General features: G+C 43.1%; 15 protein-coding genes and 2 non-coding genes across 22 annotated transcripts; 8 read left to right on the top strand and 9 right to left on the bottom strand.

Annotated features, from left to right (window-relative positions):
- The first annotated feature begins 1152 nt into the window (after positions 1-1152).
- SV2A (synaptic vesicle glycoprotein 2A) lies at positions 1153-17634 on the top strand. Of its 2 annotated transcripts, none has more exons than XM_072644669.1 (12): positions 1153-1243; positions 7302-7482; positions 8536-8687; positions 8921-9054; positions 11677-11766; positions 12143-12253; positions 12429-12517; positions 13331-13495; positions 13932-14065; positions 14172-14378; positions 15108-15267; positions 15726-17634. In XM_072644669.1, exons 2-12 carry the CDS (start codon positions 7322-7324, stop codon positions 15907-15909), a joined length of 1587 nt encoding a protein of 528 aa, XP_072500770.1. In that variant the 5' UTR covers positions 1153-1243; positions 7302-7321; the 3' UTR covers positions 15910-17634. The 2 variants fall into 2 exon arrangements, with proteins under 2 accessions (XP_072500770.1, XP_072500769.1); XM_072644668.1 differs by lacking the exon at positions 1153-1243 and adding an exon at positions 5011-6066 and having other exon boundaries at positions 15726-16110.
- Positions 17635-22387: 4753 nt separating this feature from the next.
- Positions 22388-23661, bottom strand: BOLA1 (bolA family member 1). Of its 2 annotated transcripts, none has more exons than XM_072644670.1 (2): positions 23512-23661; positions 22388-22923 (listed from the first exon to the last, which is right to left on the bottom strand). In XM_072644670.1, exon 2 carries the CDS (start codon positions 22918-22920, stop codon positions 22495-22497), a length of 426 nt encoding a protein of 141 aa, XP_072500771.1. In that variant the 5' UTR covers positions 22921-22923; positions 23512-23661; the 3' UTR covers positions 22388-22494. The 2 variants fall into 2 exon arrangements, with proteins under 2 accessions (XP_072500771.1, XP_072500772.1); XM_072644671.1 differs by having other exon boundaries at positions 23463-23630.
- Positions 23662-34701: 11040 nt separating this feature from the next.
- LOC140527621 (histone H2B type 1-F/J/L) lies at positions 34702-36644 on the bottom strand. Its single transcript, XM_072644675.1, has one exon. The coding sequence runs from the start codon at positions 36578-36580 to the stop codon at positions 36200-36202; it is 381 nt and encodes a 126-aa protein (XP_072500776.1). The 5' UTR covers positions 36581-36644; the 3' UTR covers positions 34702-36199.
- A 205-nt stretch (positions 36645-36849) lies between these two features.
- Positions 36850-37432, top strand: LOC140527618 (histone H2A type 2-B). The gene has a single exon (XM_072644672.1). It carries the CDS (start codon positions 36919-36921, stop codon positions 37309-37311), a length of 393 nt encoding a protein of 130 aa, XP_072500773.1. The 5' UTR covers positions 36850-36918; the 3' UTR covers positions 37312-37432.
- Positions 37433-37480: 48 nt separating this feature from the next.
- Positions 37481-37959, bottom strand: LOC140527619 (histone H2A type 1-F-like). The gene has a single exon (XM_072644673.1). The coding sequence runs from the start codon at positions 37957-37959 to the stop codon at positions 37570-37572; it is 390 nt and encodes a 129-aa protein (XP_072500774.1). The 3' UTR covers positions 37481-37569.
- On the top strand, positions 37911-39236 carry LOC140527620 (histone H2B type 2-E). Its single transcript, XM_072644674.1, has 2 exons — positions 37911-38030; positions 38247-39236. Exon 2 carries the CDS (start codon positions 38290-38292, stop codon positions 38668-38670), a length of 381 nt encoding a protein of 126 aa, XP_072500775.1. The 5' UTR covers positions 37911-38030; positions 38247-38289; the 3' UTR covers positions 38671-39236.
- Positions 39237-47621: 8385 nt separating this feature from the next.
- Positions 47622-60168, bottom strand: LOC140527612 (histone H2A type 1). 2 transcript variants are annotated; one of them, XR_011974872.1, is made up of 2 exons: positions 55245-55919; positions 47622-53017 (listed from the first exon to the last, which is right to left on the bottom strand). XR_011974872.1 is itself a non-coding variant. In XM_072644665.1 (2 exons), exon 1 carries the CDS (start codon positions 60030-60032, stop codon positions 59640-59642), a length of 393 nt encoding a protein of 130 aa, XP_072500766.1. In that variant the 5' UTR covers positions 60033-60168; the 3' UTR covers positions 47622-53017; positions 59022-59639. The 2 variants fall into 2 exon arrangements, 1 of the variants encoding a protein (XP_072500766.1); XM_072644665.1 differs by lacking the exon at positions 55245-55919 and adding an exon at positions 59022-60168.
- LOC140527607 (histone H1.4-like) lies at positions 56468-57459 on the top strand. Its single transcript, XM_072644660.1, has one exon. It carries the CDS (start codon positions 56613-56615, stop codon positions 57270-57272), a length of 660 nt encoding a protein of 219 aa, XP_072500761.1. The 5' UTR covers positions 56468-56612; the 3' UTR covers positions 57273-57459.
- On the bottom strand, positions 57557-58467 carry LOC140527609 (histone H3-like). The gene has a single exon (XM_072644661.1). It carries the CDS (start codon positions 58409-58411, stop codon positions 57866-57868), a length of 546 nt encoding a protein of 181 aa, XP_072500762.1. The 5' UTR covers positions 58412-58467; the 3' UTR covers positions 57557-57865.
- Positions 60169-60297: 129 nt separating the features above from the next.
- On the top strand, positions 60298-61432 carry LOC140527615 (histone H2B type 2-E). Its single transcript, XM_072644667.1, has one exon. It carries the CDS (start codon positions 60398-60400, stop codon positions 60776-60778), a length of 381 nt encoding a protein of 126 aa, XP_072500768.1. The 5' UTR covers positions 60298-60397; the 3' UTR covers positions 60779-61432.
- An 826-nt stretch (positions 61433-62258) lies between these two features.
- On the bottom strand, positions 62259-75720 carry LOC140527611 (histone H2B type 2-E-like). Of its 2 annotated transcripts, none has more exons than XM_072644664.1 (2): positions 75221-75597; positions 62259-62704 (listed from the first exon to the last, which is right to left on the bottom strand). In XM_072644664.1, exons 1-2 carry the CDS (start codon positions 75595-75597, stop codon positions 62677-62679), a joined length of 405 nt encoding a protein of 134 aa, XP_072500765.1. In that variant the 3' UTR covers positions 62259-62676. The 2 variants fall into 2 exon arrangements, with proteins under 2 accessions (XP_072500765.1, XP_072500764.1); XM_072644663.1 differs by lacking the exon at positions 62259-62704 and adding an exon at positions 69811-74341 and having other exon boundaries at positions 75221-75720.
- LOC140527606 (histone H1.4-like) lies at positions 75170-79565 on the bottom strand. The gene has a single exon (XM_072644659.1). The coding sequence runs from the start codon at positions 79406-79408 to the stop codon at positions 78749-78751; it is 660 nt and encodes a 219-aa protein (XP_072500760.1). The 5' UTR covers positions 79409-79565; the 3' UTR covers positions 75170-78748.
- Positions 75838-85915, top strand: LOC140527613 (histone H2A type 1). 2 transcript variants are annotated; one of them, XM_072644666.1, is made up of 2 exons: positions 75838-76999; positions 83006-85915. In XM_072644666.1, the coding sequence occupies exon 1, from the start codon at positions 75989-75991 to the stop codon at positions 76379-76381; it is 393 nt and encodes a 130-aa protein (XP_072500767.1). In that variant the 5' UTR covers positions 75838-75988; the 3' UTR covers positions 76382-76999; positions 83006-85915. The 2 variants fall into 2 exon arrangements, 1 of the variants encoding a protein (XP_072500767.1); XR_011974873.1 differs by lacking the exon at positions 75838-76999 and adding an exon at positions 80102-80776.
- Positions 77610-78467, top strand: LOC140527610 (histone H3-like). Its single transcript, XM_072644662.1, has one exon. It carries the CDS (start codon positions 77610-77612, stop codon positions 78153-78155), a length of 546 nt encoding a protein of 181 aa, XP_072500763.1. The 3' UTR covers positions 78156-78467.
- Positions 85916-95355: 9440 nt separating the features above from the next.
- On the top strand, positions 95356-95427 carry TRNAG-UCC (transfer RNA glycine (anticodon UCC)). Its single transcript has one exon. It is a non-coding gene; the product is annotated as a tRNA-Gly (tRNA).
- Positions 95428-95852: 425 nt separating this feature from the next.
- TRNAL-CAA (transfer RNA leucine (anticodon CAA)) lies at positions 95853-95960 on the bottom strand. The gene is made up of 2 exons: positions 95923-95960; positions 95853-95898 (listed from the first exon to the last, which is right to left on the bottom strand). It is a non-coding gene; the product is annotated as a tRNA-Leu (tRNA).
- A 1401-nt stretch (positions 95961-97361) lies between these two features.
- Positions 97362-97781, bottom strand: LOC140527605 (histone H4). Its single transcript, XM_072644658.1, has one exon. The coding sequence runs from the start codon at positions 97737-97739 to the stop codon at positions 97428-97430; it is 312 nt and encodes a 103-aa protein (XP_072500759.1). The 5' UTR covers positions 97740-97781; the 3' UTR covers positions 97362-97427.
- Between the last annotated feature and the right edge of the window lie 9702 nt (positions 97782-107483).

Here is a 107483-nt window from a genome sequence, read left to right as displayed (position 1 = left end):
CAGAGAAACAAATGACTTGCCCAAGGTCAAACAGAGGAAGACCAGAGACTAGAGAGAATGCAGGTGTCTTGATTTCTGGCCCACTGCTTTTTCCGGTAGAACTGCTTTTCAATTCCTTAGCCCTCCTCTGGAGGGGGAGCAGCATGATGCCTGGAAGTCAAGGCTCATGGGTTTAGTCACTCAGCTGTGTGGTTTGGGAGAATTAGCTGGGGGTTGGGAAGAAGGAAGAGAGGTGGGCAGGAGGAGAAATCTGACGGTGGGGGTCCTTTGGCCCTGGATGGAGACAGAGGATTTGGGGAGGGCGTGAGGGAAGAGGAGAAGGAGGGAAGGCAAAATGGGAGGGAGTTCTTGATTTTTATTCCTTTACCTAGTGTGACCAAAAAGGAGAGGGAGAATGGCTGGAGATATTCCGTCAATGCCCTTTCCTTTTGTGTATTAATTTCTGCAACTGGTAGTGGGGTAAATGGGTAAAGGAAGGGTGTTGGGGGAACGTGTCCTTGCAATAAATAATCAGAAATGTTGAGATCTGGGAGTGGTGACCCTTCAGATGTGAGGGACAGTGGAGTCCAAAGCTCTAGGAAATCTACCACCCCCATCAGACCCTATTTCACCCTGTTTTCACTAATTAGCATGTGGCGGTGGTATGGCAGAGGGTACTGCCGGTAGGCTAACTGAAGGAGAGAAATTGGGGAGGAGGGCGTGTTTGTGGGGAGGGTTCCGAGACTTGAGGGTTTATCCCGAAATTCTGCTGGTTTGGAGACAAGGGGGTTGGTTGTCACGCTCTGGGGAAGCGGTGCCAGTCCCCTGCCTCTCCTGGCTTGAACCTGATACGTGCGGTGTAGGTAGGGAGTGACCCTTTCCTTCCTTGCCTGTAGCTTTCTAGTTCTGCCTCTCAGACTGGCCTCTTGTCTGTCTTTCCTTCTTTAGCGGGGAGCAGGGAGGGTCTCCGCCTTCTCTCTGACAGGTCCCCCCCACACCCCCCAGCCGTCTCTCCATCTCTCCCTCTCTCCCTCCCTCTGGCTTGAGTCGGTACTTTCCTTTCCATCTGGTCTCCCCACCCCAATGGTCTCTCCCAATGCTGGGCTGCGCGAGTTGGGGGGGGAGGGGGGGAGGCGGAGCTGGGGTGGGGGGGGGCAGGTCTGCATTGCCGCTTCCCTGATACCCAGAGCAGCCGCTGCCGCTGTCTGCTCGCAGCAGCCCCGACATCCTGCTCCCTGCTTCCTTGCGGGGGGGACCCTCCCAGGTGAGACCCCCTACTCTTCATCCCCTCTCTCTCCCTAACCCATCCACCCCCTGCATCGGAAGCATCCTCTTCACTCAGATTGGAGCCCTTTTATGCTCCAGTCCCTTTTTTTTGAGGGGGGGTCCTCATTTTTCATCAGGAGGTGTTGTGGGGGATGGATATTTATTTCCACTAGGATGCTTTTGCTCTCTCTCTCTGTCTCTCTCTCTCTGTCTCTCTGTCTCTCTGTTTCTCTCTCTCTCTCTCTCTCTCTCTCTCTCTCTCTCTCTCTCTCTCTCTCTCTCTCTCTCTCTCTCTCTCTCTCTCTCTCTCTCTCCGTCTCTCTGTCTCTCTCTCTGTCTCTGTCTCTGTCTCTCCTCCACTCCCCAAGACTCCCCCCTCCACTTCCAGATGGGCGGGGGAGGGAGTGGTGTTGGGGAAATTGTCTGAATTATATCACCACCCAAATCCCCAAACCCTAAATGTACCTATCACCTCATCTTTCCTTTTCCCAGTCTCTCCTCCATCAGGATGTGGGATAAATGACCTTGGCAAGGGGGGGGTTGGGTGGGGGTAAATTATGCCTCCTTTTTCTCGTTTGAGGCTTGAGGTAAATAGGTTGGGAGTGGGAAGACGCTAGATGCTGAAACGTGAAAACAGAGGGAGATAAGTGTATCTGTTAGGAGATTTGGGAGGGTTGGAAGGGCAGATTGTGGGGAATCTGCATGTGGGGAGGGTGATAAATAGCCTGGAGTAAGACAGTGAGAGGAATTGATATCTGGAGATGTGGGCAATGGATAAAGGCGGGAAATGTTGGGGGGTGATAATGGACATTAGTCTAGCATGAAGACTTGGGGGAGGTGGGAGGTGGAAGATGGGGAAAGGAGCTTAGAGAAACCAATTGGTTAATTCTTGGTGCCCTGTTGCTCTCCAGATCAGGAAAAATGGGGGGAGGGGACTTGTGAAAAATTCCCTTGGTGAAGGCCTATGTCCCTGTGTCCTGTTTGTCTGTCTTTGAGCTCCTGCCTCTCCATATTCCTTCCCTTGCAGCCTCAGCTGTCACCTCCATTTTCTCTTCACAGCAGTGGCCCTTTCCTCATGCATACGCTTGGAGTGAAATGGGGGGGGAGTGCAGGGAAGGGGGGAGGGTTAGCCCAATTTTGTCCATTCTTGGGGTAGGGGCTGAGATTCTGCTTATCCTTTTGGAAAAGGCTGGGGAGAGGCTGTCGGACACCTCCTGTAACATCTTATGCTCAGGAGGGTGGAGATTTGTATTTGTATTTGGATGTATTCAGTTTACCAGTGACCTTGTCACTTGTGAGTGGAGATGGAGGGAAAGAGATGGGTTGTGTTTCATATCTAAGGGCTTTTGAGGTAGTGGGGTCCTTCTAAACCCCAAATCTCCCAACCATGGATGGCTTAAGGACACTGAAAACACCTGATTCACTCTACTCTCTTGTTCTACAGAATCCATAAGAGGAGTGAATTCAGCTTTTATGGTCTCACAGTGTTTATAACCAGACTGTCTCCATATCACAACCTCCTAGGCTCTCTTTTCTCTCTAGCCCCTTGTCTTTCCCTACACACTTCACTGAGACTGAAGCTAAAAATAGCATTTCCTCTAGCCTTAACCAGCTCTTGGAATCTCCAACTCCCCTTCTCCCTCATCTGACCCATCTGATTCCCTGTTACCTGGGGAAGGAGGAGAAGGATGAGCTGCTTCATTGCTCTGGAGACCATCTTCAGTCTCCATATCACTGGGGCAAATGGAGTGACAACCACAGGGCATGACCTCAGGCCAATTCTGCCTCCTCCTGAAGGACTCTTGGGAGACCCATTTTGGATTAGGGAGAGGATAATTTGGGTGCGATTTTTCAGTTTTTCTTGCTGAGGAATGAGGATAGCGTGTGTGTGTGTGTGTGTGTGTGTGTGATTGTTCACTGCTACTGGAAAAGATCACAGGAATATAGATTTAGAACTAGAGGGGACCTGAGAATCCAACTCTTTCTTTAAATGATGAACTGAGGCCTAGAGAAGTGGTACAAGGTTATACAGGTAAGTAAGTAAGTAGTAAAGACAAAATTCAAACCGAGGCCCTTGACTCCAAAACTGGTCCTCTTTCCACTCTAGGGATCATTAGTCTTGGACCATGGTTTTAGACACAGTCTGAGAGATCTAGGCTCTGATCTCTGCCCTGTATATCACTACCTCCCCATCTCCTATCTGGGGATATCCTTAGTCTCCCCAACCTATCCTACAGCTGTTTATAAGGGACCTCCTCTGATAAGACTTTACGCATACCCCATAAGAGCATATGTGTGCACTTTTCATGATCTTTTCCTTGGGCTATTTTTTGGGGGAGCCTATTCCCCCCCTTATTCTGCACCAATCTTTGCCGCAATGCAGAGTCCCTGAAGGCCTTTTCCCCCAACCCCAGGAAGGAGGGACAGAAAGGATTAAGTGGGGATTAGGAGGGGAAGTCCTGAGGGAGTGGGATGGTAGGGTAGGATTTCCAGAGACTAGACTAGGAAGAAGACCTCAGAACTCTCAAGTGAAGGAGGAGTCAGGAGGTAAGTTTGAAATGAAAATGCTCCTGTACACCCCCACCAGAGAAAGGGGGGGTCCAGCTGTTGGTCCCTGGAGAAAAGTACTATTTTCTGCCTTCTACTCAAATCTTGGTCTTTATTGTTCATTTGCTTCCTTTATATGATTTGGTCAGGACAGTGGGGCATAAATGAGTGAGTTGGGCTCATCTAGGGCGATCTTGGAACCCTTGAGAAGACCCTTGGTCTCAGCACCCTAGTATGTTCCTTAGTCCATGACCTACTTCCTTTTTCCTTCATTGTTTCCTTTTCCCTAGCCAATATTTCTTCCCTCTTGGGATGTGCCCAGAGATGACCTGCATTTGTTTGTTTCTTGTAGAATGTGAACCTTTGCTCTGGCTGGACTGGTCATGTCAATCTCTGTGACTTCCCTCATAGGAGAGGGAGATACTGTGGTGGAGTAGAAAGAGATCTGGATTTGGAGTCAGAGACTAGAGGGTTGAATGTTAGGATATGACTTAGGCAAGTCACTTAAATTTACTTGGTCTCAATCCTGTCATCTATGAAATGAAGGAATTTGGACTCAGTCTAAGGTCCTTTCTAGTTCTGCCCATGAGCCCAGGACTTCCTGACCTTGATGGATTTCATCTGTGACACAGGTGGAGAGGCATGAGACATATATTACAGTCTAAAAAAAATGGAAATATTGTCCTTGTGTGGGGCTTGGGCCATAAAGGTGTGATGATGGGCAAGACTTGGAAACTCCATTTTCCAAACCTGCCTCACTGGACTCTTACATCCTGCCTCCTATGAAACATTAGGATGAGGACCAAGGTGACCAGACAAAGGGCCTAAACATACCTCCTAACTATTGGACCCCCCCCAAAAAAAGTAGAAACAAGGCATCAAGATGAAGGAAATTAGACAACAATGCTAATATGTTTTTTTTTCCTTTTTCATCTCTCTGTGTCTAGTTCTTAGTAGGGCAGATAGGGTTTCTAAGCTTAATGGGAAAGAGGTAGGATAAGCTGATAGAATAGGGTTCTAGACAGATCTGTGTGGAGCTTGAACCTGTTCTCCAAGGCTAAGGTGAGAGGGTGCTAATGGGTCTTCTTTCATCTCTGGTTCAATCATACTATTCTCAATCATTTCCACATTTTAAAACATAGGTTGGGCATGGTGGGATTTGGGATGGGAAAGGGACTGACTACATTGTATATTGATTGGCATTTTCTGATTCTCATCCTTTTTTTTTCTTTTTCTTTTCCTCTATCTTCCAGGACAACCAATGTTTCCTGCTGAGGCATGACTGCTCTCCCTTTGCTAGCCTGAACATTCCAACTTAACTCCAACCAACCTGATTCTCCTTTCCTTTCCCTTACCTCTTCCCAACTCCCTACTTTTTGACTATGTTGAACAGGTTGTAGGTTTATGTTTTCTACCAAATACCATCAAAGCCTTCCTTCCTCTTCTCCTCACCCCTCCAATATATGCCCCTTTCTGGTCCTACCTTCTCTTTCATTCTATGTCTAAAGCTCTTTGAATGTACTTTACCTGGGGTAAAGTGTATGTACCAGGGGGTCTTCTAAAATCTGTAGGTTTCTTGAGGGACAGGACAGGGAGAGAGAGAAGGCAGAGGGAGGACCCCTGAGGGGTGTCCAAAGACTCCAGTGATTGCCATGGATGAAGGCTTCCGTGACCGAACAGCTTTCATCCGTGGGGCTAAAGATATTGCAAAGGAGGTCAAGAAGCATGCAACTAAGAAGGTGGTTAAGGGCCTTGACAGAGTTCAGGACGAATATTCAAGGAGATCCTATGCCCGATTTGAGGAGGAGGATGATGATGATGACTTCCCTGCCCCAGCTGATGGTTATTACCGTGGGGATGGAGTTAGAGAAGATGAAGAAGAAGGGGGTGCATCCAGTGATGCCACTGAGGGCCATGATGAGGATGAGGAGATCTACGAGGGGGAATATCAGGGAATCCCCAGGGGAGAATCAAGTGGAAAGGGAGAGCGTTTGGCAGATGGGGCTCCCCTGGCTGGGGTGAGGGGAGGTCTGGGTGATGGAGAAGGCCCTGGAATTGGAGGGGAAGCTCAGCGGCGGAAGGAGAGGGAAGAGCTAGCCCAGCAATATGAAACCATCTTGCGGGAGTGTGGCCATGGCCGGTTCCAATGGACCCTCTATTTTGTCCTGGGTCTGGCACTTATGGCTGATGGGGTCGAAGTCTTCGTGGTGGGGTTTGTGCTGCCCAGTGCTGAAAAGGACATGTGCCTGTCTGACTCCAACAAGGGCATGCTGGGTGAGAAACCAAAGTCTTTCCTATTCCTTTTCCACGTCTCACCCCTTATCTCCTAGGTAGCCCCCTATTCCATTTCTACTCTGGCCGCAAAAACTCTGTTGAACATTGAGTGACCTCTGAAAGTATCTCCTAAGGATGATAGGGACTTTGTCCAGGTCCTCCTTCCTTTTTTCAGTTCCCAACTAAGGTTTGGGAATCTTGTGGTCCTTTCCTAAGGAGTTGGACCATGGCTTGCAGAGTAAGGTAAAAAAATCTATGGCCTACTCAACTTCTGGTGTTGGGATTATGGAATTGTAATGAGCTTGATTATGTTTTCCTCCTCTCATGACTTCTCACCTACCTTAGGAGGTGGAGCAGGGTCAAGGGGAAGGTTTATCTTCATGGCATTTAATCTTTGTCACAATGGGAGGCCATTCTCTGTTCATTTAGGCTTTCTTTGTGCCCTGCTGGGAGAGGGCTTATTCCTTCCCTTTGGTGGCAAGGGAATAGAAAGTGAGAGGTCAGAATCCCAGTTCTTTTACTTGAATAGGAGAGAGGGACGATTTGACCTTGCCCCCAGCTCTCAGTTCCAGATTGGGGTGTGTGGCTGAGGACTTGTGAAGTTTCTGGGCCTAAAGCTGAGAAAGCTATAATCTCTTGACCCTTGAGTGGCTCCTGGTAGTGCCCAAATTGCACACAGTCCGAGGACAAAAGGTTGAAATGGGGGAGAGTGCCATAGATGGTTGAAGGAGATTATGAAAGAAGAGAGGGGTTGAGATTAGTGTTGGAAGGAATAAAGGTTAGATTTAATGGGGAAGATATGGATTTCCTTACTAAGAGATTTATTAATTGGAGATGAGTTATTTCTTTCATCAATTAACACACGAGATCTCTAGCTGAAGCCAGTGGGAGGGCTGATGTGACTTGCAGAGGGTGCTGGGGAGAAGGGCCTGAGAGTGGATTAGATCTCACTCACTCTTTATTCCCATATCTGTTAGTCCAAGGTCCCATTATGTTTTAATTCAGGGATTCTACTCTAGGTTCTTGTCATTTTGCCCTGTCAATTTCTCTCCCAAATGGGACCCAAACACCCTAGTCTTATTTCCTAACCTTGGATCTACTTGAGCAGTCAGATTGTTTTTCTCAGGTTTAACCTTGATTCATCCTGGTGTAATTTCATCTCATTTTACTTTCATTTGGCTGGAGGAGACATGATTGACCTTCCCATCCTTTCCCTTCTGTGTTTCTCCTTCCAGGCCTCATTGTCTACCTGGGTATGATGGTTGGAGCTTTTCTCTGGGGGGGCCTGGCTGACAGACTGGGTCGACGACAATGTCTGCTCATCTCACTCTCCGTCAACAGTGTGTTCGCCTTTTTCTCGTCCTTCGTCCAGGGTTATGGCACATTTCTCCTCTGCCGCCTGCTCTCTGGGGTTGGGTGAGCACCTGCTTCAAAGATTCCTTTCTTCCTTTCCTCTCTTCACCCCAAAGAATTCCCCAAATTCACCTAGAACTTCCTTTTCCATTCCCAGATGTACCCTCCCATTTTAATGTCCTCAGTTTCCTCAGAAATGCCTTCATGAGGATCTTCTGGTGGAAGCCACCCCAAACCCTAGGTTTATATAGCACCCAGAAGCTTTCTCATTCCCCCAGATTCCTAATTTTCTAAACATTATGGAACCTATTGAAACTCTGGACCTTCCCATCCTCTTGGTATTTCCAGTGTCTCTCTAAACTTCCCTCAAGGGGCAGCTAGGTGGTGCCGTGGATAGAGCACCAGTGCAGGAGTCAGAAGGACCTGAGTTCAAATCTCACCTCAGACACTTGACACTCACTAGCTGTGTGACCTTGGGCAAGTCATTTAACCCCAATTGCCTCATCCTGGGTCATCTCCAGTCATGCTGATGAATATTTGGTCACTAGATTCAGATGGCTCTGGAGGAGAAGTGAGGCTGGTGACTTGCACAGCCCTCCCTCACTCAAAACAAAGTCAAATGCAAGTCATGTCATTATTTCTCTTATGGCATGTCTTCTTTGGCAACAAAGGATGAACACATACACAAAACTTCCCTCATTTCTCTAACCATCACTGCCCTGTATCTGTCCTACTCTGTATCTAAGACCTTTTGTGGACCTTCCCCTGGGATTTCTCTTCCCTTAAATTTCTCCTTCCAGGACTTTACCCATTTCTTTAACTGTCCTAATCTCCTCAACTCTCCTCCTACTCTTTGAGACTTTCCATCTTCTCCCTCTCCTTTCCTATAGAACCCCTCATCTTAGAAGCTTATTTCCTGCCATATCTTACTTTCCCCACCTTTGGAGGAAGAGAGGAGTTCGGGAATGGGTTTGGTGGTGGGGAAATGATTGGAAGTCTGTTCTGATCTGGTGGGAGGAGTCTGGATCTGGGGAGTAGTGGTGGTGGTGGGTGGTGAAATGGGGATCTTATTCCTGATGTACTCTTAAGCAACCTATTCCCTGGAATTCCCTACAGGATTGGGGGGTCTATCCCTATTGTCTTCTCCTATTTTTCTGAGTTCTTGGCCCAAGAGAAGCGAGGGGAACATTTGAGTTGGCTCTGCATGTTCTGGATGATTGGTGGTGTGTATGCAGCTGCCATGGCCTGGGCCATCATCCCTCATTATGGTGAGAGCCCCCCAAGGGACCTTGCCCCTTCTGGAGACACTCCTTTAGATTCCTCTCCCTAAGGCAGAAACTCCCCTTAATCCAGCATGGTTGGAACCTTCATTCCCAACTAGATTGAAAACTCTAGAATGTCCCCCCTCCAAAATGGGTATCGTTCCAGGGTGGAGTTTCCAGATGAGCATCTTTCTGGTTTCCAGCAATATCCCCTCATCTTTCTCTTTTTTTTCCACCAGGATGGAGTTTCCAAATGGGTTCCGCTTACCAGTTCCACAGCTGGCGGGTTTTTGTTCTCGTGTGTGCCTTTCCTTCTGTATTTGCCATTGGGGCCCTGACCACACAGCCAGAGAGCCCCCGATTTTTCCTGGAGGTAAAGGGTGATGGAAATTGGAAGGGGAAACTTTTGGCTCTGGGATTTCTAGCTGCTTAGTTTTTTACCATTTATCTGCTGATTCATTGATTGATTTTTTTACTTCCCTTGGAGGTTTTTATGACTTCTAGCTGGTTCGGTTTGATCCTGGGTCTCTATTTTAACTCTTTCTCTTTCACCAACTGCTTTTGCTCTGAGGGATGGGATTTTGCCTCCTGCATTTACTCTGTGGCATTTTGGGTGTGGTATAGGACCCTTCAATGTCATCAATGGCTTCTTACATTGTTAAATATATTGTTCCATGCATTCACCTTGAAGTGATGGCCAGGACAATTTCTTCAGGGGGCTGTAGTTCAAGAACCCTGAGTTCACTAGTTTTCTGGTATGGTTCTGCCTCCCTTGCCCTATTATTCCTCCTACCAAGGGTCATTTGGTCTGGACATCAAGAACCGAGGCAGAACCAAGGTTCAAATCCCAACTCTTACACCTAATTACCTGGGTAGCTTTGAGCACATTGTTTAACTTCTCTGGCACTCAATTTCTCATTTATCTCTAGCAGTTGTTTGGGGTAGGTCCTATGGTGGTGATGGGGAGAGGTCTGGCTACAGTACTCCCCTATTCTTGCCCTTATCCTCTTATTGGTAGTAACCCATTTTTTCTCCTCAGGACCTCCCTTCAGTCTGACTTTGTTTCTAGTCAAATCCCTCAGCTCCTCCCCTCAAGAGGAATGGTTTTCCTTTTATGTTCAAGGGAGAGGATATGGGAAGAAGTTATTTCTCTGAGATAGCTACTTTAGCAGTTCTAGCTCTCAGCCTGTTCATAGACATTTTCTGTGAAAAAGACTGCTTATACTTGTGCTTTGTTTTTGCTTTCTTATTGCTCAGGACTTATTTGCAAAGATGAATCAATAATTCTCTTTTTTCCCCTCTTCAAGTCTCTGCATTGGAAGGTCCCAGCAGTTGTAAAATCACTCTTTGTTCTGTGTACCTTGCCACTCCACTTTCTCTAATGGAACATGTAAATGAGATATGCAATGGCTAACCTCTTTATCTTAAGGAAACCAGTTTCTTTAACCAACTATAGTGAACCCAAAGCAAAACAAACCCTTAAGAAACAAAGACTGATAACACAGCCTCTTCACCTGAGAGAGACACCTAAGGGGTTGCAATGGACATAGTTGTGGGCTTGGAGTCAGGAAGACCTGAGTTCAACTCCTGCTTTAGACATTCATCAGCTGTGTAACCCTGGACAAGTCACTTAACAGTTGTCTGCCTCAGTTTCTCCAATTGTAAAATGGGGTAATAATATTACCTACCTCTCAGGGTTGTTGTGAAGATCAAATAAGATAATATTTGTATTAGCACAGTATCTGGCACATAGTAGGTCCTTAATAAATACTTGTTTCCTTTCTTCCTGAGAGAGCTAATAAGTAAACAGAAGCAAAAGACAGGGAAGTTGAGGCACCCCCAGTTCTATTCTCAGCAGTATAGACAGACAGCTCAGACCATTTGCTATCTGTTCTATGTGACCTCTGCCTCATCAGATTATGGTTCCTCCTCTTAGAATCTCAGCTTTTATTCCTCTGTCATTGTCCTAATGTCAACCCCATATCAGGCCCCCAACCTGCTTATGCTAGCCTCTTTTCTTCCTCTCCTTCCATACTTTCTTAGGAGAGGGTTGGTTAAAAGTCACAGAGAGAGTCCCAAAGGCTCCCTAGAGAGAGGAACACTGGGAAATTTCCTACGTGCCAGGAACCATTGTCTTCCAATAACCTGTTATGATCAAAATGAGGAGGTCAGATTAGATGACATTTTGAGGTTCCTTTCAGCTTTAGATCTATGATGCCATGACTTCCTTACCTCCTTGGTCCAACTAAATGGCTTTCATCATTTTCCTTGTCCCCCAAGTCTCTCCCTTCCTTTCCATGACGTGGCCAACTAAGAATCTTTCCTTGAGTTGTCCATCTCTTGTTCTCCACTCCAACACCCATTGGATCCTACTGAGCTGGGCAAGAGCCCAGCGGTGGAAGGAGCCCTGGAATGGGAGTCAGAAAGCCTGAATTCTAGTGCTGGACCCCAGTAACCCAATGTGTGTGTGACCCTGATCAGGTTATTTCATGGGTTCCAGACGCTTCCTCTGTTAAATGATGGGATTGGACAAGATAATATCTGAGGTCCTTTTCAGCTTTGGACATCTGAGTCTATAGCATTCCTGGGAAATTCAGAAGGTGTGACTTGTGTGTGTATTGAAGGCAGGGGTGGGAGTGGAATTAGGTTGGTGGTATGTCTCTGAGATGTCATAGACCGTGGATTCAGAAATGGAAGGGTCCTTAAATGTTCTTTAGTCCAATCTTCTCATTTTATAGAAGAAACTGAGGATCAGAGAATGAAAATGACTTGCCCAAGGTCACACAGCTAGTAATTGGCAGAGCCTGTTATTTGAACCCATGCCCTTTAGGTGGGAGATAAACATCAGTAATTCTCAGAACAGGAATCAACCTGGTCTGGGAGTGAGTGAGGGCTAGGGGTGGCTGGGAGGGAGGGTGGAACTAGATTTGAGAGAGGCAGCTGTGATCTGGAGCAGTTGGAAGGTTTAAACTTGCATCTATGTCTGTGACTGCAGAATGGGAAACATGATGAAGCCTGGATGGTCCTGAAGCAAGTCCATGATACCAATATGAGGGCAAAAGGGCATCCTGAGAGAGTGTTCTCAGTAAGTCACTTCCTACCCATCCTGGGTATGATTTCTTCTCCTTTGCGATCTTTACAGACTCAGATACTGAAATTATTCTGAATTAATAACCTACCCCTTCCAGTGACATCTTCCCTTAATTCCTCCCTCACATAGATTATCATCTGTCTGTTCCCCACCCCAGACCTCTCCACTGTCCTTTCCGTGTTTGCAGGAGCTATCTCATATTGAATCAGATTTCTCTCTGTCTTTGTCTCTCTGTCTCTCCATCATCTCTAACTTGCCTCCATGTCCCATGACCTCCTAGTTTGCTACTGGCATGGAACACATGAGACTAGGTGATGCCATGTGACCTGATGACCCTTGTGTGTTGACTGGACCTATATCTTTCCTCCAGGTGACCCACATTAAGACCATCCGTCAAGAGGACGAGTTGATTGAGATTCAGTCGGACACGGGGACCTGGTACCAGCGCTGGGGGGTCCGGGCAATGAGCCTGGGGGGCCAGGTAATAGGGGAATTTTGGAGGGGAGGAAAGGAATCTGGTTAGATAGGAGAGAAGAATGGGTATTGAGCCTGGGGAACTCACAGATTAGAGGCTGGGCAGAGGTGGCTGTATCTGGGTGGAGGGGACCTGGGGTTTGCACGTCCTCCTCCCCTTGACCATCTACTCCCACCTCTAGGTTTGGGGGAATTTCCTTTCCTGTTTCAGCCCTGAATATCGGCGCATCACCCTGATGATGATGGGCGTGTGGTTCACCATGTCATTTAGGTGAGGGGCTTCTGGGGCTGAATAGGTGTATGTGCTTGTTGGGGTGGTAGGGGAAGGGGAAAGTAGAGGATGAGCTGGAAGTTAGTCAACAAACATTTAGAAATGCCTCCTATGTGCCAGGAACTGTGCTAAGCACTGGGATACAATGGAAGGCCGGCTCAGTCCCTGCCCTCAAGGAGGAAAGGGGGAAGGAAGGATCTAAGGAAGGAGACAAGCATTTATTTAATGTTTATCTTGTGCCAAATACAATACTTTAGTGAGGAAGACAACATATGGATAACTAGGCAGCTGGTGGATAGACTCATATATAGGTGTCACAAAGACACAGGTTCAAATCCTGCTTCAGATACTTATGAGCCTTGTGATCCTGGGTAAGTCATTTAACCTCCGCCTCAGCCATTTCCTCACTTGGCCTCTAAGTTTCCTTCCAGCCTTTAACCCATGATCCTAAAATAAGTACAGAGTAGAAAGAAGGTGATCTCAGAGGGGAAGGCATTAGCTGCCGGGTAGACCTGGAAAGCCCTTTGACAGAAGATGGTATTTCATCTGAGTCTTGAAGGAAGCCAGGGATTGGAAGAGGAAGAGGTGAGGAGGGAACCGAGCACATTCAGGTTTTTTTTGGGGGGTGAGGCGGGGAGTAGCCAGTGCAAAGGAATCAAGATGAGAGAGTAGGGGGAGGTGTTGCTCTGTACTCCCTGACCATTCTTTTGTGTTCTGCTCCAACCATGGGTTGATGTCTCTCCTCAGTTACTACTGATTCGGGTTATGATTGATCTCTCACCTTTTACTTCATCCCCAAATTCTGCTCCTTAGCTACTATGGCTTAACAGTCTGGTTCCCTGACATGATCCGTCACCTCCAGGCAGTTGACTATGCTGCCAGAACCAGACTCTTTGCAGGAGAGCGGGTGGAACACGTGACCTTCAACTTCACCCTGGAGAACCAGATTCACCGTGGGGGCCAGTACTTCAATGACAAGTACGTGAGGACTTGTCCCCATGCCCTCTGCCAGGGGCTCTCCTCAAATCCCTCTTTGCTCCTAGCCAAGGAATCTCCAAGCAGAGCTCAGTCTCTGGGAATTCTAGAGGAGAAGCCTTCTGTGTCAGACATCTCTGGTTTCTCCTCTTGACAATCATTGAAGGGCACAAGTTGGGGTGGGCAAGAGTGTGTATGTGTGTGTGTGTGTGTGTGTGTGTGCCAAATAAGAGTATTTTATAATATGTACGTATATATATATGTATGTATATAATATAGTACTTTAAGGTTTGTAAACCAATTTCTGAGTTACTGCTTTTGAACCTCAAACAATCTTGTGACATAGGTGGTTCTATTATCATCACATTAAAGGTGAGGAAATTGAGACTGAGAGGCTCTGACTTGTGTGGTTCTCCTCCCCTCTCCCTGACCCTTCCAGATTTATTGGCCTGAGACTGAAGTCAGTATCTTTTGAGGATTCACTATTTGAGGAATGTTACTTCGAGGATGTCACGTCCAGTAACACGTTCTTTCGGAACTGCACTTTTATCAACACGATATTCTATAACACAGGTACCAGTATTTTGCTTGGGAAAAAAGCAAGGTAGGCAATGTTGAGAGAGGGGAAAGGACTGTTCCAGACCACTGATCTGCAAGTGTTGTTTTTTCCCTCCTCCAGACCTGTTTGAATACAAGTTTGTGGGCAGCCGGCTGATCAATAGCACATTTTTACATAGCAAGGAAGGGTGCCCCCTGGATGTGGCTGGGACAGGTGAAGGCGCCTACATGGTTTACTTCGTCAGCTTTCTGGGGACGCTAGCTGTGCTCCCTGGGAACATCGTGTCAGCCTTGCTCATGGACAAGATTGGCCGACTTCGAATGTTGGGTAATTGGGGAGCAAATGGGAGAGGTGGGAAGAAAATAGCCTTGACAGCTGACAGGACGATGGGACTTTGCCCAGGGAATTGAGATTTAGAGTGTTACTGTTGGCACATTTACCCCTTGGCTGTGTAAAAACAACTGAGTTTAGCACCTAGGTAGCACGAATAATTAGCTAAAATAGGAAATTACCAAAGAGTGTGCCTCTTCTGCCCCTTCCCCTTGCCCTGACCCTCCAACTAGGCTTGTTCACTGTGTGAATACTTTAGCAGCATCCTTGAGGTGTCTTAGGATTACTACACTCCCCCTCTCCCCAATGGAATGAGTCATAAAATTTTTATTTGAGAGCACTGATTCCTACTCCTTTCCCTGGCTCATTTTATGCTTGGGTGCATAATTGACCCTAGGTGCCAAAACTGCTAGTTCTGACTCTGCTTGATACCACTTCCTAGTCAAGAAATATTTGGCGAGAATCTGTTATGTGTTATATTGTGCTAGGCAATCTGTGCCCTGTGAGAGAACTTTAAAGAGGTGGTGGGAGTCCAGGATAGAAGTGTCTGACAGGAGTTAAAAGTAATCAGGAAGACAAAGAGGAAAATACTCCTGTCTGTAATATTGTAGATCATGCCCTGGGCAGGCCATATAGTTGGTTAGTGGATTCTGAGCTGTACAGTCATAGATAATGGTGGCTGGGTCTTGGGACCTACACTCTGCTCTCCTCTCTTTCCCAACTCAGCGGGTTCTAGTGTGATGTCTTGCATCTCCTGCTTCTTCCTGTCCTTTGGGAACAGTGAGTCTGCCATGATCGCTCTGCTCTGCCTCTTCGGTGGGGTCAGCATCGCGTCTTGGAACGCGCTGGATGTGCTGACCGTTGAGCTCTACCCTTCAGATAAGAGGTACTTGAGTCAGGGAGCTAGGTATAATAGAGGGAATGGAGGGACCAAGGGGCTGGGGGTTGGGGAACCAAATGGAGGAAAACCAGTATTCCTTCCAATGGGAAAGAAGCTTTCTCCATGCTCCATTTTTTCTTTAATAACTTGTTGCTTCTATGCTCACTACTCCCAGGATTTCCATGGTTAGCTTTGTTATAGTGTCTTCTGTCTTTCACTGTCTACTTCTAACTCCCATTTGTAACTTCCATCTTCCTGTAAACTCTATATCCCCCTGTGAATGTTTCCTGCCCTTCTTTCTCTCCCCCATATTAAGTCCTTGAGTTCTTTCTGCTGCTCCATCATTAGCATCACTACACACTCACCTTTCCTCCACAGATTTCACTGAGCCTCTCTTTACGTCTTCTCTGCCCCCATGTTCCCCATTATATTTTCTTTTGACCCATCTCTCCCTGCCTCCACAGGACCACTGCCTTTGGCTTCCTGAATGCCCTGTGTAAGCTGGCAGCTGTGCTCGGGATCAGCATCTTCACCTCTTTTGTGGGGGTCACAAAGGCCGCCCCTATCCTCTTTGCCTCAGCTGCCCTTGCCCTTGGCAGTTCCCTTGCCCTAAAACTTCCAGAGACCCGGGGGCAGGTGCTGCAGTGAGGGAGAGTTGGACAACATGGGGGCAGTGCACTGTGAGACCAACAGCTCCTTCATCAACACCCACCTCCATCTGGATCCAAGAACCCCCAATTACTCCTCCCTACCCCTCTTTGTGTTTGATGTCTTAGCTGTGTGTGTGTTTGTGTGTGTGTGCGGGCGTGCACGTGTGTGCATGTGTGTTCCTCATGGGGCAGGGGCTACAGAGGAGAAAGCTCTTCCCCCTAAGACTCTAGAGAGGCTCCACTCCCTACCTCCAGCTATCCTTAAGGTCCAGAAGACTCTCCTTTCCCTTCTTCCCTGACGGTATGGTTAAGGCTCTTACCCCTACTTCTTGGCCTACAGATAAAGCCCTTGTTCAACCTGTAGAAACTTCAGTTCTCCCTGGAGCTAAGATCCAGGAGAAGGGGGCCAGGGCAGAGTAGGGATGAAGTATCTCTTTTCCCCTTGACTCTCTGTACAGATGTTCTTGCGGGGTGGGGAGAGTAGAGAGGCTGAAGACCAGGGCTCTGAAGATGAGGTACAGGATTTGGGGTGGAGAATGAAATAGAGGGTCATAGCATGTCCTCTGATACCTCCCTGTGGATGCTGGTAGGGGTAGCAATAATCCTTAGCCTCCTGGGCTTCCCTTTCCTGTCCCCCAATTTGGGTTACAAATTTGAATCTTGAGTTTTATAAAGTTTGATTTTTTATTTTTATTTATTTATATTCAGTTCTGAGGCAGCTCAGCTGGTATGTGTGTGTGTGTGTGTGTGTGTGTGTGTATGTGTTGTGTGTATGTAATGGGGAGGGAGATGTTGCTACATTGTCTTGAAATTTAAGCCAAGGGTAATTTTAACAGATACCATATAACTGTGGCCTCACCAACAGAGTTCCCTGCTTGTCCTTTCTATCAAGCCTAGAAGTGTAACCTCTGGGCTGGGTGGGCAAAGGGAACACCTAGATTGGGGGGACAACTCTAGATTAAATATGATCTAAGCACAGTGTCCTCTCCCTTTCCCCCTAGAGAAGCACAGGCTCCCCTGCCCACAACAGCACAGAGAGAACAGCACGGGCACCCACTCTGTCCAAAGGGGCTCCACTCTAGGAGTCGTGGGGAGGTCCAAGAGACCAGCAGACAGATCTAAAAGCACAAGGATCCCGGAGTGGGAAGACAGGGTCCCTTTCCCTGAGCCCCTTTAACCAGGCTGGGAGCTCCAACCCAGGAGCCTTAGCTCCCCCATATAATCTCTTCCCCATGAAATGGCCCCTGCCATTTAAACTTTAGCTGCTCCTTACCCTGTGTGATTGATCTTTCTCTGGTGCCCCTCACTGTAGTTGTGATGTATTGTAGTTTTTAGCTGTTTGTAAAATGTAAAAAAATTAAATAAAAAAAGGAAAAAAGGGGAAAAGTATGAAAAATAAAAAGTAAAATCCAAATTCCTCCTCCTCCCACATTGTGTCCGGCCCCCCTAACCCTGTGGTCACTCCCCTCATTTTGTAACACTGACCAGGTGGTGACTGTTGAACTCTGTGTCTGTGCTCAGACTACCCCTTCCCTTCTGGTGCCATGTGTTATGAGCCACAACTCTGTCACCCCATCCTGCTGGACACAACTCCTTCCCCACCACCCCAGGAGGGACCGTCCACCTTCCCACCCTCTTGGGAATGCCCTTCCCCTCCAGTTGATGTGAAAAAAAGAAAATGAAAATAAGAGAAAAAAATAAAATTTTAAAAAATCCTTATAACTGAAAGTGCTGTCCCTTTATTTCTTCCATTCAAGTCCATGTCTGTGGGACCGCCTGCCTGTTTTGTCTGTCCTGGGCAGTGGGGGTGTGGGTAGGTGGGTGGGGGAATGGAATTAAAAATGGATTTTTCTATATTCTTTTTGGGACTGTTCCATGACAGTGGATGACCACCACATTTTTCTGCACCCAGCTGGAAGTTTTAGAATATCTTTCAGGTATAATATTCTGATGAGAAGTTCTGTTTTTTCTTCCTTTACACTGGATCTCTTAAATTCTTCTCTTTCTATTAACTGGCTAGAACCTCAGTTTATGCCTACCTTTCTCCTAGAGTCTTGCCAGAATTTTCTAACTGATCTCCTGGCCTCCAATATAATCTGCATATATTTCATACACCTTATTCTCGCCCACTTCCTCCTACATTGACTTTTAACTGACCAAAGATTTGATGAGAACCCTGAGTTTCCCTCAAAATTTAACTCAAATGTCACCTTTGACAGGAGGTGATCCCTTAGCTGCTAGTTCCTTTCTCTCTCATACAAATTCCCTTGTATTTATTTATATATTCTTAGTTGTAGCTGCTGGCTCTCTGCAACATAAAGTCCTTTGGGGTAGGTAGTTTCATTTTTGATTTTGTCTCCTTAAGAGCTTAGCAGTACAAGTGCTTAATATGTTTGTCAATTGGTATAAATTCTTTAAGGTGGCACTCAAGGCTTTCTATACAGTAGAACCTCGGTTTACGAATTTAATTCGTTCCGAGATTCCGTTCATTAGGCAATTTGTATGTATTGCAAAGTGAATTTTTCCATATAAAATAATGTACAGTGGGATGATAGGTACCACATGCCAAAAATATTCATATAAAAATATTTATAATTTTAAGTAAATTTTTGTTCCTAATGCACCTGAAACACAGTAGCAATGACTAGTACACAATATAAACTGAAATTAACCTGCACTTTACCTTTGAGAAGACTCGTTGCTAGTGTAAGGGAGATGAGAGGGAGGAGGAAGAGGAAGGGTTATTGCTTGGAAGGAGAATCTCTTTCTATGAGAACATCAGGGATTTTAACGTTAGAAGTGTTCTCTCTTATGCTACTTTCGCTAAAAGTAAGACTAACACTACTGCCTTCACTTATTTTTCATTTTTTGGAATCACTTTCATGTTTTGACTCAATGATTTTTTTTCTTTACATTCACTTCTGACTAGGAATCTACCTAATGATATTTTTTTTTGACATTTTTTCAGAATGTCATGGAAATGTGACATTGCATTATCATTAAAAATATTTGGGGCTCTCATTGCTACAGCCTCATTTAGGTGATGTTTTTCAACAAAATTTTGATGTTCTTACTGTGAATTTTTATTCATCCTGCAAGACAAATTTTGTGAAAATTTTTTCCTTGTCCAGCGAAGCATATGTAAACCAGGTTACTCGTAAACTGAGGTTCTACTGTAATTCTGACTCTCATTTTCCAATTTCCCTACTTACTACTATGGTATAATGTTAAGAAAGCTAGATTTCACCTGGTAACATCTAGGTTTGAGTCTATAGCACTGGTACTTATTAACTATGTGAACTCAGGCAAGTTAATTAACTCTTTGGGCCTGAGAATCCCTTAGACCAGAGGTTCACAAACTTATTTCACCTCCTTTAAAAAAAATTACTCAGCACCCCCCAGAAATCAATTTTCTTTAACCCTTTAGCAGTTCTTTGAAAAAGAAATATAACATTTTAAAAAATGATGCATCTTAAATTTAATAATTTACAGTAAATTTGTGGGATTTTCCTATGCTGAAATTTTGATGACACAGTATTGCATCATGTAACCATACAGTCTCATACTGTAAGCAAGTCATTACACACACATCTTCTTGCTAATGCACACTGGACTTCCCAACAATGTGCAACACCCTTTCCTACCAACACCTGCCTGTTAAGACCTGTCAGAGGACTTGACCACTGATCAGTAATAACTTGCATTTTGTGTGTTTACTTGGAAAATAATGTAATCACTACAACTTTAGCTCTGTTACATAACAGATGAAACACAAATAACTACTAATCTCCTCTCCCATCTATATAAAATCTTTATGTATTATCTCTACATAAAGATGTCTTCAGTGAAGGTATTAATAGGGAACAAGTAGGCTTTCAAAATGAATATTTAACAATGAGCTACATCTTTACAATTTTGCAATTGCCTCATGATATTACAGGTGGGATCCATAAGGATGAAGTAATTTAAAGTTATAAATCTGGTTATCAGCAAATACAAGAACTGAAAGAAACACTGGTTTCTCAACTCCCAGACTTACAACTTCATCAAACCAAACCACTTCCTACTTATATTTACTATGTCCATGTCAAAGGATCTCATAAGATTCAGAACAAGAAGGACCCTTAGACACCCTCTCCACTCCACCTCCAGTTCATCCTAATCATTTTAATGACTTAGAAACCTGAGGCATCACATCATTTCCCCAGTGTCACCGAGGCAGTTAAGTTGAAGCTCCAGATTTTGAACCTGGTCCTCTTATTCCAACTCTACTCGTCTTTCCAACATACCCTGTCTCTCCCAACTAAGTTTTAAACTTCTAGAAGATGAAACTTGCAGTGCAGTGAAGACACTGGATCTGGTCTGGGTTTAAACCTTACCCCTGGTTCTTACCAAGGCAACCTCTTTACATACACAAGTGATCTCATTCCATTCTATCTTCTCCAAAGATTGTCTCCAACGTCATCCCCTCTTTCATTTATCATCAAGCTCTCGCCACCTACTGGATGCTTCTCTTACCTGCGCACAAACATGTCCATGTCTCCTGCATCCTCAAATGATTTATCCATACCCTCTATCACCCCATGCCTCTCCTTGTGGCTAAGCCTTCTTTGAGATTAGCTACAATCAGTATCTTTACTTTCCTCTCTCTTCTTAACATTCTAATAGTCTGGCTTTAGATGCATCTTTCAAATCAAACTGCTCTCTCAAAGTTACCAATGATTTTTTAATTGCCAATCCAATGGTAGTCAATTTTATCTCTGCAGTCTTTGACACTGTCAATCACCTTCTCCATGTGAAATTTTGTAACACTGTTTCTCTCTTGGTTCTCCTCCCATCTGTTTAACTGATCTTTCTTGGCTTCCTTTGCTGGACCTTCATCCAGGCTGCACCTGCTAACCATGGATGTCCCCTAAGACTTTGTCCTGGGTCCTCTTTACTATTTCCCCTATACCATTTCCCTTGATTTCATCTCCTCCCTCTATGTATATTATTCTCAAGTCTATCTATCCAGCCCTAATCTGTCTTCTGACTTCCATTCTTGAATCTCTAATCATCTATAGAATATCTTGAACTGAATATTCCAAGAAACATCTTAAACTCAGTATGACCTCATTCCTTGACCTTTCCCCCCATATCCTCTTCTCTTCCTAACTTCCCTGTGACTGCTGAGGGCACCATTCTTCTCCTAATCATTTGGGATGGCATCATAGACTTTTCACTCTCACACCCCATAAGCAATCTGTTGTCTTGTTGATTCTACCTTTGCAGTATCTTTCCTCTACTCCTCTTGACACTACTACTGCCTTGGTGTAGGCGTCCACATCTGCAACAGGGAGCAAACAAGGATTTCCTGCCTCATTTCTCCTGTCACATTCAGCATAGCAATGCTCCTTAAATATGGCTCTGACCATGATACCACTGTATTTAATAAACTCCATTGACTTCCTGTTGCATCCAGGACCAAATATGAAATTCCCGGTTCACCTTCTAAAGTCATTCATAAGGTCACCAGCCTTCTACCTTATACCCCTCTAATCCAGTGACACTGGCTTCTTTGTTATTCTTTGAACAAGACACCCATCTCTACACTCCTTGCATTTTTTACTGGCTGTCTGTCTCCCCATGTCTGGAATGCTCTCCCTCCTCACCTTCTGGCACTCTTCAATTCTCAACTAAAATCCTACCTTCTGTAAGCAGCCTTTCTCCATCGTCTTTAATGTTAGTGTCTTGCGTCTGAAATTATCTCCTGTTTCCTGCCTATATCTTATTTGGACATAGTAATTTGCATCTTGGCTCTCCCACTAACTTGTGATCTCACTGAGGACAGACTATTTTTGGCCTTTCTTTCTATACCCAGCATTTAGCAAAGTGATAATAACTAGCATTTATATCATGCCTACTGTGTGCTGTGTTTTACAAATATCATCCCATTTAATCCTCACAATAACTCTGAGAGGGAGGTGCTATTATTATCTCTATTTTACAGTTAAGGAAAATTAAAGAAGAGATTAAGTGACTTGCCCAAGATCACACAGATGTGAATGTGAATCTTCCAGACTCCAGGTCCACTGCTCTATCCACTTGCGCCTAGTTTCCAGTGCCTGGCACAGAACATGCACTCAAATGTTTGTTGACTTGATATGGTCTCCCTAGTAATCAGTCATTTTACTTCTGTGAACCTGTTCTATCTGTAAAATGAATATAATGTACAGTGTGCCTACTTTAAGTTTATTATGAAGTTTGAAATCAATATATAACACACTTTTGTAAGCTTTCATTTCTAAATCAATGCCAGCCATCCTTCCTTGGTGTCAGTACCAAGATATCACCTTGCCCATAAGCAGGGGTTCAGATGAATTAACCAGCGGCATTTCTCTGAGCCACAGGGATAAAGCGCCACGTAACAGTCCTTTGAGTGCCTACACTATGGGACATTACTTTCTCAGCTCAGTTTCACAATCACAAAGACACGGTCAGACACAACCACATTTTTATTTTGGAAGGGCAGGCCCTAATCAAGGTCAGTCACTCTCTTCCTCCCACATATCTAGAATACACGTGTTCTCTCTTCTCCAAGGTCTCAGGAGACACCACGGAGGTCTTTCTTATTCCCACCTCGGCAGGCGGGGCTGACGTCTAGCTTGGGGTTCTCTCTCCACTGGGCAGGGGTCCGGGCTTGGATGGCCAGCGCATGCACAGGCCCAGCAAGTTCTTCAGCCAAGGCAGCATGGACCAATCTGTGGCGCTGTAGGGGGCTCAGCCCTTCGAAGCGGGAGCTCACCACGGCCACTCGGAAATGGGTCTCGCTCCCGGGGGGCACCGCGTGGCCACTGCTCTCATTACGAAGCTCCAGCACCTCTGGGCTCAGAGCCTGCTCCAGCTTGGTTCTTATTGCCGCTTCCACAGGACCCTCCATTCCTACCCTCTTTATGCAGCCACTGGACTGATAGACGCAGACGGACACAGCCCTGGGGGCCAGGAGTCGGACTCGAAGCCCACTTAGCATCAGCTACAGGAAGGATGGGGGAAGGGGAAAGGCAGGGAGGGGGGAAAGGACAAACGGGACTTAGGGACACCCCCACGCAAACCCCGACCTCACCCCTATCCCATCCCCCAAGCCAAGCTCCCAACCGCCCTCCTTCGGGCAGCCCACCCAAACTGCACCCGGCGGGGATGGGGGGGAGTAGGGGGATCCCACCCCATTCTTCTGTGACGTCGAGGAGGAGGGCTACAAAGAGCTCGGGGTGGCAGGGAAGGGGTGCCTAGAACGCAGAGAGCTGGAGGCTGGAGGTAACGAAATGGGGGGAGGTATGGGATGTGGGTGCAGAGAAGGAATGGGAGGGGGCAGAGTGCGTGCGTGCGTGTGTGCGCGCGCGCACTGCGGGGGGGCTGCTGCTGCGGACTCAATGAATGAACGTTGTATTAATTAAGCGCTTACTACGCGCACTGAGCTAAGCTCTGGCTATACAAATCGAACATTCTATTTTCTGGTATTTTCTACGTTCTAATGGCGGCAGGGAATATAGGGAAGGGTTGGGGTGCACGTACTTCAAGGGTGATGTCTGAGCCCACACTGGGTCGGTACCCCTCTTTCTACCTGTCTCTAGAGGTCGATCGCTTCCAACGCTCCTGGCTTCGTGACGCCCGCCCTGTTCCTACTTTTGCGGAGGACGCACGGGGGATTGGAGTCCCGGTTTCGGAGGCATGCCGGGAAATGGAGTCCTTATCCTCTCATTGGAGAGCGGGCGTGGGGCAAGGTTACCAAATTCCCGACATGCCGCGTAACCAGCGTCCTGAGCATTCATGGGGGTTGTAGTTCCCCCTCCTCCTTTGAGTTTCAGTTGAGCCTACAGTCAACAGAGGCTGGATGGGAGAGCTGGGTCTTCGTGAAAGAGGATCAGTTACAGTGTATTCGATTGAACTGTTTCCCTCTCCTTAGCAACAGCCCAATACTCAATTCCTTAACCAGAGACAGACGACAGGTAGTGTTGTAAATCCTTTATGCGTACCAAGAACGTCACCTTGCACACACACACATATGCATGTATGTGCCTATATGTGTATATATATGCATGCATGCGAATATATACTTATATGTATGTATGTTGTATGTAGTCAGGGGTTCAAATGAATGAATCATTGATCAAATAGCTCTCCCAAATTGCACCTGGTAGTGGGAAGACTTACTGGTATTCAGTCCCCTTCATCCTGAACCACAGGGAACTGAGGCACAGCATGGGAAAGGTAAGAATAGAGAAATAAGGAACTTGGCCTCAAGCTTGCCAATTCCTGGATTACCTTGATTCTTTAAAGGTACTTCTAACCCCATAAAGTTCTAGGCTCCTGATGGAAAATCCTTTGATTATTTTGGGAAAAAACAAGAATAAAGCCCAATATTGCTCACATTCTCCTAAGGAGAAGACTAAATATAATTACTATAAGATAATGGTTATAAGGGACCTTAGAGAGCTAATCCCTACTCTTGACATATCAGAGAACTGAGGCTTTGAAAAGTGACATGATTTATCTAAGCTCCCACAACTGGTTTAGTTTGGAGCTAGGACTAGAATTCTGGTCTGATTCCCAGGTCAGGGGCTCATTTCCTACACCATGCTATCTTACCTCTAGAGTGTCTACCTCTAGAGTTTTACTTCTCCCTAACACAAGGACACGGCAAAATACTTAATAATCTTAGCTCATTTATGTTGTGCAGTTTGTAAACTGTTAAGGTAAGCAGTACAAGTAATTAGTATCTCCATTTTATAGATAGTTGAAGAAAAAGAAGCTCAGAGATTAAATGCCTTGTCCTTGGTCACACAGCAAGTAAGTATATGAGCTGGGTTGGGAATCTGAAAGCCTTCTGACATCTAGGTTTCTACCATACTATGCCAACCCTATGTCAGCCCTGAGATACATTCACATTGCTCCTTGTATATATGTATTGTTTGCCTCATTAGAATGTAAATGTTTTTCTTTGTATTCTCTTCTGTAGTTAATAAAGACAAGGAAGTAGTCTTTATTAAGTTATTAGAATTAATTTGTGATCAGGAGATCATAACCTCTTTTATGGTTATGGGTTGAATGCAAAGTGATATGGTTCTGCCACTTCTTTTCTGACTTCTCTGGTTTCCATCACTACTATCAAATCAAAGGAGGATTAGGAATCTCAGATTTTATTTTGAAGGATATTCTAACTGGAGACACAAGAATGGGGTGGGGGAAGATACAGAATGGCTTCATATTTGAATCCAGCCAGACTATTAATAAATAATACTACTAACAGTTGAAAACTCACATTTAGATGGTGCTTTCAGGTTTACAAAATGTCTTTTTTTTTTTTTTACAATAGACCTGTGAAATACCCCAAAATGGTAGGATATGTTGGAATAGAGAACATCCTATATAATAATTGGGATATGTAACAATTCTATCCATGATGATCCCTTCAGTCACCTTTGTATGTATTAGCCCCAAGTTTTAAAATGATAATTGTTCTTATTAGTGTAGCACTTCGAAGTTTGCAAAGCATTATTTGTTCCTCACAAGGACTCTGTGAGATGGGTGCTATTATCAACACCATTTAATGGATGAGAATACTGAGGTTCAGAAGGGCTAAGTAATTTGATGCAGGTCACTCAGTTACCAAGAGCAGGAAGCAATATTTGAGTGTGAATCATTCAAATGCAGGCTTTCCTGACTGTAAACCCAAAACCATCCACTATGCCAGAATCTGTCTTTTATGACCCAATATTCCAAGTTCTGTATTTACACAGGTGGTATTCAGTCTTTGATATCCTCAGAATTTCTACCAGGAAACTCAGAATATAGCTTATATCTAGGTCTCAATAGTTTTGGTATCAACAGAATTTTCAGGGTCCTTGCTAGCTACTGACTAACTAAGCCAGCACAGTAGACAGACAGGCAAGTAAAGTACAGTTTGTCCGCTCAAGAGTGTGACACATACCATCAGTAGGTGATGGACATATGCGTGCACACACACACACATACACACACAACACGCATGCATTATTTTGTTGCTGTCATTTCTGACTTTTCATGAGCCTATTTGGGGGTTTTCTTGGAAAAGATACTGGAGTGATTTGTCATTTTCTTCTCTAGCACATTTTACAGATGAGGAAACTGAGGCAAACAGGGTTAAATGACTTGTCCAGGGTCACATATCTAGTAAATGTCTGAGGTCAGATTTGAACTCAGGTCTTCCTGATTCCAGGCCTGGCTGTTCTTGCACACACACACACACACACACACACACACACACACACACTTTTCCCCCCTTTTTACCTGAGCTATATGACCTACCTATCAAGAGCTTTTCCTCTTCTTCTTCTTTCTTTTTCTCTCCTCCTTCTTCTCCTTTTCTGTCTATGTGGGGAGTGATACCCTTATATGTGGGTGCTTTGTACAAAGGACTATAATTTTTGAACATTTGTACTTCACAAAGTATCTTGGGGTTTGGGGACTAGATCCCCTCATTTATTCATCATTTTTTTTTTCAAGAAGCTGGGACAATTAACTCTTTGTTTCATGGAGTCTTCATTTATTATTTCTTGAAATATAGCTCTGAAAAAACAGACTTTTAAAAAGCCCATTGAAATTCAAATGGAGCCACTTGACTGTGCTTATAAATCCATATCACTCTGGCTTTCATTGATTAGCCAATAATAGATCCCAGCCTAAGCCTCTTTTGCTCGTTGCTTGGGTTTTGATGATTCAGAGTAAGTGTAAATAGCAATTGTTTTCTGTTCTGGTCAGTAACTCTTCCTCTTTTGGGCTGATTCTTTTGTGATGGCAAACTAGGTGATAATCATTTAATATCACTTTTGGACTTTAGTAAGGGTCAGACCTTGAATTAATCAGTCAGAAGAAGAGCCTGGACCTAACAGTCTCTTTGTTCTCTGAAGTAAACTCAGAGAATGCCTCTTCTTCTGTCCACAAGGTCAGATGAGGCTGACTTACCATACTTTATGAGACCCCTAACTGGAGACACTATCTTGAATAGTAGGACTTTTTCCTTATCTTAATATTTTGTGGAGATATCCTGGGTATCCTGGGTCATAATTTCAATTGACATTTTCTCAACTCTCTTTTATTATTGTATTTACAACCTATTCAATTAAAAGAATTCCTTTCTCATGATACAGTGAATCACATGTAGAGGCCATAAATCTGAGGGACACAGACATCTTTGGATTCTCCTAAAACAGATTTACACCTGATCATTCTTGTATTAGTCAGTCAGAGGTTTCCTTCTGGCCCCAAGATCATGTAACTGCTAGCTTTAAGGGAATAAACAATATAAAATTAGTCTGTTTGCCTCTTTTAACCAAATTTTCAGGTTGACATAGGCCATCTTTTGTCTCAATTTTTACCTAGCTCTTAATTACTGAATGGATCAGACAACCTGAAACCTGGGAAAGATTTAGCTTAAAAAGGCCTAGGCTTCCCACCATACCCTGTCTTGACTTATGTCTTGCCACTGGACTTGGATAACTCTGGAGGAGAGAGTGAGGCTGACTTTGAGTAGCTCTGCCTCACTTAAATCCAATCCACATGGAAGACATCACCCTCCTGATGTCATTGGTCCTCTCTGAGAATGAAGGATGACCTTATGAGAATAGCAGAAAAGAAGATATGTTTATTGTTGGGTAAGATCCAGTAGGGATTCTAGGAATCCACTGCTCTCCAAACTTTCTTGATCATGTACCTAATATGTGTATGTTTATTTATAATTTATATAGTACTGTACCAATAATTATCTATTATAAATTATAATTATAAAACTTACACAAAAATACAAATTAAAAAAGGATGAGATGAAGGTAAAATATTAGATCCTAGAGTCTATAGGTAACCACTAGAGTTTACTGAATAGGTGAATGACATAGTTAAGACTACCATATTAAGAAAATAATTTTGGCGATTATGTAGAAGATAGATGGGAGAGGTAAATGACTTGAGGCAGTGAGAACAATGAGGGGGCCATTGTAATATAGTCCAAGCAAAAACTGATTCAGGGATGAACTAGGATGGTAGCTGTCTGAGCAGTAAGGGATGGATCCTGTGATTCTCAATTATTCCATCCAGAATGAAAATTAGAGAGGCAGGTCTCTTACTCACTGCATTGAATTTTGAAGCCTACACTTCAAGTGGGTACCTGGGGTTTTCCCAGTGTGGGTGCTATGGATGCTCTGGTAGTTACAACTGTCCTGGGGACCCAACTTAGAAGGGGGAAGGTTAGAAATCTGCATAGATGGAGGAGAGAGCAGATTGGGGGTGGGTGGGGAATGTTGGGATACACATAGGCGAGGCTGTGCTGGAGGCAAGCCCCATGAATGGATATTGCTGGAAGAATGGGAGGCAATTTCATTCTCTGACTGGCTCACCATACATCCCTTGGGGGTCAGGCCTCAGCTCTTCTTCAGGTCAGAGCCTGTACTTGAGAGACCGCTAATCTAGATCTGGAGGGTATAAACTGAAAAGGATGTATGACAGTGGGAATATGAATGGTTGCCTACTCTCTCTTAACTAACTGTGGGCCTTGTTTCCAAAACAATCACATGAATCCTCTACCTATTACCACCCAAAACTCACCCACTCTTCCCCCTCCTACAATGCATCCTCCCAATTTCCCTCCTTCATTGCAAGAATACCAGCTGCTCAGCGCACTTATAACTCAATCCTGAGGCATCCTCAGCTCAGCAAGTGACATTGGAAAATTCCCTTTTCCACTCCTTTTTCATTTTGGGTGGAACAGAATGAGTCACACAGGATAAACAGGCTTGGACAGGCTGTGCTCTGCATTGCAAATCTTATTACTGTATTTCTCTTCACCTTTCTCCCATCACAACTCTCCTGGAAACTTCCTTTTTACCACTGAGAACACTATTGTCCTTCCAGTCACTGTTTTATAAAGTTAAGTCACTGGTTCTTTGCTTTCACCCTGCTCCAGTCTTGTTTCTGTCCCTACATCTCTCTCACTAGTCCCCTTTTCTCAGCTTACACTTTGCCTGGGTTATTATAGCTTCCTAACTGGTCTGGAGCTTCAAATCTGCCCACTCAAATTGTCCCTCTGCTCAGCTACCAAAGTGATTTTCTTAATTCACTAGTATAATGACGTCACCTCCTTCCCCTTAAATAAACTCCAGTGCTTTCCTAATTACCTTCAGAATCAAATATAAACTCCTATGTTTGGCATTTAAAGTCCTTCAAAGCCTGGTCTCAGCCTATTTTTCCAGCTTTATTATATATTATTTCTCTCCTTCATGTATTCTATGGTCTCTGACCCATCAGTTCTCAAAGTGTGGTTCTTGGGAGCAACTCTTGAGATGCTTTTAGGGAATGTGATGGGTCAAAACCATTTTTAAAAATAATACTAGGATGTTTTAATTAATAATGTGGTAAGCATTGATAGATATAACCCGTTTTAACAAAAGCTCTTTGAAGGATCCACAATACTTTTTGAAAGAAATGATTATTAAATAAGCAATTATTGGGGAGATCCAGGTTTTTTCCCTTCTTAGTTCCTCATTCTCTACTAGATCAAGCCAACATTTGAAGGACATTGATGATGAGGAGATTGGATTAACTTTCTCCTCAATCTGACTTTAGAAAAGTGGGGAAAGTGGGGAAGTCCATTGTGTTTTTAACTAGGCTTGGGTTGGGAGTAGATCCTTTGTCTAGATTGCCTGAGGCTGGGGGTGGTCTGGGAGGAAGAGTGGTCAGTTAAGGTCCAGCTCTCATTATAATATTCATGTCTCTTATTAATTATTTACCAATCAGAGTTGATTGCCATCCTCAGGAACACCCACTCTTCCAAGGGCATGTAAGCCTTGAGTGGGTTCCATGAGGGGTCTTTGGCATTTGAGAGTGCCACTGATCCATTATTAATTATCTAGTGCCAGGCCTAGAGGCCTGAGGGCTACCCGAGTCTTACCTTACCTCGCAGGTCTTCGGCTGGCCAAACTGGATAAACGTATGAGAGAAGAGACTTTCCGGAGTCGAACAAGGGTTAGGCTTTATTCAGGGTCTCGGTTACATGTGCAGGGGGAACTCTTCCTTAGGAGGGAGAGAGAAATCTCCCAAGGAGGCAAAGATCTTACAGTGAGGGAATGAAAGCAGAAGTGGAAGTGGGGAGAGAGGGGGGAGGGAAGAGCGAAGAGAGGAAAAGGGAAGAGGCGCCTTCTGTCCTGTAAGGGCCCCTCCCTTCAGGCTTTCCTGACCCTAATTAAGCTCTCCTGCCGCATAGTTTGCACCTGAATACCGTGCCTGTTAGATAACAATAGGTGTGCCCAGATCCGAGCCAGTCTCGAGGGCGGGGATGCTCTCTCCCATCATGTTTCTCACGGGAAGAGGCGGAAATACACGAGATAGCTCGGTCTCACTCCTCGATTCCCTGCTGTTTCCTGGGGGGCCTCATGAGAATTCTAAGATTTAGAAGTTCCCACCTTTACCCGCCCGAGACTGTCCACATGGAATTGAGCTTCCACCCCCAACAATCTAGTAGCAATAATTAATAAAATGATTAATTACTCTGGACCGATGTCTCTTGAACTTTGTATATGTTGCACTTTTTAAGATTATAAGGGAGTTGTGAGACCAAAAAGTTTGAGAACTGCTGGTCTAGCCAAATTGGCTTTCTTGATGTTCCTTGTAGTTCTATTAAAAACAAAACAAAAATATCCAAATATGAGTGGGAATTTGAATTATAATGCTGTCCATTTAGGAAAATCATGCAAAAAATAAAAATGAATTTACAGCAATTTATGACAGCTAGGTGATACAGTGGATAGAGCTCTGGTCAGTTAAGAACAATTTAATAAGCACCTACTATGTACCAGGCATTGAACTTAAAGAATTCACAATCGAGTGGGGGAGACAACAAACAAACATGTACAAATTATGTACAAGGTAAATAGGAAATAACTAACAGAGGGAAGGCTCTGATTGAAGAGAGGTTGGGAAAGACTTTTTATAAGATGTTGGGACTTAAAGGAAGCCAGAGGTCTGTAAGTCTCTCATTCAAATTTGGCCTCACACTTATTATCTGTGTGATTTTTGAGCAAGTCACTTAACTTCTATTTGACTCAATTTCCTCAATTGTAAAATGGGGATAGCAATAGCATCTACCTCATAGGATTGTCCTAGGATCAAATAAGATCATATCTGTAAAGTTCCTGGTGCACAGTAGGCTCTATAGGAATACCATCATCATCATCACCACCACTATTACCACCTCTGTTGAAGCTCTGAATTCAGACTATTCCCTTTTGCCTTGTATGTATGATGAATAATTATACAGAGAAATAGAACTTGCTGAACAGCTGTTTTATGTTCATTGACTTTTAGGACCTATTAGTTGACTTATATTGGATATCCTCCAATAAAAGAATATTTTTAAAGCAATATTCACCCGCTTAGTTAACTATCTTGATCAATTTAACTGATTAATGACTTACTAACAAATAGCTATGACTTACAAATCTTCCTTATCCCTTAGGCACATAAACAGGTATTTTTTCTTTAATACAGTAAAGGAACTAGAAGTAAAGGTGCCTCAGAGCCCACCTGGTTGTTTAACTCCCCCAGGAAATGAGGCTCAGGGAGGCTGGGGGATTTGCCCAAGGACATACAGGCAGTAAGTGTTCAGAGGAAGGATTTGAACCTAGATTCTCTGACTCCAGACTTAGTGCGCTATGTGAAGTATATTCAGTGACTATTCTCAAGAACAAAAAGTTTCTTTGAACCTTTAATAAAATAAAACACTCCAGATGTAATTTATTCATCTTTATTTCTTCTTTTATTTCTATTTTTTATAATTCTGTTTTAAATAAGTCTATTCTATTTTATACTTTTAAAATAATGTACATATTAGTACAATAGCACACATATATAATTTATGAGTAAATACACAAATGTGAGAAAGGTGTGCAGTCTCAGCATGTTTTTTTTCTGGGGCATGCCTAATTAAAATACATTTGGAAACCACTGCTCTAGACTGATAGCACCACCCTGTGGTTTAGATTCACCTCAAAGAAGAAGGAAAAAACGTGGAAGAATTAAAGGCCTCTCCCAACATTCTATTTGGTCCCATATTCACCTTAGGGACTTAAAAAGGCCTCTAATCTTATGGTACCACAAGGGGCCCTTGGACTCCCTTTGAAGGGAAATGAGTTTAGGGATATTGAGAGAGAGACACATTGCTCCTTCCCCCACTGGGCCAGCATTATCTGCAATTCAAGGGGACAGTTGACCTCTTGCTCTCAATAATATGGAATTGGAACCTAGATGGCTTTTCTAATTTCAGGGGTATCTGCACAATTCTCCTCTTCCCAAGAAGCAATATAGTCCAGTGGAAAAATCTTCTGGAGTTACGTGATCTGAGTTCAAATCTCACCTCTGAAGTGACTATGGGCAAATCACTTAAAATCCAGAGATCCAGAGGCCTTGGTTCTCTGTAAAATAAGGGGCATTGGGCTAGATGGCTTTGAAGGTCTTAAACTTTAGATGTATGATAATCCTAAATTTAAGAATTCTTCCCCAATCCATGAGTTTTCCAGGAATTTTACATAGCCCAGACAGAATTCCCAAACTCAGCATGTACTACTGCCTTGTCTTTCCATGGTTGAGTCCAGGAATTCTTGTCATTCTATCACTATAGCTGCTACCATTTCTTGCATCCTCCCTACCTGGCCTCTCCTGAGGAGCTGGCATCTTAGTGCTAGTCAATGTAGGGTCGGAAAGGGAAGGGAGGGTGTTTACATCAATGCCAAGGCAACCCCTCTGAAGGACCAGCAACTGGTATATCTAACATCTTCAGAAAAGAGACAGCAAAGGGTAGGTCAGCTCCCTTCTAAATGTCAAGCACAAAGCCTGCCCACAAATTCTGGCATTTTTATCTACTTCCTCATCTAAGCTTTGGACTAAATGGGACTTTATTTCATCTAATCCCTTCATTTTATAGGTAAGGAAATAGAAATCCAGAAAGGTAGCAAATAACAGAACCAGTATTCAAACTCAGCTTTCATAATTTCTATCTGATGGTGATCTATCTATTATACCGGCAGGTTCTTGAGAGTTCTTTCTACTTTTTTTCCTGCCACTACAAAATAAAGAAAAGTCAAAGAAGAAAACCTTGGGGTATTTGTCATATAAGCTTTGACTTAATCTTTCCACCCTATGCTAATTACCATGGTGGTGTGCAAAAGCGTATACCCCAATGTATCTACAATCCTCTTGATATGGTAGGATTGAGTTGTTCAGGAACTATATTGTTCTAGGACAAGTGGCCTTACTTTGGGGACCCTACAATCCACTTCTATCCCTTTTCTGCTTCTTCTAAGCGCTAGTATCAGGAAGAAGGAGACAGCCCTAGTGAGAAGGCTGATCTGCAGGCTTAGGCCTCTACTTTCTTTTTTAGAGACTCTAAGGAGGACATTGTCCTACTTGCTACATTAACATTCCTACTTGGCAGAACGTACTTCCTGTTGGCATTACGTTAATTGTCTGCACTCTTCCTTCCTGCCCTCAGAGAGGTTTCTGCTCTTGCTTGGAGACTCTCTTTGGCTACTGACTGTTCAGAGAAAAATAAACCAAATGTTTGTTTGATTCACCTGTCCACTTTGTTTTCTATGGTGTAGCCCATAGTAGGACACCCTGGGGGTGCTGACTGACATCAGAAAAGAAAGAAATTAATATTTTAAAGTTTAAAGGATTCACCTCTGATCACTAGTCTTTGAGTTTCCATATTGGCCCTACATAGAAAAGTGCAAGGGTTAAGGGAACATCCTTGGGAAGATTTTTTTTTTTGAATTTGTAAAATAAAGCTGAAAAGGATGTTCTGTATTTTAGGGTAATGTCACAAATTTGATTATAAGGAGTCCTTTGTAAAGTTGGAATTTGAAAAATATTCTCTATTTTATCTACTGACCCTATCTAAACATTGGACTAGATAGAACTTTTTAAATATTGTCATCTAATCCCTTCATTTTAGAGGGTAGGGAGTGAAGATCCTGAAAAGTCATAAGTAATAATAGAACCAATATTCAAACCCAGTTTTATATTTTTAGCAAATTAAAAAAAGTTTCATTGTTTAAATTCTTTAATTTGATGATTAAAAATAAGGCTGTTCATGACTGGGTTTTCAACAAATGTTCACTTTAAATGTGCTGAGCATGCCTAAGCTAGTTATACAAATCCCGGTCTACTGGAATACTGAAATGTAAAAAAAAGGACATTTCAAGGACAAGTGAGGAGGGTAATTTGTAGATACTTTAAGGAACATAAGTCATTTGCCTATGAAAGGAATGAGCTGAGATTCCTCTGCTTGGCTCAGTAAAAGGGAGGCTTAGTTTCTTTTTGTCCCAGCTTTGTCCTTTAGAAATACTAAAGGAAAATAGATAAAGATTATACAGTTCGTGAGAACAAAAATACTCTGGTTGGTCCTGTCTCTCTGCCTCCCCCACCCCCAAGGCCTTGGATAGAAAGTATTAGGAGTTCTTCTGTGATATGGTCATGCTAGTGATATTTGGAAGACTGAAGTATTTCTGAGATCAAAGGAAAGTTAAAGAATGTTTCTAAGCTCCTTATTCTACAGAGCAGTAGCTAGGTTCAATAAATAAATTGATTAGGCCGAGGTCATTCATCTCGTTGGCAGCAGAACATTTTGTCTTTTGAATAACTCCCAGTGCATTTTCTAAACTAAGCTATCTCCCATCTTGTGGGACTTATGAAACAGAGAAGGAAGAAGAGAGGAAGTTTGAGACTGACAGAGAGAAAAATGATTTTATTTTGTTTAAACTTTAAAGATTTTAAACTTTAAAGCATGACATTCTCAGTCACAAACATTGCTGGCTGAGAGACTCTCTGCATCTGAGGTTCTTGGGCTCTAGAGGCTCCTTTGTCTCCATTTCATCTCTATTTCCAGAGTTCTCCAGACTAGAGAGTCCCCTCAGATGCCTAACCAGTTCCACGTTGCTTCAGGGAGCGCCAAGTTTTGTCCCAGCAACAAGGAGTTCAGGTGCAGGGGCACATGGACAGTCACTGGTCCCCAAGCCTGTCTAGTGCTGCAGGAAGGGGTAGCCACTTGGAGAATTCTAAGCACCTCTAAGCTCAGCTTACCCGAACTCCAAAGGCTGGGAGAGAAATCCTTTCCCATTACCTTTCCCTCTTCTTCTGCCTCACAAAGCGAAGCTGTGGCGGAATAGAGCAAACAGTCTTCTCAGAACCTTTCCGATCTGCGCCTGATGGTTTCTCCGAGGGTTAGAACTGGAGAATGAATGCTCCCTATAGTCTCCCCAGGGGGTCCGAGCCACCCTGTCCCCATGAAACACTGTGAAGAAAGGCTGTTAGAAGCTAATTCCTTTCTGATTATTATAGGAGGGGTAAAAACCAGATTAAACACAATAAGGAAATGAGATTGTTTTCGGAAAGGGAAAGCTTTCAAGAGGAGAAGTCTTTCCCGCCAGTTCCCAGAATGCGTCTGGTATTTCAGGGATAGGATGGGGAATGATCCTGTGAGTTCACTGGCATAGGGAAGTCCCTCTACCAATTAGGATGGCACCTACCAATGCAGGTCGGCACCTTCGCTGCAACTAATCCTAGAGAATTGCCTAGGGCACTAAGGATAAAAGGCAAGGAAGGCCAGGATCAAACAGCAGGTCTTAAAACCCGCTCGTCCTACCTCGCAAGGCAATTCTGAATCCCTTTTCGCCACGCAGTCTCGCGATGATAGTTGGGCAGGCAGGGACAAGATACAGACCTTTATTAAAAATAAGTCGATCAGGGAAAGGGGAGGCAATGTGGCGTAGAGCCAGTCAGAGGCAGAAAGACCTGATTTCGAGTCCTTTCGTTCCCTTGGGCAAGTCCCTTAATCACAGTACTGGAGGCACCCGAGAACGGTAATGGCATCCGTACTCGCCTGCGTTAGAATTTCAGCATCCAGAAATTACCCATTTTAACAAAATTACAGATCTACCTCCCCATCCCAATCTACAATGGGAAGAGAATGCTAGTATTTCCCAACTTCATACTGTCTGTGACAGAAAGGGTCAATCTGTACTGGTAGGACGAGCTTCTCAGCCCATTTTCCAAAATGGATTTCGAAGCGAAATATGCTAACATCAAATTAGAGAAGCTTTAAGAAACAAAGAAAAATCATCTGTGTTTTGTTTGAAACTCAAGTGAATAGCATCTTTTTCTGATTCAAGTGGGTGGCTCTGAAAAGAGCCTTTGTTTCATGGGAAGTCGGTGACTCCTGGAGCAGCCGCTTACTTGGAGCTGGTGTATTTGGTGACCGCCTTGGTGCCTTCGGACACGGCGTGCTTGGCCAGCTCTCCGGGCAGCAGCAGGCGCACGGCCGTCTGGATCTCCCGGGAAGTGATGGTGGAGCGCTTGTTGTAGTGCGCCAGACGAGAAGCCTCGCTGGCGATGCGCTCGAAGATGTCGTTGACGAAGGAGTTCATGATGCCCATGGCCTTGGAGGAGATGCCGGTGTCAGGATGAACCTGCTTCAGCACCTTGTAGACATACACGGAGTAGCTCTCCTTGCGGCTGCGCTTGCGCTTCTTGCCGTCCTTCTTCTGGGCCTTGGTCACGGCTTTCTTGGAGCCCTTTTTCGGAGCAGGAGCTGATTTTCCTGGTTCAGGCATGGTTATCGAAAGCACAAAGCCACTGAAGTCGCGACTGAAGTACAAAGACACAGAATGGCGACAGACCCTTTACTTATAGATCCAGCATGCAAATAAAGGCTTTGGGATACCCACTAATGATTGGTAGATGATTTTTCGTCATTTCCTGGTAGCCTACGATGCAAATGATGAGATGACAATTCTCTTTTCCTATTGGCTGTTTTAATCAAACGGCCTTCCTAACCAATAAAACGACTCCTTTTCTGCCTGCCGGTAGGTCTTATAAATTACTTCAAATTGATGCTGGAAGGTTTTCTGTCTTTCTTTCTCTAAGAGAGGGGTTTGTTCTTTTTATCGCCATGTCTGGCCGTGGAAAGCAGGGAGGCAAGGCTCGCGCCAAGGCTAAATCCCGTTCGTCTCGGGCCGGGCTGCAGTTCCCAGTGGGCCGTGTGCACCGTTTGCTCCGCAAGGGCAACTACGCCGAGCGGGTCGGCGCCGGAGCTCCGGTTTACATGGCGGCTGTCCTGGAATATTTAACAGCTGAAATTTTGGAGCTGGCGGGAAACGCAGCTCGGGACAACAAGAAAACCCGTATCATCCCCCGCCATTTGCAACTAGCTGTGCGCAACGACGAGGAGCTCAACAAACTCCTCGGGGGAGTCACCATTGCTCAAGGCGGTGTCTTGCCAAACATCCAGGCCGTCTTGCTGCCCAAGAAAACCGAGAGCCATAAGCCTGGCAAAAGCAAATAAACGCTAAGGGGGACTAGACTTGTCCCTCCACCCCCCCTCCCCCAAAACGGCTCTTTTAAGAGCCACCCTCATCTATCAGATTAAGGGGCTATTATCACTGAAAAAAACCGTTACAGGGCTATTATATAATAAGGCCGTTATCACTTAAAAAAACATAAAAATAGTGTTTTAGCTCTTTATTGGTGGAATGGATGGCTCTGAAAAGAGCCTTTTGTCTTTGGCGTTGTCACGTGCGAGTTTATTCATTGCCGGAGCTCATCATTTGCCCTTGGGTTTGTGGCTTTCAGTTTTCTTCGGCAGCAGGACCGCCTGGATGTTGGGCAGAACGCCACCCTGGGCAATAGTCACTCTGCCTAGAAGCTTGTTAAGTTCTTCGTCGTTGCGGATGGCGAGCTGCAAATGGCGGGGAATGATGCGCGTTTTTTTATTGTCTCTAGCGGCATTGCCTGCCAGCTCCAAGATTTCCGCTGTAAGGTACTCGAGCACAGCGGCCAAGTAGACTGGCGCTCCGGCGCCAACCCGTTCGGCATAATTGCCCTTGCGGAGCAGGCGATGAACACGGCCCACTGGGAACTGCAGTCCAGCCCGAGAAGACCGCGTCTTAGCCTTAGCACGAGCTTTACCTCCTTGTTTCCCTCGGCCCGACATGCTGAGAAGCGAATTAGGAAGAGAGAAAAAGAAACGTGAGGTTCGAGAAAATAACTGGTCAGAATAATAAGGTATCTTTTGTAGACTTCTATAGGGGCGGGGTTAGAAAAGATCAACTTTCATTGGCTTGGAGTAAGCTCTGGAAGAAACCAATAGGAAAATAGCTGTAACGCAATTACATTGTGTGGACCAATAGGAATTAAGAGTACTCTGAACCCTAATTTGCATGCTACCGTTATAAAAGAATGCAGGTTCGACTGTTGCCTTACTCTCTTCGTTTCTTTCAGCATCTGTCCTGTTTTCGCGTAGACCGACGAAACTTCTACCACCATGCCTGAGCCGGCTAAGTCTGCCCCTGCCCCGAAAAAGGGCTCCAAGAAAGCCGTGACCAAGGCCCAGAAGAAAGACGGCAAGAAACGCAAGCGCAGCCGCAAGGAGAGCTACTCTATCTACGTCTACAAGGTGCTGAAGCAGGTCCACCCTGACACCGGTATCTCCTCCAAGGCCATGGGCATCATGAACTCCTTCGTCAACGACATCTTCGAGCGCATCGCCGGCGAGGCTTCCCGCCTGGCGCACTACAACAAGCGCTCCACCATCACTTCCCGGGAGATCCAGACGGCCGTGCGCCTGCTGCTGCCCGGAGAGCTGGCCAAGCACGCCGTGTCCGAAGGCACCAAGGCGGTCACCAAATACACCAGCTCCAAGTGAGCATGTGTTTAGAAAGGGGGCAGACTCCCCCTCGCCCAAAAGGCTCTTTTCAGAGCCACCTACTTAATCCGGAAAAGAGCTCTAACTTGTTTCGAAGTCGTGCTAGCACCACTCTCAGTTTCTTGGAGATGTCATTTAATAGAGCGACATGCCAGCGCACACGCAGTACTAGTTGGTTGATTTACCAGCTTTGGAAGCACAATCCTTGTAGGTTAGGAGTGTTTTATGTTAACCTAATAATTTCCAATGTCGAGTCTTATTTGCCTAGCTGCTTTTTGGTTACTTTTTGGTTGCTGTTTGATAAACGCATGGTCCTTGCCTAGGCACTTTGGAGTTGAGCTCTGGAGCGTTGAAAGAGAAAGTGATTTAAGTATTATAACTAAGCAATATAGTATTTAAGGTGTAGGTTGTATTTTTTAGACCTTTGTGGGGGAGGTAATGGGGGTAAGATTTGTGTCTTTCTTCCTTACAGGCCTTTGAAAAAAGCAAAACCTCCCGTTCCACTTCACTCGTCTCCTTTGCAATTGGGTAGCATTAAAATTCGAAAGTCCCTCGCTGTTTTCAAATTGACTAACGAATACTGTTACTCTCCCTTCACTGGAGGACTTCGGAGCCCCGTCATCCTCCATGCCACTACAGCACTGTATTGTCTTTGGGCTGTGCACGCATATTTTAACTACGGTCCATAACTAGCTATTTCTTCCCCTTCTCCATTTCCATCTCTCTGTCAATCTGTTATGGGTTTATGAAGATTTTTTTAAAACTTAATTTTTGAATGCCTGACATTATGGAACAGGTACGTTTTATTTAGCATGAAACTACACTAGAATCTCCTTGTAAATCAATAAACATTCATCTGCTATGCTAATAAGCGACTACTATGTGCTATTATTTAGCACTGTGCTAAAATGAAGAAGGAGCACAGGCCTAGTGAAGGTATTTTTTTCTTCCCCTCCCCCACCAAAGGGGAAACCAACTTCCCCTTTCAAATGAACTTCGATCAAGTTCTAAAGAATGGCCAGGGGAAGAAAATCCTTCCCTGGAGCCCTTTCCCCCTACTTCCATCTCTCCCACTTTCTCCAACTGGGCTAGGGGAAAAAATCCTTCTTAGAGAATATTTACCAACTCCAATAGCACATAAACCATTTTTACCAACATTAGTCTGAAGGCAAAGTTAGGTAGTTTAATGTGGGATTAGAAGAGATAAAAATAAAGGCAAAAAGAACAGCTGATCTGGGCCAAACTCAGGTCTGGGACTGTATAATAAAGAGAAGCAACTAAAACGTCAGACTGTCTATGTCTGGAGGAAGCTGCCTATTCCTAGAACTCAGGAAAAGAAAATAATTACTGACAGGGATGGGATGTCAAAGCTGTAAACAAAAGGAGGTTAAGTAATTTGCCCAAATTGACACAGACCTACTGAAAAAGGCAGGATTTGAATAGGGGCCCTGTGACTGCCAAGCCTGTGCTTTCTCCAAAAGTTAATGCTATTTGTCCACAGGTAGGCAGAGAGGGGAAATCATTAGAGTTCTGGTGACAGAATTGTGGTTCTGGTGGGAGAACTCTAATCTAAAATTCAATAAACCCTTTCCACCCCACTCCACCCTCTTGATGAGGTGGATGCCTGCTTTTCTGTTTTCTTTGGGGGGGTCTGTTCTGATTGACATTTACTGTTAGAAATCACCTGAGCCTCAGATGTGTTTCTTCTATCTAGATTATCTCCAATAAAAGACAAGAACAATTAGATTTATTTGGGATTACTTCACTGGGTCTATTTCTGGTAGACTGTCCCTGAAATAGTACTGCGTAATGAATCCTACATTCTAAGACTGGGTGCTGTTGTTACTGTTTTCTCCCCTTTTCTTAGAAGTCTCTTTAATTTTTAGAAAGGACCACTAGAAACCTTAGTAGTGTTAGAAATTTAGAAAGAATCACTCATCTAAGTCAACCATTTTATTTTATAAATGAGGAACTAGAATTTCAAGTGAAATGATTTAAAGAAGTGCTTGTTATCTTTCAAATGATAATATTCTAGACTTGTCATCTCCAAACTTTTTGAATTCCATATAACTATGAGAAAGACATTTTTAAGTATGGCTCCACTGTAGGTATATTTGCTTATAAATCATATAATATGCTACTGTACGAATAACTATAACCATTATAAAACTTGTATCAAAAATAGAAATTAGAAAGATATGAGATAAAGATGAAATGATATTTGATCCTAGAATTGATACAGAGTGCAGGAGTCTATTGAGTAGGATAGTAATGCATTCCTATCATATCATTAAGAAAATAAATTTGGGATCTGTGGGGAAATTGGACTGGAGAGGGACAAGAATTAAGAAGACATGGGGTACGTTTAATGTTATTGCAGTGGTGTTTGGTTGGTTTCAACCCTTTGTGACCCCATTTGATGTCTTCTTAGTAAAGATACTGGAGTGGTTTGCTATTTCTTTCTCCAGCTTATTTGACAGACAAGGAATCTGAGGTGAACAGGGTTAAATGACTTGCCCAAGGTCACACAGCTAGTAAGTGTCAGAGGCCATATTTGAACTCAGGAAGTTGAGTCTTCCTGAGTCCAGGTCCACCATTCTATCCATTATGCCACCTACTTGCTCTGGAGGTGATCAGGGCCTGAAATGAACTAGTGACTGAGTAGGAAAGGGTAGATAGATGGATGCAGGAGTTATTGTGGAAGGAGAAATAACATGATTTGGCAATTGAATGGATAGTAGGGTGAGGGGAAACTCTTTAGTCAAAGATGACATCTAGATTGTGAATCTGGGTGACCAAGAGAATGGTGTTGTCATTGACAGTAATAAAAAAGGTTAGAAGAGAGGGTAAAGGGAAAGAGAATGTAATGAGATCTATAATGAAATTCCTAACCAACCACTCTTGTTCATCCTGTCCCATTCAGTCTCACTTAAAACCAAAAGAGTGGAGGTAGGCCTCTTAGCTACTGTTCTGAAGGGCAAAACCCACCTTCTCTTGGGAGCTTGTCATGATCACGGGTCATCTGGAGAAGAGGAGGTTGGTATGAGTGGAGAGACAGAGAGACAGACAGACAGAAACAGAGAGAGAGAGAAAAAGAGAGAGATTTTCCTAATGGCAACAGCTGCTGCAGGGGTACCCTGGTAGTGGTTAGGTTATAATTGCCCTGAGGGGCTAAAGGAGTAGTAAGAAGTATTGGAGTGAAAAAGGTTGGTATGTTTGTGTTGGAGACAAGCCCAGTAGGACTTGGGTAGGGAGTATAACCTTGCCCTAATCAGGGACCCAAAGCAACTTACTCACTGTCTGTTATTAGCACAATATAAAGTGAGTAAGCATTAATAGAAAAGTAACTAGTGCAAGGGGGCAGGTATGTGTAGGTTGAGATTGCATTACCTTTTATCCAAATCCTACCCCTTTTATGTACTTCCCTATTTCTACTGAGAGAATTGCCATCTTTTCAGTCACCTGGTATTTTCCTTGACTCATCACTCTCCTTTACCACATGCTTCCAATCAATTGCCATGTCTTGTAATTTCTACCTCCATGAAATCTCTTGCATTCTTATCTTACTTCCTAGTCAGATGCCACTAATCTAGTTCAGGCCCTCACTAGTTCTCTCTTGAAGTGTTTCAGTACTTTCTTAGTCTCCTGGCCTCTAGTCTCTCTCCAAACCCTCTTCCCCACACCTACCAAAATAATTTTCACAAATCAGACGTCTAATCACACTTAATCAGCAAACTCTATTGACTGTAGGATAAAATATTATTTTATCTTCATCTCATACTTTTAATATTTTTCTGTAAGTTTTATAAAACAATAAATTATTAGACCATGCATGTAATTTATAAATAAGTAAATACACATTCAGAGAGTGTGATAAAATTTTTTTTTACTTAGACTAATGCAATCACAAAAGTTTAGAGACCACCATTTCAGACAAATTCTGTCCTTTTCCTTAGGAAATGACTGAGATGTTAAAATGATCTAGGTAAAGGAGTCTACTTTTCAAGCGAAGTGAAAAATTATAATAAATAAGAAGATAAATTGTATCCAGGATATAACAAGAAAATTAAGAAGATTTAAAAGGAAAGAAAAATAGAAAAAGAAAAGAAAATTCAGTTCTGGGGGCATCTGAGTTTTAGGATCAATTTGGAAAACAGATCTCTTAACACGGTAGGAAGTGAGAGAACTGTTACCTATGGAGTATTGCTTTTTGGAATTATTTCATCATATGTATAGGAAAAGGATAGTGCTTTGAGGAGGTAAAAGCCTGTCCAGCAGTACCCTCTCTCTCTATAACAGCTCAAGGAATTTGCTTTAAGTGATTCTAGTAATTGGGTTAATCACTCACTAGGAAATAAGTTCAAATCCTGGAATCATGGAGGCTAAGCTGACTGTCAATGCCTTGATTAAGAAAAGCCTTTGATAAGATGGAAAATAAGCGGATGTTTTATTTTGAATTTTAGTTGAACAATGAACTGGGGAAGTTGTTTAGTGGTTGATAACTTTATCAGGACTGGGGAAGTTGTTTAGTGGTTGATAACTTTATCAGGACTGGGGAAGTTGTTTAGTGGTTGATAACTTTATCAGGACTGGACCAGCCTGGTATCAGTTTGGGTTTTATAAGGTGGAAACAAGATGTTAACAGAATAGGAAAATGGTAATAGGATAAATTAAATAAAAATAAAAAGACTTAAGGTTTATTATTGTGCCAAGCCCCAAGGTAAGTAAAGTGTGAAATGAAAAGGGAAGAGTTGACACTTGGAAATTAAGTACACAATTATTTACTGAGGACATTTACTAAGCTTCAGGGCTGTGCTATGGGTAAAAGTTGAGACAGGTGTTTGAAAGAACTCGTGAAAGTTTAGTCAACAAAGATTTATTAAGCACCCACTATGTGCTTAATAACATTGTGCTAAACACTGGGGATACTAAGAAAGGCAAAAAATAGTCTCTCTTCTCAGAGTTCACACTCTAAAGGGAAAGGCAATATACACACAAGTATGTCCAAATAAAAAATATTGGAGATAATCAACAATAGGAAAGTGCTAGCATTAGGAATAATTGAGAAAAGCATCTTGAAAAAGATGGGATTTTATATTTATAGCAGCTCTTTTTGTGGTGGCTAAGAACTGGAAATCGAATGCCCATCATATGGGGAATAACTGAACAAGTTATGGTATATGATTATGATAGAATATTATTTTCCTATATAAGAAATGACAAACTGGTTGAATTTCAGAAAACTCTGGAAAGATTTAACATGAACTGATGCAAAGCGAAGTGAGCACAACTAGGATAATGTTGTACATGGTAACAGCAATACTGTGTGATGAAAAACTGAATGACGGCTATTCTTGGCAATACAATACTCCAAGACACTTTTTTTTTTTTTTAGTTTTTAACATTTATTTTCACAAAATTTTGGGTTACAAATTTTCTCCCCTTTTCTCCCCTCCTCCCCCAATCCCAAGCATTCTAATTGCCCCTGTGACCAATCTGCTCTCCCCTCTATCCTCCCTCCCTGTCCTTGTCTCCGTCTTCTCTTTTGTCCTGTAGGGCCAGATAGCTTTCTTGACCCCTTAACCTGTATTTCTTATTTCCCAGTGGTGAGAACATTACATTTGATCCTAACACTTTGATTTCCAACATCTTTAGCTCCCTCCCTCTCCACCCCTTCCCCTTGGAAGACAAGCAATTCAATATAGGCCAAATCTGTGTAGTTTTGCAAATGATTTCCATACTAGTTGTATTGTTCCAAGACACTTCTAAAGGACCAATGATGAAGCATGCTATTTGCCTCCAGAGAAAAAACTGATATTGTCTGAATACAGACTGAAGCATAGTATTTTTCACTTTCTGTCTTTCATTCTTTTTTTTTTTGCTTGAGTCTTCCTGTACAAAATGACTAATATGAAAATGTTTTATATAGTTGCATATGTATAACCGGTATCAGATTACTTACTGTCTTGGGGAGGGAAGAGGTGAAGGAGGAGGGAAAGATAGAATTTGGAACTCAAAACTTAAAAAAAGATGATAAATATTGTTTTGACATATAATTGGGGGAAAACAAAATGTTTTACATTTTTGTTTAAAAGATAGGATTTTAGTTTGAAGGAAGCCAGGGAAGCCAGGAGGCAAAGATGAAGAGGGAATGAATTCCAGACATGGGACCACAGTCAGTGAAAAGGCATAGAGTCCCAGAGAAGGAGTTTAATGTGAGAGAAGGAACAGCAAGGAGGCCAGCGCACATAGATGGTAGTGAAGTGTAAAAAGAGACTTGGTTATGATAGTCTTTAAAAGCTAGAAAATTTTATATTTTATTTTGGAGGTATGGGATAATAGATAGACTGCTTGGTCTAGAGTCAAGAGAAACTGAATTTAAACATAGTCTCAGACACTTACCAGGTGGGTGACCCTGGGCAAGTCATTTAACCTCTGTCTGACTCACTTTCCTCCTCTGTAGCATGAGGATAATAATAGCACCTACCTCCCAGGGTTATTATGAGGATCAAATGAGATATTTATAAAAAGTGTTTAGCATAGTTCCTGGCATTATATAAACGCTTGTTTTCTTCCCATTGTGATAGAGAGCTGTCAAGGTCAGAACTTTGATTTGGGAATATCAGTGTGGCAGCTGGGTGAAAGATGATGTGGTGGCCTTTTCAGAGGGGAGGAGGAGACATGGGGAAGTACTGGATGTAGGGGGTAAGAGAGAGTTAAGTGACAAGGGTGATGATGCCTGGTAAGTCTGGGTAACTAAGGAGATGGTACTGAAGTGGTGGTGAGGCCTACAGAGAAGTTAGGAAGAGTAAAGTACTTTGGGAGAGGAACATGTTCAGATTTACACATATTGAGTTTAAAATATCTAAAGGACATTCAGTTAGACATGGAATAGGCAGTGGGAGATAATTCTGGATTATGTGAGTTAGGAGGTTGAGAGATGTTGGGACTGGATAAGTAGATATACAAATCAGCAGCTTGGAGATAATTGATTCAGTGGAAGAGCAGAATATGTATATGGGACTATTCAGGAGGTAGCAAGGATTGAGCTTTAGGTTGTATATTTAAAAATCAGGTAAGGATGTCAAAAGGTGATAGTTTCTGCAAAGAATAATTACCTGGGTCAAAAGGGAATATAACGGACTACATAGGAAATAAAATATCTGGTTGAGAAGAAAAGTGGACCACTGCTACATCTCAAGTCTATATGGTGTGTGTGTGTAAAGGTGAGGTTGAATTAGAGATTTGTGTGTGTGTGTGTAAAGGTGAGGTTGAATTAGAGATTTGTGTGTGTGTGTGTGTGTAAAGGTGAGGTTGAATTAGAGATTTGTGTGTGTGTGTGTAAAGGTGAGGTTGAATTAGAGATTTGTGTGTGTGTGTGTGTGTAAAGGTGAGGTTGAATTAGAGATTGTGTGTGTGTGTGTGTGTGTGTGTGTGTAAAGGTGAGGTTGAATTAGAGATTTGTGTGTGTGTGTGTGTAAAGGTGAGGTTGAATTAGAGATTTGTGTGTGTGTGTATGTGTAAAGGTGAGGTTGAATTAGAGATTGTGTGTGTGTGTGTGTGTGTGTGTGTAAAGGTGAGGTTGAATTAGAGATTTGTGTGTGTGTGTGTAAAGGTGAGGTTGAATTAGAGATTTGTGTGTGTGTGTGTGTGTGTGTAAAGGTGAGGTTGAATTAGAGATTTGTGTGTGTGTGTGTGTGTAAAGGTGAGGTTGAATTAGAGATTTGTGTGTGTGTGTGTGTGTAAAGGTGAGGTTGAATTAGAGATTTGTGTGTGTGTGTGTAAAGGTGAGGTTGAATTAGAGATTTGTGTGTGTGTGTGTGTGTAAATGTGAGGATGAATTAGAGATTTGTGTGTGTGTGTGTGTGTGTGTAAAGGTGAGGTTGAATTAGAGATTTGTGTGTGTGTGTGTGTAAAGGTGAGGTTGAATTAGAGATTTGTGTGTGTGTGTGTGTGTAAAGGTGAGGTTGAATTACATATTTAAAATTAGATTCTTTGACCTTTTTGACCATCTCAGATTACATGTTTTAAAACAAAATAGTTTGTGCCCTGGTTTAAAAACAAAAATCAACGACACTCCATCACCTAACTAGGTATTTTCAAGGTCAGCCACAATCTGGTAGAAATTATTGGTCCACTTTTGTCTCATGTTCCATCACCCTTCTGCTCAGCTGGTTTCCTCATTAACTCTGGAGTAATATTTACACATTCCTGCCTCCATGGTTTTTTGTTTGTTTTGTGATGTTTCAATCACCAAGCATTTGTTAATTAGTTAATTACTAATTACTAACTAATTAATTAACAATTAGTTAAATTACTAACAATGAGCCAGACACTGTGCTAAACAGTGAGGATATGAACAAAGAAATGAAATAGCAGTTGATTTCGAGGTTATATTCCTTTAGTATGAAATGCCCTTCCACCTGTTTCACTGAATGCAAATCCTCTCCTTTCTTTAAGGTCTATCACAAATGCTAGTGGACTGAGCTGCCTGACTGGGGACCCAGCTAGATGGAGAACTTCGTTCATTTGCCCCCTTCCGTTCCCCCACCCACCCTTCCTTCTCCTCTGCAAAGGAAGGTAAATTTGGATGGCCAGAGGATGCCCAGTTAACTTGGGGTTTATGGGCCAGATTTCTTTCTTTCTCTCCCAGCTGGATTTACTTATTTTTTTCTTTTGCTCATTAAGGGGGTCATGTCCTGATTACTTCTTAAAGAGGCCTATTCACTGAATGGTCATTACCTCACTCTGAATGAGTACTTGAATAGGCCAACGTCTCCCATTGCATCCTAGGCCTTCTCCAGTCATCCTGATGAATATCTGGTCCCTGGATCCAGATGGCTGAGGAGGGGAAAGCCCTCCCTCACTCAAAGCAAAGTCAAGTGGAAGTCATGTCATGATTTCTCTGATGTCATGGTCTTCTTCGAAAACGAAGGATGAACACAGACAGACAAGTTACAAATGCTAGTTTATTCATTCAATAATCATTTTTTTGAGTTCTTAATATGAAGCAATATTATATACTGGAGCCTATAAAGGTACACAACTAAACATATTAAAGGTCAGTGTTCAAAACAATGTGATAGTTGTTAAGGGAGATATATTGATATATAAGACAGTCCCTGTCCTCAGTGCCCTTACATTGAAGGAGGTAACAGTCAATGTGTTTATAGATAATTGTGGGTGCTCTAGGTGAGTGGTATATCAATCAATCAACATTTATTAAGAGCCTATTATATTCCAGGCACTGTACTAAGTACTGAGGATACAAAAAGGCAAAAGCCAGTCCCTGCCATTAAGGAGCTTATAGTCTAATGGAAGAGACTTCATGCACACACACACACACAAAGCCAGCTATATACAGGATAACTAGGAGATAATTAGCAAAAGGAAGGTACTGGAATTAAGAGGAACTGGGGAAGGCTTCCTATAGAAGGTAGGATTTTATTTGGAATAAAGGAAGCCAGGGAAGTCAGTAGTCATAATGGATGAAAGAGACATTCCAGGTGACAGGGCCAGGGAAAATTGCTGGAGTGAGAGATAGAATGTCTTGTTCATGGAACAGTTGGGAGGCCTGTGTCACTGGATCAAAGAGTATAAAAAGTACAGAATGCCATAGGATTTCAAGAACAGGATACTACTTCCTTGATGGGGCAGCTAGGTGGTGCAGTGGATAGAGCACCAGTGCAGGAGTCAGGAGGACCTGAGTTCAAATTTCACCTCAGACACTTGACACTCACTAGCTGTGTGACCTTGGGCAAATCACTTAACCCCAATTGCCTCATCCTGGGTCATCTCCAGTCCTCCTGATGAATATCTGGTCACTGGAATCAGATGGCTGTGGAGGAGAAGTGAGGCTGGTGACCTGCACAGCCCTCCCTCACTCAAAACAAAGTCAAGTGCAAGTCATGTCATTATTTCTCTGATGGCATGGTCTTCTTCGGCAATGAAGGACGAACACACACATTACTTCCTCAAAGCTATGGAGGAGACATTGTAGTGCTCTGGAAAGAAAGCTGCATATGGAAGGGACCAGACTTCTAATACTGACACAAGGTCACTGTGTGACCTTGGACAAGTCAAATTACTTTCTCCATCTATAATTTTCCTCTTTTGTTAAATGAAGGGACTGGATGACTTCTAAGGTCCTATTCTATTCCAAATCAGGTCATACCTCTAAATTTAGGATGTGAGGATCCTACGAGGTGATATGCCTTGAGTCTTGAAGAATGGGCAGAATTTCATGACAGAGTTATGGGGAAGGAAGGTTCCAGGCATAATGAACAATTTGAACAAAAGCATGTCTCAGAGGAGGAAATAGTAGGATTTGAGGAAAAGCATGCATGGAAATGAGTAGTAGAAAAGAAGACTAGAAAGGGAGATTGTGGCAAGATTGTAAAAGGCCTTGAATACTATATTAAGGAGTTTAAGCTATCAAAAGATTACTTTAGGTTTAGGGTAGAGGCAGCTGAGTTTCGAGAAAAAGTAGTGTGTTTGCTCTGTGACACTTTCCATGATCATCAGATCCCATAATGGTTGTTCTCCCACATAAATTTAGAACTTTTAAATTAATAACTCCAATAATTTAGTATTTATTTGCTATCTAATATTGACAAATAATAGAATGAGTCCTAGACTAAGAGTCAGCAAAGTTGTGAATCTTATCTTCCAACACATACTGGTTGTGTGGCTATGGACAAATCACCTAACTTCTCCAAATCTCTGTTTCCTCATGTGTAAAATGGACATCATAAATGTTGCAATATGTTATTTCACAGGATAACTGTGATGATGTAATGGTAGATAACTCATGTAAAGCTCTTTGAAAACTTTAAAGACCTATATAAATGTGTGCAATACATCAGGTGGGTATTGAAGTGGATAGACCACTGGGCTGGAGTCAGGAAGACTCCTGTTCCTGAATTTAAATCTGGACCCAGACACTGAGCAAGTCACTTAACCCTGTTTGCTTCAATTTCCTCATTTGTAAAATGAGCTGGAGAAGGAACAGGCAAACCACCTCAGTATCTTTGGCAAGAAAACCCCACAGGAGGTCACAGTCAGACATGACTGAAACAGCACAACAAAAACAACAATAAATGTGTGCTAGTATGATTCTTTTGATTTGTGCATACAGTGTATTTCTATTTAGATAGTAAGCTGTTGAAGTGTGGGGATGGTGCTTTGTTCCTCTTTGTATCTTTCAAAGTGACTAGCACAGTGGTTGGGGAGGCAATATACTATAGAGTGGAAGAATTTTGGAATTTAAATCAGAGTATAAGGTTAGAATCCTTCACTAGCCTGCATGTAAGTCATTTAATCTCTGGATGCCTCAACTCCAAATTACTGAATCATCGAGTTTATGAATTAGGTCACCTTGCCCACTTATTATGTGAGCAAGTATAATTTCTTTAGTATATCTAACAAATGCTTAGCCTTTCCTTGAAGACATTGAGCTAGCATGTTGGGTAGTGGGGTGGGGAGGGGAAATTCATTACTTTCTCAGTTAGTCATTCAACTTTTGGATAATTCTATGCTTTCAGAGATTTAGAGAAACCTCCTAAACAAGCCAGGTGCTATAGTAGATAGTATCTTGGACCTGAATCAGCTAGCTGCCTCTAATGGATTTTTGATATCTAAATGAAAAGTCACTTCATTTTAAAAAATAAAAACTGAAAAACTGAAAAAGATTTATTGCTCACAGTTAGCCCATGCTAATCTTATGGAAATGACTGCTACCTAAATTAATTTACAGACTTTGTGTTATGCCACTCAAAATACCCAAGAAAGGTTCTTGAGAAAATTAGATAAAATAGTTACAGAATATATTTGGGGTATAAAAAGTCTAGAATCTTGAGAGGAAGCATTAGTTAAAAAAAACCCAAAAAGGAGGAATGAACTTATAACTAGATGTCAAGTTCTATTTCAAAGCATCAATCACTTCAATTATTTGGCTTTGTTTAAAAATATGAAAAGGTAAATCAGGAAAAGACAAGAGAAGCAAAAACCTAAAGTAATTCAGCACAGCCCTTTAGGGGTTGATAAACAACAGAAATACAAAAAACAAAGCAAAAAAATAAAAAACAGGAGGAAGGCCTCCCTGTTAAAAAAGAACTGGGAGGAAACTGTTCAGCAAAACCTGAGTTTGGACCAGCATCTCATACCATACCTCTTATTCCATATATCCTGAACAACCTTCTGATATCCAGAATACACAGGGAGATGGCACAAATCTGTAAGACCAGAAGCCATTCCTGAGTGATGAGAGGAAATGAAGAAACATCTTTTTAAAGAATGACAAGCTATCCAAAAAATATAGGAAAAATGAGTCTAAGTCACACAGGAAAGCAACTTGAGAGGTTAAAGAACTCTATTGCCTTGAGCTGTATGAGAAGAAGTCTCAAAGAGAATGAAAAGAATCACCTTCAGAGGAGAGATGGACTGTGGTACAATTACATGATGTTGGTGGATCCAAGCATTGGTCAGCTTTGGAGAACATTTTGGAATTATCTAAGAAAAAGGTCTACATCTTTCATGCCTTTTGACCTGACCATCCCATTTCTAGATATATGTACCAAAGAGGAGAAAAGCTGAAAGAAAGTCCCTCCATCCCTGCCCTATGTACCAAAACATACACAGTTGCATTTTGTGGTAGCAAATAAAAGGGGAAATCAATTGGGTATGCAGCTGTAAATGCAATGGAATACAATTTTTTAATGCAAGAAGTGATGCCTATGAGAAATTGTGAGCAGCCCCTGGAGACTTGTAGGAACTGTTGCAAAAGGAAGTATAAAAAACAAGATGGCAATTTATGTACATAAAAAATGCAATAGTGTCAACCCAAAACAAGACCAAAAGGCCATAAAGCTGATGAATTGTATCAATGACTTTTTGGTCTGGAGAAATGATAAGAAAATTAATTCCTATCCCAGTCCAGTCAGTGGAGACAAGGCAACTACTAGAATGTGGCATATGTCGGCAATCTTTTCAGTGTCCATTAGTTTTGATTAAATCTTTATATTTGTTCTAAGGAAAGGTTCAGCTGCAGGTTGGGGGGGGGGAGGGTCCAAGGGAAAAAGACTGTGTTGTCAAATCAATACCATATTAAATAATTGGTGCGATCCAAAGATGGAATGGGTTTTCTTGGAAATCTTTCTTTGTTTTCTCCCACAGCTGGGAGGAATTCATCTGGGAACATCAGAATTTTTTTAGTTTCTAGTTGGTTTTTTTTTGGTCTAATTGTTCATTTTTTTCCCTAGTTGTTTGTTTTCTAGTTTCTAGTTGTTTTTTCCACCAGAAAAAAAAGGAAAGAAAGAAAATCCCAGTTACCATGCAAGCAAATAGGAAAGGCCTTCAGCCTGGGGAATGAGGATTTATTTAGCACCTGCTAAGTGCCAGGCACAGTACCAAATGCTTTATACACCCAGTCCTCACCACAAAACCTTAATATTTATATATAATGATCTTAGTTAATGGTGTAGTTTAAGTGACCTGCCCAGGTCACAGAGCCAGTGAGTATCTGAGGCTAGATTTGAACTTAGGTCTTGCTGACAGTGGTGAGCCAGAGCTGTACCCACTGTACCATCTAGCTGCCTGTGAATGGTCTAAGCAAACACTGACAATAGAAGAGACTCTGTTGAAACTGAGCCCCTCTGCCTGTCCCCCAACCCCCAACTCCTATCTCTCAGAAGGTAAAGGAAATGTAATCAGATCCATTTGTCATCAGTCAGGGCAATGAGTCTTTCTTTTCCAGTGGACCTGGCCCTTTCCTGGAGCTTGTGCAGCTGCTCTTCCCTGCAAAGGGGAAAACACTGGGATCCCTGGAGAGGTGACCAGCCTGAACTCCCAGGGCAAATGTCTCCATGTGACCCTGAGCTTCGCTGCTGCTGCTGTTGCTGCTGTTCTGCTGCAGATTCTTCTCCAGCTTCCAGGTGGTTCTGTTCACCTCAGCTGTCAGTTCTCCAGAGGGCTGTGGGAATTCATGGGCCTCTTTCCAGGCCACCAAGTCCTGGGCCTGTATGTAGGGAGGCTTTGTGTTCTGGGGGCAGTCTCTCTCCTCCAGTTCTGCAGGCTATGGAGCTGGTGTCTTCTCGAGGGTAGGGGTGAGAAGAATCTTTGTCCATCACTGTGGTTACAAGAAGGGCCAAGGATAGATTTAGAGCTGGAGGAGACCTCAGAGGCTATGGAGGGCAAGTCCTTCATTTAAAGGGGAGGGAAGGAGATCAAGAGACTTGACCAAGGTCACACAGCTAGTAAGTGACTGCAGTGGGACAAGTCCCCAGAACTTCCTGGTTCCCTGCCCAGTCCTGGAACCAGTACACTGGAATCTCTGTTGGTACTTTGGAACCTGGTCAGGGAGAGACAAAGGAGTCATTAGTGGGGCAATGGGATTCAGGACTACTAAGGTGAAAAGAGAGGGAGGGATCTTCCTGGGGGAATAAAGGGGCTGGGCAGGTCTGTCTCCCTACTCCACTCCACCATGGACTCTGAACTCTTTGCATATAGGCAATATACTTTCCCTTTTCATCTAACATACATACATACATACATACACACACAATCTCTAAAAGGATTATGTTTCATAATGACACAAGATTTAAAGATGTAAAAGGATTTAGTTTGCCCTGGTCTAGAAAAGAAGGGTTACTATATAAATGGCCACAGAAGGTTGCAGTTTGTTTCTGGAAGAGCCAATGTGAGTTTGAATGGGACATTCCTTATTCCTGTCCCTGCCTGGCTCCTGATACTGTAACCTCTACAAAGTGCTCATGCAAAGGAGTTTGGTGTCATACTTGTTACAAAGTGAAGCTTGAATGAGTCTCGTGGCAACACTTGCCACTTTGCTGGTCCAGCTCGGCCAGGGTATAGGAGTTCATGTCTATACAGGCCCTCCTCCCCATCCCAGCATCGACCAGGCCCCAGGAGATGAAGTTCCTCTGACCTCTAGTCTGACCTTTCTAACCTTTGCCTGTGGGGGTCAGCAGTCTGGCAGCTATGGGGAGAGGGGGAGGGAGAATGGAAGGTGAGAGATGCTAGGAGATGATCCAGCCAGTTTGCCCAATTATTTCTCAGATCTATTTCGAGGAGTAGGAGAATGAGTGAGGTAGCTCCTCCACAAAGTGGTGCAGAGAGGCAGGACAGGAAGGATGAAAACTGAGCCTAGCGGGGAGGATCCAGGGTGCTGGAGGTACCTGGGGAAAGTCTGGGGAAACAGGCAGATAGAGTCGCTGCTCTTTGCCCTTAGGGAGGAAGAAGGGTGTCTGGGGACAAGTCCTTCTTTCCATGCTCCCAGCCTCGAATTTTTACTTTCCCTCGAGTCCCTAAGTCTGTCTTAGTACCTAGTACCGCTTAGAGTAAATAGAGGGCCTGGAGTTCAGAGGGACTGGGGTGGTTTGGGCAAAGAGAAGAAATTCCTCCTCCCAGCAGGTCGTAATGATCCCCTTCACCACAGGCAGGTGTGTGTGTGTGTGTGTGTGTGTGTGTGTGTGTGTGTGTGTGTGTGTTCGTCCTTCATTACCAAAGAAAACCATGCCATCAAAGAAATGATGACATGACTTGCACTTGACTTTGTTTTGAGTGAGGGAGGGCTGTGCAGGTCACCAGCCTCACTTCTGGGCCATCTGAATCCAGTGATGAGATATTCATCAGGATGACTGGAGATGACCCAGGATGAGGCAATTGGGGTTAAATGACTTGCCCAAGGTCACACAACTAGTGAGTGTCAAGTGTCTGAGGTGAGATTTGATTTCAGGTCCTCCTGACTCCTGTCCTATCTACTGCACCACCTAGCTGCCCACAGGAAGATGTACAGGCACCTGCAATCTCCCCTCTGCCTCTCCTCCCCTCTGTCACAGAATGCACTCATCTCTCTCTTCCTGTCCTCCAAAAGCCCACTCCTGACTTATGGAGTGAATGCTATGTTGTAATCACAGTGATGTATCCTTATTTTTTTCAGCTTTTGAAGGGTTTGGTGCATGTATTTTGGCGTCTGTTTGAAAAATATTAATATTGAATATCAATTAATTAATATATTAGTTAATTAATATTAAAGAAAAACTTAGAGAGACCAGAGCTATTTGTTTTACTGAAGGAAGCAGGCATAGCTTCCAGAGGAGCTTGAGGAACATCTATTGTGGCTCTTTCCATTCAGCCATGACTTAGGTTGGGGGGCAAAATAGGGTTCTGCCATTTCCTTTGCCAGGAAGCTTTGAGAATAAAAGGGTTATCTGGAACCTACTCTGTGTGGTACTTGTGCATGGAGATCCAGGGCATTTACCTACTATAAAGGGTTGCAGAGCAATGGGGCCCTTCAGAACTGCTTAAAACAAGCAAGTCCTAGTGGAACATTTCACATTCAAAGCACTTTGCGGTGCTTTGAGTCTTCACATCTCCCCTTGCCATTTGCCCAAGTGCTTTCAAGTAAACGTACTGCCACCAGGCAACTCAACACAAGAAGCTAGTCAGTGCAATATTACCTGGCCACGCGCCCCCTTTGCCTCTCCCCTCCCCCGTCCCCACCCCCTCCACCGCCCCACCGGCCAGGCAGTGGTGATGTGTTTGGCGCTTCTCCTTACTTGATGATCCCCATGACCAATATGTCTGGATGAAAGTGGAGAGTCAATGATTCACAGTTTTAGAGTCCCTGTGAAAGTTGCGTGTAAGTTGTGACCCTGGCAACCAAGTGACCCAGCCTTGAAATTCCCTTGGAACTGGGGCTCCAATTCCATGGGGAGGGGAGGGGCATAGGAGGACTTCAAAGCACTCTTCAGCGTTTCAGGCCCCTCACTTTCTTCTGCGCAGCTCTCAGTCCACTTGACTGATCGCCCTAACCCTGGCGCCTTTTGGTGGAACGTCCGGGAGTGCAGACTTTCCGGTCCCGCTCGAGCCTTTAGGCGTCCGCTCCCTTCCCCACGAAATGATGACCAAAAGGGAAGGAGGAAGGAGGAAGCGTGACTTGGCCACTTCAGAAGTTACAGCTTTGGCGGGAGCGACTAGGAAGGCTCCTGTTCGCTGCCTTCCTTTCCCTTGCACCGCCGTGGTCCAGTCCGGACGAGGCCCTCCAGGAGCCTGGTCTCCTCCCATGTTCCGCAAAACCTGACAGGCCATCCTAAGACCTTAAAGTTGGGAGGAAATTCGCAGACGAAAGGTCCTCCTCCGACGTCGGCCGAAATCCTCGGGCTGATGGGGACTTCACGGTTCCTACTCAGCAGTTTCTGCATAAACCGAGTTTAGTCACTATGACCCCCGCCCTCGCCCCCCCCCCCACCCCCACCCCCCGGAGCGCCAGAACGCCTTCTGCCGCGAACGCGGAGGAACCTTAGGTTGATGTCACTAAAATCGGTCGTGGCAGCTGCGTTCCGTTATTAGGGAACTCAAAAACCTCTCCCCACAGGCAGCGCAAGGCAAACGCTAAGAGTCCGGAAAAGGAGTTTCTAAATCGGTCCAGGCTGCCAAAAATTGCCGAGGAGGTGCTGGCTTTGGTTGGTGTGGTTGAGTTCGGAGGAAGGGGTCGAGCGTCTCCTTCAACACCCAGCCAGCGAGAAAAACAGCCCCTCGGTGTGTCCGCAGAAACCGGTTCCCGGTTCCCGGTTCCCGGTTCCCGGTTCCCGGCTGGAATCCGTGGCGGTGGTTGTCCGGGTCGCGTTTCCCACTGCGCGCTTCTGCCTCTCGGGCGGCCTTCCTCCCCGCGTCCCCTCCCCCCCGGCTGGCCCCTCCCTTCGGGAGTCTCCATTTTCTGCTTTTTGCACGCCCAGCCAGCAGAGGCCGAGGAGAGACGGAGCCATTTTCCTTCTTTACTGGCGAGGAGGGCTGGGACGGCGCACCAATCACAGGGCAGCCCTTACCTATATATAAGTGGGTCAGCTCGGAGCTCGCTTATTCGCGAGTCCGCGGCGTCCTCTAGTGACTTCTCCTTGTCGCTGCTGTACGGTCCCTTCGCTGCCATGTCCGAGACGGCACCGGCCGCTCCCGCCGCTCCCGCGCCTGCGGAGAAGACGCCGGCCAAGAAGAAGGGCAAGAGGGCCTCGGCGTCCGGGGGAGCGCGGCGCAAGGCCGCGGGTCCTCCGGTGTCGGAGCTGATCACGAAAGCCGTGAGCGCCTCCAAGGAGCGCAACGGCGTGTCCCTGGCGGCGCTGAAGAAGGCGCTGGCGGCCGCGGGCTACGACGTGGACAAGAACAACAGCCGCATCAAGCTGGGGCTCAAGAGCCTGGTGAGCAAGGGCACCCTGGTGCAGACGAAGGGCACGGGCGCCTCGGGCTCCTTCAAGCTCAACAAGAAGGCCCCGACGGCCGACGCGAAGGCGAAGGCCAAGAAGCCGGCCTCGGCCAAGACCAAGAAGGCCGCCGGCGCGGCCAAGAAGGCCAAGAAGGCGACGGGGGCGGCGGGCGCCAAGAAGAGCGTGAAGAAGAGCCCGAAGAAGGCCAAGAAGCCGGCGGCCGCGAAGAAAGCGGCCAAGAGCCCGAAGAAGGCCAAGGCGGCCAGGCCCAAGAAGGTGGCCAAGAGCCCGGCCAAGCCCAAGGCCGCCAAGAGCAAGAAGGTGACCAAGCCCAAGGCGGCCAAGCCCAAGGCCGCCAAGAGCAAGAAGGCCGCCGCCAAGAAGTAGAGTCCGCAGCCCTCGAAACCTGACACACCCAAAGGCTCTTTTCAGAGCCACCCACTCACCTCGGAAAAAGAGCTGAGCCTGCTAGCGCAAGTGCCTCGACAAATTAGCTTCCCTTCTAAATGGCCCGCGTCTGGGAAGTTTACATATATAAACATAACCGCATCCTTGCAGCAGATGTACAATGAAGTGTAGTTAAAGATCCCTTTCCCTCTATTCCAACCCCTATGTTCTATACACTCCCAGTCTTAAGTGGGGGTGGGAGGTTGTCAAGAAAGGTAAAGCAATTCCCAACATTTATTTGCGCGCGCGCGCGCGCCGGTGGTACTCAATGATCTTTCGTTTATTTTGCGGTGACGGAAGGGGAAAAGGAGAAGAAAGGAGACCCCCTTAATACTCGAGGGCTGTATGTAGTTCCCCTCCGGAGGGGAGAGCAGCAAGTACCACCCATCTGCTGTGGACTTCGAAACCGAAGTCCAGAGAAAACAAGGAACGGCATACATACAAAGTGTGATCACAGCTATTCTCGCGAAAACATGGGTGGCTCTGAAAAGAGCCTTTGGGGTGTGGACCTCCCACGAGGGGAAAGCAGCGCCTTACGCCCTCTCACCGCGGATGCGGCGGGCCAGCTGAATGTCCTTGGGCATGATGGTCACTCTCTTGGCATGAATGGCGCACAGGTTCGTGTCTTCGAACAGCCCCACCAAGTACGCCTCGCTGGCCTCCTGCAGGGCCATGACGGCCGAGCTCTGGAAGCGCAGGTCCGTCTTGAAGTCCTGCGCGATCTCGCGCACCAGGCGCTGGAACGGTAGCTTGCGGATCAGCAGCTCCGTCGACTTCTGGTAGCGCCGGATCTCTCGAAGAGCCACCGTGCCAGGGCGGTATCGGTGAGGCTTCTTCACGCCGCCTGTAGCTGGGGCACTCTTACGGGCAGCCTTGGTGGCCAGCTGCTTGCGGGGGGCTTTGCCACCAGTGGACTTACGGGCGGTCTGCTTGGTACGGGCCATGGCGAGACAGGAAGAGCTCAGCTGCTCCGGTGCCGGAATACGACTGACAATTGCACGCCGCCCGGTAGCCTTTATAGACGCACAAGCACCCTGATTGGGCTGAAGGACTTTGAAAGGCCCGCGCTCAGCCTCCATTGGCTGGGGGCGCAGACCAACCACACAGCCTTCCCATTGGAAGTTCCAGGCGCTTTCCGGTTTGCCATCTCTCCGCCCCTCGCCCCTCGCCCCTCGCCCCGATCTCCTTCACCTTCCGCCTTCCCACACCCCTCAATCCCACTCTTCTTCCCGTCTCCTCACCCTCACCCCCACCCCACCCGCCAGGGAGAACCATTGTTCGCTGAGTAGGACTTGGCCCCTCACCCATCTCCCAGTCTGGACTCTCTGTTAATTACCCTGTTTCCAAAGTTGTGCGGTCCCCTTCCCTTCCTCTCCCTCCCTTTTCTTCTTCGCCCCCTCCCTCTCTGTTCTGCGGGGGTAGAACACCTAAAATGTTTGGGACTGTGACGTGACATCCGTGCTCCATCGATTCCTCCCAACCTTCCACCGGGTCCCTGGAGTTTGGGGTTGCGCGCCTTGGACTTTGCCCTCGCGGCGCCAGGGCCCTCGGGCCGTTCTCTAGGGCAGCGGCTCTGGCGAGCTTTTCGCAGCGCCCACCCCGCCACCCGCTGCCAAACACTGAACTGGACTCTGGTGAGGGCAGGAACGAGGCACTTTTTTATTTCCACTTTCTCCCCCCTGTAATAACCTGGTTAAAGTCGCGCAATAGTACTTCCGGGAGCCAGCCCTCCCTCGCATTCCCCGTAGGGTTCCATTGCGTGTCTAGCCCCGGACAGCTCACGAAAAGCCCGCTTAAGCGGCGGATTGGCCCAAGAACCCGGCTCCCAAGTAGTCTGCGGGAAAGCGTAAGCCACGGGCTCTTATAGATTTTCGGTCCCCGCCCCGCACACGGCTCAGCTGCTGACCGACGTTTCCGACAAAGCTGTTTGGGCCAGCGAAACTTTTCCACCTCTCGAGCTAAGTGGAGTGGCAATGGGCGCTATCCACAGCCTTCGGGACCCGGAGGGGATGTCAAAGGTGAGGCCCGAGCGAAATCCGGCTCTTAAAGCAAGCTTTCTAACCTAGCTGTGACTTTTGCATCTTACTAGGTTTGTTTGGTCGTTGGTTTCGGTTCGTAGTGGGACGTGTGCAACAAGTCAGGCCGCCTTCGAATTCGGATAGGGGACTGGCATTGGCACGGGTTGAAATTAGGGTTGAGTTTGGGGTTGGGATTCGGCAACAGCTCATTTTTGACAGGGTGGGTGGCTCTGAAAAGAGCCGTTGGTTTCGAAAATGAGCCTTTCGGCCCCAGGAACTCCGAGTCCGTTTACTTGCCCTTGGCCTTATGGTGACTCTCGGTTTTCTTGGGCAAGAGAACGGCCTGGATGTTGGGCAGCACGCCACCCTGGGCAATGGTCACCTTGCCCAGCAGCTTGTTCAGCTCCTCATCGTTACGGATGGCGAGTTGCAGGTGGCGGGGGATGATTCGTGTCTTCTTGTTGTCCCTGGCTGCGTTGCCTGCCAACTCCAAGATTTCGGCCGTCAGATACTCCAGGACCGCTGCCAAGTAAACGGGGGCGCCCGCGCCCACCCGCTCGGCGTAATTGCCTTTACGGAGTAGACGGTGCACACGGCCCACGGGAAACTGCAAACCGGCCCGGGACGAGCGAGACTTGGCCTTGGCACGAGCCTTTCCTCCTTGTTTTCCACGGCCAGACATAATAGATATGAGTACAAAACAGCTGCGTCAGTTGCCACCTATGCAACCACACTGGTTCCCGAAACGCGCTCACCGGGGTCTTTTATAGCTTGCACGGGGAGTGTGGAACGGAGCTTTCTGATTGGTCGACAAACTGTCTTTGTCCAAATAGCCAGTAAGGAAGCTCGCCTCCAATTCTGTTATTTACATGGCCGTCCCTTCCACCTGTGACTACACCCCTGAGAAGCCACCAATGGGAGCCTAGTGTTGCCGGAGTCTTCATTTGCATATCAGCAGTATAAGTAGTGGGGGCAGGCTCAGTTGCTGTAGTCGTTCGCTTCCGGAAATTCGTTTTTTGTTTTTGCGGTTCTTACTTTGATTTTGAAATGCCTGAGCCAGCCAAATCTGCCCCTGCCCCGAAAAAGGGCTCCAAGAAAGCCGTGACCAAGGCCCAGAAGAAAGACGGCAAGAAGCGTAAGCGCAGCCGCAAGGAGAGCTACTCTATCTACGTCTACAAGGTGCTGAAGCAGGTCCACCCTGACACCGGTATCTCCTCCAAGGCCATGGGCATCATGAACTCCTTCGTCAACGACATCTTCGAGCGCATCGCCGGCGAGGCTTCTCGCCTGGCGCACTACAACAAGCGCTCCACCATCACTTCCCGGGAGATTCAGACGGCCGTGCGCCTGCTGCTGCCCGGAGAGCTGGCCAAGCACGCCGTGTCCGAGGGCACCAAGGCCGTCACCAAGTACACCAGCTCGAAGTAAGCCGGCCTGCCCCAGGAGTCGCTCGTGCCCCTTCGCCCAGAAACAAAGGCTCTTTTCAGAGCCACCCACTTTTCTCCCAAAGGAGCTGTCTCGCTCGTGCCTTAGCAGCAATCCTAGATACTTCACCTCCTTACTTCTCCACCCGCACCCGCCTGCCTGCCGCTTAACTTCCCGAGATCTTAAGCCTCCTTCCCAGTCGACAATAACCGGGAAGCCACAAGTTCAGGTGCTTTGGGGGTGGGGGGGTGGGGCCGCCGCCCCAGCGCGGAGACTTGGATTTGCGTCTCCAAACTGGCTCTAGGACTTTCCCTTGCAACTTTTACTTTCCCCTTTATCCCTACGCTCCTCCTCTCTCTCCCCTCCCCCACCCCAGCGCGCAAGCTCCGCAGTCTTTCCTGATTACGAAATGGATTCCCTGGGCACATTTAGCTCTGCTTTTCGCTCAGGGGGTGCTGGAAATTATTGCACAATATCCTGCCGCAGTAGTCTGATTTTCCATACTTTTTTGGTTCTGTTTCTAAGTCTTTTATGACTTTTACTATTTCATCACACAACTGAATACCGACTTAGACTATCAATACAGTTGAATTCTCACAACTATATTAGGCCTAAGAGAAGTAAATAAGCAAACAGAATAAAGGGGCCTTTCCTTAATATTAGTAGTGTAATGTTTTCTTATTGTCATATAATTATATAGCATGTTATAATATGTAGTACGTACATTGTGATATGAATAGCTTGTATCTAAGACCAAGAGCCTACACTATAGGGGATAATGGGGATTAAAAATATTCAGTAAGATCAGGGTTTGTTAAGCAAGGGTGTTCATAATCAGCATTATCATTGCCATTATAATTAGTGCAATACAAATTACTCCTTATGTAAATATAGTCCTAAGTAACGTAATATTAATTGTTATAGGTAGACAGATTGTATTAAGATGACAATGTAAATTAATTTACTTTTTTAATGGTATGCCATCAGATTTACCCAACAATTACTTCATAATGGTAGTAAGAAAAAAATGAAATTCATTAGGAGAAGCAAAATGTCAAGAATTTCAAATAAATTAATGGGGGGGAGTGAGAAGGAAAGGAACTTTACAATACTGGATCTCAAACTGCAGTGCTCAGCTCATCATCACAATGATTTAGTAGTGGTTTAAAAATAAAGGAGATGATTTATGAGAAACATCGGGTATATAATAAACAGATAAAAATGAACCTTAAGTTTTGTGTAAAATAAATCCAAAGACTCCAACTGCTGAATCAAAGATTCAGTATTCAATAAAAACTGCTGAGAAAACTGGAAAACAGTCTGCCAGAAACTAGATATATAGTATATATCTAGTAGATATAGATATCTATAGATATAGATATCTATAGATATATAGATATCTGTAGATATATAGATGTAGTAATATATCTCACATCAACATCTTGCACCATATGTCAACATAAACTGCAACAGGATACATTACTTAAATATAAAAGATTATATTTTAAACACATTAAAGGAACAAGGAATTTACCTTTTCAGATCTATGCATAGAAGAGTCCATGACCAAACTAAGGGTAGAGAGGATCACATGAGATAACAGACAATTTTGATTACAAAAAATTAAAATTTCTGCAATAACAAACCAACACAACTAATAGGAAAAGAAAAGTTAACTAGGAAAATCAATCTTTTCATCAGTTTTTCAGATGAAGATCTCATTTCAAAGTTATATTTTCAAAAACGGAGTCAATTTTAGTAAAATCAGATGCGTTCTTCAATTAATACATGGTCAAGGGATATGAAAGGTTTTATTCATTAAAAATTTCTTTAGTAACAAGTTATTTCTTAAAGTAGTCTGTCTTCACTGTTCTTTTGACTTCCATATTGAGCAAAATTTTTTAAAGAAAAAAATCTTTCAATGCACACCTATAGAGAGAAACACAACAAATTTTCACATTAGATATGTTTACAAATGTATATTTCCTTCTGCATTTTAAGTTGCATCTCTCTGGCTAGAGATGTTTCATCTTCATTCCTTTGGAATTATGATTGTATTCCTGAGTTCAAAAATCTTTTAAAGATGTTTTTCTTTATAATTTTTTAAATATCATGAATTTTTCTTCTGGTTCTGTTTACTTCTCTCCATAGCAATTTGTAAAGGTTTTCCCAGTTTCCTCTGAAATTGTCTGTGTTATTTTTTAATGACCCAACAATATTCTATTTATGTTCATGGACCACAGTTTTCTTAGTTCTTTACTGATATAGAGACAGTATCTATATTTCCAAATATTTATGTATATGTGGATCCTTTTCTTCTCTCTTTTTTTTGATGATATAGATTTAAAAGTGGTGTTGTTTTCCTGTTTTTGAAAAGGACTAATGACATCATGAGGTGATGTCTTGACATGCTTGGGAATTGTATTTAAGTGAGGCACAGTTGTACAAAGTCATCAGCCTCACTCTTCCAGAGTCATCAAAGTCTACAACAGGATAAAAGTCAAGACTAGCAATGGCCCAGGATGAAGTGGATGACCTTCCTTGGTGTCTTTGCTGCTTGCCCAAGCTCTAAGCATCTGCTTCAGCCACTTGTATGGCCATTGAAGCAAATCACTCTCATCTGCATATTCAGCCCATGGAAGTCTTCACATATTTGGGATAGTCATCCCCCTAATTCACTGACATGTTTGAGGCCTGTCTCAGTTACCTTTAACCTGGTTTTAAGTCCATCTGCTGAGACAGTTTTATCACAGTGTGGCCACTGAACATGCTATAGCTTCTTGGAGCCACAGTGGAGAGCTGGGTGAGCTGTTAAACACCAAAGGTGGATGAATAGCCCCGAAAAGGGCTTGACAAGCCCTCATGGAAATGCTAGCCCTCCCTGAACACCCTATACACTCCTTGGAAGTGGTATAGCTTGGGTCAGAGTGTATGGACAAATGAAAGGTAAATTTCTGGGCCTAATTCCAAATTCATTTCTAGAATGCCTGGATGACTTCAACAGTTCCTCCAATAGTGTACAGGTGTGTACCTCTTTTCTCCCAGCCCCTCTAACACTTAGCATTTTTCCCATTTGTCATCTTTGCTACTCTGACCAGTGTGAAGAATATCCTCAAATTTACTTTAATTTCTCTTAGCAATTTAGAACATTTTTAATATGATTGCCAATAGATTGGATTCCTTCTTTAGAAATTTTCTTTTAAATGTCCTTTGACTATGTATCTACAGTTGTGAATGTCTCTTAGACTTATACAATGTACATTTGAATCAGTTTCTTATATATTTTGAAAATGAGACCTTTGGCAGAGAAACTTATTGCAAAGATATTTTCCTATTTACTCATTCCCTTCTAATTTTTATGACATTAGATTTATTTATGTAAAATTTTAAAAAATCTTATATAATCAGAATTGTTCATTTCATCCTGTATAATTCTCTCTATTGCTTATTTAGTCATGAACTCTTGTCCTATACATAGACCCGAAAGGTGACTTCCTCCATGCTCCTCTAATTTGTTTAAAATGTGACAGGTCATGATACATTTATATTTTTTCAATTGGAAATTAATTTATGGCTTGGCCTACTTTTTCTGATGAGTTTCTTATTCTATTCTTTCATTGATATGGGTATTTTACATTTTTTATGTATTAATCTTTTTCTCTGTTATCAATTTTTTATTTTTCATCTTTTAAATAAAAATACATTTGTTAAATGCTTTACTATGTGCAAAGAACTGAAGACAAGTACTGTCCCTGCTCTCAAGGAGTTCACATTTTAATGGAGGAGACATGACATATAGGAGATTTCAGTTGAAAGTCCACAGGGTAAGGTACCATAGCCCTTAGGGTGCAGCAGCAAAGCAGGTGGTAATAATACAGTTCTTCAATACCATTTTTCTCTAGTAAAAATGTATCTATCTCATTCCTTTTATTGATGTGTTTTGTTTTTACATTTCAAAGATGTAGAGATTACCTCTATTCATGAGAGGCCTCTTGCAACAAAGTAAAACAATTCAGTAAAATTAATAATGCAGTGACCTCATCTGAAACTGCATGCCAACATTCCACATTTGAAGCATTCCTCTCCCCCTCCCCACCTCTCCTAATTAATAAAAATGAACAGAAATCTATTTTCTCTCCCTCTTCTTTGGGGGGAAAATAGGGAAAGAACAATCGATTATAGCAAACATGCATAGTCAAGCAAAACAAACTTCCTCAACAGCTGCATACAAGAAAATGATATCTCATTCGCATTCTGCGTTCATCATCTCTCTGTCATGAATAACATATTTCATCATCAGCTCTCCAGAGTCATGAATAGTCATTTACAGCTTTCAAAGTTGATTGTTTTTAATAATAATGATAACTATCATTTATATAGAGCTAACTATGTGCTAGACACAGGACTAAGCTCTTCACAAATATTATCTCATTCTGTCCTCACAACAACCCTAGGTGGCAGAGGCTATTATTTTTCCCCTTTTTACAGATGAGGAAACTAGCCAACAGAAGTTAAGTGACTTGTCTAAGTGTCTGAGGCTGGATCTGAACTTAGTTCTTTTCGTCACCAGATTTAGCACTCTAACCACTGCACAAAGTAGTTGAAGAAATAAACAGCAGCCAGCCTAGGAACTTCATGGGTAATCTCACAATTTTAGAAGAAGTTAGCAAGTGCCCCCACCACACTAGGTGAGCCTTGAGGGGCTGACCTCTAGGAGGACATGGGCAGAATTTTTATCAGATGGGCAGGTCCTTTGACTGCACATCCAGCATCCTTTCTGTTGTATGACACTGCCCCCTTTTATTTTATATGATTTTCCTGGTTCTGCTTACTGCCCCGCTCAGTTCATTTTCCTGTGTTTTTCTACGTTGTTCCAAGGTCATTTCTTACTGTAGAATGATATTTTTATTATATCCCTGTTTCTTAATTTGTTCAGTCATTTCACCAGATTCTCTTCTTGGAGAGAAATCACAACATACAGTTGTGAAGCTTGTGAATAATTTATTAGCCATTGCCATCCTTCATATCTTAATCCTGAACTATTGTCTTCAGTCACTTTTTATCATCTTCCCCCCTCTCCCTGTGCCCACCTTTTCTTACAAATCCCTGAATATAAGGATGTTGACCTTACTAGTGGTCTCTCTGTTTCTCTTTCTCCTCCCTCCTGCACGCTGCCAAGTGGAATAACCACATAGTCCAGGAAATGCTGGGTTTGGGGTTTGGGGGCATTGGGTGACCCACAGATCCAACTACTCTATTTCCTTTATGTACACAGATTCTGTGAGCTATCCTTCCATCGAGCTATACTCTTGTGTCTTCAGCTTCATTTAAAATGTGATTGCCAGGAACAAGGGGGCTCATATAACTCATTGGTCAACTGAGCAGAGATTTTATACTGAGAATGCTAAATGAATGTTTATAGACCTAGAACTGATTCATTGTATTGTTTGTAGACCCATGAAAGAGTATCACTATATTCCATTCCAGAAAGCAATTTGGAATTGTACAATACAAACTGTAGAACCTAGAACTGATTCATAGGATTCTAGCTCTAGACATGGGAGGGTCCTTAGAGGCCAGCTAGTCCAACCCCACCTTTTAGAGATGAGAAAACAGAGGCCCATCCAAGAGGCTGTGTGACTTGCTTTATGTTACACAGCTAGTAAGTGTCAGAAGCAGGATCTGAACCCCAGATCTCTGAGCCAGCATTCTTTCCATTGTCCTATGTTATTCTCCCACTCTTTCCCTTATTGCAGAAGTGGAAGAAAGCCATACAGAGTCATTAAAATCCATCAGTGATTGGTTAACCTTCTGGTAATTGGAATTGCTCCATACTTTGTGGTTTGGTTGGTCCTTAGACAGTGGATGAAGTTGTGAATCATGCTTATATACATTTACATCCAGCTAGAGAGCTAGCCTCAAAAATATGAAGATCTGGACTCAGATCCTACCCCTGACACATACTGGCAGTGTGACTCTGAGCAAGTCTTTTCATCCACATGTGTCCAGGCAATCTTCAGACACTTTAGCTGAACTGCATTGGTAGGAGTTACCTCATCTGAGAGTTCTAGAGGCAAATTGATAAATGTTTAACAAGCTTTCCAGAAAAACAAGTTGTGCATGACATACTTTTAAGTTTAATCTGCATTGGTAATAGTTGCACATCACTTTAAGTCAGTCATGAAAATAATAAAGCAAGCCCTGGTTTGTAGTTTTTGCTGATTTTTGAGGGATAAATAAATGCTTATACTGCACATTTAACAATTGGCTCTTCAGCTGCCTGCAGCATACCACTGAAGAGTTCCCTATCTTAATGAAATCATAGATCTGGGCCCTAGCCTTATGCTCCTAGCCTTTCTGGTTCGGTAGACCTGGCTTGGATTTGAGTCCTCCTGCCCCTGACAATGTTTTTGTCCTTAGAGAAATTATTCCTCTGGTTCTACTCAATTTATTCATCAGTTTTTAAAAGTCTTCAAAATTGTTCACGTTATAATATTTAAGTTATAAACTGTTCTTCTGTCTGTTTACTTCACTCTGGATCAGTTCATATCAGTGTTAAGGTATCTTTTTTGAAATGATTTATTTCCCCATTTCTCAGTGCGCAGTAGCATTCCATCACAACAACTTCAGTTATTCAAGGGATGAGCATACCCTTAGCTCTGTTTTTGCACCACCACAGAAAGAACATATGTGTGTGTATGTACATATGTATATACACATACATATATACACACACATATTTGGTGCATGAAAACCTTTGTTTCCCGTTTCTCTGATCTCTTTTTGCTATAGTTCTAGAAGTGGTATTATCTCAGTCAAAGGGCATACTCTACTTAACAAAGTTATTGTATGTAATTCCAAATTGCTTTCTGTAATGGAATATAGTGGTACCCTTTCATGGGTCTACAAACAATACATCATTGTGCCTGTTTTCCCATAGCTCCTCCAACATTAATCATTTTTCTTTTTAACTTTGTAGCTCTCATGGAAGTGAGGCAGAATCTCAAAACTGCTTTACTTTGCATTTCTCTAGTGATTTGGAGAATATTTTCATATGACTATTAGATAGTCTGGGTTTCTTCCTTTGAGAATTGCCTGCTCAAATCCTTCAACCATTTATCAACTGGAGAATGGGTCTTACTCTTATGAATTTTAATCATTTCTTCACATATCTTGGAAATGAGACTTTATTTAGAGAAATTTGCTACAAAGATTTATTTTCTATTCAATTGTTTCCCCTTTTAATCTTAGCATTTTTGAATTTGTATAAAACTTTTACATTTGTGTACTCAAAATTGTCTATTTTATTTTCTATGATTTACTTTATCCCTTGCTTGGTCATGAACTTCTCTTCTGTCCATTGATCTGACAGGTAATTTTTTCCATGTTTCTCTAATTGTTTATGATCTGACCTTTTATAACTAGGTCATATTTCCATTTGAAGCTTATTTAAGTATGAAGTGTGAGGTTTTAATCTCATTTCTTCCATACTCCTTTCCAACTTTCCCAGTTGTTTTGATCAAAAATGAGTCCTTATCCCAGTAGCTGGTATGTTTGTATTTACCAAATCCTAGAGAACTTGATGCATTTGTTTCTGTACCTGAAATGTTCTGCTAATTGATCCTCTAATTTTTAACCAGTACTATATTGTTTCAATAATTACTGCTAGGTAGTGTTATTTGAAAGTAGCACTTCTAGTCCCCTTTCATTCTAATTTCATTATTTCTTGAGATGCTAGCCTTCTTTTTTCCTCCATATGAATTTTCTTACTTTTTTTTTTCTAGTTCAAAAAAGTAATCCATTGGTAGATTAATTGGAATGGCTTTGAATAAGTAAAGTAACAAGTAGTATTTTTTCATTTTTATTTCATTGTCATTTTTATTCTATTGGCTCATCCTATTTATGAGTAATGAATAATAGATAATATTTTAAATGTTATTTTTATTCTATTGACTTGCCCTATTCATGAGCGATGAATATTTTTCCAGTTATTTAATTGTCTTTTTTTTTTTAATCAAACATTTGTTTGTATTTGTAGTTATATAGTTCTTGTGTGTATCTTGGAAAGTAGACTTAGAAGTATTTTATACATTCTGTAGTAATCTTATATGAAAAATTCTCTTTATATCTCTTCCTGCAGTTTTATTGGTAATATGTAGAAATGCTTATGATTTGTGTGGGTTGGTTTTGTATCTTTCCAGCTTGCTGAATTTTTGTTGACTCTTTACAGTTTTTAAAGAACACCATCAGATCATCTGCTAAAAGTGATAATTTTGTTTCTCTTTTACCTCTGGTTATTCTTTCAATGTTCTTTTCTTGTCTAATTGCAATAGCCAGCATTTCTAGTACTATGTTAAATAGAAGTGGTGACAATGGACAGGCACCCTTTGTTTCACCCCTGAATTTACTGAAAAAGATTCTAGTTTCTATTATATATAATGATAGTTCTTGCTTTTATCACTGTTTTAGAATGTAATAGAAAAAACTAGTTTCTGATGACCTTTTGATTTTGTCTTCATTATTTCATTTGAATTTTCATTTTTTAATATAATTTTGTCTTCCTTGTTTTAAATAAGTTCATTGTTTATCTTATTAGCCGTTACTCACGCCTCCAAAACAAACTCCTAATTTTATTGATCAATTTAATGGCCTTTTTGGTTTCAATTTTATTAATCTCTTTTAAAAAATTTTTAAATGTCCATTTTACTTGGAGGTTTCAGTTTATCATTCAAGTTTTCTTAATTATATGCCCAATTCATTGGTTTGTTCTCCTCTACCCCCACCCCTTTTAATGAACATCTAGAGATATGGATTTTCCTGTTAGAACCACTATAGCTGAATCCTAGATGATGATGTCTTACATGAAATTTCTATTGCTTCTATAATTTTTACTTTGACTCACTGAATCTTTAGAATTATTACAGTTTTGTTTTTTTAAGAATCCGTGCTGAATATAATTTTTATTGTATTATGATAAGGAAATGATCTGTATGAACATGCAGTTTTCAAAGAGAGAAATCCAAGTTATATATAGCTAATTTTAAAAAAAATGCTTTAATGAAGAAATGCAAATTAAAACAATTCTGAGGTTCCCCATCATGCCCATCAATTTTGTAAAGTTGACAGGAAGAGAAAATGACAAATGCTAGAAGAGCTGTGAGAAAAACAGCACATTCATGTGTTGTCTGTTAGTGGCTCTGTGAATTGTCCAGGTGTTGTGGAAAGCTATTTGAAAACTCCAACTTAAAAGACTGTGACCCAGCAATAAGGCCTGTTCCCCAAAGAGATGAAAGAATGAGGAAAAGGAACCATATTTACAAAGAAATTTATAGAGGCAATATTTATTTTGTAAAGAACTGGAAATGAAAGGCGTACACATCAACTGAAGAATTTCTGAACAAACGATGATATAAGAATGTAATATGATACTATTAAGGTATATGTAGGGAAATAAAACCTGAACAGACTTGTATAAAGTGATGTAAAGGGAACTGAACAGAAGAGTTTATATTATAACAGCAATGAAAGACAAATGGTTTTGAAAAACTTATGAACTACAATCAAACCTGAACATTCTTGCAGAGGATGGATGATGAGGCATGTTCCCCAGCTCCTGACAGAGTTGATGCACTCAAAATGCAAATTTTTGGATATAGTCAATGTGCAAATTAATTTTGCTTGACCATGCATATTTGAAATCAAGAGTACTTTTCTTCTCTTTTTCTTTTAAATTTGATGTTGAATGTGAGAGGAACAGAAAATAAATGCTGGTTAATTTTAAAAATAGACCCATTTAAAAATATATGATTTTAAGGCTTTTGATTTAGTGAGAGTTTCCAGGAATTCTGAAAATTCTTAAATTCTCTCTCTTTTACTCATAGTTTAAGTCAATTCCTTTATTTATTTGGTTTTTTTTTTTGAGTTCAAAAAGAAGATTCTATATAAGCCTGGGTGTCTACATTCCATACCACTTACTTGTGTCCATCACCTGTCATATTCTCTGCAATCATCAGTCATTTCTTACATCAAAATAACACTCCATTATAGTAATACAGCACAGCTGAATTAGCCATTCCCAAATTTTCTAAGTCTAAGGCTCCCCATTAGATTCTAGTTCTTTGGTGATCTTGTCACCTTCCATTTTAATCTCTCCATCAGGATCAGGAAGTTTGTTATACTTGTGACTCTTCCTTTCCCAGTATTTCTGCATATTATTTGCCTTCAGCCTTCCCTATCTGTCCTTATGTCTACGTTGACTCTGATCTATTTCCACACCAAATTCATGTGTGTGTTTAATCATCCATTGCCTATTTCAGGTAGAAGTTCCTAATACCCCCCTCCATCCTCCATGTTTGATATTCTTCTTATCCAGACAAGTATGAGTAATTGCCATTTCTAACCCCACCCTTGCATCCTTTCTACACTATTGTAGAAAATAGCATACACGAATATATACTTCCTTTTATCCTCCCTTCTCTCTTCCCTCTTCAGACCTTCAAAGTATAACTAATTCAGTCCTAGGGCCTCTGTTTTTCTTATTTAATGCCCTCAGTTCCTTTTGAAGATATTAAGGTTTTGAAGTGACAACTCCCTTCCTCCTCCCAATTCTAATGTTAGCACTACATAACCATATACACCCTTCAGAAGTGCTCAGTGAAATTCAACTTTCCTGGTTTTTCTTTACTTTTGTGTTTGTATTTCAGAGTTCCTACTTAGGTTTGACAATTCTCTTCCATTGAAGATCCATTTCCACCACCCCCAAAGCCCGCAGTATATGTTACTCAGCTTTGCTGAGTAAATTGGTTTTTGTTTAAGACTATCTCTTTTGTCTAGTGGAATATTGTATTCCAAGATCTCTCATTTTTATTAGAAGTTGACAGATTCTGTAGGATGCCTACTATTAATTGTACTTGAACTATGTATTTCTCAGTGATTCGGGTATTTTTTTTTCTTTGAAGTTGGTATTTTAGAATTTGGCTTTGATATTCCTGGGACATTTTTTGGGGGAGGGGAAGGTGTTCCTTTCAGGAGATAATTGGTTGATTCGTCTTTACTTTATAATTTCTTGCAATATAGCATACAGGCTTGTTGTTTTTTTTTTTTATAATAATATTATTTTCAGGGAGTCCAATGACTTGAATTGTTTCCCCTTGAACTCTTTCCTAGGTCAGTTCTTTTTGATATTAGAGATCTTAAATTCTCTTTTACATTTTTGGCCTTTTTTTTTTTGTAATTTTAAAATATTTTACACTTAAATACAAAACGGAGAAAAGAAGCAAAAACATTGCCATATACACAGCAGGCCATAAGAAAGGATCATTATAAAACAATAAATTTCCATTTCAAGAAAACCTCTATAATAAAGACTGTACATTGTTTTCAAAGCTGCCCAGATTTTTTTTGCTTCTTTGTTGGTTTTCTTTTGTTCTGTGCTGTGCACTTTTTACTTTATTTTCCCCTTCCATTTCCCCTCCACCCCCCAGAAGGCTACAATTAAGCATAGATACACACACACACACACACACACATACACACACGCACACATGCACACACTTATACATAGATATCTATAAACAGAAATATATACACATATACACTCATACACATATATGTAAGACCGTACTATACTTATTTCCTCCTGTCATCTGTTTCTCTGAAGGTGGATAGCATCTTCCTTCTAAAATCCAAGTCTTTCCTTGTTTTTCTAAATCAATCAGGTCATCACTTCCTATACTACAGAAATATTCCCTTCTGGATTCAAACAGCATCTTCTTTCATAGAATCTTTGAGATTAGTTTGGGTATTCATAATAATCAAAAATAACTTGGTTGCTCAAAGTTTAAGAACACTTAAAACAATACCACTGTTACTGTATACAATTTCTTTTGATTCTGTTCATTTTACTCTTCAGTATTTTGTGGAAGTCTCTCCATACTTTTCTAAAATCACTGAGCTCAGAATTTCTTATAGCAGAGTAATATTCCATCATAAACATATACTACAAGTTGTTTAGCGATTCCCCAATTGATGCACATCACCATAATTTCCAGTTCTTTGCTACCAAGAAGTGTAGATTCTTTTCCAATTTCCCTAATCCTCTTGGGAAACAGACCTAATAAGGGTATGGGTGGGTCAAAGGGTATAGGCAGTTTAATAACTCTTTGGGTATAATTCCATATCTCTCCCCAAAATTGTTGGATGACCACACAGATCCACCAAAAATGACTTAATTTTCCCATATCCCCTCCAATATTTCTCATTTTCCTCTTCTATCATTTTAGCCAATCTGATATATTTAACATGATTTCTCAAGGCTGTTTTAATTTGCATTAATCTAATCAATAATGATTTGTAGCATTTTTTATATGATTATAAATTGTTTTGACTTCTTCATTGGAAAACTGCCTGTTCACATCTTTTGACCATTTATCAACTGGTGAATGACTTGCATTCTTACAGATTTGGCACGGTTATTTGTATATTTGAGATATGAGACCTTTATCTGAGGAAATGTCTATAAAATCCCCTCCCCCCAATTTTTTGCTGTTTTTCTAATCTTGACAAGATTTGTACAAAAACTTTTTAATCAAAACTATCCATTTGACATCTCACAACACACTCTATCTCTTGTTTATTCATAAATTGTTCACCTATCTACAGTCTGATAGGGAATATGTTCCATGTTCTTCAAATATTCTTGTAAGATCTCCCTTTGTATATTAGTCATGTATTCATTTTTACCTTATCTTAATAAATGGTATGAAATATTGATCTAAGCCCAATTTCTGTCCTACTGTGTTCCAGCTTTCCCAAATTTTTTTTTTTTTTTTTTTTTTTTTTTTTTACCAAATAATGAATTCTTGGAGCTTGTCTTTACACTTGTCAAACACCAGGTTACTATATTCGGTTGCTGCTGTAGATTGAATGTCTACTCTGTTCCACTGATCTACCTTTCTATTTCTTAGCCAGTCCCAACTAGTTTTGACAATTATTGCCTTATAACACAGTTTAAGATCTGATAACTGCTATGCCTCCTTCCTTTACATTTTTCTCTTAGTTCCTTTGATGTTATTTTTATTTTGTTCTTTCTTTCCTGCTCTCTCACAGGAATTATTGATGTATGTATTTTTATGTAGTATACAGAAAATTGTACCTAGTTTTGTTTTACCACATTCTCTAACCTAATTATTCTTCCATTTCCATCATTCCTGTTCCTGCCTTATTTTCTTTAGTCCTTATATGACAGCTGAGTGGTACACTGAATCTCTTGTACTCTCCTGTTTGTACAAAGAGAATACCTTGTATTCTTACCTAACCTCAATTCTGCTTACCTTGCCTGTCGCCTACCTGCTCCCAACAAATTTCACCTGCTGCAAAACACTGAGGAAGTCATGAAAAATGTCAAATGAATTCACTACAAATTGAGGCAGTCTAGCCACTACCCGACAAAAATGGTGCAGGCAATATTTTTATTCTTCCTGACTGACCTATTACGTGCTCTGCAGAAGTTATTCCAAACATTATCCTGGTTTCAAACTTCCTCTTCTCCCTTTCGGCATAAATCATCTAATTTAAGGGAAAAAAAAAACAACAGGTGGGTGGTGGGTGGCATTTCATCCTGCCCTCCCTTTTCTTAACTACAGGGAATCCAAACACTGACACATCATTATCGACTTATAGCTCCTTCATTTCAACTATGATACAGAAGGGACCAAAGATAACCCCCCAAACTGATCTTAGCTCCAAGAGATAATATGTATTTTAAGTCACAGCTAAAAAAAAAAAAGATTGGCTTAAAACTAGTTTGGAAACGTTGGCACGTAGGAACTTAAAAACAAATCTTAAAGGTAAACTTTAAAGGACATGCCTATGTGAATATGAAAATCTTGTTTCTTACACTAAAAGTAGTCAATCAGGACATTAAAAAAAGGTATTATTCGAAAGGAGGGAGGCAATTGTGGCAGGATATTGTGCAATAGTTTTGTTTGTTTTCTTTTTCTGGAGTGGAAAGTTCAATGTCCCCAGGGGATCGGTTTCATAATCAGAAAGGACTGTGGAGCTTGCGCGCTGGGGCCGTGAGGGGGGAGAGCGGAGAGCAGGAGCATAGGGATTAAGAGAAAGTAAATTGCCAGGAATAGTCCTGGAGCGAGTTTAGAGGCTCAACAACAAGTCTATGCCCCTAAGATCCGCGGCCCCCACAAAGCAGATAAACTTGTGGCTTTTGGGTGAGGTCGAATTGAAGGAGACGAAGAAGCTAAAAGCTCGAAGGCGCTACATAGCAGCCTGGGGGTGCGGAAGTAAGGAGGTGTGGGTACCTAAGATTACGGATAAGGCAGTCTGGGCACGAGCGAAACAGCTCCTTTGGGAGAAAAGTGGGTGGCTCTGAAAAGAGCCTTTGTTTCTGGGCGAAGGGGCACGAGCGACTCCTGGGGCAGGCCGGCTTACTTCGAGCTGGTGTACTTGGTGACGGCCTTGGTGCCTTCGGACACGGCGTGCTTGGCCAGCTCTCCGGGCAGCAGCAGGCGCACGGCCGTCTGGATCTCCCGGGAAGTGATGGTGGAGCGCTTGTTGTAGTGCGCCAGGCGGGAAGCCTCGCCGGCGATGCGCTCGAAGATGTCGTTGACGAAGGAGTTCATGATGCCCATGGCCTTGGAGGAGATACCGGTGTCAGGGTGGACCTGCTTCAGCACCTTGTAGACGTAGATAGAGTAGCTCTCCTTGCGGCTGCGCTTGCGCTTCTTGCCGTCTTTCTTCTGGGCTTTGGTCACGGCTTTCTTGGAGCCCTTTTTCGGGGCAGGGGCAGACTTAGCCGGCTCAGGCATCTCGAGACCGGAGGAAAAACTAAAAAACAAACAAACAAAACAAAACAAAAAAATGTAGGGAGCAACTTCGCGAAACGAAAGACAACGAGAGCAAACACGGCCCCCGCTACTTATAGTGCTCATATGCAAATGACGGCTCCGACACTACTAGGCTCCCATTGGTACCTTCTCAGGGGTGTCGTCATAGGCGGTTAGGACCTGCATGTAAATAACGGAATCACAGGCGAGCTTCTCTACTGGCCACTGAAACAAAGATAGTCTGTCGGCCAATCCGAAGGCTCGGTTCCACACTCCCCGTGCAAGCTATAAAAGGCCGCGGTGCGCCGGGTCGGGAAACCAGTGTAGCTTCTCAGTGGCCCGCTGACTTAGCTGTGGTGTATTCGTATTCATCATGTCTGGCCGAGGAAAACAAGGAGGCAAGGCTCGTGCCAAGGCCAAGTCTCGCTCGTCCCGGGCCGGTTTGCAGTTTCCCGTGGGCCGTGTGCACCGTCTACTCCGTAAAGGCAATTACGCCGAGCGGGTGGGCGCGGGCGCCCCCGTTTACTTGGCAGCGGTCCTGGAGTATCTGACGGCCGAAATCTTGGAGTTGGCAGGCAACGCAGCCAGGGACAACAAGAAGACACGAATCATCCCCCGCCACCTGCAACTCGCCATCCGTAACGATGAGGAGCTGAACAAGCTGCTGGGCAAGGTGACCATTGCCCAGGGTGGCGTGCTGCCCAACATCCAGGCCGTTCTCTTGCCCAAGAAAACCGAGAGTCACCATAAGGCCAAGGGCAAGTAAACGGACTCGGAGTTCCTGGGGCCGAAAGGCTCATTTTCGAAACCAACGGCTCTTTTCAGAGCCACCCACCCTGTCAAAAATGAGCTGTTGCCGAATCCCAACCCCAAACTCAACCCTAATTTCAACCCGTGCCAATGCCAGTCCCCTATCCGAATTCGAAGGCGGCCTGACTTGTTGCACACGTCCCACTACGAACCGAAACCAACGACCAAACAAACCTAGTAAGATGCAAAAGTCACAGCTAGGTTAGAAAGCTTGCTTTAAGAGCCGGATTTCGCTCGGGCCTCACCTTTGACATCCCCTCCGGGTCCCGAAGGCTGTGGATAGCGCCCATTGCCACTCCACTTAGCTCGAGAGGTGGAAAAGTTTCGCTGGCCCAAACAGCTTTGTCGGAAACGTCGGTCAGCAGCTGAGCCGTGTGCGGGGCGGGGACCGAAAATCTATAAGAGCCCGTGGCTTACGCTTTCCCGCAGACTACTTGGGAGCCGGGTTCTTGGGCCAATCCGCCGCTTAAGCGGGCTTTTCGTGAGCTGTCCGGGGCTAGACACGCAATGGAACCCTACGGGGAATGCGAGGGAGGGCTGGCTCCCGGAAGTACTATTGCGCGACTTTAACCAGGTTATTACAGGGGGGAGAAAGTGGAAATAAAAAAGTGCCTCGTTCCTGCCCTCACCAGAGTCCAGTTCAGTGTTTGGCAGCGGGTGGCGGGGTGGGCGCTGCGAAAAGCTCGCCAGAGCCGCTGCCCTAGAGAACGGCCCGAGGGCCCTGGCGCCGCGAGGGCAAAGTCCAAGGCGCGCAACCCCAAACTCCAGGGACCCGGTGGAAGGTTGGGAGGAATCGATGGAGCACGGATGTCACGTCACAGTCCCAAACATTTTAGGTGTTCTACCCCCGCAGAACAGAGAGGGAGGGGGCGAAGAAGAAAAGGGAGGGAGAGGAAGGGAAGGGGACCGCACAACTTTGGAAACAGGGTAATTAACAGAGAGTCCAGACTGGGAGATGGGTGAGGGGCCAAGTCCTACTCAGCGAACAATGGTTCTCCCTGGCGGGTGGGGTGGGGGTGAGGGTGAGGAGACGGGAAGAAGAGTGGGATTGAGGGGTGTGGGAAGGCGGAAGGTGAAGGAGATCGGGGCGAGGGGCGAGGGGCGAGGGGCGGAGAGATGGCAAACCGGAAAGCGCCTGGAACTTCCAATGGGAAGGCTGTGTGGTTGGTCTGCGCCCCCAGCCAATGGAGGCTGAGCGCGGGCCTTTCAAAGTCCTTCAGCCCAATCAGGGTGCTTGTGCGTCTATAAAGGCTACCGGGCGGCGTGCAATTGTCAGTCGTATTCCGGCACCGGAGCAGCTGAGCTCTTCCTGTCTCGCCATGGCCCGTACCAAGCAGACCGCCCGTAAGTCCACTGGTGGCAAAGCCCCCCGCAAGCAGCTGGCCACCAAGGCTGCCCGTAAGAGTGCCCCAGCTACAGGCGGCGTGAAGAAGCCTCACCGATACCGCCCTGGCACGGTGGCTCTTCGAGAGATCCGGCGCTACCAGAAGTCGACGGAGCTGCTGATCCGCAAGCTACCGTTCCAGCGCCTGGTGCGCGAGATCGCGCAGGACTTCAAGACGGACCTGCGCTTCCAGAGCTCGGCCGTCATGGCCCTGCAGGAGGCCAGCGAGGCGTACTTGGTGGGGCTGTTCGAAGACACGAACCTGTGCGCCATTCATGCCAAGAGAGTGACCATCATGCCCAAGGACATTCAGCTGGCCCGCCGCATCCGCGGTGAGAGGGCGTAAGGCGCTGCTTTCCCCTCGTGGGAGGTCCACACCCCAAAGGCTCTTTTCAGAGCCACCCATGTTTTCGCGAGAATAGCTGTGATCACACTTTGTATGTATGCCGTTCCTTGTTTTCTCTGGACTTCGGTTTCGAAGTCCACAGCAGATGGGTGGTACTTGCTGCTCTCCCCTCCGGAGGGGAACTACATACAGCCCTCGAGTATTAAGGGGGTCTCCTTTCTTCTCCTTTTCCCCTTCCGTCACCGCAAAATAAACGAAAGATCATTGAGTACCACCGGCGCGCGCGCGCGCGCAAATAAATGTTGGGAATTGCTTTACCTTTCTTGACAACCTCCCACCCCCACTTAAGACTGGGAGTGTATAGAACATAGGGGTTGGAATAGAGGGAAAGGGATCTTTAACTACACTTCATTGTACATCTGCTGCAAGGATGCGGTTATGTTTATATATGTAAACTTCCCAGACGCGGGCCATTTAGAAGGGAAGCTAATTTGTCGAGGCACTTGCGCTAGCAGGCTCAGCTCTTTTTCCGAGGTGAGTGGGTGGCTCTGAAAAGAGCCTTTGGGTGTGTCAGGTTTCGAGGGCTGCGGACTCTACTTCTTGGCGGCGGCCTTCTTGCTCTTGGCGGCCTTGGGCTTGGCCGCCTTGGGCTTGGTCACCTTCTTGCTCTTGGCGGCCTTGGGCTTGGCCGGGCTCTTGGCCACCTTCTTGGGCCTGGCCGCCTTGGCCTTCTTCGGGCTCTTGGCCGCTTTCTTCGCGGCCGCCGGCTTCTTGGCCTTCTTCGGGCTCTTCTTCACGCTCTTCTTGGCGCCCGCCGCCCCCGTCGCCTTCTTGGCCTTCTTGGCCGCGCCGGCGGCCTTCTTGGTCTTGGCCGAGGCCGGCTTCTTGGCCTTCGCCTTCGCGTCGGCCGTCGGGGCCTTCTTGTTGAGCTTGAAGGAGCCCGAGGCGCCCGTGCCCTTCGTCTGCACCAGGGTGCCCTTGCTCACCAGGCTCTTGAGCCCCAGCTTGATGCGGCTGTTGTTCTTGTCCACGTCGTAGCCCGCGGCCGCCAGCGCCTTCTTCAGCGCCGCCAGGGACACGCCGTTGCGCTCCTTGGAGGCGCTCACGGCTTTCGTGATCAGCTCCGACACCGGAGGACCCGCGGCCTTGCGCCGCGCTCCCCCGGACGCCGAGGCCCTCTTGCCCTTCTTCTTGGCCGGCGTCTTCTCCGCAGGCGCGGGAGCGGCGGGAGCGGCCGGTGCCGTCTCGGACATGGCAGCGAAGGGACCGTACAGCAGCGACAAGGAGAAGTCACTAGAGGACGCCGCGGACTCGCGAATAAGCGAGCTCCGAGCTGACCCACTTATATATAGGTAAGGGCTGCCCTGTGATTGGTGCGCCGTCCCAGCCCTCCTCGCCAGTAAAGAAGGAAAATGGCTCCGTCTCTCCTCGGCCTCTGCTGGCTGGGCGTGCAAAAAGCAGAAAATGGAGACTCCCGAAGGGAGGGGCCAGCCGGGGGGGAGGGGACGCGGGGAGGAAGGCCGCCCGAGAGGCAGAAGCGCGCAGTGGGAAACGCGACCCGGACAACCACCGCCACGGATTCCAGCCGGGAACCGGGAACCGGGAACCGGGAACCGGGAACCGGTTTCTGCGGACACACCGAGGGGCTGTTTTTCTCGCTGGCTGGGTGTTGAAGGAGACGCTCGACCCCTTCCTCCGAACTCAACCACACCAACCAAAGCCAGCACCTCCTCGGCAATTTTTGGCAGCCTGGACCGATTTAGAAACTCCTTTTCCGGACTCTTAGCGTTTGCCTTGCGCTGCCTGTGGGGAGAGGTTTTTGAGTTCCCTAATAACGGAACGCAGCTGCCACGACCGATTTTAGTGACATCAACCTAAGGTTCCTCCGCGTTCGCGGCAGAAGGCGTTCTGGCGCTCCGGGGGGTGGGGGTGGGGGGGGGGGCGAGGGCGGGGGTCATAGTGACTAAACTCGGTTTATGCAGAAACTGCTGAGTAGGAACCGTGAAGTCCCCATCAGCCCGAGGATTTCGGCCGACGTCGGAGGAGGACCTTTCGTCTGCGAATTTCCTCCCAACTTTAAGGTCTTAGGATGGCCTGTCAGGTTTTGCGGAACATGGGAGGAGACCAGGCTCCTGGAGGGCCTCGTCCGGACTGGACCACGGCGGTGCAAGGGAAAGGAAGGCAGCGAACAGGAGCCTTCCTAGTCGCTCCCGCCAAAGCTGTAACTTCTGAAGTGGCCAAGTCACGCTTCCTCCTTCCTCCTTCCCTTTTGGTCATCATTTCGTGGGGAAGGGAGCGGACGCCTAAAGGCTCGAGCGGGACCGGAAAGTCTGCACTCCCGGACGTTCCACCAAAAGGCGCCAGGGTTAGGGCGATCAGTCAAGTGGACTGAGAGCTGCGCAGAAGAAAGTGAGGGGCCTGAAACGCTGAAGAGTGCTTTGAAGTCCTCCTATGCCCCTCCCCTCCCCATGGAATTGGAGCCCCAGTTCCAAGGGAATTTCAAGGCTGGGTCACTTGGTTGCCAGGGTCACAACTTACACGCAACTTTCACAGGGACTCTAAAACTGTGAATCATTGACTCTCCACTTTCATCCAGACATATTGGTCATGGGGATCATCAAGTAAGGAGAAGCGCCAAACACATCACCACTGCCTGGCCGGTGGGGCGGTGGAGGGGGTGGGGACGGGGGAGGGGAGAGGCAAAGGGGGCGCGTGGCCAGGTAATATTGCACTGACTAGCTTCTTGTGTTGAGTTGCCTGGTGGCAGTACGTTTACTTGAAAGCACTTGGGCAAATGGCAAGGGGAGATGTGAAGACTCAAAGCACCGCAAAGTGCTTTGAATGTGAAATGTTCCACTAGGACTTGCTTGTTTTAAGCAGTTCTGAAGGGCCCCATTGCTCTGCAACCCTTTATAGTAGGTAAATGCCCTGGATCTCCATGCACAAGTACCACACAGAGTAGGTTCCAGATAACCCTTTTATTCTCAAAGCTTCCTGGCAAAGGAAATGGCAGAACCCTATTTTGCCCCCCAACCTAAGTCATGGCTGAATGGAAAGAGCCACAATAGATGTTCCTCAAGCTCCTCTGGAAGCTATGCCTGCTTCCTTCAGTAAAACAAATAGCTCTGGTCTCTCTAAGTTTTTCTTTAATATTAATTAACTAATATATTAATTAATTGATATTCAATATTAATATTTTTCAAACAGACGCCAAAATACATGCACCAAACCCTTCAAAAGCTGAAAAAAATAAGGATACATCACTGTGATTACAACATAGCATTCACTCCATAAGTCAGGAGTGGGCTTTTGGAGGACAGGAAGAGAGAGATGAGTGCATTCTGTGACAGAGGGGAGGAGAGGCAGAGGGGAGATTGCAGGTGCCTGTACATCTTCCTGTGGGCAGCTAGGTGGTGCAGTAGATAGGACAGGAGTCAGGAGGACCTGAAATCAAATCTCACCTCAGACACTTGACACTCACTAGTTGTGTGACCTTGGGCAAGTCATTTAACCCCAATTGCCTCATCCTGGGTCATCTCCAGTCATCCTGATGAATATCTCATCACTGGATTCAGATGGCCCAGAAGTGAGGCTGGTGACCTGCACAGCCCTCCCTCACTCAAAACAAAGTCAAGTGCAAGTCATGTCATCATTTCTTTGATGGCATGGTTTTCTTTGGTAATGAAGGACGAACACACACACACACACACACACACACACACACACACACACACACACACACCTGCCTGTGGTGAAGGGGATCATTACGACCTGCTGGGAGGAGGAATTTCTTCTCTTTGCCCAAACCACCCCAGTCCCTCTGAACTCCAGGCCCTCTATTTACTCTAAGCGGTACTAGGTACTAAGACAGACTTAGGGACTCGAGGGAAAGTAAAAATTCGAGGCTGGGAGCATGGAAAGAAGGACTTGTCCCCAGACACCCTTCTTCCTCCCTAAGGGCAAAGAGCAGCGACTCTATCTGCCTGTTTCCCCAGACTTTCCCCAGGTACCTCCAGCACCCTGGATCCTCCCCGCTAGGCTCAGTTTTCATCCTTCCTGTCCTGCCTCTCTGCACCACTTTGTGGAGGAGCTACCTCACTCATTCTCCTACTCCTCGAAATAGATCTGAGAAATAATTGGGCAAACTGGCTGGATCATCTCCTAGCATCTCTCACCTTCCATTCTCCCTCCCCCTCTCCCCATAGCTGCCAGACTGCTGACCCCCACAGGCAAAGGTTAGAAAGGTCAGACTAGAGGTCAGAGGAACTTCATCTCCTGGGGCCTGGTCGATGCTGGGATGGGGAGGAGGGCCTGTATAGACATGAACTCCTATACCCTGGCCGAGCTGGACCAGCAAAGTGGCAAGTGTTGCCACGAGACTCATTCAAGCTTCACTTTGTAACAAGTATGACACCAAACTCCTTTGCATGAGCACTTTGTAGAGGTTACAGTATCAGGAGCCAGGCAGGGACAGGAATAAGGAATGTCCCATTCAAACTCACATTGGCTCTTCCAGAAACAAACTGCAACCTTCTGTGGCCATTTATATAGTAACCCTTCTTTTCTAGACCAGGGCAAACTAAATCCTTTTACATCTTTAAATCTTGTGTCATTATGAAACATAATCCTTTTAGAGATTGTGTGTGTATGTATGTATGTATGTATGTTAGATGAAAAGGGAAAGTATATTGCCTATATGCAAAGAGTTCAGAGTCCATGGTGGAGTGGAGTAGGGAGACAGACCTGCCCAGCCCCTTTATTCCCCCAGGAAGATCCCTCCCTCTCTTTTCACCTTAGTAGTCCTGAATCCCATTGCCCCACTAATGACTCCTTTGTCTCTCCCTGACCAGGTTCCAAAGTACCAACAGAGATTCCAGTGTACTGGTTCCAGGACTGGGCAGGGAACCAGGAAGTTCTGGGGACTTGTCCCACTGCAGTCACTTACTAGCTGTGTGACCTTGGTCAAGTCTCTTGATCTCCTTCCCTCCCCTTTAAATGAAGGACTTGCCCTCCATAGCCTCTGAGGTCTCCTCCAGCTCTAAATCTATCCTTGGCCCTTCTTGTAACCACAGTGATGGACAAAGATTCTTCTCACCCCTACCCTCGAGAAGACACCAGCTCCATAGCCTGCAGAACTGGAGGAGAGAGACTGCCCCCAGAACACAAAGCCTCCCTACATACAGGCCCAGGACTTGGTGGCCTGGAAAGAGGCCCATGAATTCCCACAGCCCTCTGGAGAACTGACAGCTGAGGTGAACAGAACCACCTGGAAGCTGGAGAAGAATCTGCAGCAGAACAGCAGCAACAGCAGCAGCAGCGAAGCTCAGGGTCACATGGAGACATTTGCCCTGGGAGTTCAGGCTGGTCACCTCTCCAGGGATCCCAGTGTTTTCCCCTTTGCAGGGAAGAGCAGCTGCACAAGCTCCAGGAAAGGGCCAGGTCCACTGGAAAAGAAAGACTCATTGCCCTGACTGATGACAAATGGATCTGATTACATTTCCTTTACCTTCTGAGAGATAGGAGTTGGGGGTTGGGGGACAGGCAGAGGGGCTCAGTTTCAACAGAGTCTCTTCTATTGTCAGTGTTTGCTTAGACCATTCACAGGCAGCTAGATGGTACAGTGGGTACAGCTCTGGCTCACCACTGTCAGCAAGACCTAAGTTCAAATCTAGCCTCAGATACTCACTGGCTCTGTGACCTGGGCAGGTCACTTAAACTACACCATTAACTAAGATCATTATATATAAATATTAAGGTTTTGTGGTGAGGACTGGGTGTATAAAGCATTTGGTACTGTGCCTGGCACTTAGCAGGTGCTAAATAAATCCTCATTCCCCAGGCTGAAGGCCTTTCCTATTTGCTTGCATGGTAACTGGGATTTTCTTTCTTTCCTTTTTTTTCTGGTGGAAAAAACAACTAGAAACTAGAAAACAAACAACTAGGGAAAAAAATGAACAATTAGACCAAAAAAAAACCAACTAGAAACTAAAAAAATTCTGATGTTCCCAGATGAATTCCTCCCAGCTGTGGGAGAAAACAAAGAAAGATTTCCAAGAAAACCCATTCCATCTTTGGATCGCACTAATTATTTAATATGGTATTGATTTGACAACACAGTCTTTTTCCCTTGGACCCTCCCCCCCCCCCCCCCAACCTGCAGCTGAACCTTTCCTTAGAACAAATATAAAGATTTAATCAAAACTAATGGACACTGAAAAGATTGCCGACATATGCCACATTCTAGTAGTTGCCTTGTCTCCACTGACTGGACTGGGATAGGAATTAATTTTCTTATCATTTCTCCAGACCAAAAAGTCATTGATACAATTCATCAGCTTTATGGCCTTTTGGTCTTGTGTTGGGTTGACACTATTGCATTTTTTATGTACATAAATTGCCATCTTGTTTTTTATACTTCCTTTTGCAACAGTTCCTACAAGTCTCCAGGGGCTGCTCACAATTTCTCATAGGCATCATTTCTTGCATTAAAAAATTGTATTCCATTGCATTTACAGCTGTATACCCAATTGATTTCCCCTTTTATTTGCTACCACAAAATGCAACAATGTATGTTTTGGTACATAGGGCAGGGATGGAGGGACTTTATTTCAGCTTTTCTCCTCTTTGGTATATATATCTAGAAATGGGATGGTCAGGTCAAAAGGCATGAAAGAAGTAGACCTTTTTCTTAGATAATTCCAAAATGTTCTCCAAAGTTGATCAATGCTTGGATCCACCAACATCATGTAACTGTATCAGTCTGTTCATCTGTCTTTTGAAGGTTTCTCTTTTCATTCTCTTTGAGACCTCATATAACTCAACAGAATTCTTTAACCTCTCATGTCCCTTTAATTTGTGACTTAGAACCATCTTTCCTATCTTTTTTTTTATTGCTTGTCATTCTTTAAAAAGCTACTTTTTCATTTCCTCTGATCATTTATCTACTCAGGAATGACTTTCGGTCTTACAGATTTGTGCCAACTCCTTGTGTATCCTGGATATCAGACTCTTGTTCAGGATATATGGAATAAGAGATTTTTTCCCTCCATTTAAGTATTTCCCTTCTTGTTGTAGCCGATTTGAGTTTGTTTGAACACTAGCTTTTTAATTTTATGTAATTCAAATCATCTATTTTGTGTTTTACAATCTTCTCTGTAACTTGTCTTGTCAAGGACTTCCCCATTCCCATATACAATGTTGCAATGTGCTTCCACACTTTCTCCCTTTTAAAAAAATGAAGTGATCTTTCATTAGAGGTCAAATATCCATATGCGTGGATGGTATGAGATGTTGTTCCAAACTCAGTTTTTGCTGAACCATTTCCCCTCAGTCCATATTTAATAGCGAGGCCTTCCTCCTGTTTTTTGGTTTGTTTTTTGTATTTCTGTGGTATATCAACCCCTAGAGTGCAGTGCTGGGGTCTTTGCTTATCTTGCCTTTTTCTCTGATTTACTTTTTCATATTCTTAAGCAAAGCCAAATAATTGAAATGATTGCTACTTTGAAATAGAGTTTGAGATCTAGTTATAGGTTCATTCCTCCTTTTTGTTTTTTTTAGCTAATGCTTCCTCTCAAAGTTCTAGACTTTTTATACCCCAAATATATTCTGTAACTATTTTATCTAGTTTTCCCAAGTACCTTTCTTGGGCATTTTGACTGGCATAATACAAAGTCTGTAAATTAATTTGGGTGGTAGTCATTTCCATAAGATCAGCATGGGCAGTGAACAATAAATCTTTTCCAATTTTTCAGTTTTTCTTATATCTGAATCTGATACTTGTATCTGTCCAAGTCCTAGCAAATCATTTTGAATGGCACTTCTCTTTTCAGCAATTTTTATTTTTATTTTTGTTAGTTCTGCGTAAGAATGCTGATGATTTTTTGCCTATTTTGAAGTTTGTAACTTTAATGAAAATATTAACAATCTCTCTTATTTTTTCACTGATTCTTTGGATTTTTCTAAGTTAGCCATCATTTGGTCTGCCAAAGGGGAAAGTGTTCATATTGTATTTTTCCTGATTAATTGCTCTAGCTAGCATTTTTGGAACTAAATGGAAACCAGAGGTGTCTAAGTCTAATTGTTAGGAAGATTTTCCTGACATCAATCCTACATTTCCTCTTTACAACTTCTTTTTATCCACTGTTACTAATTTTTCCTCCTGGGGGCAATGCTGAACAGTCTACCTCCTCTTCTCAGTGATAACCTTCCAACTGTTTAAAGATATTATTATATTTTACCCACCTATATCAGTCTTTTCTTCTCAAGGCTAATTACTCCCTATTTCTTCAACTGATGCTCCTAAGATATGAATCACTAAACTGGTTACCTTTTTCGGGGAAATTATTCATGCTTGTCTTAAGAACTTGACACCTAAAACTGAATATAATACTAGAAGCTACCTACTCCAATCCCCTAATTTTACAGATTTGGAGACTGAGGCTCACAGAAAGTCATACAGAAAGTAAGCAGTACAGGGGAAATTTGAACTCAGGTCCTCTGACTCCTGGAGTCCCCTTTCCATTGTACTACAGATAGCTTTCCATTCCACTGAAGATAAGCCATACAGCTGAGAACCTGCTTTATAGTTAGGGAAAGTAGATGTTTTTTAAAAGGAGCTTCTAGAAATCCTGCTGTTTCACTCACTCCTACCTAAATGTTCTTCTATCCACTCCCTGACATGTCTCACAAGAGACAAATTTTTCATAATATGGGGAGGAGGATTACACTGCAAATTATCCAAGCAGAGGGAACACATTATTAATCTTAAAATCATGGAATTTCAAACCAGAAGGAACCTTAGTGACAGTTTAGCCAATTTGGGGAGTCAGGTACAGTTCTCAGATAAGTGCCTTCTCCAACATCATAGGACAGAGTTAGGGCTCAGACCTGCACCTGCCAACTTTGATCCATGTTTATGTCACAGCTGCCTTTTGGACATTTTCCTCCACCATAAAGTGTTCTTTTCCTGTTATGTAGACCTGGTTTCTGATTTTACAAGAATCCTGGAAATTATTTGTGGACACTTAGACAGTTTGTAGTATTGAGTTTCAGAGTAGAGGTACATGTATGAGTCTTTCACTCAGTCTTCTGGCCTACTATTTCTCTTGATTTGGATGAGATAATCTTTAAGGATTTTTCCAACTTTCTATCTGGTGATCATGACCAACTGTAGCACACATATGACACAAAGGGATATATTTCTCTATGGGCATCCAATCTGAGTTTTTCATTTTCAGTTATGATCCAGGAAAGGGATTTATGGTTCCCAACATTCCCTTTCTGGGCTTCGTTCCAGAACAGCTCATGTTTCATAACTTTTTACAGTTTACAATTAAGTGCTATCCTTCCTTACACTGTGTGAAGAAAGCAGTCTATTTTATAGAAAAGGAAACTGAGACATAAGAGGTGTGGAAAACTACCCCCTGGTTATGTCCAGAGGGAATTCTTTTTCAAGGAAATGTACTAAATGTCCTCTGCTCATTCCTACAACTCTGAGATTCTATGACTCTGGAAGCCATCTGCTGAACATCATCCAGAGTTCACTCTCCTATGCTACCCTGCTAACGCTATGTCACATGACCTCGAGCCCCAGAAGCTTCATGCCTGTAGGAAGGACTTCCCTGCCTGACTGTGAATTTCAGTCAAAGTGTTCTGCATCCCAGGACAATAGCATCTTTATCAGCCAGTTGAAAAGCTTTGTTTCTGTTAGAGGATTTCTACTCCTGAGAAACATGTGAAAAGGTTATTTGGGGCATTTCCCCAGTCATGTAATCTCTATACACAGGTGGCAACCCCTGCTGAGTAATGCCATACCTTTCTTGGAATATTTGTAGACTATTGCCTGGGAACATTGACCTAATGTGCTATACTTGCCAATTAGCCAAAAATATTAGATATCATCCAAAAGGGTATTGAGAACAATGTGCAAAATGTTACTTTCTCCTTATATAAATTCATACCACTTACCTGCTCTACCATATTCCCCTGCCCTGTGGCAGCCCAGAGGTCATGGCAGAATTGTTTCATGAGAAAAGGCGCTGGAACAAGTGCACACTCTTTCTCTCTCTCCCTTTCTCTCTCTCTCTCTCTCTCTCTCTCTCTCTCTCTCTCTCTCTGTTTCTCTCTCTGTCTCTCTCTCTCTCTGTCTGTCTGTCTCTCTCTCTCTCTGTCTGTCTGTCTCTGTCCCTCTCTGTCTCTCCCTCTTTTTCTTATCCTCTCCTCCCCTCTCCCTACCATGTTGATGAGGGGAATGATTATATATGAAGAGAATGGAAGAAAGAAAAAGTGTTAGATTTGTAGTCTGTGGACCTGGGGGGCAAATCCCAGCTTTGCTACCCGACACTTATTTGACCTTGTCCAAGTCACTTAAAGAATCTGTTCTGATCCTCAGTTTCCTCATCTATAAAATTAGAGACTTGGATTGGAGAGGCTCTAGAGGTCCCTCTGAATCCATGATATCATTAGTGTGATCTCATGGCTGGACATGAGGATTCCAAAGACTGAGAGAAGATGGGAACAAAGTCAATGTAATGGAAATGGGCTCCTTGAGACCAAGTATTTTGTTAGCTTTTAATTTTTATATACACAGTGCCTGAGTAAATTTTAAATAATTTAACAAACATTTATGGAGTTCTGGTTATGTGCAAAGCACAGCTGAAAAAGAAGGGTTTGATTGAACTGAAAAATCACTGGCTTGTTCACCTAACCACAGTATACTAAAGTGGAAAGGGTGGTATCATTTCTAGAAGTCTTAAAGGGACAAATTTAGAATAAGAAATACTTTACACAGCTGGTGGGAGAGATGGCACAGGATGAAGACCAAAAGTAGGTGAAACCACAGTACAAAGGACTCTACTTATTTGTGGCCTTATTCTTTATTGCATTTGAAGTCCTCAGTGGTAGGCACTGTGGTAGTGGTAGGCTATTCAATCCAACTGTCCAATCCAGCTATTCAATCCAACTGTCCAAATTTGATCTACTTCTTGTTCTAAATCTATGTATGACCTATGACTTCATGAATGAAGATTTCTTAAGTGTCCGCTGTGTGCAAAGCACTAGCTACAGACAAAATGGAAAACTGTCCCTATCCTTAAGAGTTTGCATCCTACTGGGGGAGGATACAATATGTAAATACTCAAGTCAAAGAGGGGAGATTTTTAGGCATTGTCCTTCAAAAGCAGTCACTGAATCTAAAGGGCAGCGAGGTGGTGTAGTGAATAGAGCACCAGTGCAGGAGTCAGGAGGACCTGAGTTCAAATCTCACCTCAGACATTTGACACTAGCTGTGTGATCTTGGGCAAGTCACTTAACCCCAATTGCTTCATCCTGGGTCATCTCCAGTCATTCTGATGAATATCTGGTCCCTGGATTCAGATGGCTCTGCTGGAGAAGTGAGGCTGGTAACCTGCACAGCCCTCCCTCACTCAAAACAAAGTCAAGTGCAAGTCATGTCATCATTTTTCTGATGGCATGGTCTTCTTCAGCAACAAAGGAGGAATGAACACACATACACAGAATCTAAGTTTTCCTACTATCTTCTCACTTCAGACCCTACTTGTTGTACATGATAATACCTATCCATTCACCTCCCTGATTTTGTCCTCCAATGTTCTTCTAGCCCAATATCAAACTTTCATGGATAGATTCAATATTCATTCCAATTAGTACTATGAGTGTTATCTACAAAAAAGCTCTTCAGTGGATTTTTTCAGCATCTGATACTTGTTGCTGGATCAGGTATTACAGATATTAACTTCCCTTTTCATTGTTACTAATTCAGCCATATATCTAGATGTCAGATATATATGTCTGTTATCAGGAAACAAACTTTAATTTATCAGTAACATTGTTCCAACTGTGGACTTTATTGTTGTTCAGTCTTATCCAACTCTATGTGACCCCATTTGGGGTTTTCTTGGTAAAGATCCTTCTCCAGCTCATTTTGCAGATGAGGAAACAGAGGCAAACAGGATTAAATGACTTTCCCAGGGTCACACAGTAAGTGTCTGAGGCCACATTTGAACTCAGGAAGATGAATGAGTCTTTCTGACTCCAGGCCTGACACTCTACTACTTCACCTGGCTGCTCCAGGCATGGGCTTAATTGCCTGTTTTGATGTAACTTAGGGGAGATGAATAAAAGCAGATACTTCAGGTCAGTTCAACCTTTACACTATATTCAAGGCATTATTCTTTGATAAAAGATAAAAACATGAAAATGTCACCAGCCCAGTCCTGAAGGAGCTTACCACGAGAGGAATAAGACATGCAAACTAAGAAATAGGATGCAAAGTAATATCTTATAGATGCAATCCCAGTTCTATGTAATATAATCCTTATGAACAACGATTTCAAATGTTTTTATAGAATCCACGTGTAAAACTGTCAGGTCCTGGTGTTTTTTTCTTAGGAAGTTCATCTGTGACCTGTTCAATTTCTTTTTCTAAAATTGGTCTATATAGATAGTGAGATGTAAAATGTATACTTTTGACTACATTAAATTAAAAAGATTTTGTACAATTAAAATCAATGTAGCCAAGATCAGAAGGAAAGTAGAAAATTTGGGAAAAAATTTTATAGACAGTTTATTAGATAAAGGCCTCATGTCTTGAATACACAAAGAACTTTGCTGAATGTCTAAGAACTTGAATCATTCACCAATTGATAAATATTCAGATAATATGAACAGACAGGTTTTTTTGATGAAGAAATCAAAACTGTTTATAATCATACAAAAATGCTCTAAATCATTATTGATTAGAGAAATGCAAGTTAAAATAACCTGGAGATATCATTTTATATCTATCAGATTGGCTAAAGTGATAGAAAGGAAAAGTGACAAATTTTGGAGGGGATATGGAAAAATTGGAACTCTAAATTCACTGTTGGTAGAACCGTGAACTAATCCAACCATTTTGGAGAGCAATATAAAATTATGCCCATGGAGCAATTAAACTATCTGTATCATTTGATCCAGCCAGGCTACCACTAGCTCTATTTTCCAAGATAATTAAGGAAAAAGGAAAAGAATCTGTATGTTCTAAAGTATTTATTGCAGATTTCTTAGTGGTGGCAAAGAACTAGAAATTGTAGGGATGCCCTTCAACTGGGGAATGGCTGAACAAATTGTGGTATATGATTGTGATGGAATACTGCTGTGCTATAAGCCATGATGAGCTTGATGATCTTAGAAGAAACATGGATAGACTTGCATGAAGTAAAGAAGATCGAAATGAGCAGACCCAAGAGAACGTTGTATATAATAACAGCAGTATTGTTTTAAGAACACCTTTGAGCAATTGAGTCATTTTGACTATTATAAATACCCAAATTAACTACAAAGGACATACGAAGGAAGACCCTATCTGCTTCTAGAGAAAGAAGTTATAAATATAAGCATGTATAGAATGAGTTTATATATATGTAGAGATATGTATATATGTACATATACACACATTTATGTTTAATGGTAACCATCTCTAGGACAGAGGTTGGAGGGAGGGAAGAAAACAATTGCATTATAACTATTATATATTTAAAAGAAACATCAAATTATACATAATAAATTTACAGTTTCATGTGCGATTATCTACCATTCTGCTATGTTATAGAAATGCTTGTTTTATTTCTTAAGTTCAGAATTTAAAAAAAAGAGAAAACCAAAGCAAAGATTTCAAGAGTACTGCAATATCTCTTCCAAGAAAAGTCCCAAATGGGGTCATGGAGAGTTGGACATGACTGAAAAACGATGCAATTACAACACCAAGAGTTAGAGTTGGTTGTGTTCCCACATCAACAAAAGATAGACTCTTGACAAATCTAGGGTAAAGTCAGAATTAACTTTAGGCCAAGAGTTTTGTTTGTGTTTTTAACCTGGCCAGTTGTCTCAAAGAGTTTGCAGTGATGTTAGGGATGTATCCCTAGGAGCATGAGTTGCACTGGCTTTGCCTGTTCCCTATACATATGCCTTGTCTCTCACCAGTAGTGCGGAATCTGAGAGGGGGGTGGCTGGATTCTTCTTATCATTTATTTTGATTTGCTACTTAATTAAGTCTTTTATTTTGAAGTAACATATCCTCAAGATGTTAACTTATTACAATCTCAACTAGTGAGGGAATCAAGACAAAATGTGATGATTAAATGGACTTTGGGAGTGGTTTACTAGGATACAAAAAAACTTGATGTTATTTAATATTGATGATCATTCTTGTATTGCTTTGGCCTTTGGTTTCATTTTTGTATTTGTTTATGTTATTTTATGTTTATATTTGCTGAGTTTTCTTAGTTACCTTGGTGATATAAATTTTCCTTCTCAAAATTAGTCCATAGTAAATCCTCTAAATAGTTTGACTTGTAATCTGGCCTACATAATTCTGATTATGAATATATGAAAAACCTTATAGATTTGGCATATAGATAGGTAATCTGTGGAAGGAGTGGGCTAGCCCCTCCCTTATGAATCAAAAGTGAAATTGAGGGAATTAAAACAGCATATAGTAGTGGGATTTGAGTGAACCACACTGACTCCATCTTGTGATTCAATTCTGGAGCTAGCTCAATTCCTTTTCTATTGTATTATGAATCTAGTCTAATTTCTGCCTTGTGGGAAAATCTTATTCAATTATAAGAATTGTGAAAAAACTTTATTGCTTTGTTTGAACCTAGAGCTTTGTGTCTGGCAAGCTTGACCACCTCTACCTGTTGCTTAACTAAGGACCTGAGTTATGCTGACCAGAAGCCTGGTTAGACCCAAAGACTGATGCAAGAAGTTTCTCACAGTTATACATCTCAAGCAACCAATATGGCTTATCTGAAAGCTGGCCCTGTACTGACGAAAGAAATATTGTGTCCATGTTCCTTTTATTGAATATAGCTGCTTGGGGGTAGTGGCACACCTCTTTTTCTGATTTCAGAGAATTACACCTGCTCACTCTCCTCCTCCCAACTTGGAAAGCCCCTAATCTTTCCTCCAATTAGAAATCAGAATACCTAATTTTGCATCCTGGTTAACTGGTTTTTTAAGATTTAATTGGTCTCACTGTATTATTTTTAATGTAGAAAAATTTGTCTCCCCTGGTATTTGGGGTCCAGTGTCAAAGCTGAGGAGACCCGGTCCCAATTTGTTATATAATGAGCATGCATTGCTTAATAAATAACTCTCCTCAGAAGCTTGAACCTTTGTTTCCTTCGTCATTTCGTCTTTCACTGCCACAATGAGGCAAGACAATTATTTTTACTTCCAGAATTGACAAAATACCCCACTCCTATAACAGATTTCCCAGATTTTCTCATCTCTTCTTAAATTTCCCACACTCTTTCTGCTCCCACTCTCTTAACTGAGTACCTTGCTTCATATTTCACTGAAATAATTGAGGCCATTTGCTAAAATGGGCCTCTTCTCTCCTCCTCCTCCTTCTTCTCATCTCACATCACTCAGACACCTTCTCCAACTACCTTTTCCTGCACCCTTATCTCACGTGAAGTAGCTCTCCATTTTGCTAAGGCAAATCTGTCTACTTGCATACATGATCCCATTCTATCTCACATTCTGCAATAGATTGTACCATTTATCATCCTTTCTCTTTGACCAAACATCTCTATTGATTGTTTTCATATTTCATATTGCCTACAAAACGCTTCCATCCTCAAAAACCCCTCTCTTGATCTTCCTTTTACGGATAAACTCCTTGAAAAAACTGCAGTAGATGCCTCTACTTCCTTTCCTCTCACTCCTCCAGACTTGCATTTCCCATTGCACAATGAACATCTTGAACTGGATGTCCTGTAGACATCTTAAATTCAACATGTCCAAAACTGAACTCAGTTTTCTCCACAAATCCTCCACCACTTCCTAATTTTGATATTGTTGTTGAAGGCAATACCACCCTCCTAGTCACCCAAACTCACTCCTCATTCCCATTTGTTACATTTATCCAATCAATTTCCAGATCCTATTGATGTTAAATTTGTAATGTCTCTACTATAGGTTTCCCTATCTCCTCTGACACTACCATCACTTTGGTACAGGCCCTTGTCACCTCAATCATTGTTGTTGTTCAGAAATGTCATTGTGACCCCATTTGAGATTTTCTTGACAAAGATACTGGAGTGGTTTGCCATCTCCTTTTCCAGTTCATTTTACAGAAAAGGAAACTGAGGCACACACAGTTAAGAGACTTGCCCAAGGTCACACAGCTAGTAAGTACCTGTATGAGGCCAGATTCAAGCTGAGATCTCCTTGACTGTCTAGGCCCAGTACTCCATCCACTGTGCCACCATTTCTGCCCCATGCCTACTGCTATAGCCTTTTGGTTGGTTACACAAACTCAAGTTTCTCATCGTTTCAATTTATCCTTCACTCACCTATCAAATTAATCTTTCTGAAGGACAGGTCTAGATTTGTCAATTGCTTCCCTCCTTCCTCTCCCTCCCTCCATCCCAATATATTCCAGTGGCTATCTATCATCTTCAAGATCAAATATAAAATCCCCTGTTTGGTGTTCAAAGCCTATCACAACATGAACTCCTCCTACATTTCCAATCTTATACATTATTCACCTCCCTTCATGTATTCTTATTGTCTCCCCTTTTGACTTTGAGCTCCTTGAGTGCAGGACTGTCTTTTTCCTTTCTTTTTATGTCCAGCTCTTAGCATAGCTCCTGGCACATAGTATGGGCTCAATAAATGCTTGTTGACTCAATATTAATTGTCCCAACCAGGAGCTGCTGTGGGCATTAAGTGGCAGGACAATTACCAGCTGGGGCAAAGAAGGACGCTGGTTATCTGTATCCTCATAACCAAGCCAGAAGACCCTAAGGAAATGGAGCTAACTTCCGCATCTTTCTCCCTTCTCCTCATAGCCCTATAGGCTACAACCTTAGTGTGTGTGTGTCTGTGTGTGTGTGTGTTTGTCCTTCGTTGCTGAAGAAGACCACGCCATCAGAGAAATAATGACATGACTTGCATTTGACTTTGTTTTCGAGTGAGGGAGGGCTGTGAAGGTCACCAGCCTCACTTCTCTTCCAGAGCCACTGGAATCCAGTGACCAGATATTCATGAGGATGGCTGGAGATGACAGAGGATGAGGCAATTGGGGTTAAATGACTTGCCCAAGGTCATACAGCTAGTGAATGTCAAGTGTCTGAGGTGATATTTGAAGTCAGATCCTCCTGACTCCTGCACTGGTTCTCTTCTGTGCTAAGCGTTGGTGGTATAGTGGTGAGCATAGCTGCCTTCCAAACAGTTGACCCGGGTTCGATTCCCGGCCAACGCATAACTGCTTTATTGTAGTTCTTTTAAGGCTGCTTGTAATCATGGGGCAGCTAGGTGGCGCAGTGGACAGACTGCTGGGTCTAGAGAAAGACGAGTTCAAGCGCAGCTGGAGATACTTACTACTTGATTCTGGTCAAGTCACCTAACCTTCGCCTGCCTCAGTTTCCTCATCTACCTCTCAAGGTTGTCATGATGATCAAATAAGAGCAAACTTTAAAGAGCTATATAAATGCTACGTATTATTACTTATGTGGTCCCAGGAAGAAGGGGAATATACTATATGTCACCACCTTGATGGAATTAAGAGTTTTATTAGTAACCCTAGAGATGTACATAAAAATAAGGTACGTGAAGATTTGTTACTGGAACTCATGCACAGACCAGATTCCAATAGGACTTCATTTAGAAAATAAAAAAATACAAATGTGTCAGAAGTGGGATTTGAACCCACGCCTCCATACGGAGACCAGAACACTCCACTAAGGAAGGAACTAACCTTGAGTCTGGCGCCTTAGACCACTCGGCCATCCTGACACTGGCTCTTTTCCTTGGAATAAACGCCCAAGTAGTCAAACCCTATCGCAAAGAGCACAACTGCGATAGATTATCCACGTTGTTGGAAAGTAGACGGTAGGCTTGCCTAAAAGACTCTTTTATGGAGAACTCACACAAGGCAAGAGATCGCCTGGTGGTTAGGAGAAGCGATACAAGGATACTCTCCAAGTTTCTATTAAGAACTTTGGGATTGTATGACACAGGACACACTGACACAGGACGGCCCAGCATGGCGTGCCCTCTTCAGAGAAGGGGACGTGCTCCATGAGCAAAGCAGAACTGAAATGGCTCGAAAAAAATGCGAGACGCACAGATTTCGAGAAACCACCCGAATGTTCACATGGACTTTTTGTGCCTGACCTGTGGTACAGCTTTACGAGCTCCTATTTTTCTGATCAGTCACAGCTGGACACATTGTAACTTGACTCCAACATAGTGATGTCATTTTGGTCCTGTTCGAAAACGAAGGACAACAACCAACCAACCAATCGGTCTATGCTAACAAAGGGCCTTCCTGAGGGTTTTAAGTATCCTATTACCAGGGAAGAGATACAGAAGTATGATTGCTTCCATAGCTTAACTAGAACAAATCAGAAATTAAAGGGAAAACCTATTGATACAGTTATAAGGAAGATATAGAATACAGTAAATATTCTCTACATTTTTGATTCTCTTTTCCGATCTTTCTCCCACACAACCACTAAATTGACATGCCTAAAATATATTGGACCTATGTAATTTCTCCTTCCAAAAATCTTCATTGCCTTCGTATTGCTTCTAGAATAAAAAAAATTATGTCTGGCATTTAAGGCCCCCTCTAATATGATTCCCCAGAACCCTTCCAGTGTTATATCATATTACTCTCCTTTAATCTCTTTATTCCAGCAAACGAGACTGCTACCTATTGTTCATCCACAAAAATCCTCTACATTCCATATTCCACCTTTACCTCTGCCTCTTAAAATGCTGTTTTTTTTCAAAGCCCCCCTTGGGGGCAACTTCCTACCAGAGGTCGTTGTCAGTCATCTCTTGTCTCATTCTGGAAATGATTCTGAATCTGTTTACTTAGTCTCAACTACCTTTCAAAAGCTGTGAAGGAAGTATCAAACATTTAGTGAGGAAAGCATTTTCCCGGACCGCAGGCGCCTGTTAACAGCCAATAGTAAGGAAGAAGTACCATCTCCTTATTTGCATACCTCTTATGGTAACCTGAGCACTGTTCTATCAGAATGTAGTTGACAGCCCCTTGAATTTACAGAGAATTTCAGTAAAGGGGAGTGTGTAACACTATAGTAATTAAACGGCCCTGTATGTTAATACAGTTTACAGCACAGCAGTTTAGGCTAAACCAGTCAACTTAAGCGTTCAGCTTTTTCAAAAGATAACATGGTCGGCCCTGAAAAGGGCCTTTAGTTTTACTTGGCTGGCTGGCAAATTGCTGCTGACTTAACCGCCGAAGCCGTAGAGGGTTCGGCCCTGGCGCTTGAGCGCGTAGACCACGTCCATGGCAGTGACCGTCTTCCTCTTAGCGTGCTCGGTGTAAGTGACGGCGTCCCGGATCACGTTCTCCAGGAACACCTTCAGCACGCCGCGGGTCTCCTCGTAGATGAGCCCCGAGATACGCTTGACGCCGCCGCGCCGAGCCAGACGACGGATGGCAGGCTTGGTGATGCCCTGGATGTTATCGCGGAGCACCTTCCTGTGCCGCTTGGCACCCCCTTTGCCCAGCCCCTTACCGCCTTTGCCACGACCAGACATTTCAAAGAGTTTTTCCAAACTGCTCAAATGAAATGGCGGCTTTCGGGGGTAGGTCTGCCCTTATATACCGTAAATGCGGACCGGATTGAAAATAGACAGTCTTCGTGCTCAAGACGTGATTGGCTCCTCCTCCTCCAACCCCTGGAAGAAAGAGGCATTACGCTAAACATTTCTTTTGTCTTCCCTTTCTTTTCTCTCTGTCTTCCCTTCCTTTTTCCTTTTCTGTTCTCTCCCTTCTTTCTTTAAAAAGAGAATTTATAAAGACTAAAGTGTCCACTCATAAGTTTCTGGATGTTTCTGATATTAATCAGACTGTGATTTTTATACAGTAATTTTTACTTGTTAAACATTAAGAATTCATTTTGGTTAAAGGAACATGCAATTCCCAGACAAATTCCCATTGCACATACACAAACCTGTACTTTCTCTACTCTCATCAACTGTTGTATGAGCTTGAGCAAGTCAGTCAGTCTTTCAGTCGTCATTTAATCAATAAACACCTGCAGACCCAAGATATTTTGAAATCGAGATGGGGAAAGTCACTATGTGGAAAAGATAACTGTAGTCAATTGGAGATGTGAGATCGAAGGTCAGGGCTGGATATGCAGGTTTCAGAATCATCAGTACAGGCATACCTCAGAGATGCTGTAGATTCAGTTCCAGACCATGGCAATAAGAAAATATTGTAATAAAGTGAATCCTACTAATTTTCCCAGTGCCTATAAAACTTCTATTCACACTATGCTGTAATCTGTTAAGTGTGCAATACTATGATGTTTAAGAACAATGTACATACCTTAATCAAAAAATACTTTGTTTCTAAAAAATGTTAACTATCATCTTCAGCAACTTGTAATCTTCCTGGTGGAGGGTCTTGCCTCCATGTTGATGGCTGTTGACTGATCAGGGTAGTGATTGCTAAAGGTTAAAGTGGCTGTGGTAATTTCTCAAAATAAGACAACAGTGAAATTTGAAAATAGATTGAATCTTCTTTTCACTTGGACACTTTGAAGGGTTATTAGTTGGCCTAATTTCAATATTGTTGTGTGGCATGGAATTAGGAATGCCCACGGAGAGGGAGGGAGACGGGATCACTAACTGGTGGAGCAGTCAGAACATGCACATTTGCTAATTAAATTTATGTCTTATAGGGAAAGGTTGGTGGTATCTCAAAATAAGTACAATAGTAACACCAATGATCACTGTACAGATTATCATAACAGATAAAATAAAAATGAAAAGGTTTGAAATATTTTGAGAATTATCAAACTGTGACATAGAGACGTGGTAGGGGCTCATGCTGTTGGAAAATTGGAACCAATAGATATGCTTGAAGCAAGGTTGCCACAAACCTTCAATTTGTTTTTTTTTTAAGTACAGTAAAATGCAATAAAACAAAACAAAACAAAATGTCTATATAGAGGTAATAATTGAATCCATGGAGTGGAAAAAGATGAGATCACCAAACGAAATAATATAGAAAGAGAAAAAAGAGGGCCCAGGACAAAATCCTGTGGAACACCAAACTTTAGGTTAACCATTGTTTCCTGAATGAAGGTCTAGCAAAGGAGACTGAAGTAGTCAGATAAGTAGAAGGAGAACTAGGAGAGAAATGTGTCCTGAAAACCCAGACAGAAGAGAGTAACTAGGAGAAAAGGGTGCTTGTCAAAGCATGTAGAGAGTTCAAGAAGGATTAGGGTCTGTTTCCTTACCTGTAAAATGAGGGGGCCTTCAAGACTAGATGACCCCTAAGACTGTTTCCAGCTCTGTGATGCTATAATCCCAGGCTTCCTTTTATAGCTGAAAGCAATGTCTAACCTTGCCAACAACAGCAAGTAGAATTTAGCCCATTTCTTAGCTAAAAGCAAAGCTCTCCCTCAAGAAGCCTGAGAAAGAAAGAAGAGAGAGTGTAGGCTTGGGGGCCTTATTAGAAGAATGACTCTGTTTCCTTCCTCTCTCAATGGCAAGGATCCCTATATTACTTTTATTACTTTAGTTTCCTTAATAGAAAAATAAGAACAACAGCATATGTCCTACATGCTTCATAGTGTTGCTGGGAAGGTCAAATACAATGATGTATAGCTTGGTACATGAGAGTAAGGTAAATGTCCTTATCACAGGCCCAGGGATTTGGAAATGGAAGGACCCTTAGAAGTCACCTCCAACAAGCATCCCCTTCATCATACAGATAAGAAAATGAGCCTCACAGAGCTTAATTGTCTTGCCCAAGATACTCTCCAGTTAGAGACAGACTGGTATAGTGCTTAGACACAGATGATTTAAGACAAGGCTTGGGGTCAGGAAACTTGGTTTGAAATCCTTGATGGACATATTCCTAATTGGGCCACTGAACTGGAATCTCAATTTCCTCATCCTATAAAATAGGGATAATGATACATACATTGAGGAAACTTTTTTTAAGACTATAGACATGTGTGTTATTTTTATTATTACTTGCAAGTGGAACTTCATTGTTTCTAAAGTAAGTATTGACTGATTGATTGACTGGATCTTTATGAAGTCTACCCACTTCCGACTTCTGTGGGTACTTAAAAGAGGTTCTGGCTGAGCAAACAATACATAGCCTCAAGGGCCTCAGGTTGCCATGGTTACCCCTCTGGGTAATACTGCAGCTGTTCCCTGCTGCAGAGCATGGCCCTTTATTTTTTCTGCTAGAGTGTTTTCCTGTCTCTCATTGAATGCTAGACACTATACAATATAATATATAGTACAGTAACACTATACTTTTCTCCAAAGGAGAGATCTTTTGGCTTCTGAAGCTTTGGTTAATTAGAGAAATAATGAACAACTTACTATGGTGCCGTTGTCTGTACTCTGGGTGGGGTGAATTAATGGCAAGAATGTGGAATAAGGATGAGAAATGATGATTCAGTAGGACATCTGAGAAAATGGATAGGAAAAAAGTTTGAGGGACTTGTCTAGAATAAGAATTTCCCTCCCTAACTGTCAGGATCCCCATACCAAGAACAACATTCTCTTTTTACTCCTATTAGGAGACACCCCATTTTCCAGAGCTAAGGCCCAGCTTGGCATAACAACTGTCCTTTGCACTCATCCTCTGGATGAAATTAGTCACAGCAAAATCCCAGAATTGTTTCATACCAGCACCAGGTGGTCCCTGAGTTTGGACAAGCACCGGCAGGACACCTGAGATTCTGCTATGAATCAAACTCGTCTCATTGTTGTTACCCATCATTGTCAGGGATACAGCTCACTGGGCAGCCACTTGTATATGTATTGAGATTTGACCACACTAAAGTAGCTCTCCTCAGTAGCAGAGGAAGCTCCAGCACATGTGACTTGTTTCCCTCCTTCAATGAAATAAAGTTTTTTGCTTATGACCACTGTTAGCTCTTTGGTTTTATTTTATTTTATTTTTGAGAATAACTGTGATTATGATAACCTGTGTGAGCTTGTTGGTATTTTCAGAGTTAACAGCAGTTACTTGACTTTTGGGTCATTTGTCTTCTGAACTGACATAGCTCTACAATCAAGTAACAAGCTGTGTGACCTTGGGTAAGTCACATAATGTCTCTTAACCTCCTTTCCTCACATTTAAAATGAAGGGTTTGGGTGTGTCTAAGGCCTCTACTGTATATGTGTATTTTCAGGTTAGAGAATATATGTATTTTTCTCCCATTTTGAAGAAATCAGGAAGAATTTTCTTCTGTGGAATTATGAAATAAAACAGTCTCTGTTCAATGCTTTTGATCATGCCCTTATATTGGGAGCAATGCGGATGGGGAAGAGGAGTGGGGCAGAACAGCAAGGAAATATTTTAGATTGATAACCTTAAAAGCCTCAAATTTACTTATTGATACTAGAATCCAGAAAAAAAATCCTTAAAATTTTCTATGACTAGATAATTGCATTTAAAAGACTTTTCTGTTTCTTGATAGTGGACCAGATGTTACTAATCCCTAGGAAACCATAGTTGGCTGACTGTGATTCTTTGTTACTTTTACATGTATCTTGCTGGAAATAGGAGAAGAAGAAGGAAGCACATGAATTCTTTTACTAGAAAGCAGTAGTATGTACTGAGAAAAGAAAAAAGTGTGGATTTATCTAAGAGGCTTCCTACTGTACACACCAGAACATCTTCCCAATTGAATAACTCAGTAATTCAACACTAGGCTGGGAAGGGAATTTAAAAATAAACTTGACAGCTTGAAAGGGCAAAGGAAGAAAAAAAAATCCTTTTTTTTTTTGTATTAGTAATGAACAGGGTAGTACAGTGGAAAAACAACCATAACAGCTAAATTTGGAGTCAGAGGACCTGGGTTCAAATCACAGCTTTATGTGACTTGGAAAAAGTCACATCACCTCTCTGGGCCTTAGTTTCCTCATCTGTAAAATGAAAGAGTTGTACCAGATGATTATAATAGCCAGGATTTATATAGCACTTTTGTAAAAAATACCATACAAATATTATCTCATTTTATCCTGGCAACAACCCTAGGAGGTAGATGCTGTTAGTCTACTGATTTTATACGTCAGGAAACCGAGGCTGAGAGAAATTAAGTGACTTACCTAGCGTCCTATATATAGTAATTATCTGAGAACAAATTTGAACTCAGATCTTCTCAAGTTCAGGCATTTTATCCACTCACCTGCCAGTAGGTAAATGCTAAGATGTCTTCCATTTCTGAACCTACATTATCTGTGTATGTCAAATTCAAACAAATAAACAAACACAAAAGGAAACTGGTTCTCAGATCATGGGAGAATGAAGGCAACTCTGAAAGTAGCCCTTAAGTTTTCTTTGTCTGACTTTTCTCTACTAGCTTTTGGCTTTTAGGAGCATCAGGGTTTTTTGTTGAACAACAGATTGCTAGGGCAATAGTCTTTCACAGCTATTTACTGTTACTAAAATCCTCTGCTGTGCTTGAGTGGAACCTTATTATGAAATCTAATTGCAGTTTCCTAAATCTGTATACTTAAATTCCATTCCTAGGAAGAATTGGTCTTAGTCACCATTTTTGGCTTGTACTATTCCCAGATTTTTTTGGCATGTTTTTGCCTTTTTCTTTCTTTTATAAAACTGTAACCAAAACCCTGGGCAACTTTAACAAGATTAAAGGACATGGGGGGCTTTGAGACTATGCTTGTGTGTCTTTGAAGGGTGTGAATATAGATTGAGTACTATCAGGGATGATTTGTTTGTGTAAGGCTTTGTTAGAGCTGAGTTTCATCCTAGGACTCAGGTCTGTGTAAGCAGATAGCTGGATCTGTCAGAGGTTCAATGATATCCAAACAGAACTGAACAAAGACTAGAGATTAAGACCAGAGACCCCTAAATTTAATCCCTGTAAGTGTAGCATGCACAGCCCCCCAGGAGAATCACACTTACCTTGAGCCTCCGAGATAGTAACTATTTAGAAGCCTGAAAGATGGCAGTAGCTAGAAGCAATGGTGGGATGGCAACAGTTCTTGCACCCTAACTTTCTGGAATGGCCGTGGAGAGACTGTGTCAAAATCTGTCTGCCCCAGAGATGGTAGCCAAAGAAAGAAAAAATGAGTAGTGCTGGAGAGAGAAAACCAAATGGCCTGAATGGTGGCAGTAGCTGAGGGCAAGGGTAGAGTGGTGAGGTATTAAAATAGGGTCAGGGATGCTCACCCACCATTGGTGTTCACCCATCACCCAGTTCTCACCTGTAACTCTAAAGAATAGTAGCATGCCCAGTACCCACACCCTCATAAAATTGCCTCAGCAGATAGGCTAAACCAGGTTAAGGATAACCAACAGGCCTCAAACCCATCAGTGAGTTAGGCAGATGTCTATCCCAAGAATGTAAATACTTTCCCTGGCTGAATGGGTGGATGAGAGATATTTCTTCTGCAACCATCAAGGCAGCTGAAGCAGATGCTGTGGAGAACTTAGAGCTTAGTTAGGCATCAAAGATGCCAAGGTCATTCACTGTGTCTCAGGCCATCACCAGGTATCCTGACTTTTGTCCTGCCACTGGACTTTGATGGCAATGGAAGAAAGAGTGAGGCTGATGACTTTGTGTAACTCTGCCTCACTTAAATCCAATTCATGGGCAAGTCAAGAGATCGCTTTTCCTTTTGAGTAATTACGGAATTTGTTGAGAAGGCCTTATAATGTTTTAGACCTCAGTGTAATCAGTATGTCATCTTCAACAGAAACATTGTAGTGGCCTAATGGGTCTGGTTAGTATGGACCACAGTGGCCTATGAGATTTGCTTTTGGCTCACAATCTTTTAGGAACCAATCTTGAATTCCTACTATAAACCCAACCTGGCCATAGTGTAGAATCTTTCTAATATGTTGTCTTAGCCTACCTGATAACATTTTATTTAAAATATTCATGTCAACATTCATTAGGGTTCTTGGTCTACAGTTTTCTTTCTCTATTGCTGATTTAGATTGTAAGACTCTATTTGTGTCATAGAAAGAGCTGGAACGGTGCCTTCTTTTGCTATTATTGCAATCAATTTAGCATGGGAAAATATTTTTGTTTGCTAAAATTCATTTGTGGGTCTGTACGGTCATGGAGTTTTTTCTTTGCAAGCCCATTTGTGACTTGTTTAATTTATTTTCTGCTCTCGGATTATTTACATAGTCTATTCTTTCATCTGTTTATCTGGACATTTTATTTTTTGTAAGTATTCATGTATTTCCTTTCATTTTCAGCTTTATGTGTATAAAATTGGGCAAGAAACAAGATAACCTATAAATTTTGCAATGACATTAGTTTAAAAAGCAGTTCCTAGTTTTATTTATCAGTTCAATAATCTTTTGCCTTCATTTAAAAAAATTAATCTCACCTTTAATTTTCAGATGTAAGGAATATAATTTGAGCATTTTACAATACTGACTATCTACTCCTCCTGGATATGCTTTTCTTATTGGGTTTTCATGATACCACCCAGATACAGTTTCTATGAGTCTCAAGAGGGAGGTCAGGAAGAACATCTATGTTTATCAGTTTATGATCTGGTGAACATTCTCTTTGCTGCCATGGCCACCAGGTGGCAATATTGGCCTCCAAATTATATACTTGTGGCACTATATGAACAATTACAAAACACTACACAAATATGGACTGAAGTAATTGGAAAAGTATTAATTGTTAATTTGTAGGCAGAGCTGATATAAGTATGCTATAAGAAGCGATGAAGGGGATAGTTTCAGAGGAAGCTCAGAAGACTTGTATGAACTTATTCAAAGTAAAGGAAGCTTCCAGGAGATTGTTTTACTAAACTATGTTTTGTTTTTTTTCTTTTGTGACAGTCAGATGCACCTTTGGAAGCCCCCTATTCCTTAACAGCACAATCATCCTCTCCCTCCTATTCATGTGGAAGATAGACTTAGAAGAGAAGGTTCACTTACACAATTGTTATTTGTATTACTGGCTCATCTTACAACCTCTTCTCACCAAAGTGGTCATGTGCTACAATGGATAGAATGCTTTGACTAGAGTTCAAATCTTCACCTAGATACTTACTAGCTATATGACCTTTGGTAAGTCACCTTCCCTTTATCTGCCTCAGTTTGCTCAACTGTAAAATGGGAATAATAAGAATCTTTACTTCATAGAGCTGTTGTGAGTATCAGAGAAGAAAACATTTGTAAAGCAATTCTCACAGTGTTTGGCATGTAATAGGTGCTTAATAATGATTCACTTCTCCTTCCTGTTTTGAACTGTCCTAAATTCAAGGCTTAAACTCTCCTGGAGTGGGCAAGCAGCCATTGGCAATCTCTAGACAGGTTTACAAGCCGTTGAGGAAAACTGACAGGTTGAGGATGACCAATAGGATGCAAAGCTGTCAGTGAGCTAGGGGGATGGCTACTCCAAGCATGTGAAAACTTTCCCTGCACAAATAGATGGATGAGAACAAATTCTTCCAATGGCCATGAAGGTGGCTGAAGCAGGAGTTTGGAGCTTGGTCAGGTATGAAAGATACCAAGGTCATTCATTGTAACCCAGACCATCACCAGTCATCTGGACTTTTGTCTTTCCAATAGACTTTGATGAATCTGGAAGAGAAAGTGAGGCTGATGATTTTGTGCAACTCTGCTTCACTTAAATCCAATTCACAAGCTAGTCAAGAACACCACCCCATGATGTCATTGGTCCTCTAAAAAATGAAGGACAAACAACAACTACAAGACATGAAGAAGAGCAAAAGCAACTACTGAGGTGGATTAGAAGTGAATATGGCAATGGTAAGACCATATACTGGTATGATTATATGTGATGATAAACTGAGAAAATCATGGAGTCTATAGTATGGTCAATATCCCTAGAATAAATTGACAAAAAAGTTAATCCATTTATGTATAATAGGGTATGGTATCCATTCATTCCCTCTTCCCTATTGGAAATTCTCCCTAGACTGAAGGGAAGTAGAAGAAAGAATGGTAGATTACGTAAACAAGAATTCACAAGAATGAAAGTCTTTTTTTTTTTTTTTTAACAAATATGTCACTCATAAAAAAAGCAATTAAAACACTGTTAATTGAAGGTTTCTGCCAGGGATGTAGTATACAGAAAAGAGTGGAGGATTGAACAGAATTATAGGGGATGGAGGAGGAAGAAGAAACCAGAGAAGAAGACAGAGAAGGACCAAAGCAGGACTACCAGTAGGAGAAGTGAGAACCAGGTCAACAATAACCCTCTCTGAGGGCCAGGAACACTACATCAGCCACAAGTACTCCACTTTCATGATCTAGAACTTGCAAATTCTTTTACCCTATAACAATTTCCTGATTCCCAGCACTTCCTATGCCCCTTTCCTCCCAAACCTGTTGTTCACTCCACTGTGACCTGAAGTCTTTCCATTCATCACTATTTTGCCTGGTCATCCTCCCCATTCTAACTATCTGTTCCTCACTTTCCAATCTGGACCACTTAGTGAACCAGTTCAACTCTTCACTCTCATTTGCTCTCAAATTTCTTGCCCCATCATCCTCTTTCTGACAATCTCTGACTTTTGAGTAGTCCCATCATCTGTCTACTTTGCTCCTACTCACCTACCCAAGACTTAGAAAAAGTCCTCTGTCTGTACTAACTGGATCCTCTACAAATTTACATAATCTAATTTCAACTGAGCCCTCATTGCTACAAAGCAATCTTTTAATCCTTCCAAATGGATACTTAATCAGATTGGTCCTTCAATAATCCCTCTTTCTCCACTAATCTTTAATCTTTCCCTTTAAATAGGTTCCTTCCTTGGTACCTACAAAACATTTCCAAATTTTCCATATGCTAAAAGACGAAAGCAAGCAAACAAAAATTCTCGTTGAAACACAATTCTAAATATGGTACTGTTATCTCTCCACCCTTTCATACAAATTCCTTTAAAAAGATATCTACAGTCATCTTGTCAATTTTATCTCTTCTCATTCTTTTCATAACTCTATGAATTCTGGCTTCTGACCTGGTCACTTCACTGAAACTCCCTCTCCAAAGTTATCAGCATTATCAGCAATATTATAATTGCCAATTAACTGGCCTTTTCTGAGTATTCATCTTTGTTGACCTCTTTACTGAGAATGACCATATTGACCACCCTCTCAGCCTGCATACTCTCATCTCTCTGGGTTTTGGGGACACTGCTGTCTTTTGGTTTTCCTCCTAAACCAGGGATATTCTGTGAAGTTTGGATTCAGTCAAAGCGCCACCCTTGAGGACCTAGAGGGCCACATGTGGCCTTGAGGCTTCAAGTTCCCCACCTCTGTCCTGACCAGTCTGACTT

Source organism: Notamacropus eugenii, chromosome 2, assembly GCF_028372415.1.
Source record: "Notamacropus eugenii isolate mMacEug1 chromosome 2, mMacEug1.pri_v2, whole genome shotgun sequence".
NCBI lineage: Eukaryota > Metazoa > Chordata > Mammalia > Diprotodontia > Macropodidae > Notamacropus > Notamacropus eugenii.
Note: the sequence above shows the minus strand (reverse complement) of the source record. Positions and strands in the feature narration are given on the sequence as shown.

What these genes read in the sequence shown, in the direction of transcription:
- SV2A (XM_072644668.1), top strand. Translation starts at nt 5,445, where the DNA reads ATGGATGAAGGCTTCCGTGACCGAACAGCTTTCATCCGTGGGGCTAAA. An exon ending in GCCCCCGATTTTTCCTGGAG is followed by an intron (nt 9,055 to 11,676) that starts GTAAAGGGTGAT and finishes CTGTGACTGCAG; the next exon opens with AATGGGAAACATGATGAAGC. An exon ending in TGGCCGACTTCGAATGTTGG is followed by an intron (nt 14,379 to 15,107) that starts GTAATTGGGGAG and finishes TTCCCAACTCAG; the next exon opens with CGGGTTCTAGTGTGATGTCT.
- BOLA1 (XM_072644670.1), bottom strand. Translation starts at nt 22,920, where the DNA reads ATGCTAAGTGGGCTTCGAGTCCGACTCCTGGCCCCCAGGGCTGTGTCC.
- LOC140527621 (XM_072644675.1), bottom strand. Translation starts at nt 36,580, where the DNA reads ATGCCTGAACCAGGAAAATCAGCTCCTGCTCCGAAAAAGGGCTCCAAG.
- LOC140527618 (XM_072644672.1), top strand. Translation starts at nt 36,919, where the DNA reads ATGTCTGGCCGTGGAAAGCAGGGAGGCAAGGCTCGCGCCAAGGCTAAA.
- LOC140527619 (XM_072644673.1), bottom strand. Translation starts at nt 37,959, where the DNA reads ATGTCGGGCCGAGGGAAACAAGGAGGTAAAGCTCGTGCTAAGGCTAAG.
- LOC140527620 (XM_072644674.1), top strand. Translation starts at nt 38,290, where the DNA reads ATGCCTGAGCCGGCTAAGTCTGCCCCTGCCCCGAAAAAGGGCTCCAAG.
- LOC140527607 (XM_072644660.1), top strand. Translation starts at nt 56,613, where the DNA reads ATGTCCGAGACGGCACCGGCCGCTCCCGCCGCTCCCGCGCCTGCGGAG.
- LOC140527609 (XM_072644661.1), bottom strand. Translation starts at nt 58,411, where the DNA reads ATGGAGGCTGAGCGCGGGCCTTTCAAAGTCCTTCAGCCCAATCAGGGT.
- LOC140527612 (XM_072644665.1), bottom strand. Translation starts at nt 60,032, where the DNA reads ATGTCTGGCCGTGGAAAACAAGGAGGAAAGGCTCGTGCCAAGGCCAAG.
- LOC140527615 (XM_072644667.1), top strand. Translation starts at nt 60,398, where the DNA reads ATGCCTGAGCCAGCCAAATCTGCCCCTGCCCCGAAAAAGGGCTCCAAG.
- LOC140527611 (XM_072644663.1), bottom strand. Translation starts at nt 75,720, where the DNA reads ATGAGCACTATAAGTAGCGGGGGCCGTGTTTGCTCTCGTTGTCTTTCG.
- LOC140527613 (XM_072644666.1), top strand. Translation starts at nt 75,989, where the DNA reads ATGTCTGGCCGAGGAAAACAAGGAGGCAAGGCTCGTGCCAAGGCCAAG.
- LOC140527610 (XM_072644662.1), top strand. Translation starts at nt 77,610, where the DNA reads ATGGAGGCTGAGCGCGGGCCTTTCAAAGTCCTTCAGCCCAATCAGGGT.
- LOC140527606 (XM_072644659.1), bottom strand. Translation starts at nt 79,408, where the DNA reads ATGTCCGAGACGGCACCGGCCGCTCCCGCCGCTCCCGCGCCTGCGGAG.
- LOC140527605 (XM_072644658.1), bottom strand. Translation starts at nt 97,739, where the DNA reads ATGTCTGGTCGTGGCAAAGGCGGTAAGGGGCTGGGCAAAGGGGGTGCC.